This window comes from Bombina bombina, chromosome 12 (genome assembly GCF_027579735.1).
Source record: "Bombina bombina isolate aBomBom1 chromosome 12, aBomBom1.pri, whole genome shotgun sequence".
In the NCBI taxonomy this organism is placed as follows: Eukaryota; Metazoa; Chordata; class Amphibia; order Anura; family Bombinatoridae; genus Bombina; species Bombina bombina.
This window is the reverse complement of record NC_069510.1, coordinates 159,604,928-159,749,106: the sequence shown is the minus strand read 5'-3', so window position 1 is coordinate 159,749,106 and position 144,179 is coordinate 159,604,928.

Sequence of the window (144,179 nt, the reverse complement as noted above, 5' to 3'; positions counted from 1 at the left end):
TGATGGCTGTCACATGATGCAATTGGCAAGGAAAATAAAACTAACTTTGAAATTTGTGATAAAAAAAACACTGCTCACATGACATTTAAACCAAGTGATTTTGTATTGTCTATTTATTATGCATTTATTGATTATTCTATTTTACTGTGTTTTGTGGTCATTTTAGAGAAAATCAAAATGTATGCTTACCTGATAAATGTATTTATTTCCGGATATGGTGAGTCCACAGCTTGAGTAATTTCTGTTGGGAATATCTCTCCTGGCCAGCAGTAGGAGGCAAAGAGCACCACAGTTAAACTGATAAGTATCACTCCATTATCCACAACCCCCAGTCATTCGACCGAAGGGAAATAGAGAAAAAGGAGTAACACAAGGTGTAGAGGTGCCTGAGGTTATAGTCAAAAGAACAACTGTCTTAAAGTAAAAAATATTAAACACATAGGTATGAGAGAGTAGAATGTATTGCTGAGTATTACTACTGGTGCCACCCTTGATACTGAATTTGTAAAAAAATACCCACAGAGAGAATGTAATTCACAACACACAATAATGTTATGAAAAAGCAAGGGAAAAATAAGGCACACAGATTACAGTAAAATAATCATATATATTTATTAGATCAACATCCCAATCCACATTTAGTGGGTCACAGCTTAAGCCAGGCCAAAACCAGCTAAAGTACACACCATATACACAATCTATGGTACATGAACCTGTTGAAAAAACCTACCTAAGCATACGTATGCTACACATAGCTTAAGACTAGAGCTAGCCTATAAGTCAATATAGCGCTAGAGAAATGTACTAATAACAAAAGGATATGGTACATGAACCTGTTGAAAAAACCTACCTAAGCATACGTATGCTACACATAGCTTAAGACTAGAGCTAGCCTATAAGTCAATATAGCGCTTGACAAATGTACTAATAACAAAAGGATATAGTACATGAACCTGTAGAACAAACCTACCTAAGCATACGTATGCTACACATAGCTTAAGTCTAGAGCTAGCCTATAAGTCAATATAGCGCTTGAGAAATGTACTAATAACAAAAGGATATGGTACATGAACCTGTTGCAAACACCTACCTAAGCATACGTATGCTACACATAGCTTAAGTCTAGAGCTAGCCTATAAGTCAACATAGCGCTTGAGAAATGTGCTAATAACAAAAGGATATGGTACATGAACCTGTAGAACAAACCTACCTAAGCATACGTATGCTACACATAGCTTAAGACTAGAGCTAGCCTATAAGTCAGTATAGCGCTAGAGAAATGTACTAATAACAAAAGGATATGGTACATGAACCTGTTGAACAAACCTACCTAAGCATACGTATGCTACACATAGCTTAAGTCTAGAGCTAGCCTATAAGTCAATATAGCGCTTGAGAAATGTACTAATAACAAAAGGATATGGTACATGAACCTGTTGCAAACACCTACCTAAGCATACGTATGCTACACATAGCTTAAGACTAGAGCTAGCCTATAAGTCAATATAGCGCTTGAGAAATGTACTAATAACAAAAGGATATGGTACATGAACCTGTTGAACAAACCTACCTAAGCATACGTATGCTACACATAGCTTAAGACTAGAGCTAGCCTATAAGTCAATATAACGCTTGAGAAATGTACTAATAACAAAAGGATATGGTACATGAACCTGTTGAACAAACCTACCTAAGCATACGTATGCTACACATAGCTTAAGACTAGAGCTAGCCTATAAGTCAATATAGCGCTTGAGAAATGTACTAATAACAAAAGGATATGGTACATGAACCTGTTGAACAAACCTACATAAGCATACATATGCTACACATAGCTTAAGACTAGAGCTAGCCTATAAGTCAATATAGCGCTAGAGAAATGTACTAATAACAAAAGGATATGGTACATGAACCTGTTGAACAAACCTACCTAAGCATACGTATGCTACACATAGCTTAAGACTAGAGCTAGCCTATAAGTCAATATAGCGCTTGAGAAATGTACTAATAACAAAAGGATATGGTACATGAACCTGTTGAACAAACCTACCTAAGCATACGTATACTACACATAGCTTAAGACTAGAGCTAGCCTATAAGTCAATATAGCGCTTGAGAAATGTACTAATAAAAAAAGGATATGGTACATGAACCTGTTGAACAAACCTACCTAAGCATACGTATGCTACACATAGCTTAAGACTAGAGCTAGCCTATAAGTCAATATAGCGCTTGAGAAATGTACTAATAACAAAAGGATATGGTACATGAACCTGTTGAACAAACCTACCTAAGCATACGTATGCTACACATAGCTTAAGACTAGAGCTAGCCTATAAGTCAATATAGCGCTTGAGAAATGTACTAATAACAAAAGGATATGGTACATGAACCTGTTGAACAAACCTACCTAAGCATACGTATGCTACACATAGCTTAAGTCTAGAGCTAGCCTATAAGTCAATATAGCGCTTGAGAAATGTACTAATAACAAAAGGATATGGTACATGAACCTGTTGAACAAACCTACCTAAGCATACGTATGCTACACATAGCTTAAGTCTAGAGCTAGCCTATAAATCAATATAGCGCTTGAGAAATGTACTAATAACAAAAGGATATGGTACATGAACCTGTTGCAAACACCTACCTAAGCATACGTATGCTACACATAGCTTAAGACTAGAGCTAGCCTATAAGTCAATATAGCGCTTGAGAAATGTACTAATAACAAAAGGATATGGTACATGAACCTGTTGAACAAAACTACCTAAGCATACGTATGCTACACATAGCTTAAGACTAGAGCTGGCCTATAAGTCAATATAGCGCTTGAGAAATGTACTAATAACAAAAGGATATGGTACATGAACCTGTAGAACAAACCTACCTAAGCATACGTATGCTACACATAGCTTAAGTCTAGAGCTAGCCTATAAGTCAATATAGCGCTTGAGAAATGTACTAATAACAAAAGGATATGGTACATGAACCTGTTGCAAACACCTACCTAAGCATACGTATGCTACACATAGCTTAAGTCTAGAGCTAGCCTATAAGTCAATATAGCGCTTGAGAAATGTACTAATAACAAAAGGATACGGTACATGAACCTGTTGAACAAACCTACCTAAGCATACGTATGCTACACAAAGCTTAAGACTAGAGCTAGCCTATAAGTCAATATAGCGCTTGAGAAATGTACTAATAACAAAAGGATATGGTACATGAACCTGTTGAAAACACCTACCTAAGCATACGTATGCTACACATAGCTTAAGACTAGAGCTAGCCTATAAGTCAATATAGCGCTTGAGAAATGTACTAATAACAAAAGGATATGGTACATGAACCTGTTGCAAACACCTACCTAAGCATACGTATGCTACATATAGCTTAAGTCTAGAGCTAGCCTATAAGTCAATATAGCGCTTGAGAAATGTACTAATAACAAAAGGATATGGTACATGAACCTGTAGAACAAACCTACCTAAGCATACGTATGCTACACATAGCTTAAGACTACAGTTAGCCTATAAGTCAATATAGCGCTTGAGAAATGTACTAATAACAAAAGGATATGGTACATGAACCTGTTGAACAAACCTACCTAAGCATACGTATGCTACACATAGCTTAAGACTAGAGCTAGCCTATAAGTCAATATAGCGCTTGAGAAATGTACTAATAACAAAAGGATATGGTACATGAACCTGTTGAACAAACCTACCTAAGCATACGTATGCTACACATAGCTTAAGACTAGAGCTAGCCTATAAGTCAATATAGCGCTAGACAAATGTACTAATAACAAAAGGATATGGTACATGAACCTGTTGAACAAACCTACCTAAGCATACGTATGCTATACATAGCTTAAGACTAGAGCTAGCCAATAAGTCAATATAGCGCTTGAGAAATGTACTAATAACAAAAGGATATGGTACATGAACCTGTTGAAAACACCTACCTAAGCATACGTATGCTACACATAGCTTAAGTCTAGAGCTAGCCTATAAGTCAATACAGCGCTTGAGAAATGTACTAATAACAAAAGGATATGGTACATGAACCTGTTGAACAAACCTACCTAAGCATACGTATGCTACACATAGCTTAAGTCTAGAGCTAGCCTATAAGTCAATATAGCGCTAGACAAATGTACTAATAACAAAAGGATATGGTACATGAACCTGTTGCAAACACCTACCTAAGCATACGTATGCTACACATAGCTTAAGACTAGAGCTAGCCTATAAGTCAATATAGCGCTTGAGAAATGTACTAATAAAAGGATATGGTACATGAACCTGTTGAAAACACCTACCTAAGCATACGTATGCTACATATAGCTTAAGTCTAGAGCTAGCCTATAAGTCAATATGGCGCTTGAGAAATGTACTAATAACAAAAGGATATGGTACATGAACCTGTTGAAAACACCTACCTAAGCATACGTATGCTACACATAGCTTAAGTCTAGAGCTAGCCTATAAGTCAATATAGCGCTTGAGAAATGTACTAATAACAAAAGGATATGGTACATGAACCTGTTGAACAAACCTACCTAAGCATACGTATGCTACACATAGCTTAAGTCTAGAGCTAGCCTATAAGTCAATATAGCGCTTGAGAAATGTACTAATAACAAAAGGATATGGTACATGAACCTGTTGCAAACACCTACCTAAGCATATGTATGCTACACATAGCTTAAGACTAGAGCTAGCCTATAAGTCAATATAGCGCTTGAGAAATGTACTAATAAAAGGATATGGTACATGAACCTGTTGAAAACACCTACCTAAGCATACGTATGCTACATATAGCTTAAGTCTAGAGCTAGCCTATAAGTCAATATGGCGCTTGAGAAATGTACTAATAACAAAAGGATATGGTACATGAACCTGTTGAACAGACCTACCTAAGCATACGTATGCTACACATAGCTTAAGACTAGAGCTAGCCTATAAGTCAATATAGCGCTTGAGATATGTACTAATAACAAAAGGATATGGTACATGAACCTGTTGAACAGACCTACCTAAGCATACGTATGCTACACATAGCTTAAGACTAGAGCTAGCCTATAAGTCAATATAGTGCTTGAGAAATGTACTAATAACAAAAGGATATGGTACATGAACCTGTTGAACAAACCTACCTAAGCATACGTATGCTACACATAGCTTAAGTCTAGAGCTAGCCTATAAGTCAATATAGTGCTTGAGAAATGTACTAATAACAAAAGGTTATGGTACATGAACCTGTTGCAAACACCTACCTAAGCATACGTATGCTACACATAGCTTAAGACTAGAGCTAGCCTATAAGTCAATATAGCGCTTGAGATATGTACTAATAACAAAAGGATATGGTACATGAACCTGTTGAACAAACCTACCTAAGCATACGTATGCTACACATAGCTTAAGACTAGAGCTAGCCTATAAGTCAATATAGCGCTTGAGAAATGTACTAATAACAAAAGGATATGGTACATGAACCTGTTGAACAAACCTACCTAAGCATACGTATGCTACACATAGCTTAAGACTAGAGCTAGCCTATAAGTCAATATAGCGCTTGAGATATGTACTAATAACAAAAGGATATGGTACATGAACCTGTTGAACAAACGTACCTAAGCATACGTATGCTACACATAGCTTAAGACTAGAGCTAGCCTATAAGTCAATATAGCGCTTGAGAAATGTACTAATAACAAAAGGATATGGTACATGAACCTGTTGAACAAACCTACCTAAGCATACGTATGCTACACATAGCTTAAGTCTAGAGCTAGCCTATAAGTCAATATAGCGTTTGAGAAATGTACTAATAACAAAAGGATATGGTACATGAACCTGTTGAACAAACCTACCTAAGCATACGTATGCTACACATAGCTTAAGTCTAGAGCTAGCCTATAAGTCAATATAGCGCTTGAGAAATGTACTAATAACAAAAGGATATGGTACATGAACCTGTTAAACAAACCTACCTAAGCATACGTATGCTACACATAGCTTAAGACTAGAGCTAGCCTATAAGTCAATATAGCGCTTGAGAAATGTACTAATAACAAAAGGATATGGTACATGAACCTGTTAAACAAACCTACCTAAGCATACGTATGCTACACATAGCTTAAGACTAGAGCTAGCCTATAAGTCAATATAGCGCTTGAGAAATGTACTAATAACAAAAGGATACGGTACATGAACCTGTTGAACAAACCTACCTAAGCATACGTATGCTACACATAGCTTAAGACTAGAGCTAGCCTATAAGTCAATATAGCGCTTGAGAAATGTACTAATAACAAAAGGATATGGTACATGAACCTGTTGAACAAACCTACCTAAGCATACGTATGCTACACATAGCTTAAGACTAGAGCTAGCCTATAAGTCAATATAGCGCTTGAGAAATGTACTATTAACAAAAGGATATGGTACATGAACCTGTTAAACAAACCTACCTAAGCATACGTATGCTACACATAGCTTAAGTCTAGAGCTAGCCTATAAGTCAATATAGCGCTTGAGAAATGTACTAATAACAAAAGGATATGGTACATGAACCTGTTGAACAAACCTACCTAAGCATACGTATGCTACACATAGCTTAAGACTAGAGCTAGCCTATAAGTCAATATAGCGCTAGAGAAATGTACTAATAACAAAAGGATATGGTACATGAACCTGTTGAACAAACCTACATAAGCATACATATGCTACACATAGCTTAAGACTAGAGCTAGCCTATAAGTCAATATAGCGCTTGAGAAATGTACTAATAACAAAAGGATATGGTACATGAACCTGTTGAAAACACCTACCTAAGCATACGTATGCTACACATAGCTTAAGTCTAGAGCTAGCCTATAAGTCAATATAGCGCTTGAGAAATGTACTAATAACAAAAGGATATGGTACATGAACCTGTTGAAAACATCTACCTAAGCATACGTATGCTACACATAGCTTAAGACTAGAGCTAGCCTATAAGTCAATATAGCGCTTGAGAAATGTACTAATAACAAAAGGATATGGTACATGAACCTGTTGAACAACACTACCTAAGCATACGTATGCTACACATAGCTTAAGTCTAGAGCTAGCCTATAAGTCAATATAGCGCTTAAGAAATGTACTAATAACAAAAGGATATGGTACATGAACCTGTTGAAAACACCTACCTAAGCATACGTATGCTACACATAGCTTAAGACTAGAGCTAGCCTATAAGTCAATATAGCGCTTGAGAAATGTACTAATAACAAAAGGATATGGTACATGAACCTGTTGAACAAACCTACCTAAGCATACGTATGCTACACATAGCTTAAGTCTAGAGCTAGCCTATAAGTCAATATAGCGCTTGAGAAATGTACTAATAACAAAAGGATATGGTACATGAACCTGTTGCAAACACCTACCTAAGCATACGTATGCTACACATAGCTTAAGACTAGAGCTAGCCTATAAGTCAATATAGCGCTTGAGAAATGTACTAATAACAAAAGGATATAGTACATGAACCTGTTGAAAACACCTACCTAAGCATACGTATGCTACACATAGCTTAAGTCTAGAGCTAGCCTATAAGTCAATATAGCGCTTGAGAAATGTACTAATAACAAAAGGATATGGTACATGAACCTGTTGCAAACACCTACCTAAGCATACGTATGCTACACATAGCTTAAGACTAGAGCTAGCCTATAAGTCAATATAGCGCTTGAGAAATGTACTAATAACAAAAGGATATGGTACATGAACCTGTTGAACAAACCTACCTAAGCATACGTATGCTACACATAGCTTAAGACTAGAGCTAGCCTATAAATCAATATAGCGCTTGAGAAATGTACTAATAACAAAAGGATATGGTACATGAACCTGTTGAACAAACCTACCTAAGCATACGTATGCTACACATAGCTTAAGACTAGAGCTAGCCTATAAGTCAATATAGCGCTAGAGAAATGTACTAATAACAAAAGGATATGGTACATGAACCTGTTGAACAAACCTACATAAGCATACATATGCTACACATAGCTTAAGACTAGAGCTAGCCTATAAGTCAATATAGCGCTTGAGAAATGTACTAATAACAAAAGGATATGGTACATGAACCTGTTGCAAATACCTACCTAAGCATACGTATGCTACACATAGCTTAAGTCTAGAGCTAGCCTATAAGTCAATATAGCGCTTGAGAAATGTACTAATAACAAAAGGATATGGTACATGAACCTGTTGAAAACATCTACCTAAGCATACGTATGCTACACATAGCTTAAGACTAGAGCTAGCCTATAAGTCAATATAGCGCTTGAGAAATGTACTAATAACAAAAGGATATGGTACATGAACCTGTTGAACAAAACTACCTAAGCATACGTATGCTACACATAGCTTAAGTCTAGAGCTAGCCTATAAGTCAATATAGCGCTTAAGAAATGTACTAATAACAAAAGGATATGGTACATGAACCTGTTGAAAACACCTACCTAAGCATACGTATGCTACACATAGCTTAAGACTAGAGCTAGCCTATAAGTCAATATGGCGCTTGAGAAATGTGCTAATAACAAAAGGATATGGTTCATGAACCTGTTGAACAAACCTACCTAAGCATACGTATGCTACACATAGCTTAAGACTAGAGCTAGCCTATAAGTGAATATGGCGCTTGAGAAATGTGCTAATAACAAAAGGATATGGTACATGAACCTGTAGAACAAACCTACCTAAGCATACGTATGCTACACATAGCTTAAGACTAGAGCTAGCCTATAAGTCAATATAGCGCTTGAGAAATGTACTAATAACAAAAGGATATAGTACATGAACCTGTTGAAAACACCTACCTAAGCATACGTATGCTACACATAGCTTAAGTCTAGAGCTAGCCTATAAGTCAATATAGCGCTTGAGAAATGTACTAATAACAAAAGGATATGGTACATGAACCTGTTGCAAACACCTACCTAAGCATACGTATGCTACACATAGCTTAAGACTAGAGCTAGCCTATAAGTCAATATAGCGCTTGAGAAATGTACTAATAACAAAAGGATATGGTACATGAACCTGTTGAACAAACCTACCTAAGCATACGTATGCTACACATAGCTTAAGACTAGAGCTAGCCTATAAATCAATATAGCGCTTGAGAAATGTACTAATAACAAAAGGATATGGTACATGAACCTGTAGAACAAACCTACCTAAGCATACGTATACTACACATAGCTTAAGTCTAGAGCTAGCCTATAAATCAATATAGCGCTTGAGAAATGTACTAATAACAAAAGGATATGGTACATGAACCTGTTGAACAAACCTACCTAAGCATACGTATGCTACACATAGCTTAAGTCTAGAGCTAGCCTATAAGTCAATATAGTGCTTGAGAAATGTACTAATAACAAAAGGATATGGTACATGAACCTGTTGAAAACACCTACCTAAGCATACGTATGCTACACATAGCTTAAGACTAGAGCTAGCCTATAAGTCAATATAGCGCTTGAGAAATGTACTAATAACAAAAGGATATGGTACATGAACCTGTAGAACAAACCTACCTAAGCATACGTATGCTACACATAGCTTAAGTCTAGAGCTAGCCTATAAGTCAATATAGCGCTAGAGAAATGTACTAATAACAAAAGGATATGGTACATGAACCTGTAGAACAAACCTACCTAAGCATACGTATGCTACACATAGCTTAAGACTAGAGCTAGCCTATAAGTCAATATAGCGCTTGAGATATGTACTAATAACAAAAGGATATGGTACATGAACCTGTTGAACAAACCTACCTAAGCATACGTATGCTACACATAGCTTAAGTCTAGAGCTAGCCTATAAGTCAATATAGCGCTTGAGAAATGTTTCAATAACAAAAGGATATGGTACATGAACCTGTTGCAAACACCTACCTAAGCATACGTATGCTACACATAGCTTAAGACTAGAGCTAGCCTATAAGTCAATATAGCGCTTGAGAAATGTACTAATAACAAAAGGATATGGTACATGAACCTGTAGAACAAACCTACCTAAGCATACGTATGCTACACATAGCTTAAGTCTAGAGCTAGCCTATAAGTCAATATAGCGCTTGAGAAATGTACTAATAACAAAAGGATATGGTACATGAACCTGTTGAACAAACCTACCTAAGCATACGTATGCTACACATAGCTTAAGTCTAGAGCTAGCCTATAAGTCAATATAGCGCTTGAGAAATGTACTAATAACAAAAGGATATGGTACATGAACCTGTTGAAAACACCTACCTAAGCATACGTATGCTACACATAGCTTAAGTCTAGAGCTAGCCTATAAGTCAATATAGCGCTTGAGAAATGTACTAATAACAAAAGGATACGGTACATGAACCTGTTGCAAACACCTACCTAAGCATACGTATGCTACACATAGCTTAAGACTAGAGCTAGCCTATAAATCAATATAGCGCTTGAGAAATGTACTAATAACAAAAGGATACGGTACATGAACCTGTTGCAAACACCTACCTAAGCATACGTATGCTACACATAGCTTAAGACTAGAGCTAGCCTATAAATCAATATAGCGCTTGAGAAATGTACTAATAACAAAAGGATATGGTACATGAACCTGTTGAACAAACCTACCTAAGCATACGTATGCTACACATAGCTTAAGTCTAGAGCTAGCCTATAAATCAATATAGCGCTTGAGAAATGTACTAATAACAAAAGGATACGGTACATGAACCTGTTGCAAACACCTACCTAAGCATACGTATGCTACACATAGCTTAAGACTAGAGCTAGCCTATAAGTCAATATAGCGCTTGAGAAATGTACTAATAACAAAAGGATATGGTTCATGAACCTGTTGAACAAACCTACCTAAGCATACGTATGCTACACATAGCTTAAGACTAGAGCTAGCCTATAAGTCAATATAACGCTTGAGAAATGTACTAATAACAAAAGGATATGGTACATGAACCTGTTGAAAACACCTACCTAAGCATACGTATGCTACACATAGCTTAAGTCTAGAGCTAGCCTATAAATCAATATAGCGCTTGAGAAATGTACTAATAACAAAAGGATATGGTACATGAACCTGTTGAACAAACCTACCTAAGCATACGTATGCTACACATAGCTTAAGACTAGAGCTAGCCTATAAGTCAATATAGCGCTTGAGAAATGTACTAATAACAAAAGGATATGGTACATGAACCTGTTGAACAAACCTACCTAAGCATACGTATACTACACATAGCTTAAGTCTAGAGCTAGCCTATAAATCAATATAGCGCTTGAGAAATGTACTAATAACAAAAGGATATGGTGCATGAACCTGTTGAACAAACCTACCTAAGCATACGTATGCTACACATAGCTTAAGTCTAGAGCTAGCCTATAAGTCAATATAGCGCTTGAGATATGTACTAATAACAAAAGGATATGGTACATGAACCTGTTGAAAACACCTACCTAAGCATACATATGCTACACATAGCTTAAGTCTAGAGCTAGCCTATAAGTCAATATAGCGCTTGAGAAATGTACTAATAACAAAAGGATATGGTACATGAACCTGTTGCAAACACCTACCTAAGCATACGTATGCTACACATAGCTTAAGTCTAGAGCTAGCCTATAAGTCAATATAGCGCTTGAGAAATGTACTAATAACAAAAGGATATGGTACATGAACCTGTAGAACAAACCTACCTAAGCATACGTATGCTACATATAGCTTAAGAGTAGAGCTAGCCTATAAGTCAGTATAGCGCTTGAGAAATGTACTAATAACAAAAGGATATGGTACATGAACCTGTTGAACAAACCTACCTAAGCATACGTATGCTACACATAGCTTAAGTCTAGAGCAAGCCTATAAGTCAGTATAGCGCTTGAGAAATGTACTAATAACAAAAGGATATGGTACATGAACCTGTTGAACAAACCTACCTAAGCATACGTATGCTACACATAGCTTAAGTCTAGAGCTAGCCTATAAGTCAATATAGCGCTTGAGAAATGTACTAATAACAAAAGGATATGGTACATGAACCTGTAGAACAAACCTACCTAAGCATACGTATGCTACACATAGCTTAAGACTAGAGCTAGCCTATAAGTCAATATAGCGCTTGAGAAATGTACTAATAACAAAAGGATATGGTACATGAACCTGTTGAAAACACCTACCTAAGCATACGTATGCTACACATAGCTTAAGTCTAGAGCTAGCCTATAAGTCAATATAGCGCTTGAGAAATGTACTAATAACAAAAGGATATGGTACATGAACCTGTTGAACAAAACTACCTAAGCATACGTATGCTACACATAGCTTAAGTCTAGAGCTAGCCTATAAGTCAATATAGCGCTTGAGAAATGTACTAATAACAAAAGGATATGGTACATGAACCTGTAGAACAAACCTACCTAAGCATACGTATGCTACACAAAGCTTAAGTCTAGAGCTAGCCTATAAGTCAATATAGCGCTTGAGAAATGTACTAATAACAAAAGGATATGGTACATGAACCTGTTGAACAAACCTACCTAAGCATACGTATGCTACACATAGCTTAAGACTAGAGCTAGCCTATAAGTCAATATAGCGCTTGAGAAATGTACTAATAACAAAAGGATATGGTACATGAACCTGTTGCAAACACCTACCTAAGCATACGTATGCTACACATAGCTTAAGTCTAGAGCTAGCCTATAAGTCAATATGGCGCTTGAGAAATGTGCTAATAACAAAAGGATATGGTACATGAACCTGTAGAACAAACCTACCTAAGCATACGTATGCTACACATAGCTTAAGACTAGAGCTAGCCTATAAGTCAGTATAGCGCTTGAGAAATGTACCAATAACAAAAGGATATGGTACATGAACCTGTACAACAAACATACCTAAGCATACGTATGCTACACATAGCTTAAGTCTAGAGCTAGCCTATAAGTCAATATAGCGCTTGAGAAATGTACTAATAACAAAAGGATATGGTACATGAACCTGTTGAACAAACCTTCCTAAGCATACATATGCTACACATAGCTTAAGACTGGAGCTAGCCTATAAGTCAATATAGCGCTTGAGAAATGTACTAATAACAAAAGGATATGGTACATGAACCTGTTGAAAACACCTACCTAAGCATACGTATGCTACACATAGCTTAAGTCTAGAGCTAGCCTATAAGTCAATATAGCTCTTGAGAAATGTACTAATAACAAAAGGATATGGTACATGAACCTGTTGAAAACGCCTACCTAAGCATACATATGCTACACATAGCTTAAGTCTAGAGCTAGCCTATAAGTCAATATAGCGCTTGAGAAATGTACTAATAACAAAAGGATATGGTACATGAACCTGTTGAACAAACCTACCTAAGCATACGTATGCTACACATAGCTTAAGACTAGAGCTAGCCTATAAGTCAATATAGCGCTTGAGAAATGTACTAATAACAAAAGGATATGGTACATGAACCTGTTGCAAACACCTACCTAAGCATACGTATGCTACACATAGCTTAAGTCTAGAGCTAGCCTATAAGTCAATATAACGCTTGAGAAATGTACTAATAACAAAAGGATATGGTACATGAACCTGTTGAACAAACCTACCTAAGCATACGTATGCTACACATAGCTTAAGACTAGAGCTAGCCTATAAGTCAATATAGCGCTTGAGAAATGTACTAATAACAAAAGGATATGGTACATGAACCTGTTGAACAAACCTACCTAAGCATACGTATGCTACACATAGCTTAAGTCTAGAGCTAGCCTATAAGTCAATATAGCGCTTGAGAAATGTACTAATAACAAAAGGATATGGTACATGAACCTGTTGAACAAACCTACCTAAGCATACGTATGCTACACATAGCTTAAGACTAGAGCTAGCCTATAAGTCAATATAGCGCTTGAGAAATGTACTAATAACAAAAGGATATGGTACATGAACCTGTTGAACAAACCTACCTAAGCATACGTATGCTACACATAGCTTAAGACTAGAGCTAGCCTATAAGTCAATATAGCGCTTGAGAAATGTACTAATAACAAAAGGATATGGTACATGAACCTGTTGAGCAAACCTACCTAAGCATACGTATGCTACACATAGCTTAAGTCTAGAGCTAGCCTATAAATCAATATAGCGCTTGAGAAATGTACTAAGAACAAAAGGATATGGTACATGAACCTGTTGAAAACACCTACCTAAGCATACGTATGCTACACATAGCTTAAGTCTAGAGCTAGCCTATAAGTCAATATAGCGCTTGAGATATGTACTAATAACAAAAGGATATGGTACATGAACCTGTAGAACAAACCTACCTAAGCATACGTATGCTACACATAGCTTAAGACTAGAGCTAGCCTATAAGTCAATATAGCGCTTGAGATATGTACTAATAACAAAAGGATATGGTACATGAACCTGTTGAACAAACCTACCTAAGCATACGTATGCTACACATAGCTTAAGTCTAGAGCTAGCCTATAAGTCAATATAGCGCTTGAGAAATGTTTCAATAACAAAAGGATATGGTACATGAACCTGTTGCAAACACCTACCTAAGCATACGTATGCTACACATAGCTTAAGACTAGAGCTAGCCTATAAGTCAATATAGCGCTTGAGAAATGTACTAATAACAAAAGGATATGGTACATGAACCTGTAGAACAAACCTACCTAAGCATACGTATGCTACACATAGCTTAAGTCTAGAGCTAGCCTATAAGTCAATATAGCGCTTGAGAAATGTACTAATAACAAAAGGATATGGTACATGAACCTGTTGAAAACACCTACCTAAGCATACGTATGCTACACATAGCTTAAGACTAGAGCTAGCCTATAAGTCAATATAGCGCTTGAGAAATGTACTAATAACAAAAGGATATGGTACATGAACCTGTTGAACAAACCTACCTAAGCATACGTATGCTACACATAGCTTAAGTCTAGAGCTAGCCTATAAGTCAATAAAGCGCTTGAGAAATGTACTAATAACAAAAGGATATGGTACATGAACCTGTTGAACAAACCTACCTAAGCATACGTATGCTACACATAGCTTAAGACTAGAGCTAGCCTATAAGTCAATATAGCGCTTGAGAAATGTACTAATAACAAAAGGATATGGTACATGAACCTGTTGAAAACACCTACCTAAGCATACGTATGCTACACATAGCTTAAGACTAGAGCTAGCCTATAAGTCAATATAGCGCGTGAGAAATGTACTAATAACAAAAGGATATGGTACATGAACCTGTTGCAAACACCTACCTAAGCATACGTATGCTACACATAGCTTAAGTCTAGAGCTAGCCTATAAGTCAATATAGCGCTTGAGAAATGTACTAATAACAAAAGGATACGGTACATGAACCTGTTGCAAACACCTACCTAAGCATACGTATGCTACACATAGCTTAAGACTAGAGCTAGCCTATAAATCAATATAGCGCTTGAGAAATGTACTAATAACAAAAGGATATGGTACATGAACCTGTTGAACAAACCTACCTAAGCATACGTATGCTACACATAGCTTAAGTCTAGAGCTAGCCTATAAATCAATATAGCGCTTGAGAAATGTACTAATAACAAAAGGATACGGTACATGAACCTGTTGCAAACACCTACCTAAGCATACGTATGCTACACATAGCTTAAGACTAGAGCTAGCCTATAAGTCAATATAGCGCTTGAGAAATGTACTAATAACAAAAGGATATGGTACATGAACCTGTTGAACAAACCTACCTAAGCATACGTATGCTACACATAGCTTAAGACTAGAGCTAGCCTATAAGTCAATATAGCGCTTGAGAAATGTACTAATAACAAAAGGATATGGTTCATGAACCTGTTGAACAAACCTACCTAAGCATACGTATGCTACACATAGCTTAAGACTAGAGCTAGCCTATAAGTCAATATAACGCTTGAGAAATGTACTAATAACAAAAGGATATGGTACATGAACCTGTTGAAAACACCTACCTAAGCATACGTATGCTACACATAGCTTAAGTCTAGAGCTAGCCTATAAATCAATATAGCGCTTGAGAAATGTACTAATAACAAAAGGATATGGTACATGAACCTGTTGAACAAACCTACCTAAGCATACGTATGCTACACATAGCTTAAGACTAGAGCTAGCCTATAAATCAATATAGCGCTTGAGAAATGTACTAATAACAAAAGGATATGGTGCATGAACCTGTTGAACAAACCTACCTAAGCATACGTATGCTACACATAGCTTAAGTCTAGAGCTAGCCTATAAGTCAATATAGCGCTTGAGATATGTACTAATAACAAAAGGATATGGTACATGAACCTGTTGAAAACACCTACCTAAGCATACATATGCTACACATAGCTTAAGTCTAGAGCTAGCCTATAAGTCAATATAGCGCTTGAGAAATGTACTAATAACAAAAGGATATGGTACATGAACCTGTTGCAAACACCTACCTAAGCATACGTATGCTACACATAGCTTAAGTCTAGAGCTAGCCTATAAGTCAATATAGCGCTTGAGAAATGTACTAATAACAAAAGGATATGGTACATGAACCTGTTGAACAAACCTACCTAAGCATACGTATGCTACACATAGCTTAAGACTAGAGCTAGCCTATAAGTCAATATAGCGCTTGAGAAATGTACTAATAACAAAAGGATATGGTACATGAACCTGTTGAAAACACCTACCTAAGCATACGTATGCTACACATAGCTTAAGTCTAGAGCTAGCCTATAAGTCAATATAGCGCTTGAGAAATGTACTAATAACAAAAGGATATGGTACATGAACCTGTTGAACAAACCTACCTAAGCATACGTATGCTACACATAGCTTAAGTCTAGAGCTAGCCTATAAGTCAATATAGCGCTTGAGAAATGTACTAATAACAAAAGGATATGGTACATGAACCTGTTGAACAAAACTACCTAAGCATACGTATGCTACACATAGCTTAAGTCTAGAGCTAGCCTATAAGTCAATATAGCGCTTGAGAAATGTACTAATAACAAAAGGATATGGTACATGAACCTGTAGAACAAACCTACCTAAGCATACGTATGCTACACAAAGCTTAAGTCTAGAGCTAGCCTATAAGTCAATATAGCGCTTGAGAAATGTACTAATAACAAAAGGATATGGTACATGAACCTGTTGAACAAACCTACCTAAGCATACGTATGCTACACATAGCTTAAGACTAGAGCTAGCCTATAAGTCAATATAGCGCTTGAGAAATGTACTAATAACAAAAGGATATGGTACATGAACCTGTTGCAAACACCTACCTAAGCATACGTATGCTACACATAGCTTAAGTCTAGAGCTAGCCTATAAATCAATATAGCGCTTGAGAAATGTACTAATAACAAAAGGATATGGTACATGAACCTGTTGCAAACACCTACCTAAGCATACGTATGCTACACATAGCTTAAGACTAGAGCTAGCCTATAAGTCAATATAGCGCTTGAGAAATGTACTAATAACAAAAGGATATGGTACATGAACCTGTTGCAAACACCTACCTAAGCATACGTATGCTGCACATAGCTTAAGTCTAGAGCTAGCCTATAAGTCAATATAGCGCTTGAGAAATGTACCAATAACAAAAGGATAAATAAAGTAACAATATATCTCAAAACCAAAAAATGCCTAACAAAAAGGCAGGTATCGTATATAACTACGTAAAAGTCATTGGTGATATAGCAGATGGCGACCGTAACAGTTCCTGTTAATCACTTGGTCACTTACGTACAATCTTTAGCTGTATAACACAAATTAGTGCAGATAAACACTTAGCTGCAGCGTCTAGATCCTCTGTGTCAAACTCACTGCTGAATGTGTGTAGTGCTTCCAGAGCGTGTGACGTCACTCTCAACCAGGCGGTGTGGCCGTCAGACTGCTTGCGATTGGTGGATATTGAAGGCAATATTTCTTAGGGAGTAATAATGTGTCAGCTGAAGTGGCCCATTAGCCAAAGTGAAAGAACCAGGCTTCCACAGATCTGTAAGGCGGATAACATACCAGGATGTACCACAATCTTTGCGCTTGGAAATATTTAAACCAGCGAGTCCTCATATACATATACAACATGTTAACCCTGAATAACAAAACACAGTTTTAAAGTAATTATATTTTGTAATAAGGAAAGTGAGACTATAGATTATTGGACCTACTTAATTCCTAAGCAACCCAATGCCCTAACACTACCTTATTATGATGTCCACTTTATAACACATAGCACACACTCTGTCAGAAAAATATAAATATTTATAGAAAACTTGCAAATTCCAGCTTGTCATTAAGCCCTGCTGGATATCTTGTACCTAGTCTATGAATCCATTTAGCCTCTTTTTGCAAAATGACTTTTTCATTATTGCCACCTCTACCATTTATTATTCCTTTATCTATGATGATAAATTTTAGAGAATCTACACTTCCATTGTGGAAAGTGCAAAAATGTCTCGCAACATTTGTATCTTTTGAATGGAGAATATCATCTCGTAAAAAAACGGGCACGAGCATCTCAGAAGATAAATTGCTCCTTCCGATCTGCAGTTAAAGAAGAACTTAATATAATAAGTTTTTCCATCTTGAACTGTAAACTGTTTAGTGCTATCCATGTGAGCACAATACACACAGGCCTAGATTTAGAGTTCGGCGGTAAAAGGGCTGTTAACGCTCCGCGGGTTTTTTTCTGGCCGCACCATAAATTTAACTCTGGTATCGAGAGTTCAAACAAATGCTGCGTTAGGCTCCAAAAAAGGAGCGTAGAGCATTTTTACCGCAAATGCAACTCTCGATACCAGAGTTGCTTACGGACGCGGCCGGCATCAAAAACGTGCTCGTGCACGATTCTCCCATAGGAAACAATGGGGCTGTTTGAGCTGAAAAAAAACCTAACACCTGCAAAAAAGCAGCGTTCAGCTCCTAACGCAGCCCCATTGTTTCCTATGGGGAAACACCTCCTAAGTCTGCACCTAACACCCTAACATGTACCCCGAGTCTAAACACCCCTAACCTTACACTTATTAACTCCTAATCTGCCGCCCCCGCTATCGCTGACCCCTGCATTACACTTTTAACCCCTAATCTGCCGCTCCGTAAACCGCCGCCACCTACGTTATCCCTATGTACCCCTAATCTGCTGCCCTAACATCGCCGACCCCTATGTTATATTTATTAACCCCTAATCTGCCCCCCACATCGTCGCCGACACCTGCCTACACTTATTAACCCCTAATCTGCCGAGCGGACCTGAGCGCTACTATAATAAAGTTATTAACCCCTAATCCGCCTCACTAACCCTATCATAAATAGTATTAACCCCTAATCTGCCCTCCCTAACATCGCCGACACCTACCTTCAATTATTAACCCCTAATCTGCCGACCGGAGCTCACCGCTATTCTAATAAATGGATTAACCCCTAAAGCTAAGTCTAACCCTAACACTAACACCCCCCTAAGTTAAATATAATTTTTATCTAACGAAATAAATTAACTCTTATTAAATAAATGATTCCTATTTAAAGCTAAATACTTACCTGTAAAATAAATCCTAATATAGCTACAATATAAATTATAATTATATTATAGCTATTTTAGGATTAATATTTATTTTACAGGCAACTTTGTAATTATTTTAACCAGGTACAATAGCTATTAAATAGTTAAGAACTATTTAATAGTTACCTAGTTAAAATAATAACAAATTTACCTGTAAAATAAATCATAACCTAAGATATAATTAAACCTAACACTACCCTATCAATAAAATAATTAAATAAACTACCTACAATTACCTACAATTAACCTAACACTACACTATCAATAAATTAATTAAACACAATTGCTACAAATAAATAAAATTAAATAAACTATCTAAAGTACAAAAAATAAAAAAGAACTAAGTTACAGAAAATAATAAAATATTTACAAACATAATAAAAATATTACAACAATTTTAAACTAATTACACCTACTCTAAGCCCCCTAATAAAATAACAAAGCACCCCAAAATAAAAAATTCCCTACCCTATTCTAAAATACAAATATTACAAGCTCTTTTACCTTACCAGCCCTGAACAGGGCCCTTTGCGGGGCATGCCCCAAGAATTTCAGCTCTTTTGCCTGTAAAAAAAAACATACAATACCCCCCCCCAACATTACAACCCACCACCCACATACCCCTAATCTAACCCAAACCCCCCTTAAATAAACCTAACACTACCCCCCTGATGATCTTCCTACCTTGTCTTCACCATGCCAGGTTCACCGATCCGTCCTGGCTCCAAGATCTTCATCCAACCCAAGCGTGGGCTAGACATCCACTGAAGAAGTCCAGAAGAGGGTCCAAAGTCTTCCTCCTATCCGGCAAGAAGAGGACATCCGGACCGGCAAACATCTTCTCCAAGCGGCATCTTCTATCTTCTTCCATCCGATGACGACCGGCTCCATCTTGAAGACCTCCAGCGCGGATCCATCCTCTTCTTCCGACGACTAGACGACGAATGACGGTTCCTTTAAGGGACGTCATCCAAGATGGCGTCCCTCGAATTCCGATTGGCTGATAGGATTCTATCAGCCAATCGGAATTAAGGTAGGAATTTTCTGATTGGCTGATGGAATCAGCCAATCAGAATATAGTTCAATCCGATTGGCTGATCCAATCAGCCAATCAGATTGAGCTCGCATTCTATTGGCTGATCGGAACAGCCAATAGAATGCGAGCTCAATCTGATTGGCTGATTGGATCAGCCAATCGGATTGAACTATATTCTGATTGGCTGATTCCATCAGCCAATCAGAAAATTCCTACCTTAATTCCGATTGGCTGATAGAATCCTATCAGCCAATCGGAATTCGAGGGACGCCATCTTGGATGACGTCCCTTAAAGGAACCGTCATTCGTCGTCTAGTCGTCGGAAGAAGAGGATGGATCCGCGCTGGAGGTCTTCAAGATGGAGCCGGTCGTCATCGGATGGAAGAAGATAGAAGATGCCGCTTGGAGAAGATGTTTGCCGGTCCGGATGTCCTCTTCTTGCCGGATAGGAGGAAGACTTTGGACCCTCTTCTGGACTTCTTCAGTGGATGTCTAGCCCACGCTTGGGTTGGATGAAGATCTTGGAGCCAGGACGGATCGGTGAACCTGGCATGGTGAAGACAAGGTAGGAAGATCATCAGGGGGGTAGTGTTAGGTTTATTTAAGGGGGGTTTGGGTTAGATTAGGGGTATGTGGGTGGTGGGTTGTAATGTTGGGGGGGGGTATTGTATGTTTTTTTTTACAGGCAAAAGAGCTGAAATTCTTGGGGCATGCCCCGCAAAGGGCCCTGTTCAGGGCTGGTAAGGTAAAAGAGCTTGTAATATTTGTATTTTAGAATAGGGTAGGGAATTTTTTATTTTGGGGGGCTTTGTTATTTTATTAGGGGGCTTAGAGTAGGTGTAATTAGTTTAAAATTGTTGTAATATTTTTATTATGTTTGTAAATATTTTATTATTTTCTGTAACTTAGTTCTTTTTTATTTTTTGTACTTTAGATAGTTTATTTAATTTTATTTATTTGTAGCAATTGTGTTTAATTAATTTATTGATAGTGTAGTGTTAGGTTAATTGTAGGTAATTGTAGGTAGTTTATTTAATTATTTTATTGATAGGGTAGTGTTAGGTTTAATTATATCTTAGGTTATGATTTATTTTACAGGTAAATTTGTTATTATTTTAACTAGGTAACTATTAAATAGTTCTTAACTATTTAATAGCTATTGTACCTGGTTAAAATAATTACAAAGTTGCCTGTAAAATAAATATTAATCCTAAAATAGCTATAATATAATTATAATTTATATTGTAGCTATATTAGGATTTATTTTACAGGTAAGTATTTAGCTTTAAATAGGAATCATTTATTTAATAAGAGTTAATTTATTTCGTTAGATAAAAATTATATTTAACTTAGGGGGGTGTTAGTGTTAGGGTTAGACTTAGCTTTAGGGGTTAATACATTTATTAGAATAGCGGTGAGCTCCGGTCGGCAGATTAGGGGTTAATAAGTGTAGGTAGGTGTCGGCGACGTTGTGGGGGGCAGATTAGGGGTTAATAAATATAACATAGGGGTCGGCGATGTTAGGGGTAGCAGATTAGGGGTACATAGGGATAACGTAGGTGGCGGCGATTTGCGGTCGGAAGATTAGGGGTTAATTATTTTAAGTAGCTTGCGGCGACGTTGTGGGGGGCAAGTTAGGGGTTAATAGATATAATACAGGGGTCGGCGGTGTTAGGGGCAGCAGATTAGGGGTACATAAGTATAACGTAGGTGGCGGTCGGCAGATTAGGGGTTAAAAATTTTAATCGAGTGGCGGCGATGTGGGGGGAGCTCGGTTTAGGGGTACATAGGTAGTTTATGGGTGTTAGTGTACTTTAGGGTACAGTAGTTAAGAGCTTTATAAACCGGCGTTAGCCATAAAGCTCTTAACTCCTGCTATTTTCAGGCGGCTGGAATCTTGTCGTTAGAGCTCTAACGCTCACTGCAGAAACGACTCTAAATACCGGCGTTAGGAAGATCCCATTGAAAAGATAGGCTACGCAAATGGCGTAGGGGGATCTGCGGTATGGAAAAGTCGCGGCTGTAAAGTGAGCGTTAGACCCTTTAATCACTGACTCCAAATACCAGCGGGCGCCCAAAACCAGCGTTAGGAGCCTCTAACGCTGGTTTTGACGGCTACCGCCGAACTCTAAATCTAGGCCTTAGTGTCCACAAGGATAGCTACCTTTTACGCCTCTATCCTTTCTAAGCCAGTCTGAGTCTGAAGGACCCCTGGAGAACTGACTTTTTACCAGTATATCCCTCAAACTCTGTGCCTTTCTGGCCGTCATCAATGGTTTGTCCCCAATCACATTTTTTACCTTATCATCTAGGGTCAAAATATTCCTATTTTTATTCATCGCAGACCTAATATTATGCCATTGATTATTAAACTTAGAAATAAATCTAATTTGTCCCCCATCTGTCCTTAGATTCCCTTTGTAAAGGAGATCATCTCTGGGGGTACTTCTACCTCTCCAAAGTGCCTTATTTAAGCATTTATTGGAGTATCCCCTTTGTAGGAATCTATCTTTCATCATTGCTGCATGAAAATCAAATTTAGACAAAGATGAACAGTTCCTCCTTAGACGGAGGAACTGACCATAAGGAATCCCTTTTATTAGGTGTGAAGGATGACCACTTCTCGCATGCAATATATTGTTTGTGGCATTCTTTTTTCTATAGTTCTCTGTGACAATTTTTTGACCTTCCTTTTTGATTGTAATGTCCAGGAAATTTAATTCCTTAACATTAGTTTCAGATGTGAGTATGATGTTCCTGTCATTGTGATTCAACAAAACAACAAAATCATTAAATTCTTCTTCAGTTCCATCCCACAAGCCAAGAACATAATCCACATATCTAACCCACATCAGTACTTTGTCATTGAAGATGCTGCTATGATATTCACAAATATCAGATTCCCAGGCCCCCAGATGGAGTCAAGCATAGGTGGGGGCACAAACTGCCCCCATTGCTGTACCTCTTATCTGCCAAAAAATTTGTCCATCAAACGTAAACACATTATTCTGAAGGACAAATTCAAGCAGAGAAATGACAAAGTCTGTGTGTTCAGTACAAGTGGGGCCCCTGGTTTCAAGGAACCTTCTTATTGCTTGTAATCCTATTTGGTGTGGTATTGAGGAATATAATCCTTCCACGTCCAAAGAGGCCAGTAAAGTTTTCTCATTCACTACCACTCCATCAAGTTTCCTAAGTAAGTCCGTTGTATCCTTTACATATGATGTTAAAGTCAGCAAAAAGAGCCATAAATATTTGTCAACATATTCTCCTATATTCTCTGTCAAACTGCCTATCCCGGAGACTATAGGTCTTCCTGGGGGACATTTCATATTTTTATGCAGTTTTGGCAGAATATAAAAGACGGGCATAACAGGATGTTCTGGAAATAAGAATTTAAATTCTTTTTGGTAATTACTCCCCTACTCTTAGCCTCATTCAACAACTGAAACAGAGAGTTTTGAGTATGTACCAAGGGATTGCTGAGAATATCTCTCCTGGCCAGCAGGAGGAGGCAAAGAGCATATCACTCCCTTACCTACAACCCACAGTCACTCGACCAAAGGGAAATAGAGAAAAAGGAGTAACACAAGGTGTAGAGGTGCCTGAGGTTATAGTCAAAAGAACAACTGTCTTAAAACAAAGGGCGGGGCCGTGGACTTGTCATATCCGGAAATAAATTTATCAGGTAAGCATAAATTTTGTTTTTCTTTCCTAAGATATGGTGAGTCCATGGCTTGAGTAATTACTGTTGGTAACCAATACCCAAACTAGAGGACACGGATAAATAGGGAGGGACAAGACAGGCAGTCCTAAACAGAAGGCACCACCACTTGAAGAACCTTTCTCCCAAAAGAAGCCTCAGCCGAGGCAAAAGTATCAAATTTGGAAAATCTGGAAAAAGTATGCATAGAAGACCAAATTGCAGCCTTGCAAATTTGTTCCACAGAAGCTTCATTTTTATTTATTTTTTTAATTATTTTTTTATTGAGATATAAGGAAAATGTAACATATAATAGTCCATCTGCACAGGTTAAATGCATAATACAATACCACAGTCAAAGTTTAGAACAGTAGACATAGGTTGTTCTATGTAAAAGCTAATGTTAAACAATAATAAAGAGATAATTATAACGATAAAGAATAACCCGTGCAAAGGTGTGAAAGACCTCTTTTTCTGTAAACCAAACATTACCAGGTGTAGTAAGTCAAATTATGAAATTATGAAATAGGTATATAGATTTGGAAAACCTATTGCTGAGGTATATAGATTGTAAATGGAGTAAGGATTAAAGAAGATCAATTGCCTCTGATAAATGAGAACCCAAGGATTAAGTACATAACACATATACCTATATGTAAAAATGAGTAGTGGTTTGGTTTGGGGGTGGGGGATAGGAAAGTCAGTGGGCAAGAGCCACTTTTAAATTTTGGGTGGGGGGGCAGACCAGTGTGGTAGGAGTATATTATGAAGGCAAGGGCAACCCGAAAGGCTATAGCTACTTTACCAAAGGGAAAAGGGCCCAGTCAGCAAGACAACATGATCAGTATAATAAAATAATTCCGTTTCAGGTAATGAACATTAAGGGCTTAAGGTGGAGTAAAAGTTATCTAGAATCAATAATATGCTCTCCGTAATATGTAGTAACTGGGCTGTTGCAATGTAATAAGGATCTAATAGTAAGTGCAACATAGGAGATTATTATTCTCAAGGGTCCCGGCTGCAAATATAACACTAAGAGCTCTAGGCAACCTAAGCCCAGTTTACCAATTACCTTCACGGTTCTTTAGTCACCTCTATGTAAGATGTCTTAAATAGAGATATGTAGATATCAGATTATCCTTACCCATCAGCATTGTGGGTGTTAGATAGGGTGTGCCGCTATAATAACAGGCTATATCTCCCCAGGAGGGTAGTAGCATATAGATATGTTCCAAAATGTAGTTCTATAGTGATAGGGGAGCTCATAATAAAATATGACTCATGATAAAGCGCTACTAACTACAATACTTAATATGTAAGGTATCTAAATGCAAGGATGTAGCATATAAATGACTTAGGGGGGATGAGAAAACATTGAAACCCATATATATGGGCAAGACCACTCCTTAGGGGTGTAAAACTATCCATGAGATAAAAGAAGGATATGGTATGTAATGGGAAAGTATGAGGCCCAATCAGCGCTGTGGAATCTGTTGGCGCTCTACAAATACCTGATAATAATAATAATAATAATAATATAAGCTCCCTGGTACAACAGAGTGGAACTTATTGCTAATTCCCCCTAAATCGGATAGAATTTCAGGCTTTAAAGAAGCAAGGGTCTATAATACTAGGTATCCAAGCGGTAGGTGCTGTAATGGGCTTTCTGAGGGTGTAAAACAATAAAGCTAAACAGTCATGTAACACGTGTCACAACAATACAAGGGCATTATGTACATTACAACTAGGTATCCATCCATAAAACAATAGAGCTATGAATGAGAGTGCAGAGACTAAGGGCTTACGATGGGTAGTATAAGGTGTATACATAGATAGATAATAAACAAGAGGCTTCGAGTTCAGACTTATTATGTTCAGCTGATAAAATATATAAATAATCCAACAGAGTTAGAGGTGAGCCTAGTCTGGCTACAAAGATAAATACAAAAATGTAAATACAATTCTGGCTGCTTCAGTATTCTAGGACCAAATGGACCCCTGCAATTGCTAATAAAGAGAGAGCAGGGACGTATAACGGTTAAAACCACGGCCCCAGTGTATCACACAGGCACAATATGGGTGTAAAATAATAATATATTACCAGGCTAAGGAGTATAGGGTATAGGGGGTCACAGCCTGTAAAAATGTGCATGATCATTCAGGTTGCCCTTGGCTAAAATAATATACATGAGGGAATCATTTTATAAATATATAAATATAAATATACACTTAGTAGATGGCGTGGGTTACTATTACAGCCCTTTCTAAATGTTGTAGTAGTGGTCCCCAATGCATATCCGGCAACCAGATCACAGCCGTTTATTTCTACAGAGGGTGTGATAGGGGAACAAAATAATAAGACAATTGTCCCAGTTAACACCTATAGTGGCAGCTGCGTACCTTATACATTAAAGATTAAAACTTGTCTAGAACATTTTATAATCCCACAAAACACCTAAACAAACAAACAGAGGAACTGATGACCCTCAACAACAAATTTTTATGAGCCAATGTTGTGTAATACATCAGTTAATGTAGGGTAAGAGGAATATATGCTATATGTTAAAAGGTGGCCATAAGTTTTAAGAAGTTGAAGTATGTATGACATAGTGAAAATGATTAATAAGGTGTTTAAATGTTTAGACTATGGTTGTGGTAATGCTATCTCTGGTGTAACTCAGTGGGTGAGAGGATAAGATTAATGGTAGAGAGAAAACGTTATAAAAACTTTTACAGTAACTGAGATGCTAAAGTTATACTAAAAACATAGGGAGACATTACAACGTTATGAGCTCCTAAGGAATAAAAAGGTGTGAGTCGGTCAAAGTAGCTATTGTCAGCCAGAGGGAACCAACACAGCTGTAGGCTATGTGTAGTGAACAGGTCCATACGTGTCTCATATGTCCTTCTCTCTGTCTTCATTTCGTCTAGCTCAATATGAAACATACTGAAGGAGCAGGTCTGTTCATCAGCTCTCACAAGCGTCATGTTAGTTATCGACATACCGTAACATCAGATTTAAGGGGAAGTCTCATGTGTGGTGCAAGCTGCTATGAGAGCGAGTGCACCTAGGTGTATAGTTGGGTATCCCTTACCCTATCCCTTTCCTTAGTAGATGTGTGTGAAGCAGTACACAAAGTGTGCCAAGATACAATGTTCTCCAGGCTAAGCTGAATGGAATCACTGAGAGCATCCATCTGACAGTTTCCTTCAGTAAGATGCGACTGTACAACTGCGGATCGTGGTTCTCTAGGGACAGTCCTCTTGAAGTTATAGTGCCTCCCAGACGGGATGCCGCCAGCATACTTGAAGACCCAATATGGATGGGAGGTCGTGACAGCAACCGAGGTGCCATCTCACAAGTTCCTGGTGCTGCTAGGATTAGATGGTCCAGCCGACTAGGGCACAATGAATTCGCCTCCTCCATGACACTGGCATGAGTCGCTGCTGGTCCTATAAATGGATCAGTAAGAATCTGGGTGTGGTAGCAAGGCGGGCAGTCTGTTGTCTCATTTTAATCCCTGTTGAACTAATTTCACAGCTTGTAAGTCCAGAGTGAAGTGATTGATGTAGCTCCGCAAAGTACACATCCATTTTCTGCCCCAGTTCCTTTAGTAGCTCTTTAATGGCTATTTTGCGCATGAGGTCATCCATATCAAATGGATGATGGATTCGTGTAGGCTGTGGTGTCTGATAAAGAGGTCTCTATCAGAAATAACTAATGTTGCTTAATTTTTAGCTTGCATCTTTGGAATAGAAATTACCGGGAGGGGTAGGCGCCATATCCACTGAGGCTGATATTTTATAAAATTCTGGCCATCTGAATCAAGGCCTCCGGATTCCCTTCTGCCATGGAAAGGTAGTCGGTAGTCAGAAGTTAGTGCGTTATGGAGATGAGAAAAGATGGCATCTTCCTCATGTCCTCTACAGTTGTTTCAGTGGGTATAGAAAGTGACTGTTACCACAGATCATGTAGCCTAGACTGTAGCAGTTGCCTGAATGCTTCATCCAGATGTTGACTACCATCTAGATAGAATATGTCCGATCTGAATGGTCAATAATGTTAAAATTTAATGAATGTAGCCGGAGCTACTATGTTATGCGACCGTTCAGATGCAAGGCTAGCTCTGCCCACCCCCCCCCCAGAAGCTTCATTTTTGAAAGCCCAAGAAGAGAAAACAGCTCTTGTGGAATGAGCCGAAATTCTCTCAGGAGGTTGCTGTCCAGCAGTCTCATAAGCCAAACGAATTATACTTTGTAACCAAAAAAAAGAGTAGTAGCAGTAGCTTTCTGACCTTTACGTTTCCCAGAGAAACAGACAAAGAGGGCAGAGGACTTGCAAAAATTCTTAGTCGCCTGTAAGTAGAATTTAAGAGTGCGTACAAAATCCAAATTGTGTAACAAATGTTCTTTGGAAGAAGAAGGATTAGGACACAGAAAGGGAACAACAATTTCCTGATTGATATTTCTATTAGAAACAACCTTAGGAAGGAAACCTAACTTAGTACGAAGAATTGCCTTATCGGCATGAAAAATAAGATAAGGGGAATCACACTGCAGAGCTGAGAGTTCCGAGACTCTTTTCAAGCAGAAGAGATAGCAACAAGAAACAAAACCTTCCAAGATAACAACTTAATGTCTATGGAATGCAATGGCTCAAACGGAGCCAGCTGTAAAAGTTTAAGAACAAGGTTAAAATTCCAAGGAGGAGCAACAGACTTAAAGACAGGCCTGATTTTGAACAAGGCCTGACAAAAAGATTGCACATCTGGCACATCCGCCAAACGTTTATGTAGTAAAACAGATAAAGCAGAAATCTGACCCTTTAGGGTACTGACTGTCAATACCTTCTCCAGACCTTCCTGAAGAAATGATAAAATTGTAGGAATTCTAATTCTACTCCAAGAGTAGCCCTTGGATTCACACCAATAAAGATATTTACGCCATATCTTATGGTAAATCTTTCTAGTAACAGGCTTGCGAGCCTGAATCATGGTCTCAATGACCGACAGAAAAACCACGCTTAGACAGAATTAAGCATTCAATCTCCAAGCAGTCAGCTTCAGAGAAACGATATTTGGATGAAGGAAGGGACCCTGAATCAGGAGATCCTTTCTCAGAGGTAGTCTCCAAGGTTGGAGAGATTACATCTCCACTAGGTCTGCAAACCAGATCCTGCGAGGCCCCACAGGGGCTATTAGAATCACTGATGCCCTCTCCTGTTTGATAGAAGCAATGACTTGTCGGAGGAGATCAAATGGAGGAAACAGGTATTCCAACCTGAAATCCTAAGGAACCGAAAGAGCATCTATCAGAACCACAAATAGGTTGGAGTAGATCTCGAGACCCTGTTCCAGCACTGGAACTGGAACTATCACTCCCAGGGAGGAAAGATCTTGTATACATTTCAAGAACGCCTCTCTCTTTATCTGGTTTGCAGATAATCTTTGGAGATGGAATCTGCCTCTGGGAGGAAAAGTCTTGAATTCCAATTTGTAAGGATTGAGAGAACTGGGAAAGTCTGCCCCCCACCTGATCCAATCCTGGATCGGGGGCAAACCCTTCATGCTAATTTGGAATCATCTGCGGGTTTCTTTGATTGTTTCCCCTTGTTCTAAGACTGATTGGGTTTCCACTTGGACTTGGATTGTTCCTGCTTGGAAGAAGAAGGGGAAGGCATTCCTCTGAAGTTATGAAATGATAAACGCTGTCGGCATTTAGCAATGTGTGGTGGACATGGTTCGCTATAGCGGATCATGTCCATCCACACAATGATAAATGGACCCCCATAGAGGGCTAGGTTGCTTGCTTTTGATTTTACTTTTGTATGAAATTTTATCATACGCATTTTTTCCCATTCCCGAAACTGCTATTTTGAGGAAATTTTTGTTTAAATTTTATTTTTTATTTTTTGTTACATTTTACAAGTTGTCTCAAACTGATCCTGCTTCTGATGTTATTTTAGGAACTAAGTTGCCTGAACACAATTCTACCAAAGCTAAGTGTGTATGTTGTAAATGAGCTGATCTTACTTCAGCTCAAATATGTGGCACTTGTTATAACAAATTATTACATGCTGATAATGTTTCTATAAGTACAAATACATCTACTGTTAAACCTTCACAGTCTAATGTACATGATATTCCTGTAGATATGAAAAAGTATATTGCTGCAGCCATAGAGAAGGCATACGCCCCAAGTTATCAAGGTCTGGCGGACCTGATCCGACAGTGTGGATCAGGTCCGCCAGACCTCGCTGAATATGGCGAGCAATACACTTGCCGTATTCAGCATTGCACCAGCAGCTCACAAGAGCTGCTGGGGCAACGCTGCCCCCTGGAGACTCGCGGCCAATAGGCCGCCAGCAGGGGGGTGTCAATCAACCTGATCGTACTTGATTGGGTTTATTTCTGGCGATATGTGTCCGCCTGCTCAGAGCAGGCGGACAGGTTATGGAGCAGCGGTCTTTGTGACCGCTGCTTCATAACTGCTGTTTCTGGCGAGTCTGCAGACTCGCCAGAAACAAGGGCCATCAAGCTCCATATGGAGCTTGATAAATAGAGCCCTATGACTGCTATTCTGCCTTCAAATAAACTTAAAAGGTCTCTCCTAACTTCTCATAAATATTATGAAGTTTGTATTGATCGACAGCATACTGAAGTATCTTCAGCTGATGAGGATTTCTCTGGCTCAGAGGATCCTACTTCAGAGACTGAAATTGATAATTCAACCTTTCTTTTTAAGATTAAATATATTCGTTCTTTATTAAAGGAAGTATTGTTTACTTTGGGTATTGAGGAATCTAGTCCTCTTGATAACAAGAATAGCAAATGTATGAATTCTGTTTTTAAATCTTCTGAGGTTCCTATTCCAGATGATATCTCTCATATGTTTACTAAGGAATGGTCTAAACTTGGTGCTTCTTTTAACCCTTCTTCAAGGTTTAAAAAGCTATATCCTTTACCTGTGGCTAATTTAGAGTTTTGGGAGAAAGTCCATAAGGTTGATGAGTTGATGGGGCTATTTCTACTCTTCCCAAACGTACTACTATCCCTATGGAAGATAGTACTTCCTTTAAGGATCCTTTAGATAGGGCAATTGAATCCTATCTTAGAAAAGCATATTTACATACTGGCTATATTCTTAGACCTGCCATTTCTATAGCTGATGTTGCTGCTGCTTCAACTTTTTGGTTGAACAGTTTAGCTCAACAGTTAACAGATCTTAAATTGTCTAGCATTGTTCTTTTACTTCAACATGCTAATCATTTCATTTGTTATGCTATATTTGATGTCATTAAGATTGATATTAAATCTATGGGGGGGTAGTTATCAACGTGTCAACTTTCCTGCCTTCGCCGGCCCAATACGCCCACCTAATCTCGCCTCACATCGCCGCCGCGGACCTGAAAAATTTCGACTAAGTTATCAAATAAAGCTGTCAAAAAGCCGCGGGGCGATGAGCAGCGGACTGTGAGAGTTATCACTCATCCGATCTCGCTGCTCTTTGGCTTTTTCCCAGCTTTATTGCTAGCCTGTCACTAAGCACCCACACTAACTACACTGTTCTACCCCCTATACCGGCGCCCCCGGAGCCCCCCCGCAACTAAATAAAGTTATTAAACCATAAACCGCCGCTCCTAGACCCTGCCGCAACTCTGATAAATGTATTAACCCCTAAACCGCCGCTCCCGGACACCGATGCCACCTACATTATACCTATTAACCCCTATCCTGCCCCCCTACACCGTCGCCACCTATAATAAATGTATTAACCCCTATCCTGCCCCCCACTACAACGCTGCCACTGTAATAAATTTATTAACCCCTAAACCTAAGTCTAACACTAACCCTAACACCCCCCTAACTTAAATATTAATTAAATAAATCTAAATAATATTTCTATTATGAACTATATTAATCCTATTTAAAACTAAATACTTACCTTTAAAATAAACCCTAATATAGCTACAATATAAATAATAATTATATTGTAGCTATCTTAGGATTTATTTTTATTTTACAGGCAAATTTCAATTTATTTTAACTAGGTACAGTAGCTATTAAATAGTTATTAACTATTTAATAGCTACCTAGCTAAAATAAAGAGAAATTTACCTGTAAAATAAAAACTAACCTAAGTTACAATTACACCTAACACTACACTATACTTTAATAAATTATTCCTATTTAAAACTAAATACTTACCTTTAAAATAAACCCTAATATAGCTACAATATAAATAATAATTATATTGTAGCTATCTTAGGATTTATTTTTATTTTACAGGTAACTTTGTATTTATTTTAGCTAGTTAGAATAGTTATTAAATAGTTATTAACTATTTAATAACTACCTAGCTAAAATAAATACAAAATTACCTGTAAAATAAATCCTAACCTAAGTTACAATTAAACCTAACACTACACTATCATTAAATAAATTAAATAAATTACTTACAAATAACTACAATTAAATACAATTACATAAACTAACTAAAGTACAAAAAATAAAAAAGCTAAGTTACAAAAAATAAAAAAAATAGGTTACAAACATTTTAAAAATATTACAAAAATTTTAAGCTACTTACACCTAATCTAAGCCCCCTAATAAAATAACAAACCCCCCCAAAATAAAAAAATGCCCTACCCTATTCTAAATTTAAAAAGTTCAAAGCTCTTTTACCTTACCAGCCCTTAAAAGGGCCATTTGTGGGGCATGCCCCAAATAATTCAGCTCTTTTGCCTGTAAAAGAAAAATACAACCCCCCCAACATTAAAACCCACCACCCACATACCCCTAATCTAACCCAAACCCCCCTTAAAATAACCTAACACTAATCCCCTGAAGATCATCCTACCTTTAGTCGTCTTCACTCAGCCGAGCCACCGATGGAACTGAAGAGGAGACCCGGACCGGCAGAAGTGATCCTACAAGCGGCGCTGAAGAAATCTTCCATCCGATGAAGTGATCCTCCAAGCGGCGCTGAAAAAGTCTTCCATCCAGGCGATGTCATCTTCCAAGAGGCGCTGAAGAAGTCTTCTATCCGGGCGATGTCATCTTCCAAGCCGGGTCTTGAATCTTCATCCCGCCGACGCGGAACATCCTTCTTTACCGACGGAATACCGACGAATGAAGGCTCCTTTAAGGGACGTCATCCAAGATGGCGTCCCTTCAATTCTGATTGGCTGATAGGATTCTATCAGTCAATCGGAATTAAGGTAGGAAAAAATCTGATTGGCTGATTGAATCAGCCAATCAGATCCAAGTTCAATCCGATTGGCTGATCCAATCAGCCAATCAGATTGAGCTCGCATTCTATTGGCTGATCGAAACAGCCAATAGAATGCGAGCTCAATCTGATTGGCTGATTGGATCAGCCAATCGGATTGAACTTGAATCTGATTGGCTGATTCAATCAGCCAATCAGATTTTTCCTACCTTAATTCCGATTGGCTGATAGAATCCTATCAGCCAATCGGAATTGAAGGGATGCCATCTTGGATGACGTCCCTTAAAGGAGCCTTCATTCGTCGGTAGTCCGTCGGTAAAGAAGGATGTTCTGCGTCAGCGGGATGAAGATTCAAGACCCGGCTTGGAAGATGACATCGCCCGGATAGAAGACTTCTTCAGCGCCTCTTGGAAGATGACATCGCTCGGATGGAAGACTTTTTCAGCGCCGCTTGGAGGATCACTTCTGACGGTCCGGGTCTCCTCTTCAGTTCCATCGGTGGGTCGGCTGAGTGAAGACGACTAAAGGTAGGATGATCTTCAGGGGATTAGTGTTAGGTTATTTTAAGGGGGGTTTGGGTTAGATTATTGGTATGTGGGTGGTGGGTTTTAATGTTGGGGGGAGGTTGTATTTTTCTTTTACAGGCAAAAGAGCTGAATTATTTGGGGCATGCCCCACAAATGGCCCTTTTAAGGGCTGGTAAGGTAAAAGAGCTTTGAACTTTTTTAATTTAGAATAGGGTAGGGCATTTTTTTATTTTGGGGGGGTTTGTTATTTTATTAGGGGGCTTAGATTAGGTGTAAGTAGCTTAAAATTGTTGTAATATTTTTAAAATGTTTGTAACCTATTTTTTTTATTTTTTGTAACTTAGCTTTTTTTATTTTTTGTACTTTAGTTAGTTTATGTAATTGTATTTAATTGTAGTTATTTGTAGGTAATTTATTTAATGATAGTGTAGTGTTAGGTTTAATTGTAACTTAGGTTAGGATTTATTTTACAGGTAATTTTGTATTTATTTTAGCTAGGTAGTTATTAAATAGTTAATAACTATTTAATAACTATTCTAACTAGCTAAAATAAATACAAAGTTACCTGTAAAATAAAAATAAATCCTAAGATAGCTACAATATAATTATTATTTATATTGTAGCTATATTAGGGTTTATTTTAAAGGTAAGTATTTAGTTTTAAATAGGAATAATTTATTAAAGTATAGTGTAGTGTTAGGTGTAATTGTAACTTAGGTTAGTTTTTATTTTACAGGTAAATTTCTCTTTATTTTAGCTAGGTAGCTATTAAATAGTTAATAACTATTTAATAGCTATTGTACTTAGTTAAAATAAATTGAAATTTGCCTGTAAAATAAAAATAAATCCTAAGATAGCTACAATATAATTATTATTTATATTGTAGCTATATTAGGGTTTATTTTAAAGGTATTTAGTTTTAAATAGGATTAATTTAGTTCATAATAGAAATATTATTTAGATTTATTTAATTAATATTTAAGTTAGGGGGGTGTTAGGGTTAGTGTTAGACTTAGGTTTAGGGGTTAATAAATTGATTACAGTGGCGGCGGTGTAGTGGGGGGCAGGATAGGGGTTAATAAATTTATTATAGGTGGCGACGGTGTAGGGGGGGCAGATTAGGGGTTAATAAATTTAATATAGGTTGCGGTGGGCTCCGGGAGCGGCGGTTTAGGGGTTAATATGTATAGAGTAGCTTGCGGTGGGCTCCGGGAGCGGCGGTTTAGGGGTTAATATGTATAGAGTAGCTTGCGGTGGGCTCCGGGAGCGGCGGTTTAGGGGGTAATACATTTATTATAGTTGCGGCGGGGTCAGGGAGCGGCAGTTTAGGGGTTAATATGTATAGAGTAGCTTGCGGTGGGCTCCGGGAGCGGCGGTTTAGGGGGTAATAACTTTATTTAGTTGCGGCGGTGTAGGGGGGACAGATTAGTGGTGTTTAGACTCGGGGTACATGTTAGGGTGTTAGGTGTAGACAGCTCCCATAGGAATCAATGGGATGTCTGGCAGCAGCGAACTTGTACTTTCGCTATGGTCAGACTCCCATTGATTCCTATGGGATCCGCCGCCTCCAGGGTGGCGGTTTGAAAACCAGGTACGCTGGGCCGGAAAAGTGCCGAGCGTACCTGCTAGTTTTTTGATAACTAGCAAAAGTAGTCAGATTGTGCCGAACTTGTGTGCGGAACATCTGGAGTGACGTAAGAATCGATCTGTGTCGGACTGAGTCCAGCGGATCGAAGTTTACGTCACAAAATTCTACTTTTGCCGGTCTCTAGCCTTTGATAACTAAGGCGAATCAGCCTCGCCACAAATACGCTGCAGAATTCCAGCGTATTTGAGGTTGACGGCTTGATAACTTGGCCTCATGGGGTCAATTTATCAAAGCGTCAACTGAAAATACGCTTGAATTCCGCATCGTATTTGTTGCGAGATTGATCTTCCGTAGTTATCAAAGCAGCAAGATCAGCAAATGTTGAAATTTGTGACATAAAATACGATCCTGCAATTTCAATCCAATGCAGATCGATACTTCCGTCATTACAAAAGTTTCAAAATCAGATTCGACTCTTTTTGACCCTTTTCCCAATTTATCAAACATGTAACAGGTACTGTCACGTCTATTCCGACGCAGCATACCTAGTTTTCAATCCGCCACCCTTGAGGTCACGGATGCCATAGAACTCAATGGGAGTCTGAAAACACAGAAAGCTTATGTTCGATGCTGCAAGAGAATGAAGTATATTACATAAAAAAGTAAATTACAAACTATATTAAAATTGTATACCCTTTCTAAATAAAACAATATTATTGCTCCACATTTGGTGCACTAATAGATATAGGGATACAAATGCAAAATACATTAGTACTTATGGATTATGCTACAACTTTGTCTCTCATTACAAAGCAAGGGGAAAATATTATTTCTTCAAATTTGTTGAAAATTTTTGCCCCAAACTAGTCGCACTAATAGATATAAATATAAAAATGTAATACACAACATAATATAGCTAACTTCCTTTATATTTTTTGGGGAAAATCCATGTTTAAGCCATGTAATACAAGTCCCACTCTCCACTTCGCACCAACTTTGATGCAACACTTTTCACGCCAATTATGACGCAAACTCCTAAACAACCCACACACTAATGAATTTTTCAATCACTTTTGATTGGAATATGCATGATCCCATGATTTATGACATCAGCCAATCTGATTCAAATATACATTTTAAACTATCACTAACAAATCAAATTGCTCAATACTTCTGTCATTGATCACTCATCAGAATGTCAGGGTTTTTTCCCTGCTTTGTTTGCCATGTGCTGCTGGCAGCCATTTTACTCACCTCTCTTGCTGACTCTGGGGCATAGTGTGCAATGCTGCTCATTTCCTGCATGCCCTTTTATGGTCAGACTGCTGTTCATCATCCGTGTGAGACAGGTAGCAGTCTCAGAATTGTGATGTCATCACTTATTATTTAAAGGGCCTCTGTTCAGAATGCTTTGCCTTTGCGTTTTCTCAGACCTGTTTGTGAGAGTTCCTGTGTATTACCTGGCTGTCTGACGTCCCCCCTGGTTCCTGATCCCTGGCTTGTTCCTAACTCTGCTGTTCTCCTTGTTCCTGATTCTGGCTCATCTGACTATTCGCTTTGGCTCCTGACTCGGATCGTCTGACTACCAGCTCTGGTTTTGACTCCTGGCTTGTTATTTGAATTGTGGACTTTTTATTATTTTTTGCTATTAATAAAGGTGTGATTATTTTTGAACTTCTCGTCTCAGTCTGATTCCTGGCACCCTGACATTACGCAAGGGCCATGAATCCTGATGGTGCTAATAATCCACATTTACCTATCATCATTTACAGGATGGATGAACAGGATCACTGCTTGTATCAATTTGCACTAGCCCTGCAAACCCTGCTGACTCGCACTGCACAATTGGACCAAGGTGATCTGCAAGTTATGGCTGCTCCTGTTTCCGCTGCTGCACCTAGTCCTACCAGGAGAATGTCCAGTTCTGCACCTCTACCTCAGCGATATGGAGGTGATCCTATTCAGTGCAGATGATTTTTGAACCAGGTGGGCATTTACTTTGAGATGTTACCTCAGGCGTTTCCCTCTGACAGAGCTAAGGTAGGATTTCTCATCTCGTTACTCTCTGACACAGCTCTTGCCTGGGCTAATCCCTTGTGGGATTAACCTGTGATTTCAAATTACCCTGAATTTGTGGCCTCCTTTTGAAGGGTATTTGATGTTCTGGCTCGCTCCTCCTCTGCTACTAAACGACTCATGTCCATTCAGCATGGTACGAGATCTGTTGCTCAGTATGCCATTGAGTTCCGTATGCTTGCCGCAGAGGTAGGTTGGAACAATGAAGCCTTTGTTGCCGCCTACTTTCATGGGCTCTCTGATGCGATTAAAGACAAAGTTGCTGCCAGAGATTTACCAGAGGATCTCGAGGCTTTGGGGTCTTTTTTTATCTTAATTGACATCAGACTCAGAGAGAAGCCCTCTTTCAAGGAGCACTTGCGGAAGCCTCCTGTTCCGTTGTCTCCTATGTGTTCGTTCCCACCCATGCCTCCCTCTCATCCCATGCCTCCTGGTTCCGAGTCACCAGGTACTGCTGAGCCAATGGAGTTGGGATTCACGTGTCTCTCCGTGGTGGAGATGGCCTTTTGGAGGAGGGAGGGGCTCTGCCTCTATTGTGGGTTACAGGGCCACCTTTTGAAGTCTTGTCCTACACGGCCGGAAAAATGCTCACACCTAAGGTCCTGTCGGGGGCAGACCTTGGGTGGTTTATCCTCGTCCCCGGAACCGCTAAAGGAGAAACCTTTGGTCACGGTTGTCCTTTCCTAGGTGGACTCCTCCATAGTCACCTAGGCCCTTTTTGACTCCGGTGCTGCAGGCAATTTCATTGACAGTGCTTTTGCATCAAAGCACTCCATTCCTGTTTTGCCTTGGTCTGTTTCACTTGCTATTGAGGTCATTGATGGCAGGCCCCTTCAGCCCACACTCGTTACTCTGGAGAGCGCTCCGTTATCCATGGCTGTTGGGGCTCTACATTTTGAAACCCCTCCAGTTCCAGGTGATAAATTCTCTGCATTTTCCAGTTTTTCTGGGTTATCCCTGGCTCCAAAAGCACAATCCCAGTCTCGACTGGCGCAGGTCCGAAATTTTGTCATGGTCTCCACAATGTATTTCCACTTCTCTTCGGAAACCAGTTAAAGTCTTGTGCACTTCTTCGGTATCTCAATTGCCAGAGGATTACCGAGAGTTCCTAGACGTTTTTGACAAGGTGCGTGCCGGTACGTTGCCTCCTCACCAGTCTTACGATTGTGCCATAGACTTGCAACCCGGAGCCATTCCTCCTTGGGGCCGGGTTTACCCTCTGTCTGTTGTGGAGAATTGTGCTATGGAGGAGTATGTTGCCGATGCTCTGTCGCGGGGGATCATCCGCAAATCCTGCTCTCCTGCAGGGGCTGGCTTCTTCTTTGTGTAGAAAAAGGGTGGCGAGTTAAGACCATGTATCGATTACAGGGGTCTTAATCGTCTTACCATTAAGAATGCTTACCCTATTCCGCTTATTACGGAACTCTTTGACCACCTCAAGGGAGCTACGGTCTTTACTAAACTTGGTTTGAGAGGAGCGTACAATCTCGTTAGGATTAAGGAGGGCCACGAATGGAAAACAGCATTTAACACCAGGAGTGGGCATTATGAGTATCTTGTAATACCCTTTGGCTTATATATTGCTCCTGCTGTTTTCCAGGAATTTATTAATGATGTCCTACGAGATAAGTTGCAACAGTGTGTTGTGGTGTATTTAGATGACATCCTCATGCACTCACCCACGCTTAAGGCTCATCATTCTGATGTTACACGGGTTCTTCAGAGACTACGTGAGAACAGCCTGTTTTGTAAACTCGAGAAATGTGAGTTTCATCAGACTCAAGTAACCTTCCTAGGTTATGTTATCTCCGTTGCAGTGTTCTCCATGGATCCTGACAAGTTGTCTGCAGTTCTGCAGTGGCCTTGCCCAGTTGGTCTTCAGTCTATTCAACGTTTTTTGGGGTTCGCCAATTGCTATAGAAAGTTTATTAAAAACTTTTCTTCCTTGGTCAAACCTATCACAGACATGACCCGTAAATAGAATGATCCACTCCATTGGTCACCTACTACCATTACGGCCTTTGATAGTCTTAAGACTGCCTTTGCTGCCGCTTCAGTTCTGGCTCATCCTAACCCTTCCCTGCCATTCGTTCTTGAGGTTGATGCATCTGAGACTGGAGTGGGTGCCCTCTTGTCTCAACGTCCTATGCCTGACGGTTCCTTGCATCCGTGCAGTTTCTTCTCTAAGAAATTGTCTCCAGCGGAGTGCAATCATGAAATTGGCGACAGGGAATTACTGGCCATAATTTTTGCACTCAAGGAATGGAGGCATCTTCCCGAGGGTACTAGCTTACCAGTGCTCATTCTTACTGACCACAAGAATTTAACTTATCTATCTGAAGCAAAACGTTTGTCACCCCGACAGGCCAGATGGATGCTATTTTTGTCTCAGTTTAATTATCTGGTCTCCTACCTGCCTGGTAATAATAATGCTAGGGCTTATGCCCTCTCTCGACAATTTTCCCCTCTCTCCAAGGAGGAGTCTGTACCTACTTCAGTTATACCTCCTGACCATATTTTGGCAACCATACATACTATTTTGACTTCTCCCTTGGGGGAGGAGATCCAGGCTGCACAAACCAATGCACCTCCTGAGATCCCTAGTGGTAAGTGTTTTGTTCCTGAGAATCTTTGAACTAAACTTTTGCAAACTTACCACTATCCTAAAGCTGCAGGTCACCCAGGCAAGAACCAAATGATTTGGTCTGTCACTCGACAATTCTGGTGGCCAGGTCTTCCTTCGTTCTGATGTTGCTGCGTATGTTGCCTCCTGCTCAGTTTGTGCACAGAATAAGACTCCTCGACGTCTTCCTGTGGGTCTTCTTCAACCTATTGCTAAATGTGAGCATCCTTGGACACAAGAAGCTGCCTACCACTCAGGAGCTTGCTTCAATTTTTGCCCGGGAGGTCTTCCGTTTACATGGGTTACCCAAGGAGATAGTGTCAGACCGGGGTAGCCAGTTTGTCTCTAGATTTTGGCGTTCCTTTTGTGCTCAAATGGAGATCCAGCTTGCCTTCTCCTCTGCATATCACGCTCAATCCAATGGGGCTGCGGAACGGTCTAATGAAGCTCTGGAACAGTTCCTCCATTGTCTCAGATCACCACAATAATTGGTCTGAACTGTTACCTTGGGCAGAGTTTGCTCGTAATAGTGCTATTAATGCTTCCTCCAAGTTATCCCCATTCAAGGCGAATTATGGGTTTCAACCATCCTTGTTGCCTGATTCATTCATGTCTCAGGGTATTCTGGCTTTGGAGGAGCATCTCCGGCAACTCCGTTCCACGTGGTTGCAGATTCAGGATTGCCTTCATCGTTCTATGCAGCGCCAAAAGTTCCAGGCTGATCATAGGTGTCTGCCCGCGCCTTCCTACCTGGTTGGTGAGAGGGTTTGGCTGTCCTCCCGCAACTTGAACCTTCGTGTGCCTTCCAATAAACTGGCTCCCCGTTATGTTGGTCCTTTTCTAATACTCCGACGGGTCAATCCTGTGGCCTACGCTCTTGACCTTCCTCCTGCAATGCGCATCTCCAATGTTTTTCATGTCTCTCTCTTGAAACCATTGGTTTGTAATCGGTTTACGACTGTGTTTCCTTGTCCCCACCCTATCTTTGTTGACAATAATGAAGAATATGAGGTCAGCAGCATTATTGACTCTCGTATGTCCAGGGGTCGCGTACAGTATTTGGTTCACTGGAGGGGCTATGGTCAGGAGTAGCATTCATGGGTTCCCTCCTCTGATGTTCATGCTCCCACCCTCCTCCGTGCCTTCCATGCCGTTTCCCCAATAAGCCTTTTGTCCTCCCGTGGGGGAGGGGTCACTGAGGGGAGGGTACTGTCAGGGTTCTTTCCCTGCTTTGTTTGCCATGTGCTGCTGGCAGCCATTTTACTCACCTCTCTTGCTGACTCTGGGGCATAGTGTGTAATGATGCTCATTTCCTGAAGCCCTTTTATGGTCAGACTGCTGTTAATCATCCGTGTGAGACAGGTAGCAGTCTCAGAATTGTTATGTCATCACTTATTATTTAAAGGGCCTCTGTTCAGTATGCTTTGCCCTTGCGTTGTCTCAGACCTGTTTGTGAGAGTTCCTGTGTATTACCTGGCTGTCTGACGTCCCTCCTGTTTCCTGATCCCTGGCTTGTTCCTGACTCTGCTGTTCTCCTTGTTCCTGATTCCAGCTCGTATGACTATTCGCTTTAGCTCCTGACTCGGCTCGTCTGACTACCAGCTCTGGTTTTGACTCCTGGCTTGTTATTTAACTTGTGGACTTTTTATTATTTTTTGCTATTAATAAAGGTGTGATTATTTTTGCACTTCTCGTCTCAGTCTGATTCCTGGCACCCTGACACAGAACTTGTAAGTGCCATTTGTTACATTGTGTATTATACTTTGAATGTATGTATATGTGAAATTAGTATTAAAGATAAACATTAATGCTGACATTAGGACACACAGTCTAATATTTTACACAAGGATTTTAAAATTCGAATTGATGTTTGATTCAATATAATCTTAAAATGATAGTTCAAAGGGATAGCCCACCTAACATTAAACTGTCAAGATTCAGATACAGCAGGAATTAAAATCACCTATTTACTGTCATGCTATTGTCAGTGTATTTCTTCTTTTTCTTGAATTTCTTTTTCAGTATGAAATATCATCTTATATGCCAGCCCATTTTATAACACCTGTGAAGGGATGGCTTTTAAAACTAGATTGCAATCAGGAGGGGTTACACAGGTACAGAGAGAAAACTGGCCCAGCTCTTAGAAAATCAATTGATTGCAAATAAATATATATGATACCCTGATTACATGTTATATTTGCAATTATTCCTGCTCAGAATAATAATACATTTACACTATACACAGTACATATAGTGGTATAAATAAACACAGAGATATGAAAGACAACATTGTTTAGGGGAAAAAAATGAATTTAGGGACATGTAAATATGTTTGCAAAAGTTTTCTGACATAAGACACACACACATATATATATATATATATATACATGTATGTGCAAAGATATATACACAAATTCTAGCATTAATAATCATTTATATAAAAAATTAGATAAAAGCATATCATGACTTCTAGAAATACAAATACACATTTATTTATGTGTAGGTATCATATAACAGATTTTATTTGTATAACAAATAAATATAAAAATAACTTTCTATGAGATATTGTTTGTTGAGGTATAAATGTAACTATTTCTTGGACATTAACTGTTGAAAAATAAAAGATTAGCTTTAGAGAAATGTGCTTGCTCATGGACAGTAATGAAATTGTATAAATAAAGTTGGGATAAACCTGAATAACCGCAACATTGATGACTGTTAGTTAACACCAGTCCGATGCTCTTCACATCGTACTTGATGCGCATGTTTTTTCAATCGTTTTTTTATTAAAAAGGGTATCATATTCAGATCCACGTCAGCGATGTCTCGTGATCGTATTGACGCCAGCAAATGCACTGAGATTGACGCTTTGATAAATTGACCCCTATGTCTTTAGCTATTCTTACTAGAAGAGTTTTATGGCTTAAATCTTGGAATGCTGATATGATGTCTAAATCTAGATTACTATCTTTATCATTTCAGGGTAGTAATTTATTTGGTTCTCAATTGAATTCTATTATATCCACTATCAATGGGTGAAAGAGAGTTTTTCTGTCCCAAGATAAGAAATCTAAGGGTAAATTTAAAGCTCCCAATCGCTTTCGTTCTTTTGGTCAGAATAGAGAACAAAAAAACTCTCCTTCCCCTAAGGCCTCTGGCTCTATTTGGAGACCATCTCCAAATTGGAATAAATCCAAGCCTTATAAAAACCATAATCCAGCCACCAAGACTGCATGAAGGAGCAGCCTTCAAACCAGTTCAACTGGTGGGGGCAGATTGAAATTATTTCAACACATTTGGACAGTTTCTGTTAAAAATCTGCCTTTTGTTCAGCAAGGTCATTTCATGTCCACAAAACACTTACAGGACGCTTATCTTCGCATTCGAATTCATCCGGACCACTATCGTTTTCTGAGATTCTCTTTTCTAGACAAGCATTACCAATTTGTCACTCTTCCATTTGGCCTAGCAACAGCTCCGAGAGTCTTTTCAAAGGTTCTTGGTGCCCTTCTATATGTAATCAGAGAGCAGGTTATTGCGGTGTTTCTTTATTTGGACAATATCTTGGTACTAGCTCAATCTTTTCACTTAGCAGAATTTCACACGAAACAACTAGTGTGGTTTCTTCAAAAACATGGTTGGAGGATAAATTTACAAAAAGAGTTTCTTGATTCCTCAGACAAGGGTCACCTTTTTAGGTTTCCAGATAGATTCAGTGTCCATGACTCTTTCTCTGACAGACAACAGATGAATGAAGTTAGTTTTAGCTTGTCTAAACCTTCAGCCTCTATCATTCCCTTCAGTGGCTATGTGCATGGAAGTTTTAGGTCTCATGACTGCAGCATCGGACATGATCCCCTTTGCTCGTTTTCATATGAGGCCTCTACAGCTTTGCATGTTGCACCAATGGTGCAGGGATAATACTCAGATATAACAACTGATATACTTAAATCCCAACACTCAGCTCTCTCTGACTTGGTGGTTAGACCATCACCTTAGTGTTCAAGGGGCCTCATATGTTTGTCCTACCTGGACTGTGATCACAAGAAGTCTTACAGGTTGGGGAGCTGTCTGGGGGTCTCTGACAGCACGAGGGGTTTGAAATCCTCAAGAGGCGAGGTTACCAATCAATATTTTAGAACTCTGTGCTATTTTCAGAGCTCTTCAGGGATGGGCTCTATTGAAGAGAGAACTTTACATTTGTTTGCAAACAGACAATATCACAACAGTGACATATGTCAATCATCAAGGAGAGACTCACAGTGCTTCAGCAATAAAGGAAGTATCTCGGATACTTTCTTGGGTGAAATCCAACTCTTATCTAATTTCTGCGATTCATATCCCAGGTGTAGACAATTGGGAAGCGGATTATCTCAGCCGTCAGACTTTACATCCGGGGGAGTGGTCTCTCCATCCAGATGTGTTTTTTCATCTTGTACAGATGTGGGGTCTTCTAGAAATAGATCTTATGGCCTCTCGTCTAAACAAGGAGCTTCCCATATACCGTTCCAGGTCCAGGGATCCTCAGGCGGAGATGGTGGATGCCTTAGCAGTACCTTGGTTTTACCAACCTGCTTATATTTTTCCACCTCTGGTTCTTCTTCCAAGGTTGATCTCCAAGATCATAATGGAACAATCTCATGTGTTTCTGATAGCACCAGCATGGCCTCACAGGTTTTGGTATGCCAATATTGTCCGGATATCCAGTTGCCAGCCTTGGCCACTTCCTTTAAGGCCAGACCTTCTGACTCAAGTACCATTTTTCCATCAGGATCTCAAATCTCTATATTTGAAGGCATGGCAATTGAATACTTAGTGTTTAGTCATAGAGGTTTCTCTGACTCAGTGATTAGCACTATGATACAGGCTTGTAAGTCTGTTTCAAGGAAAATGTATCATCGGGTTTGGAAAACCTATATTTCATGGTGTTTCACTTATAATTATTTTTGCCATTCTTTCAGATTTCCTAGGATTCTACAGTTTCTTCAGTATGGTTTGGATAAGGGCTTGTCTGCAAATACTTTGAAAGGACAAATGTCTGCTCTTTCTGTCTTATTTCATAGAAAGATTGCTAAAATTCCTGATATTCACTGTTTTGTTCAGGCTCGCCAGAACCATTCGGAGCTTGATAAATATGCCCCTATGCATTCTCTGGATATTAAATTACTTTCTTGGAAAGTGTTATTTCTTTTGGCTATCTCTTCTGCTAGAAGAGTTTCTGAATTGTCTGCTCTCTCTAGTGAGTCTCCTTATCTGATTTTCCATCAAGTTAAAGTTGTTTTGCAGACTTAATTTAATTTTTTGCCTAAAATTGTGAATTCTAACAACATCAATAGGGAAATTGTTGTTTCTTTCTTGTGTCCTAATCCTAAGAATTCTCTTGAAAGGTCTTTACATTTTTTGGATGTGGTAAGAGCTTTGAAATATTATGTTGAGGCTACTAAAGATTTCAGAAAGACTTCTAGTCTATTTGTTATTTTTTCTGGCTCCAGGAAAGGTCAGAAAGCTTCTGTCATTTCTTTGGCATCTTGGTTAAAGCTTTTGATTCATCAGGCTTATTTGGAGGCGGGGCAGTCTCCACCTCAGAGAATTACAGCTCATTCTACTAGATCAGTTGCCACTTCTTGGGCTTTCAAGAATGAAGCTTCAGTTGATCAAATTTGCAAAGCAGCAACTTGGTCTACTTTGCATACTACTACTAAAATACTATTTTACTAAACTTTACCATTTTGATGTGTTTGCTTCTTCGGAAGCAGCCTTTGGTAGAAAGGTTCTTCAGGCAGTTGTCTCAGTTTGATTCTAGTGCCTTTGATTTGAGTTTTTTTTTAAATATTTAAAGAAAACTTAATTATTTTTTTGGATTTAATTTCTCAGCGGATTTAGCTGTTGTTATTTTATCCCTCCCTCTCTAGTGCCTCGTGGATTTCCACATCTTGGGTATATCCCATACCTCACTAGCTCATGGACTCTTGCAACTTACATGAAAGAAAACATAATTTATGTAAGAACTTACCTGATAAATTCATTGTTTCATAGTGGCAAGAGTCCATGAGAAAAATATATAGTTCATTAAAAAATATATATATATAAAACAAAAATGCACTTTATTAAAATAAATGTATTAAAAAAAAATTGTTATTGGTGTCACAGGGATAGAAGAGGAGGTTCTGTCAGGGATAGAAGAGGAGAGTTAAGAAACACCATTGTTTACAAACAATAGCTTATTATTTATGACGTGATTACTGAAGCATCCAGTGATAGCCTGAGCCTGATACCAGCATGCATTGCAGCAAAATCAAAATTTACAATCATTGTGATTGGCTGTCACAGTGATTGTATACACAGTGACAGTCATACACAAGTAAAGAGTGTCCCAGACATGCAAAACAATATATATATATGCTAACAAAATAGGAGTTTTAAATAGATGTGCATGGACAAAATATTAGTTTCAAAACCATTTGTCACTCAGATTTTTTATTTTATTTCTTCCAATATGCGCTAAGGGGGGGGTCTATGTAATTTGTTTCTTAATGAAAATCCATCTGTCTGCTATTTCTCATGGGAAATGTTTTCAGGACAGCAATGGAGAGGCGGGACAGCAGCTTAAACATAAAAAAGTAGTAACTATTGCTATTGCTACAAGCCAGCAGCAAGACAAAAAAGATGCCATATTTGTTTCAGTGCTGTATTAATAAAAATGAGCATCCTTGTATAAAATGTCCTCTATTAATAAGTCTCTTTTTATAAATGAGTCTCTTTTAAATGCTGCTGTTTCAAGGGAGGCCACAACCCCCAGTGGCCCAAAAAAATCACTTTAAAGGCACATTAAACACTTTGAGATGGTAATATAAAATGATAAACTGTATATATATATATATATATATATATATATATATATATATATATAAAGAAACTCTGCAATATACCTGTTTTATTTATTTTGTTCCCTTTTCATGTAATTACATTCTGAAATTGTGAGCTTTTCAGCTCCTGTTAGAAAAGGAAGTGCAGAACACTGTTATAAACCACACAGCCATTGGCTGCACACTCTAGTGACCTATTTATAGCTGTCCCTAATTGGCCACAGCAGAGAAGGTAACCTAAGTTACACCATGGCAGCTCCCATTGATTCCTGCAGGCCCATTTATCAAGCTCCGTATGGAGCTTGAAGGGCCGTGTTTCTGGCGAGTCTTCAGACTCGCCAGAAACACAACTTATGAAGCAGCGGTCTAAAGATCGCTGCTCCATAACCCTGTCCGCCTGCTCTGAACAGGCGGACAGGAATCGCCGGACATCAACCCGATCGAATACGATCGGGTTGATTGACAGCTCCCTGCTGGCGGCCGATTGGCCGCGAGTCAGCAGGGGGCGGCGTTGCACCAGCAGCTCTTGTGAGCTGCTGGTGCAATGTTAAATGCGGAGAGCGTATTGCTCTCCGCATTTAGCGAGGTCTTGCGGACCTGATCCGCAGTGTCGGATCAGGTCCGCAAGCCCTTTGATAAATGGGCCTGATAGACACTAAAACTTTACACTTATTTTGTCAATATTTAAACAGATAATGAATCGTTAAAAAAGAAATCTACATGTTATTCTCAGACTAATCTTTTTTTTAATAAATCATTCTAACATTTTTATAGTGTTTAATGTCCCTTTAATACTAAATTTATTGGCACATTTTTCATCAAGGATATACTATATTATATTTCCCTTTTTGCTTCTCTTTTGTGTGCTCTTTCCTATTCTCTATTTTTATATTTTATACATAAATATATTCTGATTTCTCCTTTGCTTAAAGTGATGGTAAACTCTCACCTTAATAAAAACAGATCAGGAATGTTAGTGATATTTTAGCTGGAGTTTAATGCAACAGTAATGAAAATGTGCTATTACTTACTTTTTAATATAAAATTCAAATACCCTGTGTTCCGCCGCCCACTTCAAAAGTCAATTTTTCTGTGAGCTAATGGTTTGAACTGTTCTCCAATCAGGGCTCTAGCTACAACAAAAGTGCCATATGGGGAGACCGCTGATTGGACAACAATTCAAACTGTTAGCTCACAGAAAAATTGACTTTTGAAGTGGGAGGCGGGGCACACGGAATTGGTATTTTCATAACTATATTAAAAAGTAAGTTATAGCGCATCTTCATTACAACTGATGGATTAAACTCCATCTAAAATATCACTAACATTCCAAATCTGATTTTATAAAGAGGGGAGTTTACCATCACTTTAAATGACCACTAAATGCAGTGCCATAATCTACATAATAAAAAAATGACAAAGCAATAACAAATTTCAATTTAATTAGTAGATTTTTTTTCTAACAAACTTCGTTAGTTCAATTTGCCACTTGTATCATGCGACAGCCATCAGTCAATCAAAAAACACATATACGTATATACTGTGAATTCTTGCACATGCTCAGAAGGAGTCAGAAAGTGTGCATATAAAATATTTCTTACATTTAAATAATTCAAGTGAATTGGAAAGTTTATATATATATATTGCATGCTGTATATGAATCATGAAAGTTTATATATATATTGCATGCTGTATATGAATCATGAAAGTTTATATATATATATTGCATGCTGTATATGAATCATGAAAGTTTATATATATATATTGCATGCTGTATATGAATCAGGAAAGTTTATATATATATTGCATGCTGTATATGAATCATGACAGTTTATATATATTGTATGCTGTATATGAATCATGATAGTTTATATATATATTGCATGCTGTATATGAATCATGACAGTTTATATATATTGCATGCTGTATATGAATCATGAAAGTTTATATATATATTGTATGCTGTATATGAATCATGATAGTTTATATATATATATTGCATGCTGTATATGAATCATGATAGTTTATATATATATTGCATGCTGTATATGAATCATGATAGTTTATATATATATTGCATGCTGTATATGAATCATGATAGTTTATATATATATTGCATGCTGTATATGAATCATGATAGTTTATATATATATATTGCATGCTGTTGCTGTATATGAATCATGATAGTTTATATATATATATTGCATGCTGTATATGAATCATGATAGTTTATATATATATTGCATGCTGTATATGAATCATGATAGTTTATATATATATTGTATGCTGTATATGAATCATGATAGTTTATATATATATTGCATGCTGTATATGAATCATGATAGTTTATATATATATATTGTATGCTGTATATGAATCATGATAGTTTATATATATATATTGTATGCTGTATATGAATCATGATAGTTTATATATATATATATATTGCATGCTGTATATGAATCATGATAGTTTATATATATATATATATTGTATGCTGTATATGAATCGTGATAGTTTATATATATATATTGCATGCTGTATATGAATCATGATAGTTTATATATATATATTGCATGCTGTATATGAATCATGATAGTTTATATATATATTGTATGCTGTATATGAATCATGATAGTTTATATATATATATTGCATGCTGTATATGAATCATGATAGTTTATGTATATATTGCATGCTGTATATGAATCATGATAGTTTATATATATATATATTGTATGCTGTATATGAATCATGATAGTTTATATATATATTGCATGCTGTATATGAATCATGATAGTTTATATATATATTGTATGCTGTATATGAATCATGATAGTTTATATATATATATTGTATGCTGTATATGAATCATGATAGTTTATATATATATATTGCATGCTGTATATGAATCATGATAGTTTATATATATATTGTATGCTGTATATGAATCATGATAGTTTATATATATATATATATATTGTATGCTGTATATGAATCATGATAGTTTATATATATATTGCATGCTGTATATGAATCATGATAGTTTATATATATATTGCATGCTGTATATGAATCATGATAGTTTATATATATATATATTGCATGCTGTATATGAATCATGATAGTTTATATATATATATTGCATGCTGTATATGAATCATGATAGTTTATATATATATATATATTGCATGCTGTATATGAATCATGATAGTTTATATATTGCATGCTGTATATGAATCATGATAGTTTATATATATATTGCATGCTGTATATGAATCATGATAGTTTATATATTGTATGCTGTATATGAATCATGATAGTTTATATATATATATATATATATATATATATATATATATATATATATATATATATATATATATATATATATATTGCATGCTGTATATGAATCATGATAGTTTATATATATGTATTGCATGCTGTATATGAATCATGATAGTTTATATATATATTGTATGCTGTATATGAATCATGATAGTTTATATATATATATATTGCATGCTGTATATGAATCATGATAGTTTATATATATATTGTATGCTGTATATGAATCATGATAGTTTATATATATATATTGCATGCTGTATATGAATCATGACAGTTTATATATATATTGTATGCTGTATATGAATCATGATAGTTTATATATATATTGCATGCTGTATATGAATCATGATAGTTTATATATATATATATTGTATGCTGTATATGAATCATGATAGTTTATATATATATATTGCATGCTGTATATGAATCATGATAGTTTATATATATATTGTATGCTGTATATGAATCATGATAGTTTAATTTTGATTTTAGTGTCCAGGGTGAGACCCGCTATAGCTTACAAATGGAAACTTCTTTTTATAAAGACTAAAATTCACTCACATTTTTCTTTCATGATTCAGATAGAACATACCATTTTAAACACTTCTGTTATCACATTTTCTTTGTGTCGTGTTATCCTTTGTTGAACAGCAGGAAGGTAAGCTCAGGAGTGTGCACGTGTCTTCAGCACTATATGGCAGCAGGTTTGCTACAATGTTATACATTAGCAAGAGCACTAGATGGCAGCAGTTTTTCCTGTCATGTAGTGCTCCCGACACGTGCACCCTACCTATCTAGATATCTCTTCAACAAACAATACCATGAGAATGAACTAAACTTGATAATAGTAGAAAATTAGAAACATTTTTAAAATTGCATATAATATATATTAGCATACCTAAAAGGGACAGCCAACTTTAAATAAAAAAGTTATCATGTATATAAAAAAGGTTATCATGTATATAAAAAAGGTTATCATGTATATAAAAAAGGTTATCAGGTATATAAAAAAGTTTTTATGTATATAAATTTTATCATGTATATAAAAAAGGTTATCATGTATATAAAAATGTTATGTATATAAAAAAGGTTATCATGTATATAAAAATGTTATCATGTATATAAAAAAGGTTATCATGTATATAAAAAAGGTTATCATGTATATAAAAAAGGTTATCATGTATATAAAAAGGTTATCATGTATATAAAAAGGTTATCATGTATATAAAAAGGTTATGTATATAAAAAAGGTTATCATGTATATAAAAATGTTATGTATATAAAAAAGGTTATCATGTATATAAAAAGGTTATCATGTATATAAAAATGTTATCATGTATATAAAAAAGGTTATCATGTATATAAAAAAGTTATCATGTATATAAAAAGGTTATCATGTATATAAAAAAGGTTATCATGTATATAAAAAAGGTTATCATGTATATAAAGAAGGTTATCATGTATATAAAAAGGTTATCATGTATATAAAAAATGTTATCATGTATATAAAAAAGGTTATCATGTATATAAAAAAGTTATCATGTATATAAAAAAAGTTATCATGTATATAAAAAAGGTTATCATGTATAAAAAAATGTTATCATGTATATAAAAATGTTATCATGTATATAAAAAAGGTTATCATGTATATAAAAAAAGGTTATCATGTATAAAAAAGGTTATCATGTATATAAAAAAAAGGTTATCATGTATATAAAAATGTTATGTATATAAAAAAGGTTATCATGTATATAAAAAAAAGTTATCATGTATATAAAAATGTTATGTATATAAAAAAGGTTATCATGTATATAAAAATGTTATGTATATAAAAAAGGTTATCATTTATATAAAAATGTTATGTATATAAAAAAAAGGTTATCATGTATATAAAAATGTTATGTATATAAAAAAGGTTATCATGTATATAAAAATGTTATGTATATAAAAAAGGTTATCATGTATATAAAAAGGTTATCATGTATATAAAAATGTTATGTATATAAAAAAGGTTATCATGTATATAAAAAAGGTTATCATGTATATAAAAATGTTATGTATATAAAAAAGGTTATCATGTATAAAAAAGGTTATCATGTATATAAAAAAGGTTATCATGTATATAAAAATGTTATGTATATAAAAAAGGTTATCATGTATAAAAAAGGTTATCATGTATATAAAAAAGGTTATCATGTATATAAAAAAAGGTTATCATGTATAAAAAAGGTTATCATGTATATAAAAAGGTTATCATGTATATAAAAAAAGGTTATCATGTATATAAAAAGGTTATCATGTATATAAAAAAGGTTATCATGTATATAAAAAGGTTATCATGTATATAAAAAAGGTTATCATGTATATAAAAATGTTATCATGTATATAAAAAGGTTATCATGTATATAAAAATGTTATGTATATAAAAAAGGTTATCATGTATATAAAAAGGTTATCATGTATATAAAAAACGTTATCATGTATATAAAAAAGGTTATCATGTATATAAAAAAGGTTATCATGTATATAAAAATGTTATGTATATAAAAAAAGGTTATCATGTATATAAAAAAAGGTTATCATGTATATAAAAATGGTTATCATGTATATAAAAAAAGGTTATCATGTATAAAAAAGGTTATCAGGTATATAAAAAGGTTATCATGTATATAAAAAAAGGTTATCATGTATAAAAAAGGTTATCAGGTATATAAAAAGGTTATCAGGTATATAAAAAGGTTATCAGGTATATAAAAATGTTATGCATATAAAAAAGGTTATCATGTATATAAAAATGTTATATATATAAAAAAGGTTATTATGTATATAAAAATGTTATGTATATAAAAAAGGTTATCATGTATATAAAAAAGGTTATCATGTATATAAAAAAGTTATCATGGTATAAAAAGGTTATCATGTATATAAAATTGTTATGTATATAAAAAAGGTTATCATGTATATAAAAAAGGTTATCATGGTATAAAAAGGTTATCATGTATATAAAAAAGGTTATCATGTATATAAAAATGTTATGTATATAAAAAAGGTTATCATGTATATAAAAATGTTATCATGTATATAAAAAAGGTTATCATGTATATAAAAAAGTTATCATGTATATAAAAAAAAGTTATCATGTATATAAAAATGTTATGTATATAAAAAAGGTTATCATGTATAAAAAAGGTTATCATGTATATAAAAAAGGTTATCATGTATAAAATAAGGTTATCATGTATATAAAAAAGGTTATCATGTATATAAAAAAGGTTATCATGTATATAAAAAAGTTATCTGTATATAAAAAAGGTTATCATGTATATAAAAAAAGGTTATGTATAAAAAAGGTTATCATGTATATAAAAAATGTTATATATATAAAAAAGGTTATCATGTATATAAAAATGTTATGTATATAAAAAAGATTATCATGTATATAAAAAAAGGTTATCATGTATATAAAAATGTTATGTATATAAAAAAGGTTATCATGTATATAAAAAAGGTTATCATGTATATAAAAATGTTATGTATATAAAAAAGGTTATCATGTATTTAAAAAAGGTTATCATGTATATAAAAATGTTATGTATATAAAAAAGGTTATCATGTATGTAAAAATGTTATGTATATAAAAAAGGTTATCATGTATATAAAAATGTTATGTATATAAAAAAGGTTATCATGTATATAAAAAAGGTTATCATGTATATAAAAATGTCATGTATATAAAAAAGGTTATCATGTATATAAAAAAAAGTTATCATGTATATAAAAATGTTATGTATATAAAAAAGGTTATCATGTATATAGAAATGTTATGTATATAAAAAAGGTTATCATGTATGTAAAAAAGGTTATCATGTATATAAAAAAGCTTATCATGTATATAGAAATGTTATGTATATAAAAAAAGGTTATCATGTATATAGAAATGTTATGTATATAAAAAAAGGTTATCATGTATAAAAAAGGTTATCATGTATATAAAAAAGGTTATCATGTATAAAAAGGTTATCATGTATATAAAAAAGGTTATCATGTATATAAAAAAAGGTTATCATGTATATAAAAAAAGGTTATCATGTATATAAAAAAAGTTATCATGTATATAAAAAAGGTTATCATGTAAATAAAAAAGATTATCATGTATATAAAAAAAGGTTATCATGTATATACAAATGTTATGTATATAAAAAAGGTTATCATGTATATACAAATGTTATGTATATAAAAAAGGTTATCATGTATATAAAAAGGTTATCATGTATATAAAAATGTCATGTATATAAAAAAGGTTATCATGTATATAAAAAAAGTTATCATGTATATAAAAATGTTATGTATATAAAAAAGTTATCATGTATATAAAAATGTTATGTATATAAAAAAAGGTTATCATGTATATAAAAATGTTATGTATATAAAAAAGGTTATCATGTATATAAAAAAGGTTATCATGTATATAAAAAAAGGTTATCATGTATAAAAAAGGTTATCATGTATATAAAAAAGGTTATCATGTATATAAAAAAGGTTATCATGTATATAAAAATGTTATGTATATAAAAAAGGTTATCATGTATTTAAAAAAGGTTATCATGTATATAAAAATGTTATGTATATAAAAAAGGTTATCATGTATATAAAAATGTTATGTATATAAAAAAGGTTATCATGTATATAAAAATGTTATGTATATAAAAAAGGTTATCATGTATATAAAAAAGGTTATCATGTATATAAAAATGTCATGTATATAAAAAAGGTTATCATGTATATAAAAAAAAGTTATCATGTATATAAAAATGTTATGTATATAAAAAAGGTTATCATGTATATAAAAAAGGTTATCATGTATATAAAAAAGTTATCTGTATATAAAAAAGGTTATCATGTATATAAAAAAAGGTTATGTATAAAAAAGGTTATCATGTATATAAAAAAAGTTATCATGTATATAAAAATGTTATATATATAAAAAAGGTTATCATGTATATAAAAATGTTATGTATATAAAAAAGATTATCATGTATATAAAAAAAGGTTATCATGTATATAAAAATGTTATGTATATAAAAAAGGTTATCATGTATATAAAAAAGGTTATCATGTATATAAAAATGTTATGTATATAAAAAAGGTTATCATGTATTTAAAAAAGGTTATCATGTATATAAAAATGTCATGTATATAAAAAAGGTTATCATGTATATAAAAAAAAGTTATCATGTATATAAAAATGTTATGTATATAAAAAAGGTTATCATGTATATAGAAATGTTATGTATATAAAAAAGGTTATCATGTATGTAAAAAAGGTTATCATGTATATAAAAAAGCTTATCATGTATATAGAAATGTTATGTATATAAAAAAAGGTTATCATGTATATAGAAATGTTATGTATATAAAAAAAGGTTATCATGTATAAAAAAGGTTATCATGTATATAAAAAAGGTTATCATGTATAAAAAGGTTATCATGTATATAAAAAAAGGTTATCATGTATATAAAAAAAGGTTATCATGTATATAAAAAAAGTTATCATGTATATAAAAAAGATTATCATGTATATAAAAAAAGGTTATCATGTATATACAAATGTTATGTATATAAAAAAGGTTATCATGTATATAAAAAGGTTATCATGTATATAAAAATGTCATGTATATAAAAAAGGTTATCATGTATATAAAAAAAGTTATCATGTATATAAAAATGTTATGTATATAAAAAAGTTATCATGTATATAAAAATGTTATGTATATAAAAAAAGGTTATCATGTATATAAAAATGTTATGTATATAAAAAAGGTTATCATGTATATAAAAAAGGTTATCATGTATATAAAAAAAGGTTATCATGTATAAAAAAGGTTATCATGTATATAAAAAAGGTTATCATGTATATAAAAAAGGTTATCATGTATATAAAAATGTTATGTATATAAAAAAGGTTATCATGTATTTAAAAAAGGTTATCATGTATATAAAAATGTTATGTATATAAAAAAGGTTATCATGTATATAAAAATGTTATGTATATAAAAAAGGTTATCATGTATATAAAAATGTTATGTATATAAAAAAGGTTATCATGTATATAAAAAAGGTTATCATGTATATAAAAATGTCATGTATATAAAAAAGGTTATCATGTATATAAAAAAAAGTTATCATGTATATAAAAATGTTATGTATATAAAAAAGGTTATCATGTATATAGAAATGTTATGTATATAAAAAAGGTTATCATGTATGTAAAAAAGGTTATCATGTATATAAAAAAGCTTATCATGTATATAGAAATGTTATGTATATAAAAAAAGGTTATCATGTATATAGAAATGTTATGTATATAAAAAAAGGTTATGTATAAAAAAGGTTATCATGTATATAAAAAAGGTTATCATGTATAAAAAGGTTATCATGTATATAAAAAAGGTTATCATGTATATAAAAAGGTTATCATGTATATAAAAAAAGGTTATCATGTATATAAAAAAAGTTATCATGTATATAAAAAAGGTTATCATGTAAATAAAAAAGATTATCATGTATATAAAAAAAGGTTATCATGTATATAAAAATGTTATGTATATAAAAAAGGTTAACATGTATATAAAAAAGGTTATCATGTATATAAAAAAAGGTTATCATGTATAAAAAAGGTTATCATCTATATAAAAAAAGGTTATCATGTATATAAAAAGGTTATCATGTATATAAAAAAGGTTATCATGTATATAAAAAGGTTATCATGTATATAAAAAACGTTATCATGTATATAAAAAAGGTTATCATGTATATAAAAATGTTATGTATATAAAAAAGTTATCATGTATATAAAAATGTTATGTATATAAAAAAAGGTTATCATGTATATAAAAATGTTATGTATATAAAAAAGGTTATCATGTATATAAAAAGGGTTATCATGTATATAAAAAAAGGTTATCATGTATAAAAAAGGTTATCATGTATATAAAAAAAGGTTATCATGTATATAAAAAGGTTATCATGTATATAAAAAAGGTTATCATGTATATAAAAAGGTTATGTATATAAAAAACGTTATCATGTATATAAAAAAGGTTATCATGTATATAAAAAAGGTTATCATGTATATAAAAATGTTATGTATATAAAAAAAGGTTATCATGTATATAAAAAAAGGTTATCATGTATATAAAAATGGTTATCATGTATATAAAAAAAGGTTATCATGTATAAAAAAGGTTATCAGGTATATAAAAAGGTTATCATGTATATAAAAAAAGGTTATCATATATAAAAAAGGTTATCAGGTATATAAAAAGGTTATCAGGTATATAAAAAGGTTATCATGTATATAAAAATGTTATGCATATAAAAAAGGTTATCATGTATATAAAAATGTTATATATATAAAAAAGGTTATTATGTATATAAAAATGTTATGTATATAAAAAAGGTTATCATGTATATAAAAAAGGTTATCATGTATCTAAAAAAGTTATCATGGTATAAAAAGGTTATCATGTATATAAAATTGTTATGTATATAAAAAAGGTTATCATGGTATAAAAAGGTTATCATGTATATAAAAAAGGTTATCATGTATATAAAAATGTTATGTATATAAAAAAGGTTATCATGTATATAAAAATGTTATCATGTATATAAAAAAGGTTATCATGTATATAAAAAAGTTATGTATATAAAAAAAAGTTATCATGTATATAAAAATGTTATGTATATAAAAAAGGTTATCATGTATAAAAAAGGTTATCATGTATATAAAAAAGGTTATCATGTATATAAAAAAGGTTATCATGTATATAAAAAAGGTTATCATGTATATAAAAAAAGGTTATGTATAAAAAAGGTTATCATGTATATAAAAAAAGTTATCATGTATATAAAAATGTTATATATATAAAAAAGGTTATCATGTATATAAAAATGTTATGTATATAAAAAAGATTATCATGTATATAAAAAAGGTTATCATGTATATAAAAATGTTATGTATATAAAAAAGGTTATCATGTATATAAAAAAGGTTATCATGTATATAAAAAAGGTTATCATGTATATAAAAATGTTATGTATATAAAAAAGGTTATCATGTATTTAAAAAAGGTTATCATGTATATAAAAATGTTATGTATATAAAAAAGGTTATCATGTATGTAAAAATGTTATGTATATAAAAAAGGTTATCATGTATATAAAAATGTTATGTATATAAAAAAGGTTATCATGTATATAAAAAAAAGTTATCATGTATATAAAAATGTTATGTATATAAAAAAGGTTATCATGTATATAAAAAAGGTTATCATGTATATAAAAATGTCATGTATATAAAAAAGGTTATCATGTATATAAAAAAAAGTTATCATGTATATAAAAATGTTATGTATATAAAAAAGTTATCATGTATATAAAAATGTTATGTATATAAAAAAAGGTTATCATGTATATAAAAATGTTATGTATATAAAAAAGGTTATCATGTATATAAAAAAAGGTTATCATGTATAAAAAAGGTTATCATGTATATAAAAAAGGTTATCATGTATATAGAAATGTTATGTATATAAAAAAGGTTATCATGTATGTAAAAAAGGTTATCATGTATATAAAAAAGGTTATCATGTATATAGAAATGTTATGTATATAAAAAAAGGTTATCATGTATATAGAAATGTTATGTATATAAAAAAAGGTTATCATGTATAAAAAAGGTTATCATGTATATAAAAAAGGTTATCATGTATAAAAAGGTTATCATGTATATAAAAAAGGTTATCATGTATATAAAAAGGTTATCATGCAAATAAAAAAAGGTTATCATGTATATAAAAAGGTTATCATGTATATAAAAAAAAGTTATCATGTATATAGAAATGTTATGTATATAAAAAAGGTTATCATGTATGTAAAAAAGGTTATCATGTATATAGAAATGTTATGTATATAAAAAAAGGTTATCATGTATATAGAAATGTTATGTATATAAAAAAGGTTATCATGTATATAAAAAAAGGTTATCATGTATAAAAAGGTTATCATGTATATAAAAAAGGTTATCATGTATATAAAAAGGTTATCATGTATATAAAAAAAGGTTATCATGTATATAAAAAAGGTTATCATGTATATAAAAAAAGGTTATCATGTATATAAAAATGTTATGTATATAAAAAAGGTTATCATGTATATAAAAAGGTTATCATGTATATAAAAATGTCATGTATATAAAAAAGGTTATCATGTATATAAAAAAAGGTTATCATGTATATAAAAAAGGTTATCATGTATTAAAAAGGTTATCATGTATATAAAAAAGGTTATCATGTATATAAAAAGGTTATCATGTATATAAAAAAAGGTTATCATGTATATAAAAAAGGTTATCATGTATATAAAAAAAGGTTATCATGTATATAAAAAAGGTTATCATGTATATAAAAAAGGTTATCATGTATATAAAAAAGGTTATCATGTATATAAAAAAGGTTATCATGTATATAAAAAAAAGGTTATCATGTATATAAAAATGTTATGTATATAAAAAAGGTTATCATGTATATAAAAAAGGTTATCATGTATAAAAAAGGTTATCATGTATATAAAAAAACGTTATCATGTATATAAAAATGTTATGTATATAAAAAAGGTTATCATGTATATAAAATGTTATGTATATAAAAAAGGTTATCATGTATATAAAAAAGGTTATCATGTATATAAAAAAAGGTTATCATGTATATAAAAAAGGTTATCATGCATAAAAAAGGTTATCATGTATATAAAAAAGGTTATCATGTATATAAAAATGTTATGTATATAAAAAAGGTTATCATGTATATAAAAATGTTATGTATATAAAAAAGGTTATCATGTATATAAAAAAAGGTTATCATGTATAAAAAAAGGTTATCATGTATAAAAAAAGGTTATCAGGTATATAAAAAGGTTATCATGTATATAAAAATGTTATGTATATAAAAAAGGTTATCATGTATATAAAAATGTTATGTATATAAAAAAGGTTATCATGTATATAAAAAAGGTTATCATGTATATAAAAAAGGTTATCATGGTATAAAAAGGTTATCATGTATATAAAAATGTTATGTATATAAAAAAGGTTATCATGTATATAAAAAAGGTTATCATGGTATAAAAAGGTTATCATGTATATAAAAAAGGTTATCATGTATATAAAAATGTTATGTATATAAAAAAGGTTATCATGTATATAAAAAAGGTTATCATGGTATAAAAAGGTTATCATGTATATAAAAAAGGTTATCATGTATATAAAAATGTTATGTATATAAAAAAGGTTATCATGTATATAAAAAAGGTTATCATGGTATAAAAAGGTTATCATGTATATAAAAAAGGTTATCATGGTATAAAAAGGTTATCATGTATATAAAAAAGTTATCATGTATATAAAAAAGGTTATCATGTATATAAAAAGGTTATCATGTATATAAAAAAGGTTATCATGTATATAAAAAAGGTTATCATGTATATAAAAAAGGTTATCATGGTATAAAAAGGTTATCATGTATATAAAAAAAGATTATCATGTATATAAAAAGGTTATCATGTATATAAAAAAAGGTTATCATGTATATAAAAAAAGGTTATCATGTATATAAAAAAAGGTTATCATGTATAAAAAAAGGTTGTCATGTATATAAAAAAAGGTTATCATGTATAAAAAAAGGTTATCATGTATATAAAAAAAGGTTATCATGTATATAAAAATGATCATGTATATAAAAATGTTATGTATATAAAAAAGGTTATCATGTATATAAAAAGGTTATCATGTATATAAAAAGGTTATCATGTATATAAAAAAGGTTATCATGTATATAAAAAGGTTATCATGTATATAAAAAAGGTTATCATGTATATTAAAAAGGTTATCAGGTATATAAAAGATAACAATGTAAACATATAGACATATTTGAAATCATTTTTTATCTATATATTTTGATTACAAAGCTAACAGAAAGGGATTGGCTGTTTACAGCTGAGTCTTAAATTGACATGAAAATCAAAATGAAACTTTCATGGATGAGAAAGATGATGCCATTTTAAAGGGACATTAAACACTAAATAAATCATTGCTTTAATTATGTATTCAGAGCAAATATTAGCCTGAGAATAATATGTACATGTATTATGTAGTTTTAAAAATGATATTAGTTGTTTAAATGTTTAACCCTTTAAGGACACAGCTTTCAGTTTGCTCAATTGTTTTATGACGGAAAAACTCAGTCATATGTCCTTAAGAGGTTAAAACATAAGGGTAAAGTTAATCTCCATAAAGCAGTGAGTGCCACCATATTGTAACTTAGGTTACCTTTTCTGCTCAGGCCAATTAGAAATGGTTATAAATGGCTTACTAGAGTGAGCAGCCAATGACTGTGTAGAATACCGCTGTGTCTGCACTTCCATGTTTAACATGAGTTAGAAATGTCCACAATATTCTGAATTAAATTACAGAAAAGGAGAACAAAATAAATAATAAAAGTATAAGGCAAAGTTGTTTTACAACATGTAATTAAATAATTTATATTTATATCTTGAGGTGCTTATAGGGACATTAAACCCCACATTTTTCTTTCATGATTCAGATAGGGAATACAATTATAAACAACATTCCAATTTACTTCTATTATCTAATTTGCTTCATTCTTTAGATATTCTTTGATGAAGAAATAGCAATGCACATGGGTGAGCCATTCACACGAGGCATCTATGTACAGCAACCAATTAGTAGCTACTGAGCCTATCTAGCTATGCTTTTCAGCAAAGGATATCAAGAGAATGAAGCAAATAAGATAATAGAAGTAAATTAGAAAGTTGTTTAAAATTGCATTCTCTATCTATATCAAGAAAGAAAAAAATTGGGTTTCATGTCCCTTAAATGTCTCTTTAGGCAACTTTTCCGTTTACTTCTATTATCAAATTTATTTTGTTAGGTAGGCTCAGGAGCAGCAATGCACTACTGGGAGCTAGCTTTTGATTGGTGGCTACATACATATGCTTCTTGTCATTGGCTAACCAGATGTTTTCAGCTAGCCCCCTTAGTGCATTGCTGCTTTGGAGCTAACTGCAGGGGGTTAAACACATGGGTATGTGCCAGCAATATCACAATAATAAAATGCTCCAACACAATTGAAGAGTTTTTCTTTTTATATTTGAATGACCCTTTAAAGACTGACTGTTCATTGGTTGACACTGCCTTATTGGTGTACAGTGACACTTCACACCTAATGTCCGTTTAACATCTGTCAGTAATTCTGGTTTGTGTTAAGAGTCCTGTGTTCTCTGTTTTAGGTAAATAATTTCATTTGGCATGTTCGTTGCCTTGAGTGCTCCGTGTGCCGTACCTCGTTAAGGCAACATAACAGCTGCTACATCAAAAACAAGGAAATATTCTGCAAACTAGACTATTACAGGTAGGATTATGTTATATTTATTTACTTTTGGCTTGGATTGTGATGCCTTTGTATCTTAAAATTTCAGTATTAACAACTGTTGGAAAAAGGTGTTATTTGAACAATGTGATCTGAACCTATAAACTTAGTTATAAAGCAAAATTTAGCAATATCAATGTAGTCTATATTTGATACTACTGGCATTTGTAATTATGTTTCATTTTAATAGTGTTGTAACATTTTTTCCCCCTTTATTGTGTTCCCAACTATCCATTTTACTGAACGGTGTCCATTAAACTGTTTACAAATAGCTATTTTTTATTTATTTTTGCCTATTGAAACCATCAGAATTGATCCTAAAAGGTTCCGTAAATGACTTCTGAGTTTCCTATTCTGAAACCAGGTCCATCCTTGAGCTAACTACCAGGTGGCCCTTGGAGAAGGGAGAGAGAAAATGTATGAGACGGCCATGGAGCTCAGAAGCAAACAAGGGTAGTTCTTGATTTCACAGTGATTTAGTGGGAATCTTTGTTTTGAGGGGGGTTTGGTTAAAATGGGTTTTTTTTATTTAAAAGGGAACAATCACCTAGATTACGAGTTTTGCATTAACAGGGGTGTGGTGCTAATGAGCAGTTTTCCCTCACCGCTCACTTACAGACAGCGATGGTATTACGGGTTTTTACAAACCAGACGTTAACCGCAAAAAAGTGAGCGAAGAGCAAAATTTAGCTCCACATCTCACCTCAATACAAGCGCTGCTTACAGTAGTGGTGAGCTGGTAAAACCTGCTTGTGCATGATTTCCCCATAGGAATCAATGGGGGAGAGCCGGCTGAAAAAAAACAGTGTTCAGCTCCTAACGCAGCCCCATTGATTCCCCATTGATTCCTATGGGGAAATACTTTTTATGTCTACACCTAACACCCTAACATGAACCCTGAGTCTAAACACCCCTAATCTTACACATATTAATTCCTAATCTGACGCCCCCGACAGCGCTGACACCACTCCTTTGACATGTAAAATTTTTGACCAAGTGACTAAAACGTATATGCACTTTATTCTTAAGTGTCTATTTAAATTGGAATTGTTGTAAAGGTAGTAACATACACACACACACACACAGACACACTCATACACTGAAACACACACACACTCATAAGGATTCACATATAGACACTCTAGCAGACACGCAAAGAAACACACAAACAGACACTCAGCACTTTATTACATTGACCTGACAAGTAATGAGGAAGACTACAGTTTTGTGAAAAAATGAGATTTAGAAAACAAAATATGGAGTTCTGATTATCTTTTTTTGTAAAGGAAGATGCCAACTAAATGATGACAACAGCATGCAGTGGCTGAAAGGAAGGGCCCTGAACTGCCTAAACAATAATTTAAAGGTTAAATGGTGGAGTGGTTAATTCCGGAAAAATCTTGTTAGTCTCAAAGTCTGTAGAAAGATGTGAATAATCAGTAGTACGGCCAAAATGTCCTAAAAAGGAACAGACAATGTGTATGTGCATAGTGGTTTAGTGCACACTCAGAAATCCTCTCAAATGCTAATACTTTACTCCTTGTAATAACAATTCCCATGCTCAATTAGCACTCTGCTGTAGTACCCACTGGTGGCTGCCAAAATGTAAAAAAAAAAAAAAAAATTTTTTTTTTTTTAGTTCTTGCCTCATGGGGCCCCCCTGGCCCATTGGGCCCCTGACAGGAGTCACCCCTGTCACCCCCTGATGGCGGCCCTGCTGACACCTACATTATATTATTAACCCCTAATCTGCTGCTCCTGACACCGCCGCCACCTACATTATACTTATGAACACCTAATCTGATGCCCCCAACATCGCCGAACCCTACATTATATTTATTAACCCCTAATCTGCCATCCCCAATGTCGCCGCAACCTACCTACACTTATTAACCCCTAATCTGCCTCCCCAACGTCGCTGCCACTATAATAAAGTTATTAACCCCTAAACCTAAGTCTAACCCTAACCCTAACACCCCCTAACTCAAATATAATTTTAATAAATCTAAATAAAATTACTATCATTAACTAAATTATTCCTATTTAAAACTAAATACTTACCTGTAAAATAAACCCTAAGCTAGCTACAATATAACTAATAGTTACATTGTAGCTATCTTAGGGTTTATTTTTATTTTACAGGCAAGTTTGTATTTATTTTAACTAGGTACAATAGCTATTAAATAGTTATTAACTATTTAATAGCTACCTAGTTAAAATAAAGACAAATTTACCTGTAAAATAAAACCTAACCTAAGTTACAATTACACCTAACCTTACACTATCATTAAATTAATTACCTAAACTATCTTAGGGTTTATTTTACAGGTAAGTATTTAGTTTTAAATAGGAATAATTTAATAAATGATAGTAATTTTATTTAGATTTATTAAAATTATATTTCAGTTAGGGGGGGTTAGGTTTAGGGTTAGACTTAGGTTTAGGGGTTAATACATTTAATATAGGGGCGGCGACGTTGGGGGCGGCAGATTAGGGGTTAATAAATGTAGGTAGGTGTCGGCGATGTTAGGGCAGGCAAATTATGTGTTAATAATATTTAACTAGTGTTTGCGATGCGGGAGTGCGGCGGTTTAGGGGTTAATATGTTTATTATACTTGCGGCCATGTCCGGTTCAGCAGATTAGGGGATAAAATATTTATTTTAGTGTTTGCGATTTGGGGGGGGGGGCTCGGTTTAGGGGTTAATAGGTAGTTTATCGGTGTTAGTATACTTTTTAGCACTTTAGTTAAAGGGACACTGAACCCAAAATTTGTCTTTTGTGATTCAGATAGAGCATGCAATTTTAAGCAACTTTCTAATTTACTCCTATTATCAATTTTTCTTTGTTCTCTTGCTATCTTTAAATGAAAAAGAAGGCATCTAAGCTTTTTTCTTGGTTCAGAACTCTGGGTAGCAGTTTTTGATTGGTGAATGAATTTATTCACCAATCAGCAAGGACAACCTAGGTTGTTCACCAAAAATGGGCCGGCATCTAAACTTACATTCTTGCATTTCAAATAAAGATACCAAGAGAATAAAGAACATTTGATAATAGAAGTAAATTAGAAAGTTGCTTAAAATGTCAAGCTCTATCTGAATCACAAAAGAAAAAATTTGGGTTCAGTGTCCCTTTAAGAGTTTTATGCTACAGCGTTGTAGTGTAAAACTCTTAACTACTGACTTTTAAATGCGGTATCAGTCTTGACAGGAGAGGGTGTACTGCTCACTTTTTGGCAGACTCGTAATACCGGCGCTATGCAAGTCCCATTGAAAATATAGGATACGCAATTTACGTAAGTGTAGAAATCATACAGTTGGTTCCTCTAGATCTCACTAATTTTGTATCCTTCTATGCCCACTCTAATAAAACGTTATCCCCTCAGAAACGTTCAGTTTTACAAAGATAAATACAAATACAGATTGTTGCGCCCCTAAAAATGTATAAGGGCTGAAGGAAAAAAGACCAATCAAATCTGTTTCTAGATTATAAATGATATATGTTAGTATTTATACTTATATAAAATTCATATGCAGAGTTAATGTGCAACCAAATAATCAATAAGTAAAGTACATAAATCAATATTTAATAATATATGTAGTATACAATACACTTCTAAAAACACAACACACTTCTAAAAATTCACTTCTAAAAATTCAATACACTTCTGAGATTTCAGTGCACTTCTAAGAATTAGTTGTGGCCACAACTTTAAAGATACATTTGTAACAAAATGAATCCAGCACTTGATAAAACTTCAATGGCTTTTATGAAGTAAAGAAGAGTTTTATTAGTAATTTGTATTTATATAATATGGCGTATCCTGAGCTGTTATTCGCTCCCAAGCAGTTGTAACAATTTACAGAAAGTTCCGTTTGTAATGAGAACAAGTTCCGTTTGTAATGAGAACAAGTTCCGTTTGTAATGAGAACAAGTTGCGTTTGTAATGAGAACAAGTTCCGTTTGTAATGAGAACAAGTTGCGTTTGTAATGAGAACAAGTTGCGTTTGTAATGAGAACAAGTTCCGTTTGTAATGAGAACAAGTTCCGTTTGTAATGAGAACAAGTTCCGTTTGTAATGAGAACAAGTTCCGTTTGTAATGAGAACAAGTTCCGTTTGTAATGAGAACAAGTTGCGTTTGTAATGAGAACAAGTTCCGTTTGTAATGAGAACAAGTTCCGTTTGTAATGAGAACAAGTTCCGTTTGTAATGAGAACAAGTTGCGTTTGTAATGAGAACAAGTTCCGTTTGTAATGAGAACAAGTTCAGTTTGTAAAGAAAACAAGTTCCGTTTGTAATGAGAACAAGTTGCGTTTGTAATGAGAACAAGTTGCGTTTGTAATGAGAACAAGTTGCGTTTGTAATGAGAACAAGTTGCGTTTGTAAAGAGAACAAGTTCCGTTTGTAATGAGAACAAGTTGCGTTTGTAATGAGAACAAGTTGCGTTTGTAATGAGAACAAGTTGCGTTTGTAATGAGAACAAGTTGCGTTTGTAAAGAGAACAAGTTCCGTTTGTAATGAGAACAAGTTCCGTTTGTAATGAGAACAAGTTCCGTTTGTAATGAGAACAAGTTCCGTTTGTAATGAGAACAAGTTCCGTTTGTAATGAGAACAAGTTGCGTTTGTAATGAGAACAAGTTCCGTTTGTAATGAGAACAAGTTGCGTTTGTAATGAGAACAAGTTGCGTTTGTAATGAGAACAAGTTGCGTTTGTAATGAGAACAAGTTGCGTTTGTAATGAGAACAAGTTGCGTTTGTAATGAGAACAAGTTCCGTTTGTAATGAGAACAAGTTCCGTTTGTAATGAGAACAAGTTCCGTTTGTAATGAGAACAAGTTCCGTTTGTAATGAGAACAAGTTCCGTTTGTAATGAGAACAAGTTCCGTTTTTTGATATAACACTATTATTTCAGTGTATCACAGGAAGATGATAAATATCCCTTTTCACTTTTTTAAGGTTTTTTTTCAAATGCTTATCTCTTGTGAGTGTAACTTTCTAACCACTCGTAACAACAGGGGCTCTTACCTCGTATCCTTAAAGGACCAGTCAACACAGTAGAATTGCATAATTAACAAATGCAAGATAACAAGACAATGCAATAGCACTTTGTTTAAACTTTAAATAACTAGTACATTTTTTTTCTGACAATATTAAAAGTTCTGTCTATTTCCACTCCCCCTGTACCATGTGACAGCCATCAGCCAATCACAAATGCATACACGTACCATGTGACAGCCATCAGCCAATCACAAATGCATACAAGTACCATGTGACAGCCATCAGCCATTCACAAATGCATACATGCTTATTCTGGGAATTCTTGCACATGCTCAGTAGGAGCTGGTGACTCAAAATTTTAAATATAAAAAGACTGTGAAGATTTTGTTAATGGAAGTAAATTGGAAAGTTGTTTAAAATTGCATGCTGTATCTGAATAATTAAAGTTTAATTTTGACTTGAGTGTCCCTTTAAATGTGTTATAGAGGCGGCTTCTTAGTTCAAGCCTTATTTAAGCCTTCTGTCTTAGCTACCGGGTATCCTGGAAAGCTCTCATATGCATCCGGTGTTTGGATATTATCCGATGTTTGGATATTTTGCTGTAGCTTAATATAAGAGTTCAGTCCAGGCTGACAGGCTGACAGTAACACTCACCCGCCTTCCAATAATAAATGTCTTTTGTGTTTTCTCCCGGCACAGCTGAAATCATATCAGCTGTTTTTTTCTCTCACTTTCCACAAGGCACAGCTTCTTTCACTATTTGTATCAATTTACGTAAGTGGATTTGCGGTATTTCCAAGTCTGGCCAAAAAAGTTAGCGGTGAGCCTGTCATTTCAAGACTCGTAATACCAGCGGGCATTAAAAAGCAGCGTTGGGACCTCTTAACGCTGCTTTTTAACCCTAATGCACAACTCGTAATCTAGCTGAATGATTGTAACATGCTAACCCCAAAACTTCTATGGTAGCTGTTAAGACATTTGGTTCTGGGTTAGAAGATAAGTCTAATTATGGATCAAGGGCTAGTTTGAGCTGTTGTATAAAACCATTGTGTTTACTGTGATTATTTTTCATAGATTTGAATGTGTTAATAACTAATGGTGGGATAGAAGGTTAGAGGCAACTGGTAAATGTGACCCTCAGAGTTTGCATTCTTGCCGGTGCTCTGATTACAGAAAAAAACGGAAATTGGAGCACAGGTAAGAGCAAGGGAAAATACATTTATTTAATCATAGAAGTTAAAAAAGCATAAAATGTAGTGAGAGGGCTCAGACGCGTTTCAGCTCACGCCTTTATCTGTGACCTAAAAACATTGTATGACTGAACATGTATATACCCTAAGGCAACATCTGATTGGATAATCTGTCTGGAAAGAGACCTCCCCTTTAACCCTTTCCATGCTGTCCACTTGCAACAGGGAAACAAAAACATAAAAAACACTGAAACAGTAAATGTGATGGCAACAATATAACATCAATACAATAGAAATATATAATGTTCGTAAAGTAACCATATACATATATAATATCTAAAAGATAACAGACATATTTATTTGTGTAGATAATTAAATCAGGATAATCCCAAAATCAATTGGTACAGGAAATATGATGTGTTGTATATGGCTGGCGCTCACAAGGAAGTGGAACAATCCAATAATGCTTCGGGTATACTAATGCCTCTTAAAGCTCGTCCAAAATATGCAAGTGATCCCATGTGGGTATCAGCCAGGCAGCACATAATTCATATTCAACAACCCTCTTTAAATGCTTAAACCCCTCTTAATAGACAAATAATATCAATTGTAAATGCTTGGTTTAATGATGTTTTGTGCTCTGATTATGGCTACTTGTTGTCGTACTTCTTGTTTTATTAAAACAATGCTATCTTGGCTCACCCTAATAGAAGCTACTAATGAAAATTGTTCCTCTTTCGTGGGAATTGAATATTTTACTGTGACTTTAATTAACTTTGGCCTAGATTTGGAGTTTGGCGGTAGCCGTGAAAACCAGCATTAGAGGCTCCTAACGCTGGCTTTAGGCTACCGCCGGTATTTGGAGTCACTCAAAATAGGGTCTAACGCTCACTTTTCAGCCGCAACTTTTCCATACCGCAGATCCCCTTACGTCAATTGCGTATCCTATCTTTTCAATGGGATCTTTCTAACTCCGGTATTTAGAGTCGTGTTTGAAGTGAGCGTTAGACCTCTAACGACAAAACTCCAGCCGCAGGAAAAAAGTCAGTAGTTAAGAGCTTTCTGGGCTAACGCCGGTTTATAAAGCTCTTAACTACTGTACTCTAAAGTACACTAACACCCATAAACTACCTATGTACCCCTAAACCGAGGTCCCCCCACATCGCCGACACTAGATTAAATTTTTTAACCCCTAATCTGCCGACCGCCACCTACGTTATACTTATGTACCCCTAATCTGCTGCCCCTAACACCGCCGACCCCTATATTATATTTATTAACCCCTAACCTGCCCCCCACAATGTCGCCTCCACCTACCTACACTTATTAACCCCTAATCTGCCGATCGCAAAGCGCCGCTACCTACATTATCCTTATGTACCCCTAATCTGCTTCGCCTAACACCGCCGACCCCTATATTATATTTATTAACCCCTAACCTGCCCCCCTCAACGTCGACTCCACCTGCCTACACTTATTAACCCCTAATCTGCCGACCGGACCGCACCGCTATTATAATAAAGTTATTAACCCCTAATCCGACTCACTAACCCTATAATAAATAGTATTAACCCCTAATCTGCCCTCCCTAACATCGCCGACACCTAACTTCAATTATTAACCCCTAATCTGCCGACTGGAGCTCACCGCTATTCTAATAAATGGATTAACCCCTAAAGCTAAGTCTAACCCTAACACTAACACCCCCCTAACTTAAATATAATTTAAATCTAACGAAATTAATTAACTCTTATTAAATAAATTATTCCTATTTAAAGCTAAATACTTACCTGGAAAATAAACCCTTATATAGCTACAATATAAATTATAATTATATTGTAGCTATTTTAGGATTAATATTTATTTTACAGGCAACTTTGTATTTATTTTAACCAGGTATAATAGCTATTAAATAGTTAAGAACTATTTAATAGCTAAAATAGTTAAAATAATTACAAAATTACCTGTAAAATAAATCCTAACCTAAGTTAAAATTAAACCTAACACTACACTATAAATAAATTAATTAAATAAACTACCTACAATTATCTACAATTAACCTAACACTACACTATCAATAAATTAATTAAATACAATTCCTACAAATAAATACAATTAAATAAACTAGCTAAAGTACAAAAAATAAAAAAGAACTAAGTTACAAAAAATAACAAAATATTTACAAACATAAGAAAAATATTACAACAATTTTAAACTAATTACACCTACTCTAAGCCCCCTAATAAAATAACAAAGCCCCCCAAAATAAAAAAAATGCCCTACCCTATTCTAAAATAAAAAAGTTCAAAGCTCTTTTACCTTACCAGCCCTGAACAGGGCCCTTTGCGGGGCATGCCCCAAGAAGTTCAGCTCTTTTGCCTGTAAAAATAAACATACAATACCCCCCCCCAACATTACAACCCACCACCCACATACCCCTAATCTAACCCAAACCCCCCTTAAATAAACCTAACACTAAGCCCCTGAAGATCATCCTACCTTGTCTTCACCTCACCGGGTATCACACCGATCCGTCCTGGCTCCGATATCTTCATCCAACCCAAGCGGGGGCTAGACATCCACTGAAGAAGTCCAGAAGAGGGTCCAAAGTCTTCATCCTATCCAGGAAGAAGAGTAGATCCGGACCGGCAACCATCTTCTTCCAAGCGGCATCTTCTATCTTCATCCGATGAGGACCGGCTCCATCCTGAAGACCTCCACCGCGGACCCATCTTCATCCGTCGACGTCCAACTGAAGAATGACGGTTCCTTTAAGGGACGTCATCCAAGATGGCGTCCCTCGAATTCCGATTGGCTGATAGGATTCTATCAGCCAATCGGAATTAAGGTAGGAATATTCTGATTGGCTGATGGAATCAGCCAATCAGAATCAAGTTCAATCCGATTGGCTGATCCAATCAGCCAATTAGATTGAGCTTGCATTCTATTGGCTGTTCCGATCAGCCAATAGAATGCGATCTCAATCTGATTGGCTGATTGGATCAGCCAATCGGATTGAACTTGATTCTGATTGGCTGATTCCATCAGCCAATCAGAATATTCCTACCTTAATTCCGATTGGCTGATAGAATCCTATCAGCCAATCGGAATTCGAGGGACGCCATCTTGGATGACGTCCCTTAAAGGAACCGTCATTCTTCAGTTGGACGTCGACGGATGAAGATGGGTCCGCGGTGGAGGTCTTCAGGATGGAGCCGGTCCTCATCGGATGAAGATAGAAGATGCCGCTTGGAAGAAGATGGTTGCCGGTCCGGATCTACTCTTCTTCCCGGATAGGATGAAGACTTTGGACCCTCTTCTGGACTTCTTCAGTGGATATCTAGCCCCCGCTTGGGTTGGATGAAGATATCGGAGCCAGGACGGATCGGTGTGATACCCGGTGAGGTGAAGACAAGGTAGGATGATCTTCAGGGGCTTAGTGTTAGGTTTATTTAAGGGGGGTTTGGGTTAGATTAGGGGTATGCGGGTGGTGGGTTGTAATGTTGGGGGGCTTGGGTATTGTATGTTTTTTTTTTACAGGCAAAAGAGCTGAACTTCTTGGGGCATGCCCCGCAAAGGGCCCTGTTCAGGGCTGGTAAGGTAAAAGAGCTTTGAACTTTTTTTATTTTAGAATAGGGTAGGGCATTTTTTTATTTTGGGGGGCTTTGTTATTTTATTAGGGGGCTTAGAGTAGGTGTAATTAGTTTAAAATTGTTGTAAGATTTTTCTTATGTTTGTAAATATTTTGTTATTTTTTGTAACTTAGTTCTTTTTTATTTTTTGTACTTTAGCTAGTTTATTTAATTGTATTTATTTGTAGGAATTGTATTTAATTAATTTATTGATAGTGTAGTGTTAGGTTAATTGTAGGTAATTGTAGGTATTTTATTTAATTAATTTATTGATAGTGTAGTGTTAGGTTTAATTGTAACTTAGGTTAGGATTTATTTTACAGGTAATTTTGTAATTATTTTAACTATTTTAGCTATTAAATAGTTCTTAACTATTTAATAGCTATTGTACCTGGTTAAAATAATTACAAAGTTACCTGTAAAATAAATATAAATCCTAAAATAGCTATAATATAAATATAATTTATATTGTAGCTATATTAGGATTTATTTTACAGGTAAGTATTTAGCTTTAAATAGGAATAATTTATTTAATAAGAGTTAATTAATTTTGTTAGATTTAAATTATATTTAAGTTAGGGGGGTGTTAGTGTTAGGGTTAGACTTAGCTTTAGGGGTTAATCCATTTATTAGAATAGCGGTGAGCTCCAGTCAGCAGATTAGGGGTTAATAACTTTATTATAATAGCGGTGCGGTCCGCTCGGCAGATTAGGGGTTAATAAGTGTAGGCAGGTGGAGGCGACGTTGAGGGGGGCAGATTAGGGGTTAATAAATATAATATAGGGGTCGGCGGTGTTAGGGCAGCAGATTCGGGGTACATAGGGATAATGTAAGTAGCGGCGGTTTACGGAGCGGCAGATTAGGGGTTAATAAAAATATGCAGGGGTCAGCGATAGCGGGGGCAGCAGAATAGGGGTTAATAAGTGTAAGGTTAGGGGTGTTTAGACTCGGGGTACATGTTAGAGTGTTAGGTGCAGACGTAGGAAGTGTTTCCCCATAGGAAACAATGGGCTGCGTTAGGAGCTGAACGCGGCTTTTTTGCAGGTGTTAGGTTTTTTTTCAGCTCAAACAGCCCCATTGTTTCCTATGGGGGAATCGTGCACGAGCACGTTTTTGAGGCTGGCCGCGTCCGTAAGCAACTCTGGTATCGAGAGTTGAAGCTGCGTTAAATATGCTCTACGCTCCTTTTTTGGAGCCTAACGCAGCCATTCTGTGGACTCTCAATACCAGAGTTATTTTTATGGTGCGGCCAGAAAAACGCGGGCGTTAGATTTTCGGCTCGTTACCGACAAAACTCCAAATCTAGGCCTTTGTTTTTTATTTCTTTACAATCATACTATGGGGTCCATTTATTAAGCAGCATCTTTTCAGGTCCCCTTGAAACGTAAGGTTGCGGACTGAAATCATCCAGATCCGATTGGGATAATTGAAAGCTCCTGCTAACGTCCGATTGGCTGCCAGTGAGCAGGGGGCGGCATTGCACAAGCATTTCACCAGAAATCCTTGTGTAATGTTAAATGTCAACAGCATATGCTGTCGGCATTTAGCAAGGTCGAGCGGACAGGATTTGCTACATCAAATTATGTTCACTCACCTCTTAATAAATCTACCCCATCATGTACTGTTCTTAACGGCACAGAGTGAATTCCAATGTTATTAACCCCTAATCTGCAGCTCCGGATATCGCAGCCACCTAAATAAAGGTATAAAACCCTAATCTGCCGCTCCCTATATCACTGCCACTATACTAAAGTTATTAACCCCTATTCCCTCGCACCCCAACATTGCCCGCATTATAATAAATCTATTAACCCCTATTCCGCCACTCCCCAACATCGCAGCAACTAAATAATGCTATTAACCCCTAAACCTCTGGCCTCCCACATCACTACCACTAAATAAACCTATTAACTCCTAAACCGCCAGCCCCCCACATCGCAACAACCTAAATTAAACTATTAACACCCAACCCTAACGTAACCCTAACCTTAACACCCCCTAACTTTAACATAATTAAAATAGAGCTAAATTAAACTTAGAATTATTAACTTAATAATTCCTATTTAAAACTAAATACCTAAAAAACTAATAGTTACATTGTAGCTAGCTTATGGTTTATATTTATTTCACAGGTAAGTTTGTATTTATTTTAACTAGGTAGACTAGTTAGTAAATAGTTGTTACATTTAATTTAGTGTTTGTGATGCGGGAGGGCCTCTGTTTAGGGGTTAATAGGTAGTTTATGGGCGTTTAGTGTACTTTTAGCACTTTAGTTTGTAGCGTAAAACTCATAACTACTGACTTTAGATGGCGTTACAGATCTAGTGGTTTTAGGCTGTAACGCCGTTTTTTTAGCCAGAATGCAAAACTCATAAAACCAGCGAGTGTGGGACGGACGTTGCGGTACAGGCTAAAAGGCTTGCGGTACACCTATACCGACAAGACACGTAATGGCTGCGGTGCTGTTTTAATGCTGAAAATACCATATTTTCAGCGTTAAAAGACGAACGCACAAACTTGTAATCTAGCTGTTTGACATTTGTCAGAAACCAAAATCTACCACTTATTTGAAAATCAAGCTAAGTGCTTTTGGATTGTGTTTTTTATTATGCATTTACTGATTGTGTTTATTGGTCCTTTAATATTCCTATTCATTTGGCCGAGCCCTCCTGTAAAAAACCACATGTACCATAAGCAAAAACAAAAACACACCTTCCCTTGAAGCCCACAGACAGTACCACTGATGTTACATAAAACAGGCCCGAGAGCTGAACACTGAGGCACACTAGTGAACCCTCCTTCTTTCAATTAACTTTTAAAAAAAAATATATATATTTATATTGACTCTGATATTTTACACATTTAAGTTTTTGAGTCAATTTGAGGGATATTTATCAAGCCGTCAACCGTAAATACGCCGGAATTCCACAGCATAATTGTGGCGAGCTTGATTCGACCCATTTATCAAAGCCTACAGACCGGCAAAAGTTGAAATTTGTGACGTAACATATGATCCGCCGGTCTCAATCCGACACGTCATTAAAGATGTTCCGAATACAAATTCCAAAAGAGAGCCATTACCTGACACTATGGGGCGTCCTTTTATATCATCTAAACCCTTGTGTGTCTTAGGAAGATGGTAGAAAACAGGTGTATGGGGGTATTCAACAAGTAGATAATCAAAAGTATATTTATCAATATAACCATCCTCCGAGCCTACATCCAGGATATGAGATCATTTGTTTTTAAAAATGTAACCAGGATTTCTGTTTAGATGTACATAAGTATTGATATCTAAAATGTGTCGACAAGGAGAATGGCTAGATGATATTCTGCAGCCCATTGTATGTAAACTTCCCAGTTATACTAGAGATACTACAGATGTGATTAACACCATGGAGAAATTCGAATAGAGGAATGAACACAGCTGGCTGACAGTTGATGTAGTGTTATTGTATTCCACTATTCCTCACGAGCTAGTTTTGAAAGCTGTTAAATATTTTCTGGAGGAAAGTACAAATTTTGTAGAAGGTATGATAGAATATATTCTGGAGGTTACACAGTTCCTATTGGAACATAACTTTTTTATGTTCGAAGGAAATGTATTATCTCCAGAGACTTGGTACAGCGATGGGGGCTCGTTTTGCCCCATCCTACGCTAACCTATTTTTAGGTTGGTGGGAAAGAGCCGTGGTCTATGGAGATAATAATCCTTATTTGAACAAAATCTGTTTATTCAAGAGATTTATTGATGATCTGGTCTTTATATGGAAAGGGAATGAGCATGATGCTGAACTTTTTGTTAACCATCTAAATAGATCAGATAGCGGTATCTCTTTCACATTCGATTGGAACAAAAGAGAGGTAAATTTCCTTAAAATAACTCTTAGAGGGAATGAAGAAACCTGTAAAGTGGATACTCTCTTATATTGAAGCCTATTTCCGGTAACACCATTTTACATGCAACAAGTAATCATCCGAAGCATGTATTCGGTGGAATAGTAAAAGGTCAACTCATGAGAGTTAAAAGGAATTGCTCTAGTAGCAATGCTTTCGATGAAGAGAGTACCCAACTAAAAAAGAAGCTATCTGCAAGAGGCTACCAGAAAGGAGTTATTACCAGGGCTGAAAGGGAAGTATCATATATGGATAGGAGGTCTCTTCTAAAAGCAAAGGATATTAAAGAGAGGGATACACGTCCCTTATTTACAACTCAATATTCTAACCAATACCAGGATATTTGTAAAATAGTAAAGAAATATCTTCCTATAGCGTATGGAGATGACTCATTGAAAGATATAGTAAGCAAAGGATGTAGATTTGTATACTCCAAAGGCCCTAGCCTACAAAGTATTCTGTCCCCAAGTATGCTCAAAGCCCCTCCTCCTGTAAGCTCATGGCTTAGCCATAAAGGGACTCATAAATGTGGTAATAAAAGATGCAAAGCGTGTGACTATATTAATGTCACAGATCGATTTATGTCGCATTCCACAGGAGAAACTTTTGAAACCAGAGGTTGCATAAATTGCACTTCCAAGTTTGTGATATATTTGATAGAATGCTCCATTTGTAAAGGTCAATACATCGGAATGACCACAAGGGACATACGTACCCGAATTAGAAAGCACCTATCATATATCACTAACAATATTAGATGCTCTGCGCTCTCCAAACATTTTATAGATGTGCATTTTCAAAATGCTAAATCCTTTTTATGGTCTGCCATAGAACAGGTTAAAAACCATCCTAGAGGGGGCAATAAATTTCGTACCCTCTGCAAACAGGAAGTATATTGGATCCATAAGCTACAAACCTAAATACCCAAAGGTTATAACTCTGATATGGACATTATGAACTATTGGGAATAATGTAAAACTATGTAGAGAGGATATCCATGGTCTGAACTAGAAGTATTCTCCTTTATTATGTATATAAATAACAGATGAGATTTAAGTATAACAGTTTCTATTGTCAATTAGGATGTATTATATATATTACCACATTTTCATTGAGGTAATTTGTTAGCATATTCTTACATATCAATTGTGCTATGAACATATACTTATGGTTAATAGAAGAAATAAGCTCTCATAATCTGATTGCTATTCACACATCTAGATAGGGAGTTGTGTCTGCAAAAGTATAAATATATTTTGTATATAAACGTCTAGATTTAGAGTTCTGCGTTATCCATCCAAACCAGCGTTAGGGGATCCTAACGCTGGTTTTGGCCGCCCGCTGGTATTTAGAGTCAGTTAGGAAAGGGTCTAACGCTCACTTTCCAGCCGCGACTTTTCCATACCGCAGATCCCCTTACGTCAATTGCGTATCCTATCTTTTCAATGGGATCTTTCTAACGCTGGTATTTAGAGTCTTGGCTGAAGTGAGCATTAGAACTCTAACGACAAGACTCCAGCCGCAGAAAAAAGTCAGCAGTTAGGAGCATTCTGGGCTAATGCCGGTTCATAAAGCTCTTAACTACTGTGCTCTAAAGTACACTAACACCCATAAACTACCTATGTACCCGTAAACCGAGGTCCCCCCACATCGCCGCCACTCTAATAACATTTTTTAACCCCTAATCTGCCGACCGCACACCGCCGCAACCTACATTATCCCTTTGTACCCCTAATCTGCTGCCCCTATATTATATTTATTACCCCCTAATCTACTCCCCCCAACGTCGCCGCTACCTACCTACACTTCTTAACCCCTAATCTGCCGATTACAATTAAATCAACTAAACTAAATTACAAAAAAAACAAACACTAAATTACAAAAAAATAAAAAAAGATTACAAGAATTTTAAACTAATTACACCTACTCTAAGCCCCCTATAAAAATAACAAAGCCCCCCAAAATAAAAAAATGCCCTACCCTACTCTAAAATAAAAAGTTAACAGCTCTTTTACCTTATCAACCCTTAAAAGGGCCTCTTGCGGGGCATGTCCCAAAGAAAACAGATCTTTTGCATTTAAAAAAAACATACAATACCCCCCCCCCCCAACATTACAACCAACCACCCACATACCCCTAATCTAACCCACCCAAACCCCCCTTAAAAAACCTAACACTAAGCCCCTGAAGATCTCCCTACCTTATCTTCACCACGCCGGGTATCACCGATCCGTCCAGAAGAGGGTCCTGAAGTCTTCATCCTATCTGGCAAGAAGAGGTCCAGAAGAGGGTCCGAAGTCTTTATCCTATCCGGCAAGAAGAGGACATCCGGACCGGTAGACATGTTCATCCAGGCGGCGTCTTCTATCTTCATCCATCCAGCGTGGAGCGGGACCATCTTGAAGCAGCCGACGCGGATCCATCCTCTTCTTCCGGCGACTCCTGACAAATGAAGGTTCCTTTAAGTGACGTCATCCAAGATGGCGTCCCTCAAATTCCGATTGGCTGATAGGATTCTATCAGCCAATCGGAATTAAGGTAGGAAAAATCTGATTGGCTGATTGAATCAGCCAATCAGATTCAAGTTCAATCCGATTGGCTGATCCAATCAGCCAATCAGATTGAGCTCGCATTCTATTGGCTGATCGGAGCAGCCAATAGAATGCAAGCTCAATCTGATTGGCTGATCCAATCAGCCAATCGGGTTGAACTTGAATCTGATTGGCTGATTCAATCAGCCAATCAGATTTTTCCTACTTTAATTCCGATTGGAGGTGTAGGGGGGGCTAGGTGGCGGTGGGCTCCGGGAGCAGCGGTTTAGGGTTTAATAACATTATTTAGTTGCGGCGGGGTCCGTGAGCAGCGGGATAGGGCTAAAACAGTGTAGTATAGTGGCGGTGTTTAGTGACAGTATACCAATTAAGCTGGGAAAAAGTCGAAGAGCAGCGAGATCGATGACTGTTAGTTCACAACAGTCCGCTGCTCATCGCCCCGTACTTGGTGCATGGCTTTTTGACAGCTTTTTTGGTAACTTTGGAGAGCGTATTCAGGTCCGCGGCAGCGATATTAGGTGATCTTACACGAGCGTATTGGTGCCGTTGAATGCAAGTAAGTTTACGGCTTGATAAATAGGCCCCTAAATCTCCAGCTGTAGTATGTAGCAGTTGTCATGATAAGCTTTTGCATGCAGAAAATGTTTCTTTTAGTGCTAGTACAGTTTCTGTTGTTCCTTCAACATCTAAAGTACATGATATCCCTGTTGATATGAAAAATTATATTGCTGAGGTGATACAGAAGGTTATGGCTGCTATACCGCCTTCAAATAAACGTAAAAGGTCTTTTAAAACTTCTCATAATTCTGATGAAATTTGTAATGACCAACAACATACTGATATATCCACCTCTGATGAGGATCTCTCTGATTCAGAAGATCCTACTTCAGACATTGACACTGATAAATCAACTTATCTTTTTAAGATTGAGTATATTTGTTCTTTGTTAAAAGAAGTGTTGATAACTTTGGATATTGAAGAGTCTGGACCTCTTGATAATAAATCCAGTAAATGTTCAAATTCTGTCTATAAACCTTCTGGCCTAGATTCTGGTATTGAGAGTTCACAGAATGGCTGCGTTAGGCTCCAAAAAAGGAGCGTAGAGCATATTTACCGCCACTGCAACTCTCAATACCAGAGTTGCTTACGGACGCGGCCAGCTTCAAAAACGTGCTCGTGCACGATTCCCCCATAGAAAACAATGGGGCTGTTTGAGCTGAAAAAAAACCTAACACCTGCAAAAAAGCCGCGTTCAGCTCCTAACGCAGCCCCATTGTTGTCTATGGGGAAACACTTCCTACGTCTGCACCTAACACTCTAACATGTACCCCGAGTCTAAACACCCCTAACCTTACACTTATTAACCCCTATTCTGCCGCCCCCGCTATCGCTGACCCCTGCATATTATTTTTAACCCCTAATCTGCCGCTCCGTAAACCGCCGCTACTTACATTATCCCTATGTACCCCTAATCTGCTGCCCCTAACACCGCCGACCCCTATATTATATTTATTAACCCCTAATCTGCCCCCCACAACGCCGCCTCCACCTGCCTACACTTATTAACCCCTAATCTACCGACCGGACCGCACCGCTATTATAATAAAGTTATTAACCCCTAATCCTCCTCACTAACCCTATTATAAATAGTATTAACCCCTAATCTGCCCTCCCTAACATCGCCGGCACCTAACTTCAAACATTAACCCCTAATCTGCCGACTGGAGCTCACCGCTATTCTAATAAATGTATTAACCCCTAAAGCTAAGTCTAACCCTAACACTAACACCCCCCTAAGTTAAATATAATTTAAATCTAACGAAATGAATTAACTCTTATTAAATAAATTATTCCTATTTAAAGCTAAATACTTACCTGTAAAATAAATCCTAATATAGCTACAATATAAATTTATAATTATATTATAGCTATTTTAGGATTTATATTTATTTTACAGGTAACTTTTGTATTTATTTTAACCAGGTACAATAGCTATTTAATAGTTAAGAACTATTTAATAGCTAAAATAGTTAAAATAATTACAAAATTACCTGTAAAATAAATCCTAACCTAAGTTACAATTAAACCTAACACTACACTATCAATAAATTAATTAAATAAAATACCTACAATTACCTACAATTAAACCTAACACTACACTATCAATACATTAATTAAATACAATATCTACAAATAAATACAATGAAATAAACTAACTAAAGTACAAAAAATAAAAAAGAACTAAGTTACAAAAAATAAAAAAATATTTACAAACATCAGAAAAATATTACAACAATTTTAAACTAATTACACCTACTCTAAGCCCCCTAATAAAATAACAAAGCCCCCCAAAATAAAAAAATGCCCTACCCTATTCTAAATTACAAAAGTTCAAAGCTCTTTTACCTTACCAGCCCTGAACAGGGCCCTTTGCGGGGCATGCCCCAAAGAATTCAGCTCTTTTGCCTGTAAAAAAAACACATACAATACCCCCCCCAACATTACAACCCAGCACCCACATACCCCTAATCTAACCCAAACCCGCCTTAAATAAACCTAACACTAAGCCCCTGAAGATCTTCCTACCTTATCTTCACCATACCAGGCTCACCGATCGATCCAGAAGAGCTCCTCCGATGTCTTGATCCAAGCCCAAGCGGGGGGCTGAAGATGTCCATGATCCGGCTGAAGTCTTCATCCAAGCGGGAGCTGAAGAGGTCCATGATCCGGATGAAGTCTTCTATCAACGGCATCTTCTATCTTCTTTCTTCCGGATCCATCATCTTCCAGCCGACGCGGAACATCCTCTTCTCCCGACGCCTACTCGCCGAATGACGGTTCCTTTAAATGACGTCATCCAAGATGGCGTCCGTCGAATTCCGATTGGCTGATAGGATTCTATCAGCCAATCGGAATTAAGGTAGGAAAATTCTGATTGGCTGATGGAATCAGCCAATCAGATTGAGCTTGCATTCTATTGGCTGATCGGAACAGCCAATAGAATGCGAGCTCAATCTGATTTGCTGATCGGATCAGCCAATCGGATTGAACTTCAATCTGATTGGCTGATTCCATCAGCCAATCAGAATTTTCCTACCTTAATTCCGATTGGCTGATAGAATCCTATCAGCCAATCGGAATTCGACGGACGCCATCTTGGATGACGTCATTTAAAGGAACCGTCATTCGGCGAGTAGGCGTCGGGAGAAGAGGATGTTCCGCGTCGGCTGGAAGATGATGGATCCGGAAGAAAGAAGATTGAAGATGCCGTTGATAGAAGACTTCATCCGGATCATGGACCTCTTCAGCTCCCGCTTGGATGAAGACTTCAGCCGAATCATGGACATCTTCAGCCCCCCGCTTGGGCTTGGATCAAGACATCGGAGGAGCTCTTCTGGATCGATCGGTGAACCTGGTATGGTGAAGATAAGGTAGGAAGATCTTCAGGGGCTTAGTGTTAGGTTTATTTAAGGGGGGTTTGGGTTAGATTAGGGGTATGTGGGTGGTGGGTTGTAATGTTGGGGGGGGGTATTGTATGTGTTTTTTTTACAGGCAAAAGAGCTGAATTCTTTGGGGCATGCCCCGCAAAGGGCCCTGTTCAGGGCTGGTAAGGTAAAAGAGCTTTGAACTTTTGTAATTTAGAATAGGGTAGGGCATTTTTTTATTTTGGGGGGCTTTGTTATTTTATTAGGGGGCTTAGAGTAGGTGTAATTAGTTTAAAATTGTTGTAATATTTTTCTGATGTTTGTAAATATTTTTTTATTTTTTGTAACTTAGTTCTTTTTTATTTTTTGTACTTTAGTTAGTTTATTTCATTGTATTTATTTGTAGATATTTTATTTAATTAATGTATTGATAGTGTTGTGTTAGGTTTAATTGTAGGTAATTGTAGGTATTTTATTTAATTAATTTATTGATAGTGTAGTGTTAGGTTTAATTGTAACTTAGGTTAGGATTTATTTTACAGGTAATTTTGTAATTATTTTAACTATTTTAGCTATTAAATAGTTCTTAACTATTTAATAGCTATTGTACCTGGTTAAAATAAATACAAAGTTACCTGTAAAATAAATATAAATCCTAAAATAGCTATAATATAATTATAATTTATATTGTAGCTATATTAGGATTTATTTTACAGGTAAGTATTTAGCTTTAAATAGGAATAATTTATTTAATAAGAGTTAATTCATTTTGTTAGATTTAAATTATATTTAATTTAGGGGGGTGTTAGTGTTAGGGTTAGACTTAGCTTTAGGGGTTAATACATTTATTAGAATAGCGGTGAGCTCCAGTCGGCAGATTAGGGGTTAATGTTTGAAGTTTGGTGTCGGCGATGTTAGGGAGGGCAGATTAGGGTTTAATACTATTTATTATAGGGTTATTGAGGCTGGAGTGAGGCGGATTAGGGGTTAATAACTTTATTATAATAGCGGTGCGGTCCGCTCGGCAGATTAGGGGTTAATAAGTGTAGGCAGGTGGAGGCGACGTTGTGGGGGGCAGATTAGGGGCTAATAAATATAATATAGGTGTCGGCGGTGTTAGGGGCAGCAGATTAGGGGTACATAAGGATAACGTAGGTGGCGGTCGGCAGATTAGGGGCTAATTATTGTAGGTAGCTGGCGGCGACGTTGTGGGGGCAGGTTAGGGGTTAATAAATATAATATAGGGGTCGGCGGTGTTAGGGGCAGCAGATTAGGGGTACATAAGTATAACGTAGGTGGCGGTCGGCAGATTAGGGGTTAAAAAAATGTATTAGAGTGGCGGCGATGTGGGGGGACCTCGGTTTAGGGGTACATAGGTAGTTTATGGGTGTTAGTGTACTTTAGAGCACAGTAGTTAAGAGCTTTATAAACCGGCGTTAGCCCAGAAAGCTCTTAACTACTGACTTTTTTCTGCGGCTGGAGTTTTGTCGTTAGAATTCTAACGCTCACTTCAGACACGACTCTAAATACCGGAGTTAGAAAGATCCCATTGAAAAGATAGGATACGCAATTGACGTAAGGGGATCTGCGGTATGGAAAAGTCGCGGCTGGAAAGTGAGCGTTAGACCCTTTCCTGACTGACTCCAAATACCGGCGGTAGCCTAAAACCAGCGTTAGGAGCCTCTAACGCTGGTTTTCACGGCTACCGCCAAACTCTAAATCTAGGCCTCTGTGATTACTCATGAGGTTTTTCCTGTTCCTGATGCTATTTATGATGTGATTGCTAAGGAATGGTCTAAGCCTGGTACTTCTTTTGTTCCTTCTTCAAGGTTTAAAAAGTTGTATCCTTTGCCAGTGGCTAAGTTAGAGTTTTGGGAAAAAGTCCCTAAGCTTGATGGGGCTATTTCTACTCTTGCTAAGCATACTACTATTCCTATGGAAGATAGTACCTCTTTTAAGGATCCTTTAGATAGGAAAATTGAATCTTATCTAAGGAAAGCTTATTTACATTCTGGCTATATTCTCAGACCTGCCATTTCTATGGCTGATGTTGCGGCTGCATCAACTTTTTGGTTGGTAGCTTAGCTTATCGGGAAAAAGATTCTGATTTACATAACATTGACATGCTAATCATTTTATCTGTGATGCTATTTTTGATATAATCAAGATTGATGTTAAATCTATGTCTTTGGCTATTTTAGCATGAAGAGCTTATTGGCTCAAATCATGGAATGCTAACATGGTATCTAAATATAGGTTACTATCTCTATCATTTCAGGGTAATAATTTATTTGGTTCCCAGTTGGATTCTATTATTTCCACTGTTACTGGGGGGAAGGGAGTTTTTTTGCCCCAAGATAAAAAGTCTGAGGGAAAATCTAAAGCTTCTAATCGGTTTCATCGTTTCGTCAGTTTAGAGAACAAAAAAACACTCCTTCACCTAAGGACTCCAATTGAAAGCCATCTTCGAGTTGGAATAAATCCAAGCCTTATAAGAAACCAAAGCCATCCCCCAAGACTGCATGAAGGTGCGGCCCTCAATCCAGTCCTGCTGGAGGGGGGCAGATTGAAATTATTTCAAGACGTTTGGGCAGGTTCCATTCAGAATCATTAGATTCAGACTATTGTCTCTCAGGGGTATCGAATAGGTTTAAGAATAAGACCTCCTGTGAGAAGTTTTTTTCTTTCTCACGTTCCAACAAATCCTGTGAAAGCTAAGGCCTTTCTGAAGTGTTTTTCAGATCTAGAGCTTTTAAGGGTAATTATACCAGTTCCACTTCTGGAACAGGGTCTGGGTTTTTATTCAAATCTTTTCATTGTCCCGAAGGAGGAAAATTCTTTTAGACCAGTTCTGGATCTGAATTTTTTTAAACAATTTGTAAGGGTCCCAACTTTCAAGATGACTATAAGGACTATTCTGTCTTTTGTTCAGCAAGGTCATTATATGTCCTCAATGGACTTATAGGATGCATATCTTCACATTCCGATTCATCCAGACCACTGTCGGTTTCTGAGATTCTCTTTTCTAGACAAGCATTACCAATTTGTTGCAAGAGTAATCTCCAAGATTATGATGGAACAATTGCATGTGTTTCTGATAGCACCAGCATGGCCTCACAGGTTTTGGTATGCGCATCTTGTCCGGATGTCCAGTTGCCAGACCTTCTGTCTCAAGGGCTGTTTTTCCATCAGGATCTCAAATCGCTAAATTTGAAGGTATGGAAATTAAATGCTTAGTGCTTAGTCATAGAGGTTTCTCTGACTCAGTGATTAATACTATGCTACAGGCTTGTAAGTCTGTTTCCTGGAAGATTTATTATCGGGTTTGGAAAACCTATATTTCATGGTGTTTTACTCATAAATTCTCTTGGCATTCTTTAGAATTCCTAGAATTTTACAGTTTCTTCAGGATTTTTTGGATAAAGGTTTGTCTGCAAGTAGTTTGAAGGGACAAATCTCTGCTCCTTCTGTTTTATTTCTTAAAAAGATTGTTAAACTTTCTGATATTCACTGTTTTGTTCAGGCTTTGGTTCGTATCAAGCCTGTTATTAAATCAATCTCTCCTCCTTGTAGTCTTAGATTGGTTTTGAAGACTTTGCTGGCTCCTCCTTTTGAGCCTATGCATTCTTTGGATATTAAACTACTTTCTTGGAAAGTGTTGCTTCTTTTGGCTATCTCTTCTGCTAGAAGAGTTTCTGAATTATCTGCTCTCTCTTGTGAGTCTCCTTTTCTGATTTTCCAGCAGGATAAGGTTGTTTTGCAGACTTCGTTTAAATTTCTTCCCAAGGTTGTGAATTCTAACAACATTAGTAGGGAAATTGTTGTTCCTTCCTTGTGTCCTAATCCTAAGAATACTCTTGAAAGATCTTTACATTCTTTGGATGTTGTAAGAGCTTTGAAATATTATGTCAAAGCTACTAAAGATTTCAGAAAGACTTCTAGTCTATTTGTTGTTTTTTCCGGTCCTAGGAAAGGTCAGAAAGCCTCTGCCATTTCTTTGGCATCTTTGGCATCTTGGTTAAAGCTTTTGATTCATCAGGCTTATTTGGAGGTGGGGCAGTCTCCACCTCAGAGAATTACAGCTCATTCTACTAGATCAGTCACCACTTCTTGGGCTTTTAAGAATGAAACTTCAGTTGATCAGATTTGCAAAGCAGCAAATTGGTCTTCTTTGCATACTACTACTAAAATACTATTTTACTAAACTTTACCATTTTGATGTGTTTGCTTCTTCGGAAGCAGCCTTTGGTAGAAACATTCTTCAGGCAGCTGTCTCAGTTTGATTATTCTGCTTATGATTTAAGTTTTTTTCTTGAAATTTATGTTCAATTTATGAGAGACTTATTTTTTGTGGATTTATTTTTTTCAGCGGGAATAGCTGGGTTTTTTTTTATCCCTCCCTTTCTAGTGACTCTTCTGTGGTCCTCCACATCTTGGGTATTTCTATCCCATACGTCACTAGCTCTTGGACTCTTGCCATTTACATGAAAGAAAACATAATTTATGTAAGAACTTACCTGATAAATTAATTTCTTTCATATTGGCAAGAGTCCATGAGGCCCACCATTTTTTTGGTGGTTATGATTTTTGTATAAAAGCACAATTTTATTTCCAGTTCCTCTTTTTGTATGCTTTTTTTACTCCTTTCTTTATCACCCCACTACTTGGCTATTCTTCAAACTGAATTGTGGGTGTGGTGAGGGGTGTATTTATAGGCATTTTGAGGTTTGGGAAACTTTGCCCCTCCTGGTAGAATTGTATATCCCATACGTCACTAGCTCATGGACTCTTGTCAATATGAAAGAAATGAATTTATCAGGTAAGTTCTTACATAAATTATGTTTTTCAGATAAATCCAGTTCACCTCATATGAGAAGTATTGCAATTATGGATAAAGAAAGTTAGGCCCAGGCTTGCTTTATAGAAACTGTGTTTCAAAAGGCAGCAGTTCTGAGTCAGTCTTCATCCAGACAGCATCTTCTATCTTCATCCATCCGGTGCGGAGCGGGTCCCTCTTCAAGACATCCGTCGCAGAGCATCCTCTTCTTTCCATGGCTAACGACGAATGAAGGTTCCTTTAAATGACGTCATCCAAGATGGTGTCCCTTGAATTCCCTAACGGTCTAGGAGATCTTCGCCTATCATTGTAAGCCCTCTTCTCCATTTAAGAATCAAATTATTAATATTAGCCCTTCCTTCTTTCTAATCGATTCCAATATGATATGGAAAATTTACCATCTCTAAAATGTTTCATCCCTGTTTCAATATCTTTCTATTGTTCTGGTAAAGATTTTCCTTTCATTGAAGAGCAGAGGTGAAGAAGTCCTTTTTATCGGTATGGAACATTTGTTTACATTATTTTACTGAATTGCAATCTGCCTCTATTGATTGGGCAACAAATTCTAACCCTTTTCTCTTCCACTGCAAAGACGATTATCTAATAAGAATACCTAGGCAGGCTCAGACGCTGCTGATTGGTGGCTGCACACATATGGCTCATGTTATTTGCTCACTCATGTGCATTACTGTTTCATCAATGAAGGATACCAAGAGAATGAAGCAAATTAAATAGAAATAAATTGGAAAGTTGCTTAAATGTGTATTATTTATCTGAATCATAAAAGAAAAATATTGGATTTTATGTCCCTTTAATATCCCTTTACTGATTTTTTCCCCTGAAAGATATTAGTTTCACAAAGGCTATTTTTTTCAATCTAGGCCAGGACCCATACTCTTCCTGTGGTTTAATAATGCAACTTTTATGGTAAGTCAATAAAATATAAAGAAAAAACAACAATATATTGTAAGAAACAAAAACAAAATAATTCATAACCTTTTAGAGCTGTACGGACTTGATTATTAATCTATTAAAGAAACAGAGAAATAAAGGTTGCATAAAATGTAACATAAACATTACAAACCTTTACACAACAAACCAGAATTATCTTCCTTAGTGAATAAATAATACTTAAAGGGACAGTCAACACACAAATTCTTATTATTTAAAAAGATAGATAATCCCTTTACTACCCATTACCCCAGCTTTGCACAACCAACATTGTTATATTTTATAGAAAAACAAAAAGGGAACAGGCGCAGCCACGACTCAAAGCTTCAATTTTTTCAATAAACACTTAGGACAGACATGATTGCTCTTACAAAATAATAATAGAAGTAATGTCTTAAAACTCCACACTGCTCCGTGCAGTCTCCTCAAGGCAAATGGAATAGCTTATTGTCTTTCCTCCGTGCGGGTGTTTACTGTTCCACCTACCAACAGCACTTTAAGAGGGTGCCTTCAATAGTGGGATGGAGGGCGTCGGGTGAAAAGTCTTTTAGTGAATAGCTCTCTTATCTTTCTTACTGGACGCGTTTCGTCCGCAGCACGGGCCAACTTTCTCAACAATAGTTTAGTGTAGCACCGGAAGGGCTTTTGAATCTGCCGGGTTCTTTAGAGCAGTGATTTGCAACCTTTTTTTTGCCGTGGCACACTTTTTCACATTAAAAAATCCTGTGGCACACCACCATCCCAAAGTTTACAAAATCACACATTGTAGCCTAATACAGGATATATATACAGTGTATATATATATATATATATATATATATATATATATATATATATATATATATATATATATATATATATATATATATATATATATAAATAAATACAGTATATATATATATATTATATATATTTATTTATATATATATATACACTGTACTGTGCTGTCATGCCATGCCTCCTACAAACTATACATGACATATTGACATCCATTCACAAACAATCATAATGATTGTCTGTGAATGAATGTCAATGTCGTGGTTGTAAATGATGCCTGATGAGCCGGTCACATACCTCCCAATATTTCAAAATTTGAACGAGGGACACCCCTGCACTGTTGTCAGTCTGCCGCGGCACACCTGAGGATCTCTCACGGCACACTAGTGTGCCACGGCACACTGGTTGAAAAACACTGCTTTAGAGAACCGCTCTTGTTATTTGATTGACAGATTACAAAGCACAATATACCGGCAATACAGAAACATAGTATACAGTGTGTTATAAGTAACAAGATGTTTATCTTGACATTCTAAATATTAAAACCAAATGCGTTTTAAGACCCTATGTATTTTTAAAAAACCTTATCGAAACACAATATAATTATAATACAATAGATGAAAACTCAGAAAATTGTACAGTCCACATTAAAAATTAATTATTGATGAATATTTGCTTAGTTGATTGATATTTTAAAGACCACTATGTTAAAAAACATTATATTGAGAGCACTATATTTAAGGCACTGTGTCAAAAAATTATATTTAAAAATTATATTTAAAAATTATATTTAAAGTACTATGTTGAAATACTATATTAAAACATATATATGTATACAAAAATTAAGTACCTTAAACTTAATTTAGGTAATCTAATTACACCATCCTAAAAACACTTTTTATGTTTGAATATTTTTTATTAGTTTGGAATAATAAACAGTTACAGAAATAGACATACTTTCCTCTCCGTTGACCTCTATTATCTGGTGTTCCAGGGAGGAGGTTTACAATATTGTATCATTATTCAACCATTGATTCGATTTAAAAACTTTATAATAACCCATTGTTTACCTATTATATTCATATAAACCTTTTCAGATCAATATCTAATTAGCAATAACAAAGTCCTGTATTTACCAAATTTTGATGTTTAGTCCATATCTCTTCATTAGTATCAGACCACCTCTTTCTTTCTTTCTTCTTCTTTTTTTTTTCTTAAAAAAAAAGAATTGTACATTCGTAATGTCTAGCTTTATATCTATCTTATACTGATATATAACAAAACGTTACATTGAATCCAGGATTAACCACTTTGTCTATAGGTACTCTAAGTTAGAGAGTACAACATTGAGAGAAAGTAGAGCTAAGTAAACTGGGTTAAAGGAGGATGAAAAGGGTGGGGAAGGGATGGGAAGTGACGACACATCATATTCTAGTCTGTGCTATATGTGCATCGATAGGTGAAAGTTTTTATGAATGTTATGACCACTCTGGGACACATCTCCCGACATTCTTATATAACTAAAACTCACTTACTTATCCAATAATACCATACCGCTTGGACCACTTCCTTATTATCTAGAGTGCTCGATGCCAACTCATACATAGTGAATGTATATTGAATTTTATTATATATCTCTGTCCAGGTTGGACCACCCGTTTTCCAGTGTCTGGCTATGCATGTCCTCGTGACTGTGCATAGGATCTTAATAAATGTATTAATATGTTTATTGTATATACTAATATGTTCATGTAAGAGGGCCTGTTGAATTGTGAGATCAATAGTTTCATCTAGGAGTTGACTAAGAAAGGAAGATAGTTGTCTCCATATCCCCGTGATTTCCTTGCAATCCCACCACATATGCCTGTATGTTCCTATTTCTCCACACCCTCTGTAGCAATATATACTTCCCTGTGCATGCATATGAGCCGTTCTCGTGGGTATTAGATACCAGCGGTAGATGGGCTTAATAACATTTTCCTTAAGGTCCACACTTATAAGCCCTTTCTCTGCATTTTGAAATATTGTTTCCCATTCTTTGATGTCTTTACAAATAAGAAGTTATTTTTCCCATGCCAACATAGTTGAGGTTTTTGTAGTGATCTGAGAAGCCTGTATGGCTATATATAAAATAGTAATGGTAAGTTTGTTACGGTCTTCTGATTTACAGAAGAGTTCTATTGGTGTAATGTTGCTTTCTCTCGGGTTTCTCAGGTATGTCTGGATAGCCGAGTGTATCTGTAAATACATGTACCAGTGTAGTTTCAGTGGGCTTATTTTTGTTTGAAGTTGATTGAATGAGAGAGTAATTCCACCCCCCATGTAGTCTGCCACTCTATATAAGCCCTTATTTTCCCATTTTTTAAGTTGAGTCCAGAGTTCACTAGGCAATATAAATCTTATCGGTATGTATAAGGAGTACTTTGGCATTAGGCTGTATTTAGTTCTTGATATTTTCCAAGTGGCTACTGTAAGGTTTGTAGTATAAGGTCTGAATATCTCTTTATTAGTTTGTGTTCTTTCTGGGTCCCAGATGATTGTGTCACTTTCGCCCCACCCACCTAAGTTTGCTTCAAGGTTAGGCAATATAATCTCTTTGGATCTCTTCAGTAATTAAGGCCTAGATTTGGAGTTCGGCGGTAAAAGGGCTGTTAACGCTCCGCAGGCTTTTTTCTGGCCGCACCATAAAATTAACTCTGGTATCGAGAGTTCAAACAAATGCTGCGTTAGGCTCCAAAAAAGGAGCGTAGAGCATTTTTACCGCAAATGCAACTCTCGATACCAGAGTTGCTTACGGACGCGGCCGGCCTCCAAAACGTGCTCGTGCACGATTCTCCCATAGGAAACAATGGGACTGTTTGAGCTGAAAAAAAACCTAACACCTGCAAAAAAGCAGCGTTCAGCTCCTAACGCAGCCCCATTGTTTCCTATGGGGGAACACTTCCTATGTCTGCACCTAACACTCTAACATGTACCCCGAGTCTAAACACCCCTACCCTTACACTTATTAACCCCTAATCTGCCGCCCCCGCTATCGCTGACCCCTGCATATTTTTTTTAACCCCTAATCTGCCGCTCCGTAAACCGCCGCCACCTACGTTATCCCTATGTACCCCTAATCTGCTGCCCTAACATCGCCGACCCCTATATTATATTTATTAACCCCTAATCTGCCCCCCTCAACGTCGCCGACACCTGCCTACACTTATTAACCCCTAATCTGCCGAACGGACCTGAGCGCTACTATAATAAAGTTATGAACCCCTAACCCGCCTCACTAACCCTATCATAAATAGTATTAACCCCTAATCTGCCCTCCCTAACATCGCCGACACCTAACTTAAATTATTAACCCCTAATCTGCCGACCGGAGCTCACCTCTATTCTAATAAATGTATTAACCCCTAAAGCTAAGTCTAACCCTAACACTAACACCCCCCTAAGTTAAATATAATTTTTATCTAACGAAATAAATTAACTCTTATTAAATAAATGATTCCTATTTAAAGCTAAATACTTACCTGTAAAATAAATCCTAATATAGCTACAATATAAATTATAATTATATTATAGCTATTTTAGGATTAATATTTATTTTACAGGCAACTTTGTAATTATTTTAACCAGGTACAATAGCTATTAAATAGTTAAGAACTATTTAATAGTTACCTAGTTAAAATAATAACAAATTTACCTGTAAAATAAATCCTAACCTAAGATATAATTAAACCTAACACTAGACTATCAATAAAATAATTAAATAAACTACCTACAATTACCTACAATTAACCTAACACTACACTATCAATAAATTAATTAAACACAATTCCTACAAATAAATACAATTAAATAAACTAGCTAAAGTACAAAAAATAAAAAAGAACTAAGTAACAGAAAATAAAAAAATATTTACAAACATAATAAAAATATTACAACAATTTTAAACTAATTACACCTACTCTAAGCCCCCTAATAAAATAACAAAGCCCCTCAAAATAAAAAATTCCCTACCCTATTCTAAATTTAAAAAGTTACAAGCTCTTTTACCTTACCAGCCCTGAACAGGGCCCTTTGCGGGGCATGCCCCAAGAATTTCAGCTCTTTTGCCTGTAAAAGAATAAATACAATACCCCCCCCCCAACATTACAACCCACCACCCACATACCCCTAATCTAACCCAAACCCCCCTTAAATAAACCTAACACTAAGCCCCTGAAGATCTTCCTACCTTGTCTTCACCATACCAGGTTCACCGATCCGTCCTGAAGAGCTCCTCCGATGTCCTGATCCAAGCCCAAGCGGGGGCTGAAGAGGTCCATGATCCGGTCAAAGTCTTCATCCAAGCGGGGCAGAAGAGGATCTTCCATCCGATTGAAGTCATCATCCAGGCGGCATCTTCTATGGTCTTCCATCCGGAGTGAAGCGGCAGGATCCTGAAGACCTCCAGCGCGGAACATCCATCCGGACCGACGACTGAACGACGAATGACTGTTCCTTTAAGGGACGTCATCCAAGATGGCGTCCCTCGAATTCCGATTGGCTGATAGGATTCTATCAGCCAATCGGAATTAAGGTAGGAATTTTCTGATTGGCTGATGGAATCAGCCAATCAGAATCTAGTTCAATCCGATTGGCCGATCCAATCAGCCAATCAGATTGAGCTTGCATTCTATTGGCTGATCGGAACAGCCAATAGAATGCGAGCTCAATCTGATTGGCTGATTGGATCAGCCAATCGGATTGAACTTGATTCTGATTGGCTGATTCCATCAGCCAATCAGAAAATTCCTACCTTAATTCCGATTGGCTGATAGAATCCTATCAGCCAATCGGAATTCGAGGGACGCCATCTTGGATGACGTCCCTTAAAGGAACAGTCATTCGTCGTTCAGTCGTCGGTCCGGATGGATGTTCCGCGCTGGAGGTCTTCAGGATCCTGCCGCTTCGCTCCGGATGGAAGACCATAGAAGATGCCGCCTGGATGATGACTTCAATCGGATGGAAGATCCTCTTCTGCCCCGCTTGGATGAAGACTTTGACCGGATCATGGACCTCTTCAGCCCCCGCTTGGGCTTGGATCAGGACATCGGAGGAGCTCTTCAGGACGGATCGGTGAACCTGGTATGGTGAAGACAAGGTAGGAAGATCTTCAGGGGCTTAGTGTTAGGTTTATTTAAGGGGGGTTTGGGTTAGATTAGGGGTATGTGGGTGGTGGGTTGTAATGTTGGGGGGGGGTATTGTATTTATTCTTTTACAGGCAAAAGAGCTGAAATTCTTGGGGCATGCCCCGCAAAGGGCCCTGTTCAGGGCTGGTAAGGTAAAAGAGCTTGTAACTTTTTTAATTTAGAATAGGGGAGGGAATTTTTTATTTTGGGGGGCTTTGTTATTTTATTAGGGGGCTTAGAGTAGGTGTAATTAGTTTAAAATTGTTGTAATATTTTTATTATGTTTGTAAATATTTTTTTATTTTCTGTAACTTAGTTCTTTTTTATTTTTTGTACTTTAGCTAGTTTATTTAATTGTATTTATTTGTAGGAATTGTGTTTAATTAATTTATTGATAGTGTAGTGTTAGGTTAATTGTAGGTAATTGTAGGTAGTTTATTTAATTATTTTATTGATAGTCTAGTGTTAGGTTTAATTATATCTTAGGTTAGGATTTATTTTACAGGTAAATTTGTTATTATTTTAACTAGGTAACTATTAAATAGTTCTTAACTATTTAATAGCTATTGTACCTGGTTAAAATAATTACAAAGTTGCCTGTAAAATAAATATTAATCCTAAAATAGCTATAATATAATTATAATTTATATTGTAGCTATATTAGGATTTATTTTACAGGTAAGTATTTAGCTTTAAATAGGAATAATTTATTTAATAAGAGTTAATTTATTTAGTTAGATAAAAATTATATTTAACTTAGGGGGGTGTTAGTGTTAGGGTTAGACTTAGCTTTAGGGGTTAATACATTTATTAGAATAGCGGTGAGCTCCGGTCGGCAGATTAGGGGTTAATAATTGAAGTTAGGTGTCGGCGATGTTAGGGAGGGCAGATTAGGGGTTAATACTATTTATGATAGGGTTAGTGAGGCGGGTTAGGGGTTCATAACTTTATTATAGTAGCGCTCAGGTCCGCTCGGCAGATTAGGGGTTAATAAGTGTAGGCAGGTGTCGGCGACGTTGAGGGGGGCAGATTAGGGGTTAATAAATATAATATAGGGGTCGGCGATGTTAGGGACAGCAGATTAGGGGTACATAGGGATAACGTAGGTGGCGGCGATTTGCGGTCGGAAGATTAGGGGTTAATTATTTTAAGTAGCTGGCGGCGACGTTGTGGGGGGCAAGTTAGGGGTTAAGAAATATAATATAGGGGTCGGCGGGGTTAGGGGCAGCAGATTAGGGGTACATAAGTATAACGTAGGTGGCGGTCGGCAGATTAGGGGTTAAAAATTTAAATCGAGTGGCGGCGATGTGGGGGGACCTCGGTTTAGGGGTACATAGGTAGTTTATGGGTGTTAGTGTACTTTAGGGTACAGTAGTTAAGAGCTTTATAAACCGGCGTTAGCCAGAAAGCTCTTAACTCCTGCTATTTTCAGGCGGCTGGAATCTTGTCGTTAGAGCTCTAACGCTCACTTCAGAAACGACTCTAAATACCAGCGTTAGAAAGATCCCATTGAAAAGATAGGCTACGCAAATGGCGTAGGGGGATCTGCGGTATAGAAAAGTTGCGGCTGAAAAGTGAGCGTTAGACCCTTTAATCACTGACTCCAAATACCAGCGGGCGGCCAAAACCAGCGTTAGGAGCCTCTAACGCTGGTTTTAACGGCTACCGCCGAACTCCAAATCTAGGCCAAAGTGTCTTGTGCCAATCTGGCAGAGTTATAATAATCTATTAAATTAGGAGCCCCAATGCCTCCCAATTTCTTATGTCTATTTAAGATCGATTTCGCTATTCTAGTCGTTTTATTACCCCTAATGAATATTAGTATCTGTTTTTGTAATGTATCTAAATCTGCTTTTACAATTTTAATAGGCAGGGTTCTAAATAAATATAATATCCTCGGCAAGGCATTCATCTTCACCGCCGCCACTCTACCCAACCACGAGAAATTAAAACTTTTCCATTTCGACAAATATTTTTTTATTTGTTTAAACAATGGAATATAATTTCCTCTATACAACTGCGTGGGGCAATTTGGAAGGTGAATTCCTAGATATTTTAGGGAATGTTTCATCCATTTAAAGTTAAAGTTTGATTCTAATAGCGTCTGAGTCTGTCAGGGGATTACAATGGAGAGAGCTTCACACTTTTCTGCATTTATTTTGAAACCCGAAATGGTAGAAAAGTTCTTTAGTGTTTGATAAAGATTAGGCAGTGATATCAGTGGGTTCCTCAAAGTCAGTAATATATTGTCTGCGAAAAGGGCTAACTTATATTCCATCATATTTATCTTGACTCCTATTATATCTACCTGCGAGCAAATTTTGGCGGCAAGTGGCTCTATGCATAGGGCGAGAGTAACGGAGACAGAGGACACCCCTGTCTGGTCCCGTTGCGGATTGGGAAGGATTGAGATTTATATCCTGCCGATGAGACCTGTGCTCTTTTAATGCTTTAATAACTGCTCCCTCAAATCCCATTTTATGTAATACCAAGAACATATAATCCCAATCAATTCTATCAAACGCCTTCTCCGCATCCAAGGATAGGAGCAGAGAAGGCATTTGTGTCTCTTTTAGGGTTTGAATTAAATTGGTAACTTTACGTATATTATCTGGGGCTTCCCTGCCTTTGATAAAACCCACCTGATCTGGGTGGACCAGGTGGGGCAAGATGTGTTTAAGTCAGTTTGCTATTATCTTTGTGAAGATCTTAAGATCTTGGTTGATTAGGGATATCTATGCGATAATTTTGGCATTTTTTGTGGTCCCTCCCTGGTTTGGGAATTACTACTATTTTAGCAGCTAATAGTTCAGATGGAATATCCCCTCCTTCCATAACATAATTCCAAAACTTAACCAGGTGCGGGATTAATGCTGTTTTAAAGAGCTTATAATACTCGCCCGGAAAGCCATTCGGACCTGCTGCCTTTCCTGGCTTGAAATCTTTGATAGCCCCTAGTACTTCCATAGTGGATATGGGTGCATTTAGAGTTTCCCTCTGTTCTTTAGAGATAGTTTGTAATAAGTTGTGAGTCTCTGTATTGTGCAAGACCTTTCTCCCGTCATATAAGTCACCATAATATGCCGCAAAAGTATCTACTATTTCCTGCGGGTGTGAGGTCATCTTGTTGTTTGGTGTCTCAATGAAGGAGATCACTGAGGCTTTACATTGTTCCCTAATTTTATGTGCCATATATCTGTCTGGTTTGTTTGCAAATATAAAGTATTGTGCCTGAAGTTTCCGAATGGCTCTAGTGGCTTGCGATTGAAGGAGTGTAGCTAATGCAGTTTTTTTAGAGTGAAGAGTCTTTTGGGTAGCTTTTGTCCTAGTATGTTTGTGTCGTCTTTCTAATTATTCAATCTCTGTGTGAAGTTGTTTTAAATTTTGCCTATACTTCCTGATCTGCAATGTTTTTTCCTTGATAAGTATCCCCCTTAAGACCGCCTTATGAGCCACCCATGTGATCCCTGGGTTAGTTACAGTGTCCATGTTTATATGCCAATATTCGGTTAATAATTTAAGTATATTGTCATGTGTTTGGGGATTTCTGATATATGACTTGTCAAAGGTCCACGTTCTACTCCTATTTGGATCACATAATCCCTCCACCTGTAAGGTTATGATCGAGTGATCAGACCATACGCAAGCATGAATCAGAGAGCTGTTTAATACAGGTTGCAATATCTGGCTGACAAATATATAATATAATCTAATGTAGGATTTATGCGCTGCCGAATAGAATGTAGTATCGTTGGTCAAGCCATATAATGTAGACCATGTTTCTATCAGGGAGTGAGGTAACAGACTTTCTTTTATTGATTTTACAATGCGGTTGTGCCTAATTTGCTTATTAGTTAGAGGTTTAGGGGGGTAGTTATCAAGCCGTCTACTTTTCTGCCTTCGCCGGCCCAATACGCCCGCCTAAGCTCGCCTACCTTCGCCGCCGCGGACCTTGAATACGTTCGCCTAAGTTATCAAATAAAGCTGTCAAAAAGCCGCGGGGCGATGAGCAGCGGACTGTGAGAGTTATCACTCATCCGATCTCGCTGCTCTTCGGCTTTTTCCCAGCTTTATTGCTAGCTTGTCACTAAGCACTCACACTAAACTACACTGTTCTATCCCTATACCGGCGCCCCCGGAGCCTCCCGCAACTCAATAAGGTTACTAACCCCTAAACCGCCGCTCCTAGACCCTGCCGCAACTCTTAGAAATGTATTAACCCCTAAATCGCCGCTCCCGGACACCGCTGCCACCTACAGTATACCTAGTAACCCCTATCCTGCCCCCCCCTATACCGTCGCCCTCTATAATAAAATTATTAACCCCTATCCTGCTGATCCCGCACCTCGCCGCAACTAAATAAATAGTTTAACCCCTAAACCACCGCTCCCTGAACCCGCCGCAACCTATATTAAACCTATTAACCCCTATCCTGCCCCCCCTACACCGTCGTCACCTATAATAAATTTATTAACCCCTATCCTGCCCCCCACTACACCGCCGCCACTGTAATAAAATTATTAACCCCTAAACCTAAGTCTAACCCTAACCCTAACGCCCCCTTAACTTAAATATTAATTAAATAAATCTAAATAATATTTCTATTATTAACTAAATTAATCATATTTAAAACTAAATACTTACCTTTAAAATAAACCCTAATATAGCTACAATATAAATAATAATTATATTGTAGCTATCTTAGGATTTATTTTAATTTTACAGGCAACTTTCAATTTATTTTAACTAGGTACAATAGCTATTAAATAGCTATTAACTATTTAATAGCTTACCTAGCTAAAATAAACTGAAATTTACCTGTAAAATAAATCCTAACCTAAGTTACAATTACACCTAACACTACACTATACTTTAATAAATTATTCCTATTTAAAACTAAATACTTACCTGTAAAATAAACCCTAATATAGCTACAATATAAATAATAATTATATTGTAGCTATCTTAGGATTTATATTTATTTTACAGGTAACTTTGTATTTATTTTAGCTAGTTAGAATAGTTATTAAATAGTTATTAACTATTTAATAACTACCTAGCTAAAAGAAATACAAAATTACCTATAAAATAAATCCTAACCTAAGTTACAATTAAACCTAATACTACACTATCATTAAATTAATTAAATAAACTACCTACAAATAACTACAATTAAATACAATTACATAAACTAACTAAAGTACAAAAAATAAAAAAAGCTAAGTTACAAAAAATAAAAAAGTTACAAAGATTTTAAAAATATTACAACAATTTTAAGCTACTTACACCTAATCTAAGCCCCCGAATAAAATAACAAATCCCCCCAAAATAAAAAAAATGCCCTATCCTATTCTAAATTAAATAAAGTTCAAAGCTCTTTTACCTTACCAGCCCTTAAAAGGGCCATTTGTGGGGGCATGCCCCAAAAAGTTCAGCTCTTTTGCCTGTAAAAGAAAAATACAACCCCCCCCAACATTAAAACCCACCACCCACATACCCCTAATCTAACCCAAACCCCCCTTACAAAAACCTAACACTAATCCCCTGAAGATCATCCTACCTTGAGTCGTATTCACTCAGCCGAGCAGCGATGGAACCAAAGTGGACATCCGGAGCGGAAGAAGTTAATCCTCCAAGCGGCGCTGAAGAAATCCTCCATCCGATGAAGTCATCATCCAGGCGGCGCTGAAGAAGTCTTCGATCCGGGCGATGCCATCTTCCAAGAGGCGCTGAAGAGGTCTTCTATCCGGGCGATGTCATCTTCCAAGCCGGGTCTTGAATCTTCCTCCCGCCGACGCGGAACATCCTTCTTCACTGACGGACTACGACGAGTGAAGGCTCCTTTAAGGGACGTCATCCAAGATGGTGTCCCCTCAATTCCGATTGGCTGATAGGATTCTATCAGCCAATCGGAATTAAGGTAGGAAAAATCTGATTGGCTGATGGAATCAGCCAATCAGATTCAAGTTCAATCCGATTGGCTGATCCAATCAGCCAGTCAGATTGAGCTCGCATTCTATTGGCTGTTCCGATCAGCCAATAGAATGCGAGCTCAATCTGATTGGCTGATTGGATCAGCCAATCGGATTGAACTTGAATCTGATTGGCTGATTCCATCAGCCAATCAGATTTTTCCTACCTTAATTCCGATTGACTGATAGAATCCTATCAGCCAATCGGAATTGAGGGGACGCCATCTTGGATGACGTCCCTTAAAGGAGCCTTCATTTGTCGTAGTCCGTCGGTGAAGAAGGATGTTCCGCGTCGGCGGGAGGAAGATTCAAGACCCGGCTTGGAAGATGACATCGCCCGGATAGAAGACCTCTTCAGCGCCTCTTGGAAGATGACATCGCCCGGATCGAAGACTTCTTCAGCGCTGCCTGCATGATAACTTCATCAGATGGAAGATTTCTTCAGCGCCGCTTGGAGGATTAACTTCTTCCGCTCCGGATGTCCACTTTGGTTCCATCGCTGCTCGGCTGAGTGAAAACGACTCAAGGTAGGATGATCTTCAGGGGATTAGTTTTAGGTTTTTGTAAGGGGGGTTTGGGTTAGATTAGGGGTATGTGGGTGGTGGGTTTTAATGTTGGGGGGGTTATATTTTTCTTTTACAGGCAAAAGAGCTGAACTTTTTGGGGCATGCCCCCACAAATGGCCCTTTTAAGGGCTGGTAAGGTAAAAGAGCTTTGAACTTTATTTAATTTAGAATAGGGTAGGGCATTTTTTTATTTTGGGGGGGTTTGTTATTTTATTAGGGGGCTTAGATTAGGTGTAAGTAGCTTAAAATTGTTGTAATATTTTTAAAATGTTTGTAACTTATTTTTTTATTTTTTGTAACTTAGCTTTTTTTATTTTTTGTACTTTAGTTAGTTTATGTAATTGTATTTAATTGTAGTTATTTGTAGGTAGTTTATTTAATTAATTTAATGATAGTGTAGTATTAGGTTTAATTGTAACTTAGGTTAGGATTTATTTTACAGGTAATTTTGTATTTCTTTTAGCTAGGTAGTTATTAAATAGTTAATAACTATTTAATAACTATTCTAACTAGCTAAAATAAATACAGTTACCTGTAAAATAAATATAAATCCTAAGATAGCTACAATATAATTATTATTTATATTGTAGCTATATTAGGGTTTATTTTACAGGTAAGTATTTAGTTTTAAATAGGAATAATTTATTAAAGTATAGTGTAGTGTTAGGTGTAATTGTAACTTAGGTTAGGATTTATTTTACAGGTAAATTTCAGTTTATTTTAGCTAGGTAAGCTATTAAATAGTTAATAACTATTTAATAGCTATTGTACCTAGTTAAAATAAATTGAAAGTTGCCTGTAAAATATAAATAAATCCTAAGATAGCTACAATATAATTATTATTTATATTGTAGCTATATTAGGGTTTATTTTAAAGGTAAGTATTTAGTTTTAAATAGGATTAATTTAGTTAATAATAGAAATATTATTTAGATTTATTTAATTAATATTTAAGTTAGGGGGGCGTTAGGGTTAGTGTTAGACTTAGGTTTAGGGGTTAATAATTTTATTACAGTGGCGGCGGCGTAGTGGGGGGCAGGATAGGGGTTACTAAATTTATTATAGGTGGCGACGGTGTAGGGGGGGGCAGATTAGTGGTTAATAAGTTTAATATAGGTTGCGGCGGGTTCAGGGAGCGGCGGTTTAGGGGTTAATACATTTATTATAGTTGCGGTGGGCTCCGGGAGCGGCGGTTTAGGGAGTAATAACTTTATTTAGTTGCGGCGGTGTAGGGGGTCAGATTAGGGGTGTTTAGATTCGGGGTACATGTTAGGGTGTTAGGTGCAGACAGCTCCCATAGAAATCAATGGGATGTCTGTCAGCAGCGAACTTGTACTTTCGCTATGGTCAGACTCCCATTGATTCCTATGGGACCCGCCGCCTCCAGGGGTGGCGGTTTGAAAACCAGGTATGCTGGGCCGTAAAAGTGCCGAGCGTACCTGCTAGTCATTTGATAACTAGCAAAAGTAGTGAGATTGTGCCGCACTTGTGTGCGGAACATCTGGAGTGATGTAAGAATCGATCTGTGTCGGACTGAGTCCGGCGGATCGAAGTTTACGTCACAAAATTCTACTTTTGCCGGTCTTGAGCCTTTGATAACTAAGGCGAATCAGCCTCGCCACAAATACGCTGCGGAATTCCAGCGTATTTGAGGTTGACGGCTTGATAACTACCCCCCTTAGTGTCAGTTGAGCTAATCGGCCTCATGGTGATATTGAAATCTCCTGCTAGAAATATTTTGGTATGGGACCATTGTGTGAGCAAGTGTGAGATATGTTGAAAAAAGCTGTGTTGATTCTCATTTGGTGTATAGATATTGCACAGGGTGATTTCCGAGTCTAAAATTAGTCCTTTAACTATTATATATCTCCCTTCAGTGTATGTAATTATATCTTCCTGTGTAAAATTAAGTGAGGAGTGTATGAGGATGGATGTGCCCCTTTTTTTGGATGCTGCTGTAGAATGATAATGGGTGTTGAAATGTTTTGCCCAGTATTTTGGGATATTATCTTTAAGTAAATGGGTCTCCTGAAGGAATAGAATGTTAGCATTCAAGGAGGTGTATTGTAACATCGCCATTTGCCTTTTTAGATCAGTATTTAATCCCCTTACATTGTGGGATAATATCTTTATTTTAGGAATCATGTTGGTATGTCTATGTTAGCATGGTGCAAAAGGAGTTTTGTTACCTGTGAGTCCCTGAACTGGAATTCTAGTCGTATAGATTGTGGAGAATCGGGATTATAGTTGTTGGTCTGTATTGTGTCGTCACTGGGAAGGGGAAGGGAATTAGAAAGAAAATACAATGTTAATAACATAAAAAATAATAATCTAAGGTCCTCAACATTAGGACCTCTAGAAGGTAAACTGTAAACTATCATAAGAATAAACAGGAAAACAGGTTGCACTGGGGGAAGCTATATTCCCACAACTTCATATAACTTTTGCAACTATAACTTAATGAGAAGTCTCTGAGAATAGATAACACTCAGGAGGTTCTTGCAATAGACTGGGAACCAGAAAGCCCTTTCTTCAGGTGTTTTTGAAGGCAATCCGGGGTTATTTCAATCCATTGTTCTTTCATCCACTCTCAGTTGCTGTTCATGCTCTAAGGAGTGTGCAAAACACATAATTGCAGTCTCAAGATATTTGTAGGATTTTCTAGGAAATTTTCCCTCTTGTTTCTTTTACTTTTTGTTTCTTGTGATTAATTGTCTGCCATTTAGAGGTATCTAGATGTCTGTCTGGGTATTTGCTCTTCACTGGGTTTGATGTCGCTATTGGGATGGTGGGTGCTTCCAACTCTAAAATCTTACTTATCTCTGGTATATCTTCTGGATCCTTGAGTGTGATTGTCTTAGAGTCTTTTGTAATATATAAGGCAAAGGGAAACCCCCATCTATACGATATCTGATGTTTTCTAAGTAGGTGGGTGAGAGGACGTAGGGCTCCCCTCCTCTGCAGTGTCCTGATGCTGAGATCTTGGTAGAACTGAATCACGTTACCCTGGTATTTAAATGTTGGATGTTTTCTTGCCGCCTGTAAGATTTTGTCTTTGTCAGGGAAGAAAGTTAGTTTGATTATAATGTCCCTTGGGGGTAGACCTGGTTTAGGTTTGAGTTTTAGCGCTCTGTGTGCTCTCTCTATATGAAAAGTGTAATCAGCAGGAGAATTTGTAATTTGAGTAAAGAGTTGGGTGAGATAGGGTAGAATATCTGAAGGAACTACTTCTTCTAGAACTCCTTTGAGACAAATATTGTTCCTCATGCTCCTATTCTCCAAATCTTCCATTTTATCTTGAAATTCTTCCAGTATTTGTTGTTGTGTAGACATAGTTTGAGACATTTCATCCATTTGATCCACCATGGAGTCTTTTTGGTCTTCTAGTGTCTCTATCCTATTACCCATCTCCAATAAATCTGATTTGATTTCAGAGAGACTATTGGTCACTGATGAATGTATGGAATCGATTTTCTCAAATAATTTTTCGAAATTGTCAGCAATATCCTTTTTGGATACTAAATTTCTGAGGTCGGCTTTTGTCAACGGACTTTTGTCATGTACCTGTTGTTGAGAGTCTGTATCAGATTCTTCATCCATTTCTGCATCCATGAGTGGTTTGCTTGTTTGAGAAGACTTAAAGAATGTAGATACGGCTGTAGATTTTATTGTTTTATCCCCTTTAGTGGGTCTTTTAGAAGTAATCTTGGCGATGAGTGGGTACAAATCAGGCAAGTGATAAGATTATGAAAAGTTCACACCCCCTTATTAGTAGAGGAGGTTGTCTCTTACTGGACAGTGAATTGCAGAATGATTGAACTGAAAGGAAATCTAATGTGACCCAGACTTTTCTTTAGATACTATAGTTAGGCAGGAAATCTATCTAATATAAAACTAGAGGTAGGATTTATATTTCCATATCATATAAAGATTCACATTGATGTTGGTCTCCTTATGATAGCCAAAATTTAGTTACCCCAGTACAGATCAAGATGTTATTCACATTCTAGTCGGTAGGACTTTAAAACAGCTTTGCAGATTAATCTTCTATTTCCCTTCCAAAGAGTATTTGCTGTATATGAGCTGTATGAGCCTCAGAATAGTTTATAAACTGATTTTTAAAATGTTGTGAATCAGTGACCCCCCTCTCCCCAGGGCAGTTATCCTCACAGTTAGTTAGTCTTTGGAAGAAGAGGATGCTCCGTGCCGTATATCTTGAAGATGGACCCGCTCCGCGCCGGATGGATGAAGATAGAAGATGCCGTCTGGATGAGGAGTTCTGCCTGTCTTGAGGACCACTTCTGCCGGCTTGGATGAAGACTTCTCCCGGCTTCGTTGAGGACTTCTTGCCGCTTGGATGAAGACTTCTTCCGGCTTTGTTGAGGATGGATGTCCGGTCTTCAAAACTGCAAGTGGATATTCAGGGGTTAGTGTTAGGTTTTTTTAAGGGTTTATTGGGTGGGTTTTATTTTTAGATTAGGGGTTTGGGCAATTTAAAAAGAGCTAAATGCCCTTTTAAGGGCAATGCCCATCCAAATGCCCTTTTCAGGGCAATTGGGAGCTTAGGTTTTTTTAGATTAGGTTTTTATTTGGGGGGTTGGTTGTGTGGGTGGTGGGTTTTACTGTTGGGGGGTGTAGGTATTTTTTTTTACAGGTAAAAGAGCTGATTTCTTTGGGGCAATTCCCGCAAAAGGCCCTTTTAAGGGCTATTGGTAGTTTTGTTTAGGCTAGGTTTTTTTTTATTTTGGGAGGCTTTTCTATTTTGATAGGGCCATTAGATTAGGTGTAATTAGTTTAAATATGTGATCATTTCTTTTTTTATTTTGTGTAATTTAGTGGGGTTTTTTTTGTAATTTAGGTAATTTAATTGTAGTGTAAGGTTAGGTTTTATTTTACAGGTAAATTTGTATTTATTTTAGCTAAGTAGTTAGTAAATAGTTAATAACTATTTAGTAACTATTCTACCTAGTTAAAATAAATACAAAGTTGCCTGTGAAATAAAAATAAACCCTAACATAGCTACAATGTAACTATTAGTTATATTGTAGCTAGATTAGGGTTTATTTTACAGGTAAGTATTTAGTTTTAAATAGGAATAATTTAGTTATTAATTGTAGGTTTTATTTAGATTTATTTTAATTATATATGTTAGGGGGTGTTAGGGTTAGACTTAGGTTTAGGGGTTAATAAATATAGTATAGTGGCCGCGACGTTGGGGGCGGCAGATTAAGGATTAATAAATGTAGATTGGTGGCAGCGATGTTAGGGGCAGCAGATTAGAGGTTAATAATATTTAACTAGTGTTTGCGAGGTGGGAGTGCGGGGGTTTAGGGGTTAATATGTTTATTCTAGTGGCGGCGATGTCCGGAGTGGCAGATTAGGGGTTAATCATTTTATTTTAGTGTTTGCGATGCGGGAGGGCCACGGTTTAGGGGTTAATAGGTAGTTTATGGGTGTTAGTGTACTTTTTAGAACTTTAGTTATGAGTTTTATGTTACATCATTGTAGTGTAAAACTCATATCTACTGACTTTAGATTGCGTTACGAATCTTGGCGGTATAGGGTGTACCGCTCACTTTTTGGCCTCCCAGGCAGACTTATAATACCGGCGCAAAGGAAGTCCCATTGAAAAAAGACTTTACGCAAATTGCGTAAGTTAATTTGCGTTAAGGCCAAAAAAGTGTGTGGTGCCCCTAAACCTGCAAGACTCGTAATACCAGCGGTAGTGAAAAAGCAGTGTTATGAGCCTTAACGCTGCTTTTTTACTCATACCGCAAAACTCGTAATCTAGCCGTATGTTACTATACATGTAAACAGTTGTTTCCTATGATAAAATTAGAATGATAGTATATAAGATACCTGTAATATCATATCAATGTATCCCTATTATGATTTTTTTATCTCCATATTCTTTCACATTGAAAATATAACATAAAGGCTTGTAAATCTATGTCAATGTTCAAGCCACGAGGGGTCATACTATCTAGCATGTGGATCCATCTAGTTTCTGCTTGTCTAAGTTTTACTAAACCCTAATGGATTCTAAAACTTGGTCATTCCTTTACTGTTAGAATTATGTTTTACTTTACAGTGATGGGAGACACTATGTCCTTCCAATCTATTTTTAATGTTTGTAAGATGTTCATATAGTCTTCTCTTTATTTTCCTTTTCATACGACCTATATAAATCAACCCAAATACACAGGTCAATTGATACACTACGTATGTTGAATTACAATTTGACCTTTGGTTGATATCACATGTTTTAGATCTATTCCAATTCATAGTGTACTCTCTTTGGTTGTCTATTCTTGTACACATACAGCAATCCTTTCTATAGCATTTGTATGTTCCATTTTTTTAAATGATAACCAATTGGATGCCTGTGTGGGTTTTCTATTTTGTGGTTGTTTCAATTAAGAGGGAGCTAAGATGCTCCTGAGATCTCTATTTTTTCTATAAACTACATTGGGTTGCTTATTAATGATCCCCTCCAGTAATGAATCTGCTTGTAAAATGTGTTTGCTAAGGATAGACTTAATCCCTTTGGATCCTTTAATAAATGTTGTTATAAATTTAATGTCATTATTCCTAGTTTGTAATTTCTTTCTTTCTCTATCACCAACTACTAAGAGTTTTTCTCTTGGTAGTGTGAGACTTTCATTTTTTGCTTTATCTATCATTTCTTTTTTTACATCCTTTTTCCTGGAATTTTTTGGATAAGACCTCGGCCTCCTTCATATAATCCTCTGTTTTTGTGCAGTTTATGCGTATGCGCCTGAATTGTCCCCCAGGTATATTATTTTTCCAAATAGGTAAATGTCCACTGCTAGCATGTAGATACCCATTTCTATCTGTGCATTTTCTATAATTTTTAGTTGCTATTTTTCCCCTTTCCTCAATAAATAATACTAAATCCAAAAAATTCTATTTCATCTTTACTAATTTTGCTACTAAAATTTAAATTATACTGGTTAATATTTAAAACTCCAAAAATAAATTTGCCTCTATTTCACTACCCTTCCATATTATTATAATGTCATCGATATATCTATAATATTTGTGTATGTTCAATTTAAATTGGTGATCACCCCAAATTTTGTCACCCTCGAACATACCCATATATATATATTTGTATATGAGGGTGCTATATTTGCACCCATTGCGGTACCTTGGGTTTGGTTATAAAATTTGACCTCATAGGTAAAATTGTTGTAAAACTGTGTTTTCTGTGCAAAACTGGGGAATGGGCAATAAAGGGATTATCTGTCTTTTTAATCAATAAAAAAATAGGAGTTCCTTTAAGATTTCTGCTTTTGCCAACAAGGTCATCTGCCCGGTCAAGGAAATTGTCCTCTGCCTCTTTCTCCACCTCTTCTTCCTCCAGCGGATCAGGTAGTGTTTTTATGTTAATAGCCCTTGCTCTTGTATCAGGTTTGCCACAATGATCTCTTCAGAATATAGAAGTACCCCTCCAGGGTAGTCCAAACATCTAAATTGTAGGAGCCCAGGAACTCATATGCAGGCATTATTGTATCTCTGCTTCTTCTATTGGGTTGTGCACAGGTGTTAATAGACAGGATTCTAAAAGAAACCAGAATCTTATAAAAATGAAGAATATGAAATCAGAATAAATTCATATACAACGTTTATTTGAAACAAGTTCTGTAATAGGCCTTGGCTTTGAACACAATTTAAACAGAACTCTTTTCATGAGATCTAGTTTGGTTAGTTCTCATTTACTAATTTATTTCCTCTTATTTAGAAAATGTATTGATAAAATAACACCAGGCCGTGATCCATTGGGCATTTGATGTTGTTCGGCTGTGTCTTTGAAAGAAGCTGTCATGGCAGCTCCCTGATTAGCGTGCAGAATTATGCATAATGTTTTCTATTTCTGAATACTTGTTTATTTATATGTGAGTGCAATTGATAGCAACTAGTTAAAAAAAATCCCCTCCTAATATACCACCGCTGTTCTTTAGTTTTTGGCAGATAAACAAATTGCTTTTGCTTTAGAACAGATGGCATTTATGACGTGTTTGAAATGGTTAGAAAAGACAGATTCAGCGACTCAACTAAGCATTCACTGTGTTCCCTGAAATGTTCCAGCAGCCATACAGTGAATGGCACTGAACGTTTGACCATACCAGCCACATTCCATCCTGTGTGTCTGGCCTAAGCTCTCCTTGTGGCCTTAATACCAAACATGTTCTCTCCTCAATTTATAAAGTGGTCTAAGGCCTCCACATCTATTATTATATATTCTGACCAGGGATAGGCAAGGTGTCCATACACGGACACTGGTGTCCGTGACTAGCCCTTGCAGTGTCCGCCACAACCTTAGTATATATTTTCTTTCTGATTAAATAATAGGAATAAAAATAAAAAAAATGTAGGGTAAATACAATTAGTGGCTTGTCAAGAGACTGCTAGCGATATTGGGTGATACGTTATAGAATAAAGAAATCCTGAGTGAAATACTGGATGTGTATCTGCATCTGTAATAACACCCAGCTCTATACAAAGACACAGTAGTGACACTGGCATATGGGTATAGCCAGACAAGGGCTGGTTATAGGGTCAGTGGTATCTGCATCAGTATAATAACACCCAGTGCTATATAATGACACAGTAGTGACACTGGCACATGGGTATAGCCAGAGGAGGGCTGGTTATATGATCAGTGGTATCTGCATCAGTATAATAACACCCAGCACTATATAATGACACAGTAGTGATACTGGCACATGGGTATAGCCAGAGAAGGGCTGGTTATAGGATCAGTGGTATCTACATCAGTATAATAACACCAAGCACTATATAATGACACAGTAGTGACACTGGCACATGGGTATAGCCAGAGGAGGGCTGGTTATAGGATCAGTGGTATCTGCATCAGTATAATAACACCCAGCACTATATAATGACACAGTAGTGACACTGGCACATGGGTATAGCCACACAAAGGATGGTTATAGGGTCAGTGGTATCTGCATCAGTATAATAACACCCAGTGCTATATAATGACACAGTAGTGACACTGGCACATGGGTATAGCCAGAGGAGGGCTGATTATAGGATCAGTGGTATCTGCATCAGTATAATAACACCAAGCACTATATAATGACACAGTAGTGACACTGGCACATGGGTATAGCCAGAGGAGGGCTGGTTATAGGATCAGTGGTATCTGCATCAGTATAATAACACCCAGCACTATATAATGACACAGTAGTGACACTGGCACATGGGTATAGCCAGAGGAGGGCTGGTTATAGGATCAGTGGTATCTGCATCAGTATAATAACACCAAGCACTATATAATAACACAGTAGTGACACTGGCTCATGGGTATAGCCAGAGGAGGACTGGTTATAGGATCAGTGGTATCTGCATCAGTATAATAACACCCAGCGCTATATAATGACACAGTAGTGACACTGGCACATGGGTATAGCCAGAGGAGGGCTGGTTATAGGGTCAGTGGTATCTGCATCAGTATAATAACGCCCAGCGCTATATAATGACACAGTAGTGACACTGGCACATGGGTATAGCCAGAGGATGGCTGGTTATAGGATCAGTGGTATCTGCATCAGTATAATAACACCAAGCACTATATAATGACACAGTAGTGACACTGGCACATGGGTATAGCCAAAGGAGGGCTGGTTATAGGATCAGTGGTATCTGCATCAGTATAATAACACCCAGCACTATATAATGACACAGTAGTGACACTGGCTCATGGGTATAGCCAGAGGAGGGCTGGTTATAGGGTCAGTGGTACCTACATCAGTATAATAACACCCAGCACTATATAATGACACAGTAGTGATACTGGCACATGGGTATAGCCAGAGGAGGGCTGGTTATAGGATCAGTGGTATCTGCATCAGTATAATAACACCCAGCACTATATAATGACACAGAAGTGACACTGGCACATGGGTATAGCCAGAGGAGGGCTGGTTATAGGATCAGTGGTATCTGCATCAGTATAATAACACACAGCACTATATAATGACACAGTAGTGACACTGGCTCATGGGTTTAGCCAGAGGAGGGCTGGTTATAGGATGAGTGGTATCTGCATCAGTATAATAACACCAAGCACTATAAAATAATGTTTTTAATTTCAAATGTTAATTGGTGTCCTTCACTAAGGTCTGTACTTTGGAAAATGTCCGCCACAGCCTTTGTCTGTGCCTATCCCTGATTCTGACCCTAGTGATATTTGGGGCACTTTCTCTCCTAGGGTGCGTTATAGGTACAATGTCTGCTCTTTATGTCTTATTGCATCCATATATGGCTTGTCAAATATTGGATATATGCTACAGCTGATTGTTATTATTTAAATGGTGTGTTAGCCATCTTTTGCCAATAGAAATCAAGGCATTGTTCACTGCCCATTGTTTTTTAAATCCACCCAATAACCTTCCCTGGGTCCCAGGTGATGATCATACGATTGAATAGAGGTTTTTTATCCAGCTAAATTATATTTGTGAATAAAGGTGATGTGATAGTTATACATAATGCTGAACCCAGAAATTAAACAGGTATATCATAGATCTCAATAGCTGTATGAGATAACATGGTTATCTCATACAGCTATTGAAATGCATATACATGTAAACTTTTATCAGGTGCCGATTCACCTTCGACCCTTCATTGTCTTGGGGTTATTATTAAAATAATGGACAAGCTTGCTTCTTGTGTAAAAATAAAGGGTTTATTTCAGTGAGACAGCAGGGCAGGCTGTTCCACTGGGTTACAAGCAGATAACTGTACAGCACAATGGTCCCTGTGATTGCATGCCTGTTAGTTCTCAGATCAGGGGTTCCTCCATAACATGATCATTGTGGCTCTAATGTTGTTGCTAGATGTCAGCATGTGTGGTATCCAGCAGCAGTGCAGTGACTGACAAGTTTGATACCCAATAAAGTGCCCCATGGTCATGTGATCACTGTGTCACAGCGATCACATGTCATAAATGACAAGCCATTATTTGACGAGCCCTCCTATTATATAGTGTTATTATGTGTGTAACTGTACTGTGTAATGTATATTTATTAGACAGTGTTATTATGTGTGTAACTGTACTGTGTAATGTATATTTATTAGATAGTGTTATTATGAGTGAAACTGTACTGTGTAATGTATATTTATTAGACAGTGTTATTATGTGTGTAACTGTACTGTGTAATGTATATTTATTAGATAGTGTTATTATGTGTGTAACTGTACTATGTAATGTATATTTATTAGATAGTGTTATTATGTGTGTAACTGTACTGTGTAATGTATATTTATTAGATAGTGTTATTATGTAACTGTACTGTGTAATGTATATTTATTAGATAGTGTTATTATAAGTGTAACTGTACTGTGTAATGTATATTTATTAGATAGTGTTATTATGTGTGTAACTGTAATGTGTAATGTATATTTATTAGATAGTGTTATTATGTGTGTAACTGTACTGTGTAATGTATATTTATTAGATAGTGTTATTATGTGTGTAACTGTACTGTGTAATGTATATTTATTAGATGGTGTTATTATGTGTGTAACTGTGCTGTGTAATGTATATTTATTAGATGGTGTTATTATGTGTGTAACTGTACTGTGTAATGTATATTTATTAGATAGTGTTATTATGAGTGTAACTGTACTGTGTAATGTATATTTATTAGATAGTGTTATTATGTGTGTAACTGTACTGTGTAATGTATATTTATTAGATAGTGTTATTATGTGTGTAACTGTACTGTGTAATGTATATTTATTAGATAGTGTTATTATGAGTGAAACTGTACTGTGTAATGTATATTTATTAGACAGTGTTATTATGTGTGTAACTGTACTGTGTAATGTATATTTATTAGATAGTGTTATTATGTGTGTAACTGTACTATGTAATGTATATTTATTAGATAGTGTTATTATGTGTGTAACTGTACTGTGTAATGTATATTTATTAGATAGTGTTATTATGTAACTGTACTGTGTAATGTATATTTATTAGATAGTGTTATTATAAGTGTAACTGTACTGTGTAATGTATATTTATTAGATAGTGTTATTATGTGTGTAACTGTAATGTGTAATGTATATTTATTAGATAGTGTTATTATGTGTGTAACTGTAATGTGTAATGTATATTTATTAGATAGTGTTATTATGTCTGTAACTGTACTGTGTAATGTATATTTATTAGATGGTGTTATTATGTGTGTAACTGTGCTGTGTAATGTATATTTATTAGATGGTGTTATTATGTGTGTAACTGTACTGTGTAATGTATATTTATTAGATAGTGTTATTATGTAACTGTACTGTGTAATGTATATTTATTAGATAGTGTTATTATAAGTGTAACTGTACTGTGTAATGTATATTTATTAGATAGTGTTATTATGTGTGTAACTGTAATGTGTAATGTATATTTATTAGATAGTGTTATTATGAGTGTAACTGTACTGTGTAATGTATATTTATTAGATAGTGTTATTATGTAACTGTACTGTGTAATGTATATTTATTAGATAGTGTTATTATGAGTGTAACTATACTGTGTAATGTACATTTATTAGATAGTGTTATTATGAGTGTAACTGTACTGTGTAATGTATATTTATTAGATAGTGTTATTATGTGTGTAACTGTACAATGTAATGTATATTTATTAGATAGTGTTATTATGTGTGTAACTGTATTGTGTAATGTATATTTATTAGATAGTATTAATATGAGTGTAACTGTACTGTGTAATGTATATTTATTAGATAGTGTTATTATGTGTGTAACTGTACTGTGTAATGTATATTTATTAGACAGTGTTATTATGTGTGTAACTGTACTGTGTAATGTATATTTATTAGACAGTGTTATTATGTGTGTAACTGTACTGTGTAATGAATATTTATTAGATAGTGTTATTATGAGTGTAACTGTACTGTGTAATGTATATTTATTAGATAGTGTTATTATGAGTGTAACTGTACTGTGTAATGTATATTTATTAGATGGTGTTATTATGTGTGTAACTGTACTGTGTAATGTATATTTATTAGATGGTGTTATGTGTGGAACTGTACTGTGTAATGTATATTTATTAGATAGTGTTATTATGTGTGGAACTGTACTGTGTAATGTATATTTATTAGATGGTGTTATGTGTGGAACTGTACTGTGTAATGTATATTTATTAGATGGTGTTATTATGTGTGTAACTGTACTGTGTAATGTATATATATGAGATGGTGTTGTTATATGTGTAACTGTACTGTGTAATGTATATTTATTAGATAGTGTTATTGTGTGTGTAACTGTACTGTGTAATGTATATTTATTAGACAGTGTTATTATGTGTGTAACTGTACTGTGTAAGGTATATTTATTAGATGGTGTTATTATGTGTGTAACTGCACTGTGTAATGTATATTTATTAGATAGGGTTATTATGTGTGTAACTGTACTGTGTAATGTATATTTATTAGATAGTGTTATTATGTGTGTAACTGTACTGTGTAATGTATATTTATTAGATAGTGTTATTATGTGTGTAACTGTACTGTGTACTATATCTCAGGTGCAAATGTTTGCGCTCCACTCATAATCTGGCCTATAATTTATTAATAATTCACATTTGTATGTTCTTCCTATGATGTTCTATTATTAAAAGAAATTGATAAAAATGATTAAAAATTACCAAACCTACTGTAAAATATTCTAAATAATCCATAGAATATGTCTATATTTTTACAGTATGTTTAATCATTTTTAATCATTTTTTTTAAATATTTAAATAACGTGCCTAAAGATTACAATATTTTCATGTGCGCTAACCCGACTGTGTTAAATCTAAATCGCAAAACCAAATGTGGAAAATGCATATTTTATACTCCTATGTTCTTCACTTACAAAAAATTTACTTTTTGTTATTATATATATTTTTCTATCTATATCTAATACTGTTCATGTAAAATACATATCTATACAATAGACATACAGGTATAGGTATATACAGATATATCTATAGGAATAGACATACAGGTATAGGTATATACAGATATATCTATAGGAATAGACATACAGGTATAGGTATATACAGATATATCTATAGGAACAGACATACAGGTATAGGTATATATAGATATATCTATAGGAACAGACATACAGGTATAGGTATATACAGATATATCTATAGGAACAGACATACAGGTATAGGAATATACAGATATATCTATAGGAACAGACATACAGGTATAGGTATATACAGATATATCTATAGGAACAGACATACAGGTATAGGTATATACAGATATATCTATAGGAACAGACATACAGGTATAGGTATATACAGATATATCTATAGGAACAGACATACAGGTATAGGTATATACAGATATATCTATAGGAATAGACATACAGGTATAGGTATATACAGATATATCTATAGGAATAGACATACAGGTATAGGTATATACAGATGTATATATAGGAATAGACATACAATACAGATATATCTATAGGAATAGACATACAGGTATAGGTATATACAGATATATCTATAGGAATAGACATACAGGTATAGGAATATACAGATATATCTATAGGAATAGACATACAGGTATAGGTATATACAGATATATCTATAGGAATAGACATACAGGTATAGGTATATACAGATATATCTATAGGAATAGACATACAGGTATAGGTATATACAGATATATCTATAGGAATAGACATACAGGTATAGGTATATACAGATATATATAGAAAGATAAACATCAGGACACATGCCACTTTTTGTTGTCCAGGTGTGTGTAGATATATATAGCTGTTGTTTTAATGACACTTTTGGATTTATTTGTCCAATATGTATATATCTGTCCAACAATGTATTTGCTAATTGTTTAATATGTACCTTAAGCCTGTGCATAGCTGGGGTTTCTACATCAATGGAAGAGGAAGTTTCCAATTTGCCATTAGATTTTTCTAACACTGATGTGATGGCTACTGGTAATTTAATATCCTTTCACTAATATGTTCAATACAGTTTTGTGACACTTCAATATGTATTTATATGTTTCTCCCTTTTGAGACATTGGGGCCTAGTTATCAAGCCGTCAACCTCAAATACGCTGGAATTCCGCAGCGTATTTGTGGCGAGGCTGATTCGCCTTAGTTATCAAGCCCTAGATACCGGCAAAAGTAGAATTTTGTGACGTAAGCTTCGATCCGCCGGACTCAGTCCGACACAGATCAATTCTTACGTCACTACAGATGTTCCGCACACAAGTGCGGCACAATCTGACTACTTTTGCTAGTTATCAAAAAACTAGCAGGTACGCTCGGCACTTTTCCGGCCCAGCGTACCTGGTTTTCAAACCGTCGCCCTGGAGGCAGCGGATCCCATAGGAATCAATGGGAGTCTGACCATAGCGAAAGTTCATGTTTGCTGCTGCCATACATCCCATTGAATCCTATGGGAGCTGTCTACACCTAACACCCTAACATGTACCCCGAGTCTAAACACCCCTAATCTGTCCTCCCTACACCGCCGCAACTAAATAAAGTTATTACCCCCTAAACCGCCGCTCCCGGAGCCCACCGCAAGCTATACTAAATATGTTAACCCCTAAACCACCGCTCCCAGTCCCCGCCACAACTGTAATATATGTATTAACCCCTAAACCGCCGCTCCCAGACCCCGCCGCCACCTACATAATACCTATTAACCCCTATCCTGCCCCCCCTATACCGTCGCCACCTATAATAAAGTTATTATCCCCTATCCTGCTGATCCCGGACCTCGCCGCAACTAAATAAATAGTTTAACCCCTAAACTGCCGCTCCCGGACCCCGCCGCAACCTATATTAAACTTATTAACCCCTAATCTGCCCCCCTACACCGTCGCCACTGTAATAAAATTATTAACCCCTAAATCTAAGTCTAACACTAACCCTAACACCCCCCTAACTTAAATATTAATTAAATAAATCTAAATAATATTTCTCTTATTAAATAAATGAATCCTATTTAAAACTAAATACTTACCTTTAAAATAAACCCTAATATAGCTACAATATAAATAATAATTATATTGTAGCTATCTTAGGATTTATTTTTATTCTACAGGTAACTTTCAATTTATTTTAACTAGGTATAATAGCTATTAAATAGTTATTAACTATTTAATAGCTACCTAGCTAAAATAAAGAGAAATTTACCTGTAAAATAAATCCTAACCTAAGTTACAACACTACACTATCATTAAATTAATTAAATAAATTACCTACAAATAACTACAATTAAATACAATTAAATAAACTAACTAAAGTACAAAAAATAAAAAAAGCTAAGTTACAAAAAAAAAAATTACAAACATTTAAAAAATATTACAACAATTTTAAGATACTTACACCTAATCTAAGCCCCCTAATAAAATAACAAAGCCCCCCAAAATAAAAAAAATGCCCTACCCTATTCTAAATTAAAAAGTTCAAAGCTCTTTTACCTTACCAGCCCTTAAAAGTGCCTTTTGCGGGGCATGCCCCAAAGAATTCTGCTCTTTTGCCTGTAAAAGAAAAATACAACCCCCCCAACATTAAAACCCACCACCCACATACCCCTAATCTAACCCAAACCCCCCTTAAAAAAACCTAACACTACCCCCTGAAGATCATCCTACCTTGAGTCGTCTTCAGCCAGCCGACCATCGATGGAACCGAAGAGGAGATCCGGAGCAGCAGAAGTCATCATCCAGGCGGGGCTGAATAAGTCTTACATCCGATAGAAGTCTTCATCCAGTCTTCAATCTTCATCCATCCGGAGCGGAGCCATCTTCAGACGAGCCGACGCGGAGCCATCCTCTTCTTCCCGACGACTAACGACGAATGCATATTCCTTTAAGGGACGTCATCCAAGATGGCGTCCCTTCAATTCCGATTGGCTGATAGGATTCTATCAGCCAATCGGAATTAAGGTAGGAAAAATCTGATTGGCTGATTGAATCTGCCAATCAGATTGAAGTTCAATCCACCAATCCGATTTTTCCTATCTTAATTCCGATTGGCTGATAGAATCCTATCAGCCAATCGGAATTGAAGGGATGCCATCTTGGATGACGTCCCTTAAAGGAATATCCATTCATCGTTAGTCGTCGGGAAGAAGAGGATGGCTCCGCGTCGGCTCGTCTGAAGATGGCTCCGCTCCGCTCCGGATGGATGAAGATTGAAGACGCCGCCTGGATGAAGACTTCTATCGGATGGAAGACTTATTCAGCGCCGCCTGGATGATGACTTCTGCCACTCCGGATCTCCTCTTCGGTTCTATTGATGGTCGGCTGGCTGAAGACGACTCAAGGTAGGATGATCTTCAGGGGGGTAGTGTTAGGTTTTTTTAAGGGGGGTTTGGATTAGATTAGGGGTATGTGGGTGGTGGGTTTTAATGTTGGGGGGTTGTATTTTTCTTTTACAGGCAAAAGAGCAGAATTCTTTGGGGCATGCCCTGCAAAAGGCCCTTTTAAAGGCTGGTAAGGCAAAAGAGCTTTAAACTTTTTAATTTAGAATAGGGTAGGGCATTTTTTTATTTTGGGGGGCTTTGTTATTTTATTAGGGGGCTTAGTTTAGGTGTAAGTAGCTTAAAATTGTTGTAATATTTTTTTAAATGTTTGTAACTTATTTTTTTAATTTTGTAACTTAGCTTTTTTATTTTTTGTACTTTAGTTAGTTTATTTAATTGCATTTAATTGTAGTTATTTGTAGGTAATTTATTTAATTAATTTAATGATAGTGTAGTGTTAGGTTTAATTGTAACTTAGGTTAGGTTTTATTTTACAGGTAATTTTGTATTTCTTTTAGCTAGGTAGCTATTAAATAGTTAATAACTATTTAATAACTATTCTAACTAGCTAAAATAAATACAAAGTTACCTGTAAAATAAATATAAATCCTAAAATAGCTACAATATAATTATTATTTATATTGTAGCTATCTTAGGGTTTATTTTACAGGTAAGTATTTAGTTTTAAATAGAAATAATTTATTAAAGTATAGTGTAGTGTTAGGTGTAATTGTAACTTAGGTTAGTTTTTATTTTACAGGTTAATTTCTCTTTATTTTAACTAGGTAGCTATTAAATAGTTAATAACTATTTAATAGCTATTGTACCTAGTTAAAATAAATTGAAAGTTGCCTGTAAAATAAAAATAAATCCTAAAATAGCTACAATGTAATTATTATTTATATTGTAGCTATATTAGGGTTTATTTTAAAGGTAAGTATTTACTTTTAAATAGGATTAACTTAGTTAATAAGATAAATATTATTTAGATTTATTTAATTAATATTTAAGTTAGGGGAGTGTTAGGGTTAGACTTAGGTTTAGGGGTTAATAATTTTATTACAGTGGCGGTGGTGTAGTGGGGGGCAGGATAGGGGTTAATAAATTTATTATAGGTTGCGACGGTGTAGGGGGGGGCAGATTAGGGGTTAATAAGTTTAATATAGGTTGCGGCGGGGTCCGGGAGCGGCGGTTTAGGGGTTAAACTATTTATTTAGTTGCGGCGAGGTCCGGGATCAGCAGGATAGGGGTTAATAACTTTATTATAGAGGGCGGCGGTATAGGGGGGGCAGGATAGGGGTTACTAGGTATAATGTAGTTGGCGGAGTGGCGGTTTAGGGGTTAATACATTTATTATAGTTGCGGCGGGGTCTAGGTGCGGCGGTTTAGTGGTTAATAATTTTATTGAGTTGCGGGGGGCTCCGGAGGCGCCGGTATAGGGGGTAGAACAGTGTAGTTAGTGTGGGTGCTTAGTGACAGGCTAGCAATAAAGCTGTCAAAAAGCCGAAGAGCAGCGAGATCGGATGAGTGATAACTCTCACAATCCGCTGCTCATCGCCCCGTACTTGGTGCGCGGTTTTTTGACAGTTTTTTTGATAACTTAGGCAAAACTTTGCAGGTCCACGGCGGCGATGGTAGGCGAGCTTAGGCGGGCGTATTGAACCGGCGAAGGCAGGTAAAGTAGACGGCTTGATAACTATCCCCCATAGTAATACATATTCATAATTTGTTGTAATTGTTGTTGTGATTGAAGGATGAGAGTAAACACTAGAGGATACTCTTAGGCATTTTTTTCTCACTAAAGGTACAATACGCAAGCACATACTGTGGGGTCTCGTCATGAGCAATCACAGGGATGTACCTGTTTTAGACTTATGAGATTTCAATGTAATCCTGAAATATAGCGCAGTCGTTTGTGAGATCAGTGAGAGGCCTTAGAATTTCTGTATAATAAGTATTGTTAATTTATTTGTTTTACTTTTTATGAGTCACAATACGCATGCGTGAGTTGGGAAATTATTTTCAGACTGCTAATACTTTGATTGGATGTTCTGTGATGACGTCATATGATTTTTCCCGCATACGTATTGTGTATTTTGGAACAATGAAGACGGGTATTTAAATCTCAGATTCTGAATATTGTATAATCTCACCTGAAGAAACGGTATAACCGAGAAACGCATTGTGAGAGTTAAGTACTTTTATATGTTTTTTTTTAATGAAATCATTTTTCTTTATTCAAAGTTAAGTAAGCAAAAACAAAAATAAAAGAAAACATTGCACAATGGTACTTTATATGGAATAATTCTCGTGTTCTACAAGTCATCAAGTCATGAACATCACCCATCATGCTTTTGGTTGGAGCTTCACCCTAGTAAGCAATAAAAATACATTTCTGATTTATGATTCAGTTATTCTAAGTTTCCTTCTTGTTTCCGCATAAAACAGTATGTACGGTTCCCATTCACCGAAAATTGGTTTTGTCGATCTAGTATCTTTGCCGTCAGTTCAGTTCTAAGGTAATGGTATTCTAGTTTACCTAACACATATGTATAGGACGGAGGAGCTGACTTCCAGAATTTAGCTATGCTTAATCTTGTTACCGTGAATATTATTTCTGCTAGTTTGTGGTAGTGTTTGAGAATATCCTTATTTGGAAAGTGTAACAGGGCTTGTTCTGGTGTAAGAGTTATTTCTTTAGAGAACAACTTCTCCAAAAATTTAGATGTTTCTTCCCATAAACAGTACCTCTAATTGTGGGACAATCCCACCACATATGTAGGTATGTGCCTCATTCCCCACATCCTCTATAACATAATTGGCTTCCTGATTCTAATGTGGTGTGGATTCTTGCTGGATATATGTACCATTTATAAGCAACCTTTGTGAGGTTTTCCTTTAAGAAGGCATTTACTGAGAAGGCCATACTACCAAATAAGTTTGCTTCCCATTGGTCAAGTGACCAAGTGTTGTTCAGCTCCTCTTCCCATTTTATTATGAAGGTTGGCTTAATAGATCTACTAGAAGTATTGAATATTGAATACAGCTTAGCAATTGAGCTTCTGATAATACCTTTAGTCAAATATAGCCCCTCAAACCTAGTACAGGTGCTGCTCGATTCCCCACGCAGTACCCTGCTAATTCTAGATTTTAGTTGTAAGTAGTGAAACCACTGAAAGCCTTCTGCACCATCAAACTTTGTATACTGGTCATATGATATAAGTTTATTATTTATTAGGGCATCTGCTATTCGGTATAGGCCTTTGTTGGCCCGTTTGGTTCTCAGTGTCTGTTCTATTGGGGAATCTATATCCACCAGGGGGGGTGAGAATGGAATTTCGGTTTAGCAAGGGAGATTTTTGGGTTAGTTTGTCCCACAGCTGTAGTGTATGTTCAACAGCTATCTAGATATCTTTTCTCCATGGTCTTTTGTTTTTGGGAGTCCAGAGAATTCTATCTGTTCTCTCCAAATCAAGGAACCTGACCTCCAGTTCCACCCACTGCTTATCACCCCCATGTTTGGCCCAATGAAGTGTTTGTGCCATGCATGCTGCTTGATAGTAAGCAATCATATTAGGAACTCCTATTCCACCTTCCATTCGGCTCCTGACCATTAATTGCTTGTTTATGCATGCTCTTTTACCTTGCCATATAAAGTGTAGTATATCTTTCTGGATTTTTGCGTAACTCAAGCATTGGTACAGTAAGTGGCAAAGACCTAAACAAATAAAGGATTTTAGGCAGAACTGTCATCTTGGCAATACAAATTCTGCCATAGAGGGATATTTTAGATTTAGTCCATTTGTTCATTAGTTCATTAATGTGTTTAAACATTGGAGTGTAATTAGCTTTATATAGGTTACATACCTTAGCTGTCAAATTAATTCCTAAATATCTAAGCATTAGTTTGGGCCATCTGAATGAGAAATTCATTTCCAGAAGTTTTTTTGTCTGCTGCAGTAGCCAAATTCCTATGGCCTCACATTCATCATAATTTATTTTGTAGCCTGACAGGTGCCCAAATTTGTGAATAGTGGAATAAAGAGGTGGGAGTGACAGGAGCAGCTTGGTGAGTGTGAGTATGATGTCATCTGCAAACAACTACACCTTACAGCTTTGGGACCCAATTTGGATTCCAGCAATGGCAGGGTTATCTCTAATCTTTATTGCTAATGGCTCAATACAAAGGGCAAATAGGAGGGGGAATAGGTCATACCCTTGTCTCGTTCCATTTCAGATTTTTACATTTTCAGATTGATATCCCGCTAACCGTATGAATTTCTCAGGATTAGAGTATAGAGTTGAGATTGCTTTGTGTAATGGACCTGTTATCCCAAATTTGTCTAACGTGGCATGCATATAAATAATCCCAATTGATTCCGTCAAATGCCTTCTCTACATCCAGGACAAGGAACAGAGAAGGCATCTTTTTATTTTGGGTATAATTTAAGAGGTCTCTAATCTTACGGGTATTGTCTGGGGCCTCCTTTTGTTTGATAAAACCCACTTGATTCGAATGAATTAGTTTCATTATGATAGGATTTAGTCTATTTGCAATTATTTTGGTGAACAATTTAATGTCTTGGTTAATAAGTGATATGGGTCTATAATTTTGTCTATATTGAGGGCTCTTGTCGGGCTTCGGGACAACACGTCGGAAGAGCTAACAACACGTCGGAAGGGATCTCATAACCTTGCATGATTAAATTGAATAATTTAACCAACTGTTGGACCAAGATCAGTTGCAGATCTTTATAAAAAGAACCAGTGAAACTGTCTGGGCCCTGGGTTTTGTTTCTTTTAATTTCTTTAATTACTGTGTGGACTTCCTTAGCTGCTGTTAGTGCATTTAAGTTCTCCTTATCTGTGATAGTTATCTTTGTAAGCTGGGACTCTTCCAAGAATTTATTTTTTTCTATTGTTTTATTTAGGCTGTCTTTCCCCATGTTAAGGTTATAAAGATTGAAATATAAGTCTGCGAATGAGTTAGCTATCTTTAGAGGGTCATTAGTGGTTGTACCATCTGCTTACTGTATTTGTGGTATTGGAGAGTGTCTAGTTATGTCTCTTAATTTATTTGCTAGCATTTTATCTGGCTTATTGCGATATATATAATATTGTGTGTCTACAAGTTTGATAGATTGAATTGCCTCCTTATCTTGTAATTGATTCAACTCTTCGTTTTTTCCCTAAGTATCTTAATTGTGTCTTTCCTCGGGTTATGTACTGATTCCCTACGCAGCGCTGAGGTCTCTGCCTTGAGTTCCGCTATCCTAGCTTTATCTTGCTTTTTTTTCTTATTAGACTCTGTAATTAAAATTCCTCTTACAAACAATTTAAGGGCTCCCCAGGAAAAAATAGTGTTTGAAGTAGAACCTTCATTAAGCGATATGAACTCTATGATATCTTGTTGTAATTTCTGGAGAAAGATGGTGTCTTTCAGTAAGTTAGGGTGGAGGGACCAGGCTATACCCCTACCAGGGTTGATTAAACCTTTAAGGGTCATTTTGGCCATTGAATGATCTGACCATGAGCATTTAATAATGTTAGCTGAGACTAATAGTGGTATCATGATTTGGCTAATTAGGATATAGTCAATCCTTGAGTGTGTCTTGTGAACCGATGAAAAATATGTGTAATCTCTAACATTTTTGTTGAGAGATCTCCAGCTATCTATCAAGTTCTGATCTAAAAGAAAATCTTTGAGAATGTTTTGATCTGGTCTATGTCCTAGTGTTTCAACATTATGGACTGTGGATCTGTCCATCTTATTATTTAGTGCTAAATTGAAATCAACACCTATTATAGTTTTATATTTTTGCCATTGCGTAAGCTGTTTATTAAGCTTTGAAAGGAAGGCAACCTGATTAGTATTGGGAGCATAAACACTAACTAAAATTATTGGGACATTTTGGATTTGTCCTCTTACAATAAGGAACCTACCTTCTTTGTCCCTAATCACCTCTTCCTCCTTAAAATTTAGTGAAGTGTATATCAACAGAGAGACCCCATTTTTTTGTTTTTATCGGTTGCATGGTACTGAATGGGAAATAATTTATCCCAGTATTTGGGTGTGGTCTGGCAATAAAGTGTGTTTCCTGTAACATAACGATTTGGGCATTTAAGGCTTTATATTCAAGTATAGCTTTTTTCCTTTTGATGTTTGTGTTTAAACCTCTAACATTGTGTGAGACTACCTTAATCCCCATGTTGTTTGGCTAGGGCAGTTGCTTGGCTATGTCGACTAAATTGTAGTGGCAGTGGGGAGTGTATCATAACTACTATCCCTCTGATGGGGGGCAACTTCTTATGTATCAGCGTTATCTGGGTCCATTGATCACCATCAGCAATCTCAACAAACCTGTAACATTTTGCTTCTGCATTTCGTACAACTTGTGCAAATAAAATAAACATGTGTTGGCTAACCAACAAATGTTGGTAACATAACATTAACATCATAACAATAAACAGATTAGCAAAGGTTACAGAATTCATCTGTAACTTCATGTGGCATAGGGACCAGGTTATACTGGTCTTTCGATGAGACCTGCAAAGGGGTAAAGGATCAGGAGAGGGAAGGGGTGAAGGTTCTGATGCTTATATTTTATAGGAGGGGATTGAGCAGGGCAAGGGGGAGGGTAGGGTTAGGAAGGGGAGTGGGGAAAATAGGATGTGACCTCTACAAGATACATTCTAACAATATTCAACCAAACTTTTATCTTTCAAAGGATACCGAAGACTGTCAATACCAGCACATCAGGAGCCAGCTAACAGTCTATCTCTGAAGCCCATTTCTCCATGGGATTAGGGAGGATAAGGAATTTAGTGAGGTCTTCTTCAAGTGGCTTCATGGCGGGTTTGAAACGTCCCTGTTGGATGGACTACGATCCATCTCACCATCATGATCTGTCTTGGATATTTTAGATTTGCCATTCTTGCCCACCTGCGTCCAGTCCTTCTGTGGGGCTTTCCTTTGTTGTTTCAGAGAGTTGTTATGATCTTACGAGTCAGAAAGTAGGTTTAGCTGTGTTAGCAGTATAGTTCCCTCTTCCATTGTGGAGCAGGAATAAGTGCAATTCTGATATGTAAATGTGAGTTTAAAAGGGAAGTTCCACCTGTATTTGATGTTTTCGTTAATGAGAATTTGTACCACAAGTTTCAGTTCCCTCCTTCTCCTCAATGTTGTCGGTGATAGATCTGTATATATCTGAATCTCATTGCTTTCATAAGTTAGCTTACGGGCTGTCCTGGCCAACCTCAGTATCTCTTCTTTGATGTGATAGTAGTGCATCTTCATGATGATATCTCTCGAAGCTGACTGAGTTGGCTTTGTTAGAGCCCGATGGACCCTATCCATAAGAAGCATAGGTAATTCTATCTCAGGAGCCAGCCAATGAAATAGGTTAGTGACATCTTCCGATAAATTCTTGAAGCTTTCTGGTAGGTTTCTTATACGTAGATTGGAACGGCGTGATCTATTTTCTAGATCTTCTACTTGGTCCGACTCCTCAAGCTTTCTAATATATATAGAGTGATCCAGTAGAGTGGTTTGTAGTTGTGGGATTTCCCCAGAGAGGTCATCAAACTTTTCTTCTATATCTGATGTCCGATGTCCAATTTCATGTATATATTTTTTCAGCTCTGACAGGGCCGACTTAAATTCCTCCTGGAAGATAGCTTTTATTTGTGTGAGTAATTCTTTATTAGATGTATCTACGGAACCGGTTTCTTCCAATTCAAGGTGCTCCTGCTCAGTAGTTTCTTTAACTGGTGATGTATTTTTTTATTTTTCTCAATTAACCGTTGTTTGGGTTGAGTTTTTGACTGAGTGACTTCTACTTTTCATGGTGATGGGGTTTTTATTAATCTCTGTATGGAAGGTTAGAGATACTCAGTAACAGGGCAATTGAGAAATGATATCCTCAGGGGAACTTTGTCGTACTACACCCGTGAAGATGCTTATTGATACTGATATGTAGAGGTTGGGTAGGGACAAGATTTTCAGGTCATTGATGTAGTTTGTCACTATGCCATCATCTTGCTGGCTTTACATGTCCCGGGGGAACATTGCTTTTAGATACCAGTTCTTTGACTTAAATATCACTTTATTCTCTCTTGGGGTTGGTCAGAACTTATGTCGCAAACTGCTGCCAGGTCTCAGATATGAACTCCACACTTATCCCAGCCCCATGCATAGATGAGTTGCGTGTCGGGGTGAAAGGTACTCCCAAAGCTCGTTTAATAGACTCCTTGATATCATAGATGTTCTACCTTCAACCAAATTTTTTACATCTGTTCCCCTATAGTATCACATCCAGCCTGTTTAGACCTTGGACCAATAGTTTTCAGACTTAGTACCCTCCCTAATATAGTTAGCAACCACTCAAATGTATGGCTTTAGATGACCTATAAAGTGACGTGGGCCTTAACAATCCTTCTCTCCCCAGTCAGCAGTGGGATTCCTGAACACTCCAGACAAAACAATTAGGTTGCTGCAGCATTCAGCTCCCCAGGGAGGTTACCCTCACAGGGCGATCACAGGAAGGGAGTTGAGGATATGACCTACCAACACACAGGTTGGCAGGAAAAGGAATAGGGAGTGAGTACTGCTGTATGATACTGGATAGGTGCTAGTGTAGTTTAGACTCACTGCTGGCGAGTCTCAGACGCCAAGAAAAAGAGCCTGGTATTACAAACACCAATACTTAAGGGCCTAAAAATTAAAGAATCTATACATGATAGATCTTATTTTCCCTCCTGACCAAAAATCTGCTAATGAGACAGGGATCCCAGGGTCCCTCTTCCAGTCCCGAAGTTGTTAGTGTGAGTGATGCTTTGTTGGGCTTTAAGGGAAAGTTATGGTATTTAAGAAGCTGATGCTAGTAGCTATCGTTGGTTGCATGTTGCTCACAAGTTAATATCCTCCAGTTATTACTGCGTCAAAGCCTCACTCACACACAATAAAAAGCACTGCAGTATATTGTGTTGTGTCTTTATTACAGAGTCTTTACTGTGGATGTTGGTGATAGACTTAAACAGGAGCCTGGGACCGTGCTCTCACTGATCTGTTAGCTGCGTACCTTTAAAATGGCTCTCACCAAACCACAACCCCAGCTTTTCTAAGGGATGATCCGCCCTGCAGCCGCCTCTTGCGATTTCGTACTCTCCGCTGTCCTGGTGGGACTCAAATCTTCCTGATGCTGAGGCCAGATGTGTGTCGGGTGAGTCCAAATGATCTCACGCCGACTGTCCCACTACTCCTCGGCTGAAAAGGCCCCAGACCTCAGCTCTTCACGATCCCAGACAAAAGCGCTAATTTCAATATGGGCGCACCTCTGGATCTGTTCTCATGTCCAACCGTGGCTAGTCAGCAGTCTATTAGCAGGGATCAAGTGTAATGCAGGTAGAAGTGGAGCCTTTAAATTATATTTATTATTTATAGGTTTAGGAGCTATACAAAGACACGTCTTCTCTCAGTGATGGCTAGCTCCACCCTATTTTTATATGTTTTTATACATTTTTAATTAAAGTATTCTTTTGTTTTATACAATTTCACGATCCGAGTGTTTATGTGAGGAACGAAACTGTATGCAGCAGTCAGGTTGCAGTGTTTGTTTTGGGCCACTTACACCTTTTTGGACATCTGCATCTGTGAATTCCCTTGCTCAAAGATACGCATCATTCCGATTCTGGAATAAGTCAGCTGGTTGACTTCTAACAGTCCAGCCTCTGGGGCCTATTTAAGAACGTGCGAGTGGACATGATCCGATATTGCGGATTATGTCCGCTGCACATCGATAAATGCAGACAGCATACGCTCTCATCATTTATCATTGCACCAGCACTTCTTGTGAACTGCTGGTGTAATACCGCCCCCTGCAGATTTACAGCCAATCGGCTGCCAGCAGGGGGTGTCAATCAACCCGATTGTATTGGATCGGGTTGATTTCTGGCGAGGTCTGTCGCCGCCTCAGAGCAGGCAGACAGGTTATAGAGCAGTGGTCTTTAGAAAGAAACACGGGGCATCAAGCACCATACGGAGCTTAATAAATATGCCCCTATGTGATAGGCACCTTTCCACTGCTTGAGCGTATTCTAAAGATACCATTGGGGCATCCTGTTTGTGTTATATAGAAATATGTATCAACAATAACAAGGACATTTTCCTGTAAGTGATGAACATTGTAATGAGAAATATGTACAGTAAATATACAGTAAAACACATAAATACATATGTACAGTAAATATACAGTAAAACACATAAATACATATGTACAGTAAATATACCGTAAAACACATAAATACATATGTACAGTAAATATACCGTAAAACACATAAATACATATGTACAGTAAATATACCGTAAAACACATAAATACATATGTACAGTAAATATACAGTAAAACACATAAATACATATGTACAGTAAATATACAGTAAAACAATAAATACATATGTACAGTAAATATACATTAAAACACATAAATACATATGCACAGTAAATATACATTAAAACAATACATATGTACAGTAAATATACAGTAAAACAATAAATACATATGTACAGTAAATATACAGTAAAACACAAATACATATGCACAGTAAATATACAGTAAAACACATAAATACATATGCACAGTAAATATACAGTAAACGCATAAATACATATGCACAGTAAATATACAGTAAAACAATAAATACATATGTACAGTAAATATAACGTAAAACACATAAATACATATGTACAGTAAATATACCGTAAAACACATAAATACATATGTACAGTAAATATACCGTAAAACACATAAATACATATGTACAGTAAATATACTGTAAAACACATCAATACATATGCACAGTAAATATACAGTAAAACACATAAATACATATGCACAGTAAATATACAGTAAAACACATAAATACATATGTACAGTAAATATACCGTAAAACACATAAATACATATGCACAGTAAATATACCGTAAAACACATAAATACATATGTACAGTAAATATACAGTAAAACACAAATACATATGTACAGTAAATATACAGTAAAACACAAATACATATGTACAGTAAATATACAGTAAAACACATAAATACATATGCACAGTAAATATACAGTAAAACAATAAATACATATGTACAGTAAATATACCATAAAACACATAAATACATATGTACAGTAAATATACCGTAAAACACATAAATACATATGTACAGTAAATATACCGTAAAACACATAAATACATATGTACAGTAAATATACAGTAAAACACATAAATACATATGTACAGTAAATATACAGTAAAACACAAATACATATGTACAGTAAATATACAGTAAAACAATAAATACATATGTACAGTAAATATACATTAAAACACATAAATACATATGCACAGTAAATATACATTAAAACAATACCTATGCACAGTAAATATACAGTAAAACACATAAATACATATGTACAGTAAATATACAGTAAACACATAAATACATATGCACAGTAAATATACAGTAAAACAATAAATACATATGTACAGTAAATATACAGTAAAACACATAAATACATATGTACAGTAAATATACAGTAAAACACATAAATACATATACACAGTAAATATACAGTAAAACACATAAATACATATACACAGTAAATATACCGTAAAACACATAAATACATATGCACAGTAAATATACAGTAAAACACATAAATACATATGTACAGTAAATATACCGTAAAACACATAAATACATATGCACAGTAAATATACAGTAAAACACATAAATACATATGTACAGTAAATATACAGTAAAACACATAAATACATATGTACACTAGTGATGTCGCGAACCTAAAATTTTCGGGTTCGCGAACGGCGGACTCAAACTTCCGGTATTGTTCACAAACCGCGCGAACCGCCATTGAATTCAATAGGCAGGCGAACTTTAAAACCTACAAGGACTCTTTCTGGCCACAATAGTAATGGAAAAGTTGTTTCAAGGGTACTAACACCTGGACTGTGGCATGCTGGAGGGGGATCCCTGGCAAAACTCCCATGGAAAATTACATAGTTTATGCAGAGTCTGCTTTTAACCCATAATGGGCCTATATCAACTAACATTCCCAAATTGTTCGCAATAACGTGCTTTAAAACATCAGTTATGATGTCGTATCTATCAGGTAGTGTAAGGGTTACGGCCGCATCACAGTGACAGAGCAAACTCCAAGTGTTACGCACCGCAATCAACCGCAAACAGTCCACTTGCACAACCACGAGATAGATAGATTTGATAGATAAATACATAGATAACATAGCTCAATCGATGCAAAATACATATGATCGATACACTGTACATAGCTCAATAGATGCAATATACATTCGATCAATACGAATTACATCGATCAATAGATGCAATATACATTTGATAGATACGAATGTTATCGAATCAAAGATGCAATATACATTTTATAGATACGAATGACATCAACCAAAATATGTAATATACATTTTATAGATACGAATTACATTGATCAATAGATGCAATCTACATTTGATCGATACGTTTGATAGTTCGATCGATTTGATATATAAATAAATGGATTTGAAATATATATAATTTCCCTGACAGAGTATAACAATAAGACATGTGGTCTGTGACCCGTGGTGTGTTAAGTAGTAATATTCTTAACATTTTACTACAACCTTTTACTCCCCCTATCAGATGAAGTCTATATGGCCTTCATTTGTGGAACCGGGAGATGGAAGAAGATGATTGTTCTGTCCTCCTACTTAAAATTTGTCAGAAACACAAGTGGCTGTCTCAAAACATCCCGGACAGAAGATAGATTGATAGATAGGATAGATAGATATACATAGATTGATAGTTAGATAGAATCGATAGAAGAGAAATAGATAGATTTGTTAGATATATAATTACCCTGATAAAGTCTAATAATTAAACATGCGTTCTTGGACCCAACTAGTTTGTGTTAAGTAGTACTATTAGTAAGAAGTGAATACAGCGCCAACAAGAGGCCAAGGGATAAATATACTCACAGAGAGATAAAAGAAGATTAATTAATGAACCATGTTAAAAAGCATCAGTAATAAAAGACTATATATAAAAAATGTAAAAAGCACATATAAATAAAATTACAAATACAGGAATATCTTACAGAAGCGGCTCAAAGGGCCAAAGCTGATAATTACAATAAAAACAGAGGTAATAACAGGTGATCAGTGTGAGTGGTACACCAGAATAAGAGTGTATACTGATAAAACAGAATTAGCCTAAGTACAACTGTAGCAAGTGCATCAAGCAAAAAACTAATAAACAATAATACAAACAATAGTGTTCAAAATTAGTGTTACAAAAATAGTGTTACAAAAAATAGAAAAATGCACTGCAGTGCAAAAAAAGGGGGTAGCAAAATAATTGTATAGATACAATCAAATAGTGAGTGAGTGCAAATGGATATAAAAATGCTAGCTACTTAATCCAGTGAGGTTAAGATATAATTAAATAAAATACACAATATGCAATAACATAAACAATAAAATACACAATATGCAATAGCATAAAAAATAAAAAATAATAAAATATAAAATATAATCCAAAAAAGTGTTCAAAAAGTTGATCAACAAATGTTAGTGAAGAACAAAAATAAGTCAATCAAAACTAAAAAATGGAAAAAATGGGTGATGAAAAGCAAGGTGAAAGTGAAGAAATTGATTCCTTCCAATGTTAGTTACTTTGACAGATCCAAATTCCTGAGTGTGGTTGCTGAAGTAGCTGAATGGATCCTAGCACCTGTCAGCTGCTCCTATGGTATCCTAAAAAGTGTCCCTGTAAAAAAAAGAAATTCACAACATAGTGTATCCAATATGAGAATGAAGTAAAGATTAAAGTAATGCTTACCAATATGTCAACGCGTTTCTGCCCTCAAAAAAGGGCCTTTCTCAAGACTTGAGAAAGGCCCTTTTTTGAGGGCAGAAACGCGTTGACATATTGGTAAGCATTACTTTAATCTTTACTTCATTCTCATATTGGATACACTATGTTGTGAATTTCTTTTTTTTACAGGGACACTTTTTAGGATACCATAGGAGCAGCTGACAGGTGCTAGGATCCATTCAGCTACTTCAGCAACCACACTCAGGAATTTGGATCTGTCAAAGTAACTAACATTGGAAGGAATCAATTTCCTCACTTTCACCTTGCTTTTCATCACCCATTTTTTCCATTTTTTAGTTTTGATTGACTTATTTTTGTTCTTCACTAACATTTGTTGATCAACTTTTTGAACACTTTTTTGGATTATATTTTATATTTTATTATTTTTTATTTTTTATGTTATTGCATATTGTGTATTTTATTGTTTATGTTATTGCATATTGTGTATTTTATTTAATTATATCTTAACCTCACTGGATTAAGTAGCTAGCATTTTTATATCCATTTGCACTCACTCACTATTTGATTGTATCTATACAATTATTTTGCTACCCCCTTTTTTTGCACTGCAGTGCATTTTTCTATTTTTTGTAACACTATTTTTGTAACACTAATTTTGAACACTATTGTTTGTATTATTGTTTATTAGTTTTTTGCTTGATGCACTTGCTACAGTTGTACTTAGGCTAATTCTGTTTTATCAGTATACACTCTTATTCTGGTGTACCACTCACACTGATCACCTGTTATTACCTCTGTTTTTATTGTAATTATCAGCTTTGGCCCTTTGAGCCGCTTCTGTAAGATATTCCTGTATTTGTAATTTTATTTATATGTGCTTTTTACATTTTTTATATATAGTCTTTTATTACTGATGCTTTTTAACATGGTTCATTAATTAATCTTCTTTTATCTCTCTGTGAGTATATTTATCCCTTGGCCTCTTGTTGGCGCTGTATTCACTTCTTACTACTTGTGCATATTTTTTGGAGGTTGGTTAGGATCTCTGTTTGGATACAGCTTGGGGATTACCTTAGCGCTTGTACACACACCCTTTTTCACTATTAAGTAGTACTATTCTTAGCACTTTCAGCCCTGTAACTCCCCCTATTGGTGGAGGTCTATATGGCGGTTATGATTACCCTGACAAAGTATAACAACAAGACACGCGGTCTGGGACCCATGGTAATTTTGTTGTGTTAAGTAAAACTTTTCTTATCACTTGAATCCCTCTTACCCCCCCTTTTGTTGGAGCTCTATATGGCCTGCATGATTAGCCAGACAAAGTATAATAATAAAACATCTGGTCTTGGACCCATGGTAATTAGGTTGTGTTTAAGTAGTACTATTCTTATAACTGTAATCCCTGTTACTCCCCCTATCAAGGGACGTCTATATGGCCTGCATGATTACCCTGACAAAGTATAACATCAAGACACACGGTGTTGGACCCATGATAACTAGCTTGTGTTAATTAGTACTTTTCTTAGCACTTTAATCCCTGTTACCCCCCCTCCCCTATCGGGGGGTGGTCTATATGGCCTGCCTGATTACCCTGAAAAAATATAATAATAAGACATGCGGTCTGGTACCCATTTTAACTAGGTTGTGTTTTAAGTACTACCATTCTTAGCACTTTAATCTCTGTAACTCCCCCTATTGTGTGAGGTCTATACGGCCTGGATGATTACCCATACAAAATATAATAATAAGACATCTGCTCTTGGTCTGCGACCCATGGTAACTATGTTGTGTTAATTAGTAATGTCCTTAGCATTTTAATAGCTGTTACTCATACTCACCCTATCGGTGGAGGTCTATATGGCCTTCATGATTACCCTTACAAAATATAATAACATATGCTCTGGGACCCATGGTAAGTAGGTTGTGTTAAGTAGTACTGTTCTTTGCAGTTTAATACCTGTTACAACACCAAATGGTGGAAGGTCTATCTGGCCTTCATGATTAGCTGCACCCAAACCCCAAAAAAAGCCGAGTGGTCTTAGACTAACACCCATGGCTAACTCGGTTCTTTCAATTAGTACTATTCTTAACACTTTCATCCCTGTTACGGGTGGTCTACATGGCCATCATGATTAGCTGAACAAAATACTACAATACAACCTTTGCTCAGTCTTCATAGGCCCTTCATTGGCTGTATTTTGATAGTACAGTTCTTATTAATTTTATAGCTGATACCACACCGAATGGTGGCAGCTCTATATGGCCTGCATGATTAGCCGCACCCAAAACAAAAATAAATCCAAGAGGTCTTGGATTAACACCCATGGCTAACTCGGTTATTTCAAGTAGTACTATTCTTAGCACTTTCATCTCATCATCCCTGTTACTTCCAGGACTCTCGGTGGTCGACATGGCCATCATGATTAGCCTAACCAAATACTACAATCCAACCTTGGCTCAGTCTTCATAAGGCCCTTCATTGGTTGTATTTTTGTAGTTCTGTTCTTATTAGTTAAATAGCTGATACAACACCGAATGGTGGCAGCTCTATATGGCCTGCATGATTAGCCGCACCCAAAACAAAAATAAAGCCAAGCGGTCTTGGATTAACACCCATGGCTAACTCGGTTGTTTCAAGTAGTACTATTCTTAGCATTTTCATCTCATCATCCCTGTTACTTCCAGGACTCTCGGTGGTGGTCTACATGGCCATCATAATTAGCCTAACCAAATACTACAATCCAAACTTGGCTCAGTCTTCATAAGGCCCTTCATTGGCTGTATTTTGGTAGTACTGTTCTTATTAGTTTAATACCTAATACAACACCGAATGGTGGCAGCTCTATATGGCCTGCATGATTAGCCGCACCCAAAGCCAAAAAAAAGCCAAGCGGTCTTGCACTAACACCCATGGCTAACTCTGTTGTTTCAAGTTGTACTATTCTTAGCACTTTCATCTCATCCCTGTTACTTCCAGGACTCTCGGTGGTGGTCTACATGGCCATCATGATTACCCTCAACAAAATATAACAACAATACGTGCGTGCAGGGAACCATGGTAAGGTTGCTTCCTTTCGCAAAATCGAGTATAACAGTTGCAGGCAGAAGTTCTGACCCTGCATTATGGCTGCTCCTCTCCCTTATTGTTATTAAACTTTTTTTACATTTTAAATTCTCCATTTGCTGCCGTGTATACTTCTTTCTCCTTGGGCTTGGGCCTGGCGAACTCATTCCGGCTTCCTCCCTAGTACCTGGCTGGAACTTTGGTGCATAGTTCCATACTCATTCTATCATTTTGGATATCCCTGGACTCTCCCTGGTGAGATGAGGACCTCCATCTGTGCAATCCATCCATTGTGGTCGACCGGACGACGTGTAGTTCCGGACTGCGTTTTCAGCACTCATATGTGCGCTACTATTTGTGAGTAGGATTCTTATGATCATATTGTTGTGTTGTTATTATCCCATATGATCTGCACCATGTGGCGCCCTCTATCTAATTTCTTCTAGATTTTCCATCTGTGTTCCTGGCATAACACTCTGGAGGAGCGGCCTACCTTCTTTTTGGAATATTGCCCACTACACACACCTTTTGGGCCCTAATCTTTGGACTCTGCTGGACTTGATAAGTTAACCATATTGATTGGACTAATATAATTTATATTATTTTCACATTGTTTTATTTTTTTCTTAATTGTCCTATTTGATTTGATTTTTGTATCCATTTCAGTCAGGATTTCTATTGCTCATCAAATATTGTCGTTATATATATCTTACATTAATATTTCATTTCATTATTTCTATGGGAATATCTTTCTAAAGTGTACTATTATTCTGAATCCATATTGTGCCACATTTGCCTAGGCGCCTCTTAGTAGTGCTCTGGTGACTTTTGTGTCTCCAGTGGTACTAACTGTTGTTCTTTTATTCTCCCTAAAAGAGGCATGCGTTACAGAGTCTGTGGGCATGTATGCAAAGAGCTGGCCTGCCTAAAAAGAGGAGCAAGGCTGTACCGGTTGTTCTCCTTCAGCCATTTTATACGCTGTCCCACGGCCACAACCCTCAACAACCACAACAGAATGAAACACCACATATGCCATCCTTTTGAACAACAGAGTACAGGTATGGCATTGATTTTAGTTACACGGCGATATTTATTATGAACCGTGAAATTGAAAACAAAAACATGATTGGACACCCAGTACAGTACAGGTCGTTCTCCTTCGGCCTTTTTAGAATAGTGTTCCGGACCCCCAACAAAAACAACAGCAGGAAAGAGGACATATGGCATCCTTTTGAACAATAGATGACAGGTAAGGCATAGATTTTAGAAAGCCATAGATAATTTTTTTGCAACTGTGAAATAAAAAAAAACATTGATTGGACACCCAGCACACTTCTTTATCCTTAGGCCTTTTTATAAGAGGCTCCCAGAGCCTCAACAGAAACAACAGCATGAAAGAGGACATATGGCATCCTTGTGAACAATTGATTACAGTTAAGGCATTGATTTTAGAATCCCAGAGATCATTTATATGACCCGGGAAATAGAAAAAAACATTGATTGGACACCCAGTACACTTCTTTATCCTTAGGCCTTTTTATAAGAGGCTCCCGGAGCCTCAACAGAAAAAAACATTATGAAAGAGGACATATGGCATCCTTTTGAATAATAGATTACAGAAAAGGCATTGATTTTAGAAACCCAGAGATCATTAGTTGCAACCGGGAAATAGAAAAAAACATTGATTAGACACCCAGTACACTTATTTATCCTTAGGCCTTTCTAATAAGAGGGTCCCGGAGCCTCAACCGAAACAACAGCATGAAATAGGACATATGTCATCCTTTTGAATAATAGATTACAGGAAAGGCATTGATTTTAGAAACCCAGAGATCATTAGTTGCAACCGGGAAATAGAAAAAAACATTGATTAGACACCCAGTACACTTATTTATCCTTAGGCCTTTTTAATAAGAGGGTCCCGGAGCCTCAACCGAAACAACAGCATGAAAGAGGACATATGTCATCCTTTTGAATAATAGATTACAGGAAAGGCATTGATTTTAGAATCCCAGAGATCATTTATATGACCTGGGAAATAGAAAAAAACATTGATTGGACACCCAGTACACTTCTTTATCCTTAGGCCTTTTTATAAGAGGCTCCCGGAGCCTCAACAGAAAAAACATCATGAAAGAGGACATATGGCATCCTTTTGAATAATAGATTACAGGAAAGGCATTGATTTTAGAAACCCAGAGATCATTAGTTGCAACCGGGAAATAGAAAAAAACATTGATTAGACACCCAGTACACTTATTTATCCTTAGGCCTTTTTAATAAGAGGGTCCCGGAGCCTCAACCGAAACAACAGCATGAAAGAGGACATATGTCATCCTTTTGAATAATAGATTACAGGAAAGGCATTGATTTTAGAATCCCAGAGATCATTTATATGACCCGGGAAATAGAAAAAAACATTGATTGGACACCCAGTACACTTCTTTATCCTTAGGCCTTTTTATAAGAGGCTCCCGGAGCCTCAACAGAAAAAACATCATGAAAGAGGACATATGGCATCCTTTTGAATAAAAGATTACAGGAAAGGCATAGATTTTAGAAACCCAGAGATCATTAGTTGCAACCGGGAAATAGAAAAAAACATTGATTGGACACCCAGTACACTTATTTATCCTTAGGCCTTTTTAATAAGAGGGTCCCGGAGCCTCAACCGAAACAACAGCATGAAAGAGGACATATGTCATCCTTTTGAATAATAGATTACAGGAAATGCATTGATTTTAGAATCCCAGAGATCATTTATATGACCCGGGAAATAGAAAAAAACATTGATTGGACACCCAGTACACTTCTTTATCCTTAGGCCTTTTTATAAGAGGCTCCCGGAGCCTCAACAGAAAAAACATCATGAAAGAGGACATATGGCATCCTTTTGAATAATAGATTACAGGAAAGGCATAGATTTTAGAAACCCAGAGATCATTAGTTGCAACCGGGAAATAGAAAAAAACATTGATTAGACACCCAGTACACTTATTTATCCTTAGGCCTTTTTAGAAAAGGATCCCGGAGCCTCAACAGAAAAAACGTAATGAAAGAGGACATATGGCATCCTTTTGAATAATAGATTACAGGAAATGCATAGATTTTAGAAACCCAGAGATCATTAGTTGCAACCGGGAAATAGAAAAAAACATTGATTAGACACCCAGTACACTTATTTATCCTTAGGCCTTTCTAATAAGAGGGTCCCGGAGCCTCAACCGAAACAACAGCATGAAAGAGGACATATGGCATCCTTTTGAATAATAGATTACAGGAAAGGCATTGACTTTAGAAACCCAGAGATCATTGGTTGCAACCAGGAAATAGAAAAAAACATTGATTAGACACCCAGTACACTTATTTATCCTTAGGCCTTTTCATAAGAGGGTCCCGGAGCCTCAACCGAAACAACAGCATGAAAGAGGACATATGGCATCCTTTTGAATAATAGATTACAGGAAAGGCATAGATTTTAGAAACCCAGAGATCATTGGTTGCAACCAGGAAATAGAAAAAAACATTGATTAGACACCCAGTACACTTATTTATCCTTAGGCCTTTTTAGAAGAGGGTCCCGGAGCCTCAACAGAAAAAACATCATGAAAGAGGACATATGGCATCCTTTTGAATAATAGATTACAGGAAAGGCATAGATTTTAGAAACCCAGAGATCATTAGTTGCAACCAGGAAATAGAAAAAAACATTGATTAGACACCCAGTACACTTATTTATCCTTAGGCCTTTTTAGAAGAGGGTCCCGGAGCCTCAACAGAAAAAACATCATGAAAGAGGACATATGGCATCCTTGTGAATAATAGATTACAGGAAAGGCATTGATTTTAGAAACCCAGAGATAATTAGTTGCAACCGTGAAATAGAAAAAAACATTGATTAGACACCCAGTACACTTATTTATCCTTAGGCCTTTTTATAAGAGGGTCCCGGAGCCTCAACCGAAACAACAGCATGAAAGGGGACATATGGCATCCTTTTGAATAAGAGATTACAGGAAAGGCATTGATTTTAGAAACACAGAGATAATTAGTTGCAACCGGGAAATCTAAAAAAACATTGACTAGACACCCAGTACACTTCTTTATCCATAGGCCTTTTTAGCAGAGGCTCCAGGACCCTCAATAAAAACAAGAGCAGGGAGCTGGGCATAGGAGTACAAGGGAGTGTGACAATAATAATGTGAAGGGGAAGATTGCAGAGTTGTGGCATTTTAATTTTGTTATCGTGGGAAGTACTTGCAATGACCTTGCTCTGGTGAATCCATATCGCAAATGTCTTTTTAAGGCACTGTTTGTCTATTTTTTGAATATCAGCATTTGGTAAATGAAGCGCAACTTAAGGCTGGTGAGAACCGACCTTTCTTCTGGCTGTTTGCAAATGTTGTGGCTCTGGACAAACATGTGAATAAGGGGCCATCAGCCATATTCTGCACGCAACCCCTTTGATGATTGACGATAAACATGTGTCACCTGCTAGCAGAGCTCGTTACTTCTGTCTAAATCATCTTCCTGGTATGGACAGGCTAACAACCACTACCTAGGACCACACCTGACTCCTGAAGTCATGCTTCAGTTAGTAACTCAAGTTAAATTAATTTTTTTTTTTATTATTATGCTCAGCAGATTCAAAACATACCATTCTTCTAGTCATATCACACGACATGTCAAAATGCTGCATGGAAAATGGCAGTGTGCAAAGTCATAATCTTAGTGAACCTATAAGTGCATTAAATTTTCTAAAATAAACAAAAATACAGAGAAAAAAAAAAAAAAAAGGAAAGAGGACATATGGCATCCTTTTGAACAATAGATTACATTTAAGGCATTGATTTGAGGAACTCAGAGATAATTTGTTGCAACCGGGAAATCTAAAAAAAACCTTGATTAGACACCCAGTACACTTATTTATCCTTAGTCCTTATTAGCAGAGGCTCCAGGACCCTCAAAAAAACCAGCAGCAGGAAAGAGGATATATGGCATCCTTTTGAAAAATAGATTTCTGGAAAGGCATTGATTTTAGAAACCCGGGGATAATTTGTTTCAACCGGGAAATGTAAAAAAACATTGATTAGACACCCAGTACACATATTTATCCTTAGGCCTTTTTAGCAGAGGCTCCAGGACCCTCAACAGAAACAACAGCATGAAAGAGGACATATGGCATCCTTGTGAACAATTGATTACAGTTAAGGCATTGATTTTAGAATCCCAGAGATCATTTATATGAACCGGGAAATAGAAAAAAAACATTGATTAGACACCCAGTACACTTATTTATCCTTAGGCCTTTTTAGCAGAGGCTCCAGGACCCTCAACAAAACCAGCAGCAGGAAAGAGGACATATGGCATCCTTTTGAAAATTAGATTACAGGAAAGGCATTGATTTTAGAAACCCGGAGATAATTTGTTGCAACCGGGAATTTGAATCAAACGATTAGATGGACACCCAGTACACTTCTTTCTCCTTAGGCCTTTTTATAAGAGGGTCCTGGAGCCTCAACAGAAACAACAGCATGAAAGAGGACATATGGACTCCTTGTGAATAATAGATTACAGGAAAGGCATTGATTTTAGAAACACAGAGATAATTAGTTGCAACTGGGAAATCTAAAAGAACATTGATTAGACACCCTGTACACTTATTTATCCTTAGGCCTTTTTAGCAGAGGCTCCAGGACCCTCAACAAAACCAGCAGCAGGAAAGAGGACATATGGCATCCTTTTGAAAATTAGATTACAGGAAAGACATTGATTTTAGAAACCCGGAGATAATTTGTTGCAACCGGGAATTTGAATCAAACAAATGATTCGATGGACACCCAGTACACTTCTTTCTCCTTAGGCCTTTTTATAAGAGGGTCCAGGACCCTCAAAATTAACACCAGCAGGAAAGAGGACGTATGGCATCCTTTTGAACAATAGAGTACAGGTACAGCATTGATTTTACAAACCCAGAGATAATTTTGGGCAAATGTGAAATAGAAAAAAAAATTGAGTGGACACCCAGTACACCTCTTTCTCCTTAGGCCTTTTTATAAGAGGGTACAGGACCCTCAAACAAAATACCAGCAGGAAAGAGAACATATGGCATCCTTTTGAACAATAGAGTACTGGTACGGCATTGATTTTAGAAACCCACAGATAATTGTTTGGAAAAGTGAAATAGCCCCAAAAACCATGCTTGGACTCCCACTCCAGGTCGTTCTCCTTCAGCCTTTTTATAAGAGGGTCCAGCACCCTCAACAGAAACAACTGCAGGAAACGCCACCACATATGCCATCCTTTTGCACAAGCGAGTACAGGTATGGCATCCATTTTAGAAACCCAGAGATAATTGAGAGGAACCAGGAACATTTTTCTAAAAATTTGCTGGGGCACCCATTACAGGTCATTCTCCTTCAGCCTTTTTATACCATGGGCCACGACCCGCAACAGGCACAACAGCATGAAACACCACATATGCCACCCTTTTGCACAATAGAGTACAGGTATGGCATAGATGGAACAGAGAGATAATTTAGAGCAACCAAATGACGGATAAAGATGCTTGGTCGGTCCTCCTCCTTCAAATTTGTGGCATTTTGCGTTCAATTTAATTGTCCACCAGATATGAGTGGTGTGCTAAGTTGTACTATTCGTAACAGTTTAATCACTAGTGATATGTGCCTTATTTTTTTTATTTGCGTTTTGTACCCACAGAGCTGCAGCAGAGGCCAGAAAAATTAGGAATGTACAAATGACTGAAAAATTTGGGTATTGTTGTAGCAACTGCTGTAGCATCGGCCAGAAAAATTGATGTTTGTAAAACATTTATAAAGTGCCCTAAAAGCTTGTGGCTTGAACACTAGTTGTTGGTGGATAAGTCAAGCAAGTCCTCCGGCTTTATAACAAAAAAAAAGGCCAGCCTGTGTACCAGTTGTAGCCCAAGCCAGCTCATCTCATCATCAGGCCTTTTTTATTCAAATGTATCGCCCAATGTCAGTCCCTTCGGGATCCAGCCCTCATTCATTTTTATAAAAGTGAGATAGTCAAGGCTTTTTTGACCTAGGCGACTTCTCTTCTCAGTGACGAAACCTCCTGCTGCACTGAAAGTCCTTTCGGACAGGACACTTGAAGCGGGGCAGGCCAGAAGTTCCATTGCAAATTGGGATAGCTCAGGCCACAAGTCCAGCCTGCACACCCAGTAGTCAAGGGGTCCATCGCTCCTGAGAGTGTCGAGTTCCGCAGTTAAAGCTAGGTAGTCTGCTACCTGTCGGTTGAGTCTTTCTCTAAGGCTGGATCCCGAAAGGCTCTGATGGTGCATGGGAGTTAAAAAGGTACGCATGTCCTCCATCAACAAGACGTCAGGAAAGCGTTCTGTCCTTGTGGTCGTGGGAGGAGGAGGATTAATTTCATCTCTTCCCCTGTTACATTCCCGTGGTGCTGTGACATCACCCTTATACGCTGTGTAAAGCATAGTTTTTAATTTATTCTTAAAATGCTCCATTCTTTCCGACTTGCAGGAATTTGGTAACATTTCAGGCACTTTATGCTTATACTGGGGGTCGAGGAGCGTGGATACCCAGTACAGGTCATTCTCCTTCAGCTTTTTTTATACGAGCGTCCCTCAACAGGCACGACAACATGAAAGAACCCATTTGAACAAGGTTCCTCCTCCTCACTGATCTCACTGATGGTATCTTCTTCCCCCCAGCCACGTACAACACCACGGGTACCAGAGAGGTGACAACAACGAGCACCCTGGGATGCCTGTTGTGCTCGGTCTTCCTCCTCCTCCTCAAAGCCACATTCCTCCTCTGACTCCTCTTCCTCACAATCCTCTTCCTGCGTTGCCGCAGGTCCAGCAAGCGATGCTGATTCGGCTGTTTGTGGGGGTGATGGACACCACAACTCTTCCTCTTCACGCTCATCTACTGCCTGATCCAGCACTCTTCGCAGGGCACGCTCCAGGAAGAAAACAAATGGTATGATGTCGCTGATGGTGCCTTCGGTGCGACTGACAAGGTTTGTCACCTCCTCAAAAGGACGCATGAGCCTACAGGCATTGCGCATGAGCGCCCAGTAATTTGGAAAAAATAACCCCAGCTCCCCAGAGGCTGGCCTAGCACCCCGGTCATACGAATACTTATTAACAGTTTTTTCTTGTTGGAGCAGGCGGTCAAACATTAGGAATGTTGAATTCCACCGTGTCGGGCTGTCGCAAATCAAGCGCCTCACTGGCAGGTTGCTTCGACGCTGGATATCGGACAAGTGCGCCATGGCCGTGTAGGAATGCCTGAAATGGCCACACACCTTCCTGGCCTGCTTCAGGACGTCCTGTAAGCCTGGGTACTTATGGACAAATCGTTGTACAATTAGATTACACACATGTGCCATGCACGGCACATGTGTCAACTTGCCCAATTTCAATGCCGCCACCAAATTAGTTCCATTGTCAGAAACAACCTTGCCAATCTCCAGTTGGTGCGGAGTCAGCCACCGATCCACCTGTGTGTTCAGGGCGGTCAGGAGTGCTGGTGCGGTGTGACTCTCTGCTTTCAGGCAAGTCAACCTCAAGACGGCGTGACACTGCCATACCCAGGATGTAGCATAGTACCTGGGGAGCTGGGGGGGGGTGCCATAGATGTGGAGCAAGACGCAGAAGTTGAAGAGGACT